The sequence below is a fragment of the Petaurus breviceps genome, unplaced genomic scaffold (assembly GCF_028583685.1).
Source record: "Petaurus breviceps papuanus isolate PSGF00001 unplaced genomic scaffold, PetGlider_PUasm1.0 103, whole genome shotgun sequence".
Classification (NCBI taxonomy): Eukaryota; Metazoa; Chordata; class Mammalia; order Diprotodontia; family Petauridae; genus Petaurus; species Petaurus breviceps.
In genome coordinates, this window is record NW_027185588.1 from 5469799 (window position 1) to 5610479 (window position 140681).

The 140681-nt window shown below is 47.1% G+C and overlaps 6 protein-coding genes and 1 pseudogene across 9 annotated transcripts in view; 3 read left to right on the forward strand and 4 right to left on the reverse strand.

The window, feature by feature from the left end:
• Window positions 1–2039: 2039 nt before the first annotated feature.
• PALM (paralemmin) lies at window positions 2040–31428 on the reverse strand. Of its 4 annotated transcripts, none has more exons than XM_069101566.1 (9): window positions 31160–31428; window positions 16540–16588; window positions 14707–14787; window positions 14138–14268; window positions 11903–12044; window positions 10931–10952; window positions 10237–10296; window positions 7708–7839; window positions 2040–6116 (listed from the first exon to the last, which is right to left on the reverse strand). In XM_069101566.1, exons 1-9 carry the CDS (start codon window positions 31162–31164, stop codon window positions 5584–5586), a joined length of 1155 nt encoding a protein of 384 aa, XP_068957667.1. In that variant the 5' UTR covers window positions 31165–31428; the 3' UTR covers window positions 2040–5583. The 4 variants fall into 4 exon arrangements, with proteins under 4 accessions (XP_068957667.1, XP_068957587.1, XP_068957500.1 ...); XM_069101486.1 differs by lacking the exon at window positions 31160–31428 and adding an exon at window positions 30966–31104; XM_069101399.1 differs by lacking the exon at window positions 31160–31428 and adding an exon at window positions 19566–19685.
• A 14220-nt stretch (window positions 31429–45648) lies between these two features.
• On the forward strand, window positions 45649–58574 carry PRSS57 (serine protease 57). The gene is made up of 9 exons (XM_069107314.1): window positions 45649–45783; window positions 47490–47643; window positions 48128–48272; window positions 48658–48921; window positions 49678–49825; window positions 51699–51888; window positions 54542–54686; window positions 55505–55801; window positions 57318–58574. Exons 1-9 carry the CDS (start codon window positions 45717–45719, stop codon window positions 57471–57473), a joined length of 1566 nt encoding a protein of 521 aa, XP_068963415.1. The 5' UTR covers window positions 45649–45716; the 3' UTR covers window positions 57474–58574.
• Window positions 58575–59154: 580 nt separating this feature from the next.
• Window positions 59155–70386, reverse strand: FSTL3 (follistatin like 3). The gene is made up of 5 exons (XM_069101655.1): window positions 70128–70386; window positions 66849–67034; window positions 60476–60691; window positions 59690–59917; window positions 59155–59464 (listed from the first exon to the last, which is right to left on the reverse strand). Exons 1-5 carry the CDS (start codon window positions 70207–70209, stop codon window positions 59412–59414), a joined length of 765 nt encoding a protein of 254 aa, XP_068957756.1. The 5' UTR covers window positions 70210–70386; the 3' UTR covers window positions 59155–59411.
• Window positions 70387–89652: 19266 nt separating this feature from the next.
• Window positions 89653–114660, forward strand: RNF126 (ring finger protein 126). The gene is made up of 9 exons (XM_069101746.1): window positions 89653–89771; window positions 106362–106420; window positions 108686–108749; window positions 110631–110875; window positions 111309–111377; window positions 111477–111546; window positions 112441–112534; window positions 113522–113637; window positions 113769–114660. Exons 1-9 carry the CDS (start codon window positions 89697–89699, stop codon window positions 113916–113918), a joined length of 942 nt encoding a protein of 313 aa, XP_068957847.1. The 5' UTR covers window positions 89653–89696; the 3' UTR covers window positions 113919–114660.
• A 2518-nt stretch (window positions 114661–117178) lies between these two features.
• On the reverse strand, window positions 117179–118296 carry LOC138176582 (small kinetochore-associated protein-like; annotated as a pseudogene).
• Window positions 118297–126825: 8529 nt separating this feature from the next.
• Window positions 126826–137647, reverse strand: FGF22 (fibroblast growth factor 22). The gene is made up of 3 exons (XM_069101872.1): window positions 136918–137647; window positions 130656–130759; window positions 126826–130444 (listed from the first exon to the last, which is right to left on the reverse strand). Exons 1-3 carry the CDS (start codon window positions 137177–137179, stop codon window positions 130250–130252), a joined length of 561 nt encoding a protein of 186 aa, XP_068957973.1. The 5' UTR covers window positions 137180–137647; the 3' UTR covers window positions 126826–130249.
• A 2918-nt stretch (window positions 137648–140565) lies between these two features.
• POLRMT (RNA polymerase mitochondrial) overlaps window positions 140566–140681 on the forward strand; it is a 38927-nt gene continuing 38811 nt past the window's right edge. Inside the window, exon 1 of the mRNA XM_069101965.1 lies at window positions 140566–140681. This exon is cut by the window's right edge and continues 103 nt beyond it. The gene's annotated coding sequence lies outside the window, so the exon portion shown is untranslated.

The following is a 140681-nucleotide window of genomic DNA, read 5'->3' on the forward strand; positions in this document are numbered from 1 at the left end:
AGTCATTAAGTAAGAAATCAGCATAGGCAGACTTTGCCACTTTTAAAGCTGAGGTCTAGGCATGGGCAGTGCAGGGCTCAAGGAATCCAGGAGGCACAAGGCTCATGATTTTGTGACTGGGGCTGGTGGGGAGTAGGGTGTAGTTGGGGAGCAGAGGAACAGTGGGGCTCCTACCTGGTTCTTGGTTGTGGTACAGAGCACCTGCCACAGATGGAGGTAGCTCAACATTGAGGGTAAAGGGCTTGGGCTGGGTCTAGATCAGGTCAGTGCCAGTGGGCACCCAGGGCCCCGAAATCAGTCTAGAGGAAGGGGACAAAGAAAATCCAGGGTCTATTTTCCACACTTTCTCTCATTGTCTTTTCACAACATCCACATGAGAGAAGAAAGGGTTGAGAAATATAGGCAGACATCTTTCTTTGGCTCTCTCCATGACCAGCCTTCCCTAAACTCTCCCCTTCCCCATTCTGGTTTTTCATATTTGAATGTCTCCATTGTTTTCTGGTTTGGGAGCAGGTACAGTTACCCTCATTTGACAGATAAGGAAAACTTAGGTGTTGAGAAGTGACTTGGACAAGGTCATTCTGCAAGTTGCAATACAAACGGGACACCATATGTTTTATACACACACACACACACACACACACACACACATATATATAGTTAGTATATAATAGCTAACATTTATGCAGCACCTACTATGTTCCAGACATTGTGCTAAGCACTTCACAATTACTATTTGATTGGGACTACTGACTTACCCTACCCGGGGCTCTCTCCTATACCCAGTATTACCTCCTCAAATACCTTCCCACTACCACCAAGCAAAGGACACCATGGCTCTTTGACCCTTACCCTACACATAGCATCCCACTGATCTAGGACTGGAAGAATGGTCAAACACTCTGGGGAGATCCAGAATAAAGGGACCAGCCCCCAAGGGGATGCCTAGATTCCCAAAGCAAGAAGGAACCCCACAGGCCTACTTGTCCAGCCCTACTGCCACCTCACCCCTCTGGCCCCAAACCAAGGGGATTGACCAGCTGACCTCCAAAGAGCAGCCTAGTTCTAAATCTATGGCGCTTTGAGCCTATATCTCTGTACAATTAATTTTCCCCATCCAATGCCCTTAGCTCTGTCCCTATTCCCACAAGCTCAAGTCTAATCAAGACTTCAGCTCCCTTATCTCCCATCATGGCCAGAACACCTTCTCTAAAAGCCACTGCTTAGAAGGATCTTCAGAAATGTTTTCTCCTAGATCTCTACCAGCCTGACCCTTGCACATTTTCTTCCCTATATAACTCCACTGGCCCCTTTCCTCTTCAAAACAAGAACTGAGGTGTTCCTCTCCCCACAGCACCAGGTGAGAGTATATCCCGGGCAGGTAATCAACAAGGAAGGAGTTGGGGGAAAGAGATGAGGCTAGTACCCCATCTGGAATGGAACCATCTGAATCTAGAATCCAGACAATACCCAGGGTCAGGGCAGGGAAGCCCCAGGGAAAATATGTCCCCCATCTGGAATCTTAGTTAATGGAAAAATTAGGGAAGCCCCTATTCCCCTCCCCCACCCTAACCCCACCTCCCAAGCCTCCCGAGCTCTCAAGTCTTCATCCCAGGCCCCATTCCAAGTCCTTCTAAATAAAGGTGAAAGTTTTACTTTGGATAGGGAAGGGTGGTTGTAATTCACAGCTCAGGTCTAGACTCACCTGTCTTGTGGGTGAGTCTTCCTAGACTGGGCTTAAGCTGGGGTCATTGCTGGAGCCCCATACCTGTACCCAGATCCCACTTAGAAAACTGAGACCCCAAAGTGACCGGAGCAAGCCTCCAGGAAGATGGGAAGTGGGGCTCTTTAGGCATGGATCTTGCCTCAGCAGCTATAGCCACCAGCCACCTCTTTTTATGACTTAATCACCAGGGTTTTGTATGGACACACCTACCAGCATAAGGCCCCAGGCACCAGCTGCCTAGGGTGCAGCCCCCTCCAGGAAGCTCTTCCAGATTTTAACCCTCCCCAAGAAAGAGATCAGGGAAGCTGGTAGGGACAGGCGGTTCACACTGTTTATTTGCATCTCCAAAAGGGTGGGGGAGGAGTTTTGTGGGGGTAATTTTGTCGTTACAAACAGTGAGTGTAACTCATAAGGGCCTTTTCACTGAAAGAGGGCAGAGAAGGAAGGACACTTACGGGAGGCACAGAGTTGGGGCAGACCTTGGGTATGGGGACAATTGGCTGGAATGACATAGACAAAGGAGGGAAGTGTGAAGGTGTCCACACCTTCCCTCCCTGCTCGGGTCTCTGGGCCAAGATGGACTAGTGGAAAGGCATCGTGGGGGTGCTGTACCCCTCCCATACCAGGGGCGAGGGCAAGGACCTGCCTGGCCAGGCTGGCCTGGAGGGAGCCCACCCCCACTAGGCCCCAGGGGTCTGTTTCAAGACATGGTCCATGGGGTCTGACTCATGGCACTGAGCTGGGGGTGGGGAGAGGTCTTGGGAATTCAAAGCCAACATAGATTGGGAGACAGGAAAGTGTGTGCACTCGTGCATGTATGTGTCTACATTGTATTTGTGTGAAGAGGGCACCCAAAATCACTACAACAGACAACTTTGGGTCAGAGATGGCTCCAAGCAGTTGGGGATGGGGGAGATATTTCTAGCATATATATCCAGAATTAGGGGGAGGGGTGGCAGCAGTCAGGGAAATGTTAGATCAAAATAAGAGGAACCCCTGTCTATTTTCATACTGAAAAACTGCCACACAAGTATCCTGGGTACATACATAATTTCATATTTAATATTTTGGAGGGAAAAATATCACTAGCATTGAAATCCTTGTTAACCCTAATTCATGCCACATGGGACACCAGTCAGGACTGCCAAAACCAGTGTGGTTAAGGATGGCCTCTAACCGTCTGTGACCTACCAGTCCAATAATCCTGTCAAAAAAGGAAAGGAGAGGCTGGCAGGACTTGATCTTAGTGGACTCATGCTGGCTCCTAGTGATCACCATTTGCTTCCCTTTCTAAATACTTTCAAACTCCCCAGAATACAATTTTCCTGGACACTGACATCTACCTCATTAGTCTGTAGCTTTTAGAATTCACAAAATTGGGACTACTGGACCCTGGGGTCAAGGGTGTGAAAGGAGTGCTTTTCCTGGTGGTGGCAACTTGAGCATTCACAGAAGCATGGAGTCTTTGCCCCAAAACTCCTTGGTCCACTAAAGGAATGACCACAGGCCAGTCAGGATTGGCCTTCATAGACCAAACCCTGGTCTGAAACAAGCCCAGTGAACGCTAGCCTCAGTTTAGCAAGGAGAGGGAAGTGGGCCAGGCTACTCCAGAGGGAGGGGCTCACAAAGAGCCCAGCTCCAACACCTGGGCCTGGGCCATGTACATAGATAGCCCTTGTCCCTTGAAGTAAGGGCCCAGCTCCAAGACTTTGGGTCTTTCTAGACTGTCCTGGGCTAGGGGCAAGGGTGCATTCTTTTGTTCCCCACCAAAGCCAAACTGACCAGTTAAGCAGATAGAAGATGGCATAGGGAAGGGAAAGGGGAGTCTCTTGGCAGCTCCAAATCAAGTCCCCTCCTACCCCGGGCCTGGCTCAGCCAAAGAGAGAAGCACCAGATGGAGAAGGCCCAGGGGATCAAGGTGGGGAGGGAGCATGATCAGCTAGGAAGAAGCATGCTAGGGGTACCCACATCCACGGACAGCCTTGGGTCTACCTTGGGTGAGGCTGAGCACCTCTGGTGGGAAGTCACCTAACCTTTCTGCAACTACGACCCCCTCTGCAGAGGAAGGGGTTTCAAGGTCTCCGAGGGCCACTGCTGTGGTTCTGTAGGGGTACCTGCTGCCCATAGGTAGGAAGAGGGCCCTGCCCCTTGCCACCCCATGTCCCAACTGCATCTGGCTCACCCCAATCTGGTCTCAGGGGAGGCTAGCATTTGAGGGCAAGTTTGGTCCAGACCGACCATCAACAGCCTAGCCCTTGGAGGCCTAGGTCTTGTCCCCCCCTTTGGAGAGTGGAACATGGAGGTCTAGACTCACCAACAGGTTCTAGACCTGGCCTCTATACCTGAAGAGGGCCTGAAAGTTCAGAGCAGCATCTCCAACAATGTCCCTACATTCTAGAGCAAGTTTACCAAACAAAACTGAAGACAGCAAGGACTCTGGGGTCTTTCCACCAAGGGTGAGGAAAGGAGGCCCAGTTTTCACTGAACCAAACCCCACCTTCATACCAAGAGCATCTGAGGAAGAACCCTCTCCCCCGCCACTCCAGCCACTCCCGCCCCGGGGCTGAGGCCTCAGTCTCATAAACGCAGTTCTGGTTCTCCATCACTACCTCCCTCTCCTCAGCTGCTTCCAGGCTGACAAGCGCCAGAAAGGAGGAAAAGTCCTGGTTTCCGAGTCGCCATGAGCAAGCAGGCCCAAGTAAAACTAGCTCCTAGGGAGAAGTGGGGGAGCCCAGGAGGAAACACCCACACTGGCAAGTTCTCAATCCATTCACAGGCACAGAGCCAGGGAAGCGCTGCACGCCAAGGGGGCTGCTCCCAGGGGGCCACCGCTGAGATCCAGCTCAATGCTGCAATGACAGCCCTCTCCTCCGAAAGACAAGTGGGAGAACCCATCCATCCTCTTCAAAGGACAGGACCAAAGATCTGGAGCTGGAAGGCCATCTTATCCAACGCCCACATTTTACAGATGAGGACACTGAGGCCGAAAGAAGTGACCTGCCCATGGTCACACAGAGACTACGTAGCAGAGCTGGGCTTCGAACCCGGGCCCTCTGTCTCTGAATCCAGTGCTCATTTCACTGGACCACATTTCAGGATAGAAAAGGAGACTACGTCAAGTCCTTCTGCGGGTTCACATAACCCACCCCCCACCCTGCCGGTGTGGGAAGTGGGCACAGGCTGAAGGCAGGGGCTTGGGGGGGCCGACGCCGCTCCATCCGCAAGGTGGGGTGCTAAACCCTTTACAAACAGCACAGTCCTGGTCCTTGGGTAGGAAGGGGGGCAGAGAGGGAAGAGTGACACCTGTGTGTTTGTAAATGAGTATAGGGGACTGCAGCTAGGCTGAGTACGAGTCGCTTGAATCAGTGTCTCTGTCTATCTGAACGTCCGTGTGTCCAATACAAGTCCGTGTGCATTTGTCTGTGTGTGTGTGTGTGTGAGAGTGTATGTGACTGCTGTAATCTGGTCCTGGGTCCCTGCATACAATATTTCTCAGTGTGACCAAACGCATGTTTCTGAATGTGTCTGGGTGACTGGGCATCGATCTGTGTGTGTGTCTCAGTATTCTGTGTGTGCACAGAGGTGCAAGTGTGTTTATTTCTGAGTATGGGCTTGTGGGTGTTGTTAAGAGTATGTTAAGGGTTGCAGGAGAAACAGGTATAAAGGTGTTTTTTTTCTGTTCCATAAAGAGATTTTCATGCCAATATAATCTGGCGTGTGTATATGTGTGTGTGTGTGTGTATTGTCTGTCTGGGGTGTGTGAAGACGCTGGGCCTTGGCAGTATGGCCAGCATGGGCACGGCACAGAGTGGCTCAAAGGCGGTGTCAGGGCCAGGGGACAACAGGCCCTGGGGGCCTCACATTACAGAACAACAGCGACAACGCTGCTTCTTCATATCCAGGTCTTTGTCTGCACTGGCTGTGACGTCCACCGGAGGGCTCTGGAGACTGGGCTTCTCCCCAACCTGGTTCTCTTCCTTGCTGTCTGGGGCAGCGGTGACCGCAGTGGCTGCTGGTTCCTGGGCACTCCCATTGGGCGGGGCCGGGTCATCGATTACCACCAGCTCGGCTTTGATGGTATCTTGTAAACCCAGGACTTTCTTGGTCTCAGCCTCATCCTCTACATTCTGGTAGCCCATGAAGATCATGGTGACTGGCTGCTCCTGGCTGGCCTCAGTGCCCGAGGCCTCTCCCGGCTGGGCCTGTACTCCCGTGATCTCCCGCCGGGGGGTGGACCTGGACACCTCGGGTGTCCCCCGGGCTTCGGGGGCTGCTGTCACTGTCACCTCACTCAACGTCACCTCATCTGCTTTGTGGATCAGCTCGTCCACCTCAGAGGAGCTCAGCTGGTGGATGCCATTCTCTGCGGTGCCATCCACTGCATGAACCACTGGAAGAGGAGAGAAAGAAGGGGAGAGACAAGAGACAAGACTGTGAGACAGAGGGACCCTGGGAAGGAGGGTGAAACAGAGCTGCAGCCAGGGCTTGACCTTGGAGCTGAGAATGCTGATTCTGTTCTATGGTAATGGGTAATGGCGACCCTAGGGACCCAAGAGGCCTGAACTTGGATCAAGGAGAATGGCATCACTCCCTTGTAATGTAATCAATAAGGGTCACTCTGTAGAGGTCAAGAGCTTTGACCTTGGACCTGAGAAAACTAATTCTCTCCCTCCTTTGGTAAGGAGAAACGATCAAGAGATTTGAATTTAGATCTGGGAGAAATGATTCTCTTCTTTCTGTGGTAGCTGGTGAAGGTGATTCTGGGGAACAGAGAGGTACCTGAAGGGTTTGATTAAATACCTGGTGGACAAAACCCCTAATCTGGATTTTGTCCTGTTTTTTTCCTGCCCTCTTCTATGCCTCAGTTTCCAAAACTGTAAAAGGAGGGAGTTGAACCCAAGGGTCTTTGCAGCTCTGACATGCCTTGATTCTAACACCCTCTCTCCTAAGCTCTGTACAAGATCCCCCAAAGGACAATGGCTTTGAAGGGAAGCATCCTTTTTGAGAACTTTGACCTCAGAACTTAAAATCACTTTCATCACAGCTCTCTGACCATGGCCTCAAGGGTAAATCAGAGTAAATCACCCCCCTTTTATGGATAGGGAATGAAAGGAGAAGGCAGGTGACCTCCCCAAAGTAACACAGCCAGTTCAGCAGGGCAGCCAGGGTTGGAATTCCAGCCTCCCTGGCACCTAGCCCCGTGTTCTTTCCCAGCTCAGGGATGGAGTGTTGAGTTCCTGCAGCATCAGCAGCCTGGGCGCGAGGTCCCAATGGGGGCCCCCAGCCTGAGCCTCCTCTGAATAGAACCAGGCAGGGCCAAGCTAGGGGGAGGGGTAGCTGCTGCTGACCACTGGGTGGCACCATCGCTCCACCCAATCTAGGCACTGGGTTGGCATGGGGTGAGGGTGAGGCCAGGGCACCAGGAGGGACTAGTGAGGGGTGGGAGGGAGAAGAGACACTCGGGCTGCCAAGAGGCTGCAGTAGGGTCAGGGATACTGCCAGCCTGCGGCTGCTATGGAGATGGATCACCTTTCTGTCACTAAGCAACCTGGGTCCAGTTTGGCTGGCTCTGAATCCCCCAGGAATAGTGTCCAGGTTATCGGTGGAAGGAGGGAGAGGGAGGAATCAAGAAGCCTCCCTCATGAGCAGCATTAGAAGGGAGCCCCTGGGCTGTGTGACTGTGGCCATGCTGCCTCCACTGTCTGGGACTCAGATGTAAATCAGGAATCCAAGGTGCCTGACTCCTAGCTGGACACTAACTCTCCCAGGGCACCAGTGCCTCTCAGCTGGGCATCCTGGCCTGCGCAGACAGCATCCCCGAGCCATGTGGACTGTGAAGCAGACATGCTGTCAAGGGCTGCTGTGAGAAGAACCCTCAGGTGTAGGGGATCCCCAGCCCCTGGAGGGCGGGGTCCTGGAGCCTGGGTCCTCGCTCCTCCAGGCAGCATCAGGGCCTCATTCCAGGGAGGCTGGCGGCCTACCTTTCATCTCGTCCTCATACACCTTCACCCCCTGCAGAAAGGGCTCCTGAGGGGGCAGGGTGGTGCTGGACAGAACCTTGGTCTCTCCAGTCACCCTATCCTTCTCCACGGTTATCTCCACAGAGTACATGGCTGAGACATAAAGGGGGACAGGAATTACCACACGAGCAACCCAGGCCCCAGCCCCGACCTTGGGCCAAGCAGGAGCGAGCAAAGGAGCGAGGTGGGCAGCAGAAGAGGAAAAGGCCAAGCAGAGGGAAGAGTGGGATGGCCCTGCAGAGAGCAGTGCTCCACGGTAGAGGAAGGAATGGGGAGTCACAGGCCCAGGCTCAGCTGGGTGAACTCAGGCAAAGCCCTCCTCTCTCTAGCCTCAGTTTCCCCCAACAAGGTGTCGGGCCTCCAAATTCCCTTCCAGCTGCTGCCCCTTCTTCAACACAAGCCATGCTGAGGCCTGGATTTGGAGTCAGGAGACCTGGGTTCAGATCCTAACAGTACAACTTGTGAGATCCTGGGTCACTTCCCCTCACTGAACCCCTGTTTCTCCACCTGTCAAATGAGGGAGGTTACCCTAGATGGTCTTTACATACCATTCCGCCTTTAAATGCTAAGATCATATGACATAGGAGCCTGGCTTCTGTAAGACAGACCTGGGTCCACGTCTGGTCTTGATACCTGCTTCTAGTTCTGGCCTCTGGGCCAGGCAGAACAATCCCAAGCCCTTTTCCATCTCGTGGCCCCTCAGAGATTCCAAGACAGCTATCACCTTTCCCCAGTGCCCACCCCTCGTCTTTTCTCCAAGCTAGTTATTCCCAATCCCTTCACCCATTTCTTTTCCGGAGCATTCCCTCGTTGGCCAGATCACCCTCTTCTGCTTACTGATGTCCTTCCTAACACACCAATCAATGGATCAGCATTTCTTAAGCACTTGTTAAGTGCCATCATGATTTACTAAGAGGTAAAAGACAGTCTCTGCCCACAAAGAGCTTACAATCTAACGAGAGGCTAAGACAAAGTTTCAGAGGTAACTCCAGGCCTCTCGCTTGTCTGACCAGGGAAGAGGAGCACAGAGGTCACCACCAGCCACATTCTGACCTTCTTGGGGACCCCACCACACTACTGCTGCACAACGCTGTCCACTGGAAACCCTGGAATTCTCCTAGGAATTACTATGCCTCGTTGTGTCTCCACCAATCATTTAGGGAGTTATTTTCTTTTAAATACAAATGTAGGACTTATTATTTCTCCTTAATATATTCTATCTTATTATATCTGGTCCACTCTTCTGGACTATTGAGATCCTTTGGATCCCAACAGTATGCAACAATGGTTCACAGTCTCCACTCCTGAGGGGAACCATGGAGACTCTCCCTCTGGGGCCTTGTCTTCTCCCTTCTTTCCTTGGTCTACACTCCTGAGGCTAATGCCAGAGATACTCCCATGCCATGTTGTCTTCCCCCACTCTTTCCCCACTTTCCACTCCTGAGGCTAACAATGGAGACACTGTCTCTGTGGCCCTGTTTTCTCCCCTCTTTCCCAAGGTGATTCTTCTGCTCTGGCCAAGTGAGTTTCCTACATGAAAGGCTCACCGTATAGTCTGGCTCCAAACTCTTACACTCTTCCCAATTGGGTTCCAGTTCTCCCTTCCTCAGAACCCACGCTGCCTTAGGATGGATTGCATGCTGTGTTAACAAGAACTCCCCAGCTTGCCTGCAAGTGTCTGCTGTCACCCCAGGGCCTGGGGCTCAGAAAACTCACTCATCCTGAACCCTGACATCTTCGATGCTGCCTCTACTGGAAGAATGAGCTGGTTCCCCTGAGATCAGGCCAGACAGGGCTGGGGCCTGAAGGGGTGAGTGTCACAGGCAGGAGGGGAAGTGGCTGATCCATAAAGCTGAAGGCACTTGGGACTTAGAAGCAGCGAGGCAACGTTGGGTTAGGGCTACCATGCGAGTGAGCCCACACCTCCAAGAAAGGGAGGGTGGCGTTTGAGGGGCAGCCAAAGCAGACAGGCCAGCCCATGAGGGTGGCAGACAGAGTGTCCCATCTGGAGAAACCCAGGGCCCTGAGCCAGAGGGGCCTAGGAAGGCCTCGGTTCAGACATTCTGCTGCAGTAGCATGACCTGAGGAGTCCTCTGAGAACTCTGGACCAGGCTTTCAGGGCAAAGTCCTTCCCACCCGGTACTTATTTCTAGCCCAGATCTGGGCTAGGCCCACAGCCAACTCTCAGCAACCCCCCACTAATCCCAGATGCTGAAAAATCACCAATAATCTAAAAGCCCATCCCCTAGGCCAGTATAACTGCCACAGTGGGATGGTTTCACTGGGGCCATCAAAGGCTAGTTAACATGTCATCCTGGGCATAGATAATCCACACTCCCAGAGAGCTGAAAGTTGGCTGAATGTCATGAACAGCGATGGAGCATAAGACAGGAAGGTGGCTCTAGAGGATGATGGCCCCTTCCCCGGCAGCAGGGGCTGGCCCAAAGCCCTCCTGGGGGTGCAGACAGGGCAAAGAAGTTCACCACCCACCTGCCTTCATCATCTCAGTGCCTTCCACCACCTTCATGGGGCTGCTGGTGACTTTCTTCTCTGCTCAGGAAGAAAAAGAATCAGGGGACATGATTGAGAGACAGAACCGAGCCCTGCCCCAAGAATACATCCCCAGAGGAAAAACCCCATATCACAGACAGACACTGAAACCCAGCACAAGGAACTTGCTCAGAAAAATATTATCCTACGGTTGAGGGCTGGAAGAGGCCACAGGACCCATTCTCAATTTTCAGATGGGATCCAGAGAGGGGAAGGCATTTCCCTAAGTTCATAGACACCAGACTTGGATCATGTCTCCACACCCCACAGTCAGAGCTCTTTCCATTGCCTGGGGTGACTCTTTTAGGGAGAGAAGCAATGGGGTGTGGGGAGATCAGGGGGACTAAAGATACCCAGTTACAGTGCATTTAGGGAGACTGAGTCAAGAGGCCTGGGTTCTAGTCCTAGGTCTCATTTGTCTTCCCTGGGTCCCCATCTAAAAAAAATGAAGAGTTTAAGGAGGATCTCCGAGCATCTTTTTAGTTTTCACATTTGCTACTCTGAGCTTCTCCAAGGGAACCAGGCTAGAGGCAGTTTCTCCTGCACCCCCATCTCTGACCACCAGAGGGCACTCCACCCCCTACCTGAATCTTCTCAATGTAACCCTCCCAGCCCCAGGAACCCCAGAACTTACCTCTGGGTGAGGCCACTGGGGTCTGCAAAGTGAAAACAGGGAAAAGGTCACCCTGAGGTTCCCATGACCTGGTCCCCCAGCCTCTCACAGAACTAAGCCAGGGCAGGCTGGGCCTTGGTATCCTTCTCCCCATTACCCAGAACCCCTCCTTTCCACCTACCCAGGTCCCATGGCATTAGCCAGAAAGAGCAAAAATCAGAGGGAGCCGGGGACATGCTGGAGACCCGATGATCAGATTTCCAATGTGAGCATTCACATGTCAGAAATCAGCAAATGCTAATTTGTTGTTTTACTGATTGTGGAGAGAGATATTGCGGAGAAAATGTTTAAAACGCAGGCTAAATGTACAAGGGTGTTCTATGCACTTTTTTTTTTTACTCTTGGAGAACTAGTGGTTAAACATTTACAGCTTGTTCCTGCAGGGGGAAGGAGAGGGTAGGGGTAGCTACTCAACATAACCCTAACTTAGCTGCTTTTCCACCTCTAAAATGTGGCTGAACTAGACAATCTCCAAAGTCCCTTTGGGCCCCCACGTTCTAGATCCCACTGGATCAGGAGGAGGAGGGCCCACCAAAAGTGGGCTTGGTCAGGGAGGGTTGTTGAGGTAGGGCCAGGATTCCAAGGGGAAGAGATGGGAGGCCAGGAGAGGGAGAGCAGAGGGTCCAGGAGACTCAGGAAGGCCAGGTGTGTCCTGGCCTGGCTCACAGGGGTCAGTGGAGCCCTCTGGGGGAGGAAACTGCCTGGGGTGGACAGCATCCGGCTGCTACTGGGAGAGAGGAGGAAAGGGACGACACAGGGACGCTAAAACTTGGTTTTGTTCCCTCCCTCCAGGAAGCCCTCCCAAAACAACACTCCCCTCCTCTTCAAGCCCTCCAGATCTTAAAACTTCAAGATCCCTGCTTGGATCGGGGGTCCCCCAAGGGGGACAATGTCTTTAAACCCCCTAGAGCCACCTTGCTGAAGGGACCTCACCTTCTGGGAATTAAGAATCTTCTCTTCCTTCCTCTCTTCCTTCACAGGGCTTGGGGCTGGGGCCTGGGCTAAGACCACCACATTCTCCCTGGTAGCTGGGACAGAGTCCCCTGTCTCCAGGATCTCTAGCTCAGTCTCCAACCTAGGGAAGAAGAGAATCCTTGCTGAGGCCCAGGATATCAGGAATGACCAATGGAGAGATTCTGGGGCTTAAAAAAAGACCTGGCCACTGATTCACTGGGTACCTTTGGGCAAGTCCCTTCCCCTCTCAAGGCCTTAGTTTCCCCATCTGTAAAATGGTTTAATGATCTCTAAGCACTCCTCTAGCTCTGACAATCTGTGAGTAAGAGCATATAATTTACCTCTTAGCTCATCAGCAAAATTAGGGTCATTGCCTTTTACCTAATCAGTCACTGAAGATCTGGGAAGATACTTAGAGATCATCTAGTCCTCATTTTACAGAAAGGGAAACTAAGTCACAGACAGGAACTGGCATTTCTTCTAGGATCATAGCTGGAGTCTAGAGTAGAACCCAGGTCTTATGATGCCTAGCTCCAGTCTCTTTACAGATACAAACTGCCTGGGGGTGAGGGGGGGAGTTGAGAAGGAAGGGGGAAGAGGGAGGAAGACAAAAGGCAGACCCAAAGAGGTAAGTTCCAGAGACCTGCCAGGGACCACACCCTTTCTCTCCTAGAGTGACAGGGGAACCAGACCACAGACACCCACTTCCCAAGCACAATAAATCTCTGGAAAGAATAACTCACAGGACCCAGGTTTTCCCACTGTCCAATACCCCTCCCTTTCCCCAACACCACTCCCCCTCCACCCCAAGCCAAACACAGATGGCTTGGGTGCGGTGAAGAGCCCATGGGGTGCGGCTTCCTTCTGAGCAGAGCCAGAGGTCACTCAGCCCCCAGCCTCTGCAGGTGACCACACCCTTCCCACAGCCAGGCACAGAACCACAGAGGATCTCAAAGCACTCTAGGTGGCCAACCAGCTTTGGCTATCACAGAGCTAGGTAAGGAAACAGGTGGGCACTGCCCCATCTTGGACCCAGGAGAGACACTACCCACCCACCCACCCAAGGGAGGACTCTTTTGTGAGATGCAAAAGGCCAAAAACCTCGATGAAGGGCTCTGGGACTGTGGGGGTGTATAAAGGGGCCTCCATATTCTCCCTAGTTAGCCCGTTTTCAGGAGTCACAGGGAGCACCCAACTTCTCCCTTTCTGCCAGGAGCCAACAGAGGCAGAAGGGAAAGTAACAAGCGTTTAAGAACTGCTTTGTATCAAGCACTGTGTTAAATGTTTTACAAATATCCCACTAGAGGAGGCCGCTATCTCTGTGAAAAGTTAGCATCTCCACACTTCCTATGGGGAGATCTGGCTCCTCCCTGACTGCCTCTTCCCTCCTCTAGGACTCAGCTTCCCTCTTATACAAAATGAGGGGCTTAAAAGGAATAATTCATCAGCCTGGATTCTGGGGAGGGGGATGGGGAACCATGCACAGACCACGGCTCCCTTCCCAGCAGGATCTAAGGCTCCAGCCCGGATGTTCCCCTGGCTGGACGGAGGCTTTGTCTCAGCCAGGACTGAATGGGAGTCTTCTCTCTGATCCCCTCCCCCTCCCAGGGCTTTCCATTTGGCTTCAGTGGAGCAGAGACGAGTGAGTTTGCCGGCTAATGCTAGGCTGAGCCCGGAACCAGGGGATCCCCGTGGGATAGCATTCCCAGCACCTCGGACAGATGCCCCTCCCCCTGGCCAGCCCCAGCAGTCAAGGCAAAGGCCTCATCTCCCCACTCAGACTGCTCCAAGGCAGGAGTCAGAGGCTCCCCCCAACCCAATTACCACGTGTTTATTTTACATGTATTTATATGTGTATGTGTGTAGTTATATGTAGAGACCTCTCTCTCTATGTATCCATTTCTTTATCTATTCATGTATCTATGTATCTATGTCTATATCTATATCTATGGATCTACATATCCACATCCATATCTATATCCATATCCATCTATCTTATCTATCTATCCATCATCTCCCCTGTTCAAGTATAAGCTCTCAGAGGTCAGGGGCCGTTTCATTTCTGCCTCTGGATTCTTGGTGCCCAGCCAGTACCTGGCACACAGCAGGTGCTTAATAAATGCTTAAGGGAGGCGTGACGGCTCTCAGATCAGACCAAACCCCTGCACACACACACACCGCACCCCACCCCCCCACAGGGCCCTGCCTGCCCACCTTAGGATGGAATCCTCCAGCTGTTTGACCTTCTGTTCATCATCTTGCATCTGCTTCTTCATCACTTCGTCCTCCTGAGAATCGGAGGAGGGGGCCCCCTCCAGCAACCATCGCTCCCGAAGGGCCTTAGACTGTGGAGGGCAGAGAGGGGTGGGTAGTGATCGCTCCTACCACCCAGCCCAGGCTTCAACACTGAGAAGGGGGCCAAATTCTCCCCTTGTCAATGCAGGCTGGAACCTTTGCTGCAATTTATAAACCTCAGAGCACAGAGAGGTTGTTAGGTGACTTGACAGTATGTGCTGGAGGTGGGAAACAATTCAGACTTATCTGAAAAGATCTAGTCCAACTCCCTCATTTTACAGATGAAGAAACTGAGGCAGGGAGAGGTTAAGTGACCCAAGATCACATAGGTGGTAGACGGCAGAGCTGGGGTTTGAACCCAGAACCACAGCTAAATTTAAGGGCCATCTGCAATTGACCCCATTAAAGGAGACTGCTGCCCTTCTTCTGGATCCTAACTAAAGGGAAGGGGGGCTTCGGGGGCACAGTCACCCCACAGGGACAGGTACCTTCAAATGCTGCAGCTGCCGTCGATCATCTTCTAACTGCCGCCGTTTGTTCTCAATCTCAGTTTGCCTCTTTCTCTTCTCCTGACAGACGGATGTGAAGGGAGAGTCAATCCCCAAAAGCTTAGATAACAGCTAACAGAGCTGGGGTGCAATACCACCAACCACCAGCAGGTGTCACTATCTACCAATGGATCTTCACCCTGAACCTTGTCATCTTCAGGTTTAATCACACCCATTATGCAAGGTTCAGTCTGAATCTGAGTCAATATGTCCTTAGAGACCATCTATTCCAACCCTCTTTTTTTTATTTAAATTTTTTAATTTAAATTTTAAATCTAATTTTTACTTGCAAAAAAAAAAATCTATTTTCTCTCCTTACTCCTACTCCCATTGTAAAGAAAAAAGAAAAGAAAACTGAAACTTTTATTACAAATATGCATAGTCAAGCAAAAAATTCCTACCTTGGCAGTATCTTTAAAATGTGTCTCAGTATGGCCACCATTTCTGTATGGAAGTGGGTAGTGTCCAATCCTCTTATTTTATAAGTAGGACAAAGAAGGAAAGAGACATCCCACTGCCAAGGTCAGGAGGAAGCCAAGCTAAGACTGTCTGTCCCTCTGGCCTCCCAAGTCATAGACAAGGCAGTCTCTTGTCACTATGTCACATGGCCTACTTGAAAATGGAGGAAGTCAGGAGACCAGGGCTCTAGGTCTCTGTCTAATCCAACTGCTTGACTATGTGAACTTGGGTAAGTCCCTGTCCCTCTTGGAGACTCACTTTTAAATCAGATTTATCTTTGGATTCACAACTTAGTCCAACTCCATCATTTTAACATGGGATGAAAGTGAGTCCCAAAAGTGAGGTGATTTTTTTAAACCCCCCCAGTGATTTCATCCATGTAGGGAATTTTCAAGTGAAGAATGCAGGTTTGCACATTCCCCATAGTTGATAGTTTTGGGAGCTGCCAAGAACAGTGAGGTCAAGGGACTGACTCAGGGTCACACAGCCTGTATATGTTACAGACAGGTTCTGATCCCAAAGCTAGCCTGTATTGACTACACCAGAGGTGGCCTAGAAGCCACATGTGGCCCTCTAGGTCCTCAAGTGCAGCCCTTTGAAGTTGTCAAAGTGCTGCACTTGAGGACCTAGGGGGCCACACATGAGGCCTCGAAAGCACAGGTTCCCCACCCCTGGTCTATGCCATGCTACCTCTTGCTGTCATCAGGAACAAATGGGGTCATGGATGGGAAAATTTTCTAAAATGCAAAGAGGAACCCAAGTACAATATTCATTATTATTAATTAATTTTAATCACAGATATTCTAATAACAGATATTGAAGTATCTTTATTATTGGCACAGGGAAGCTCTCTGCTGATGCGTCACCATGGTACAGAGGTGACCCTGGGTTCCTGAAGTCTCTGCCAGCAGAGCTCAAGCTCTGGCAGGTTGTCCCAGACTGGATAACATGATGACAAGAATCAGCTTAGACGCTAAATGTGGAGAGAAACTCATCACCAGTCCTGGGGCTTGACCTCAAGGTGATCCAGCTTTTTGCAGATGAAGAAACTGAGGTCCAGGGAGGTCCAAGGATTATAGGATCATAAATGGAGAAGGACCTGAGAGGTCATCTATTCCAACCCCCTCCCCCATTTTACAGATGAGGAAACTGAGGCCCGGAGAAATTAAATGGCGTACACAAGTAGATGAATTTTTTTTGTTGTTTCACACAGTGAGACAGGGAGAAACCCCTGACCCCCACCCTCCACCGTCAGCTTAATCTGACTTTACTAAAAGCCCTATTAGATGAGGGAGGATGATGACAGGTACTCACCGCAATGGCCTGAAGCCTTTCCTGTTGGAAAGTTGTTTCTACAGAGACTCTGTTAAAAAAAAAAAAAGTAGCATGAAGTCACAGATAGGTTTAAGTAGACCTCTTGAAGACATGACTGTGGCCCTTTCTCCCTTTTCCAAAGAGGAGGCTCCCTAAGGGCAGGGGTCCTCTCTCCTCCCTTCAGCCCAGCAGAACAAGGCCAAGGCGACCAAACCTCTCTGCAGCTCCCTCAACATGCTTCCCCTCCCTCTCCTTCAAATGCTACCTCCTCCAGGAAACTCTCCCAGATTGCTTTGGCAGGAGTTTCCAGTCTTTACCTCTTTCCCCCACCCCCCCTTCTCTTGCCCCTACACAGGAATAGGAAGCATCATCTGTTAAGCCAAGTTTGACAATAATAAAATAGAACTAAGTCATTCCTGCTGGAGTATTCCTCTATCTGCAAAGTGCTTTGAGATCCTCAGACACAAATCCCCAATAAGCCCAGGACTGCTTAGTACAGCAACACACCCAGGAGTGCCTTTCTGATGAGCAGGAGAAATGCTGAGTGGTTGGGATGGGAGATTCTGGTTAGGAGCCAGGGACCCTAATCCTCCCCAGTTTTGTGTCTAGTCCCTGACCATCCTGGGCAGACAGACCATCCTAAGGCCCAGCTCAGCACAGAGAGCAGGGCTACCCTAGCACCTGATTCCTGCCTCCCCCACTCCTCCCAATCCCACAGCAAAATGATCACCACCCTCTCCCACCTCTCCCTGCCCCTGGTGCCCTTGGAGCTGAAATTACAGCTGGGCCTGAGGTGATCAACTGCTTCTCTTCCAAAGAAGAGATCTGTCCCTAAATTTGTACCTCCCCAGATTCCGGTGCGAGATAGAGGTGGGAAACCAAGCATTGGAGCAGTTCTTTGGTTAGAACAAGAGAACTCTAGATTAAGCATGTTTTAATAAAAAAAAAAAATGCTGTATTTAGGGTCAGAAGGCATGGGGTCAAAACCCAGGTGTCAGAAGGCCTAGGTTTCACGGGATCATCTGTTTGGAGCTGCAAGAAAACTTAGGTGTTATCTGACCCAACCTCCTCATTTTACAGTTGCTAGCTATGCTCCAAAAGGGATGGGTTATGACGACCTTGGACAAGTCTCTTCTCTCAAGGTCTCAGTTTCCTCCATTGGAAAATGAGTCGCTTGGACCCGATGCCCTGGATCCTGTGATCTGCCCTTCTTTCAGCTCCAGTGGGACCCCTAAATCTGGAGAGGCCCAGGCTAGAAGCCTAAAGACCCAAACTTTCCTATTGCTGGCAAAGTCTTCCAGTTGGCAAAGGGCAGTCCCCTCAAACATCCAATCCTGTGGTGTAGGGACTATAATAAGGACTATCATTCCCATTTGACAGATGAGAGAACTGAGAGTCAGAAAGACCTTAAAAGGGGGCAGCCAGGTAGCACAGCAAGTAAGAGCACCAGCCCCAGAGTCGGGATGACCTGGGATCGAATCTGGGCTTAGACACTTAGCACCCACCCAGAAACACCTGGCATTGTAACCTTGAGCAAGCTACCAAATAATGCTACCCCCTTGTTTTAAAGACTGGAAAACAACGGGGAAAGTTTGCCTGAAGTCATGCATCAAATTTGAAGCAAATCCAGGACCCTTGAGAAGCTCAGATGATCACCTACAGTCCCTTCCAGCCCTAAACCTATGATTCCCAAGTACTATGAACCTCAGATCTCCTAACGACTTGTTCATCCATCAGAAATCGAAAAACCCTGTACTGTTTAGGACTCCTGTATTTTGATGGTTTTCAATTTCCAAATAAAAGTTCCTATTTAAACACCAGAAACCTGTCCTGGTTGAACTAAGTGAATATAGCTATGTCTCCCCATGTGCCCCCAATAAAGCCAAGACAGACATGATTAGAGGCTGACAGTTGGCTGGCCCCGTTCAAAGGTCCTCCAAATTCTCTGCCCATTACATAGAAAGCAGAAGCAGAAATTCTGAAATTAGGAAGAGCTAAAATACCCTTAAGTATCAGCAATTATCTCTAGGGTCTAGGTACTCTGTGAGAAGGCCCAAGGAAGTAAGATGTTCTATCAGTGAAGGGAGAAGGGAATAAGCATTTATATAGCGTCTATTATGGGCACTGTGCTAATCACCTTATATTATTTCATTTGATCTTTACAAAAACCCTGGGAGGTGCTGTTATTATTCCCATCTTACAATTGAGAAAATTGAGACCAACAGAAATCAAGTGACTCATCCAGGGTCTCACAGCTAGTGTCTGCGGCTGGATTTGAACTCAGGTCCTTCTAACCAGGCTCAGCACTCTATCCATTGTCCCACCTAGCTGCTTCAATAGTCAGAGTCCAAAGCTGGCTAGACACTTGGTATCTTGACCAATGGTACTCTCCAGTTAGCAACCCCATGCTACCTTAAATCTCAAATTCCCTTCAGTCAACTCTGGGACACCAACTGAGTCACCAGTCACCCACTGAGTCACCAGCAAGGAAATGAGCTCCATATTTACCGAGCCTGTGCAAGACATCCTCATACCCCTCCCTGAGCCTCAGTGGCTGACACTGAGCTTGGGATCCAGAGAGCCTGGATTCCAGTCTTGATTCTGCCATGGACTTAATGTCTAACCTTGGGTGAGTCAATCCTCTTCTGGTCCTTGTTAGACTAGATGGTATGTGGTGTCTTAAGACCTCTGGCATTACATGTTCTAAAGGCCCCTGAGCTCTGACATCCTGGAGTTCTAAGGGTCTGGTCCTCCCAGATCTGAAGTTCTATTTTCTGAGGGCCCACCCATCTGTCACACCCTCTATTTTAAGATCCCTCCCAGCTCTGATATTCTGTGTCCTAAGGGCCCTCCCAGCTCTGACCTTCTCTGTTCTAAGGGACCTAGCACTAACATCCTGGGTTCTAAGAACCCTCCCAGCTCTGTTATTCTGTGTCCTAAGGGACCTGGCGACTCTTGTCATTCTGTGCTCTAAGGGCCCTCCAGGATCTCGACACTGTGTGCCCTAAGGGCCTCCCAGCTCTGACCTTCTCTGTTCTGAGGGCATCTCAGCTCTGACATTCTCTGCTCCACAAGTCTCCTCATCCAGCTCTGACCTGTGCTCTACGGGTCCCCCAGCTCTCTAGTTTTGAGCAGTGTAGTAATAAGGCTCTGGGAGAACGCTGTTTAAGGGAAGAGCTGTCCTGATTGGAGAAGCTACTGTCCCAGTAGGTCTGGCTTCACCAGACTTTCAAGTAACCACTCCTTTGGAGGGATGAGCTGTTTCTCTGGTTAGCTGCTCAGTGACGGGTCAAGTAGAAGAAATAATGAAAGGATCGGTGAGAAGCTAAGAAAACCTGAGGTCTGAGCTAAAAACTGGAGCCAGGAAGGCCTTCATAGCAGATAGGGCCCAGAGGCCAGGGGAAGGCCCTGAGGTGAAGGGCTCCTTCTTGTATGGCCGGGCCCCCAGCCTCAAAGCTAGGTCCAGCCGGGACCCCAGGGTCTAGACCACAACTTCAGAGTTGTCCAGGCCCCAGCTCCAGTCAGCCAGGCATAGAGTCCATCCTGATTAGGTCAGCTCCCAACAGTCCAACCCCCAGCCTCAGAGCCTGCCAGGCCCCCCAGCTCTCCACCCTGCCCATCCCCAGGGAAGCTGCTGATCAGTGATTTATCCGGGGGCCCCCTCTGGGAGGCGGGTGCCCTGGCAACACCACCATTGCCATGACAACGGCGATTACCCAGGCGCGGGGGAGAGGGAGCAGCCCACAGAGGTGGGGGGATGGGTTAGCCTCAAGACCCGCCCCACAGCTGCTCCCCCAGCCTCCACCCAGCCCCGCCCACGTCCCCTCCCCCCAGCAAAGAGAAAGCCAAGGAGCTGGAGAAGTTGAACCTCTTCTCCCAGCAGGCTACACTCCCCACTCAGGCCACTCCTGCGCAGCTCCCTGACCTGGGTTCAAAAGCTGGTGAACTTGGGGGCAAGCCCCTGCTACAAGCTGAGCCTGTTTCTTCAAAGGTCACCTTCCTCCAAGAAGTCTTCCCAGAGCTTAGCAGGAAGGGGGTCCCAAGGGGCAGGGATGGCGCCCTGGGCAGCTCCCCGTGGTCCTAGCCAGAGGGCGGGGCCTGGTAAATGTTTATTAAATGAATGAATGAATGAAGAGCTCCAGCCCATCCCACCAGCTGAAGACCTAGCTTAGTCATTTTTCTTTTTTTGGAGAGGGGAGGCAAGGCAATTGGGGTTAAGTGACTTGCCCAAGGTCACACAGCTAGTTAAGTGTCAAGTGTCTGAGGCCGAATTTGAACTCAGGTCCTCTAGACTCCAGGGCCACCTAGCTGCTTCCAGCTTAATCTTTAGTGAAGAATTTCCCGGAAGGTAAAAGGAGGGGTTTGGGGCAGATCATCTCCAAGGACCCTGTTTGTAGGTGATCTTCCCACCTTAGATTGGGTACAGTTTTTGCCTTTATATCCCCAGCATTTAGCACACAGTAGGTAGCAAAGCACATAGTAGGTTATAATAAACTCCCTTTGTTGACTTTGAAGGTCCCTTCCGGCTCTTAAATCTCTCAGATCCTATTATTTTTACTCAGTGAAAGTGCCTGGAACCGAGGGAGGGCCAGAGCAGAGGGATTCCAAATTGACAACCGCCCAGAAAGGTTGTGTAATGTGCCCAAGGTCACTCAGCTGGGTGGGTGGGGACTGGAAGGGGCTATTCTGGCCAGAGTGAGTCTGGCTCAGACCAGTCCCAAGCCCAGGAGGGAGCTAGGCTTCCCTCATTCAGGGAAGCTGGCTCTGCAGAGGGGAAGAAAGGACTCTCGGCTAGAGGGGAGAAATCTGGACTCATTCCTATGTTAATTATTGAGAGAAAACAGCTGCCTCGACCTGGGACAGACCTGACTAAGGAGGCCGGGGAGGAGAGTGGGGAATGTCTGCTGCAGGAGAGTTCTCCACCAGGCTGAGGAGCCCAAGCTCTAAACAGAGGGCAGGAGACCTGCTGCTCAATTCTCTTTCTTGGCAGGGAAACCCAGGAGTCCCAGTGCCCAAAGCCCTGCACTGACATCCACCCCATTTCCACTATCACAGAGAATGTCCCCCAAGAAGGATTTCCTTTTGCAGTACCTGATTCCAAGAGCTGGGAACTAACCTGCTCTGGAAGGCCTGGGACCCTTGGGGAGCTCTCAGCCCAGAGGGTCTTTGCCCAGACTCTGGAGGCTGCTTTAAATTTCAGTTTTATTAGTTCCTTTTGTAACCTTATATATTTTTTGTATTATATTTATGGATTTAAAATTTAAGCATTTAAAAACATGATTCTGAGAAATCCAAAGGGACCCACGACACAAAAAAAGTTGAGAAATATCTGGGCTAATACAACCCTCTCACTTTACAGATGGGAAAACTGGGGCCTAAAAAGGGGAAATGATTTGCCCAATACCTAAACAGTAGAGCCAGAATTTAAATCCAGGTTCAGAGAGGGATGTTCTAGACTTGGGACTGAGGAGGTCTCCAGCCTGTGGGGTGGGGTCTTTATTTCATTCATTCATTCATTCATTCAACACTCTTTTATCCCGTTTCTCCTTCTGGCAAGACCCAAGAACCAAAGGGTGAACTGAATTCCATTCCTGCCCCTTAACCAGGATCTCTGGATAAACTCTAGGAAGTCTTCCTGGAGGAAGTAAGCCTTTAAGGCCTAGAAAAGGGCAGGGATTTGCACAAATTCATCAACAGGGAAGCCAGAATAATCCCTACCCTTCTTTCCACCAACCCTCCCAGCCCAAAGCCTATAATTGGGTAATTGTTGTTGTTCAGCTGTTTTCAGACTTGTCCAACTCTTCCTGACCCCTTGTGGGGTTTTCTTGGCAAAGACAACGGAGTGGTTTGCTATTTCCTTCTTTGGCTCATTTTACAAATGAGGAAACTGAGAGAGACAGTGTTAAGTGACTTGTCCAGGGTCACACAGCTAGTAAATGTCTGAGGCCACATTGGAACCCATGAAGAGGTCTCTTCCTGACTCCTGGCCTGGCACTCTATGACCTTTGACACCACCTAGCCATCCCAAGTGGGTAATTACAGATGAGGAAATCACAGACTCAGAGGGGAAAGGCTTTGTCCAAGGCCTCCGTGCTTGATACAGTGAAAACAGGGCTGCATCTGAAGTCAGAGGATCTGCGTTCATATCCCACCTTATAATGCTTACTAACTGTAAACTTGTCTAAGCCACTTGCACAGGAATCACCCAAGAATTCAGTCTGGCCTCCAGAATCTTTGAGGGCTCCCAGTTGCTTGGGAGGCCAATTTAAACTCCACTGCCTGCCATTTAAGGTCTTCTACAACCAACCATTAGCTGGGAGACCACTGAAATTCTTTGTGCACCACTTTATCTGTAAATGCACTTTGGTCCAGGGGGAAAAGTACACTAGTGCTCACCACCTATGTGACCTTAGACATGTCAGCTTACTTTCCTGGACTTCAATCTCTTCATCTGTAAAATAAGACAGTTGGTAGACTATTTGACTTGGTTCTAGACCAGTTGCTCTAAGAGTCCAAAGAGACAATGTGTGTATTCTGACAATGTACTCTCCAAACCTCGATGCACTATCTCAATGTCAGCTGTTAGGATTAATACCCTGCAATAATACCACTACTAGGTCTGTTTCCCAAGGTGATTAGGGAAAACGAAAAAGCACCTACCTGGTCTAAACTATTTTATAGCAACTTTCCAGCAAAGAACTGGAAACTGCAGGGGCGCCCGTCAATTGGGGAATGGCTCAACAAATTGTGGCATGTGCTCATGGTGGAGTATTACTTTGCTATAAGAAATGACGGGCTCGATGATCTTAGAAATGTACGGAGAGACCTCCACAAGAAATAATGAAGAGTGAAATGTGCAGCACCAAGAGAACACTGTGGACACTAACAACAGCATTGTTTTAAGGATAACTTTGATAAAATGAAAAAGAATAACTGAGCAACCAAGGCATTCTGACTATTAAAAATACCCAGATTAATCTCAAAGACTCTATGAAGGAAGATGCTGTTTGCATCCAGAAAGTAATGTTACTATGGTGTAGGAAATGATGATGAAAAACACAGACAGACTTATGAAGGAACTTATGTTGTCTACCTCAAGAGAAACAGATGATAGGAAATAAGCAGAATAAAGTTTTACATATGTGTATCTAATAATATTCATATGTATATACACAGATATCTATGTATGTGTGTATATATATACATATATATGCATATATATATTTATATGTAGCATGGGGGGGGGGGGTTAAGTAGAAAAAGCACAGCAGAAATTTCCCAACAGGGAATTAAAGAAAAGCTGGGCAGCTTTGAAAATGAGTAATAATTATTATAGAGGTTTTCTTGAAATAAAAATTTATTATTTTATACTGAATCCTCTCTTGTGGTCTGCTACATGTCAATTTTTTTTCTTTTCTCATCTGTATTCAAGTATAGAATTTTAAAAATTGACAAAAAAAATTTATCACCCTATATTTATTTTCATAGGCAGCTAGGTGGTGCCATAGTACTTAAGAGCATAGAGACTGAAGTCTGAAAACTCATCTGGAGTTCAAATCCAGCCTCAGACACTTACTAGCTGTGTGACCCTGGGCAAGTCACTTAATCCTGATTGCCTCAATTTCCTCATCTATGAAATGAACTGGAGAAGGAAATGGGAAATGATTAACATCTTTGGGTCATGAAGAGTTGGACACACCTGAAATGACTGAAAATTTATTTCCAGCCTTATCTCAGATTTCTCTCCACTACTCTTTTCATTGGAGGAAAACAGGAGGACCCTCTCAGCCCCCACCAGTCCACTGCCTTTATTCAAACTCTTTTCTGTGCTTGGAATGCCTTTTCCCCACTCTGATTACTACTTGGCCTTTAAAATCTAGGGTTAAAGTCACCTCCACCAGAAAGCCTTCCATGGTTGCCTCTTAGATAATAACCTTCTCCTAAGACCTTGAATAACTTTCCCCTAGGGCCTCACAGTGCATTTTGAACTTCAGTGATGCATTTATTATGTAATGTTGTGTACCATAATTATCTGTGTCACTTTTCTATCTAATAGCCCTGTGATAACCAGGTGATAACCAGGCTGGTAGAGAGAAGAGTCCTTAGGAATCTTAATACTAATTGGACTACATGAAATCATGGAAAGATCAGAGAAATTCGATAGGACCTGGTCCAAGGTCTAGAACAGGAAGGAGCCTTAGAGGTCATCTTGTCCAACCCCCTTATTTGACAGATGGGAACCTCTGGGGCCCAGGGAAGGGGAGTGACTGGCCCAGGGTCATAACTAATAATAAAACCTAACTAACATTTATATAGCCCTTACTATAGGCCAGGCACTGTGCTAAACACAGTTATCATCTCATTTGATTTTCACAACCCTGGGAGGTAAGTGCTAACATTATCCCCATTTTTTTTTTTTTTTGCTTTTTGGAGGGCAATTGGGGTGACTTGCCCAAGGTCACATGGCTAGTTTTTGTGTTAAATGTCCATTATCCCCATTTTATAGATTAGAAAATTGAGGCAAATAAAGGTTAAGTGAGTTGCTCAGAGTCTAGTTAAGTACCTGGCTGGATTTAAACTCAGTTCTACCTGAGTCCTGGCCCATCTAGTAAGTGTAGGAGATGAAATGTACATCCAAGATCTCCTCCCATCAAGGCATACACCCCACCATGGTGCCCCTAAGGCTCCAGTAAGTTCCTTGAAGACAAGAACTGTTTTACTTTTGGCTCTGTATGCCCAGTGCCTGGCACACAAGATATTTAAGGAGCAGAAAGTTGTAGCCCCCTGCAGGCCAGTGGGTCACAGACTTATGTCCCCTTTTCTGTCCTCAAGGGCTCAGGACCTCATAAGTGGCCTATAGCTGTGGCCTCCAGCCTCTAATCCTTCTCCAGCTACAGTCCCCAAAGCAATGCTCCCAAAACAGATTTCTGACCCTGTCACCACCTGACCAAATAGCTCTCTATTGCTACTGTGATGAAATGCAAAATCCCCTGTCTGGAGTTCAGAGCCCACCCTGCCCTGGCTCCAGCTGACCTTTCCAGACTGTTATACATTAACTGGCCTTTTTGCTATTTCTGTAAAGGAAGGAGCACTCCAACTCCTGTCTCTATGCTCGAGCTCTCCCTCATGCCTGCAATATGCACTCTCTCCTCACTCAGGACCCTTAGAACCCCGAGCTTTCTTTCAAAACTTGGTTCAAACACCTCAGTCTGCAGGAAGCCTGGCCCCAGATGCCCTCGGATGCTGGAACCTTTTCCGTTCCTTCCAAATTACCTTGTATTTTTACTTTGTATAATCTGTCCTTTATTATATGGGTGCATTCTCTCTCCAATAGAGCACCTAATTAATTAACTAACAAATGTTGATCATTTGAAGAGTAACTTGGACTGATTAGAGCAGGCTCCCTGATAGGAGGTCACCAGCTTCTGTGACAAGGAGCTCCCTTAGACTCAAGGCAACTAACTCCTCTGTAGCCCATGTGCCTGCCTGCCTGTGGTGGCCATCTGAAGCTACTTATCTTCCTCAGTCTCTTTTATCTATTCAAAAAATATGTATAAGCATCTACTACAGATACTATGCTCTGAGGGGCAGCTAGCGGCACAGTAGATAAAGTGCCAGGCCGGGGGTCAGAAAACTCATCTTCCTGAGTTTGAATCCAGCCTCACACACTTACTAGCTGTGTGACCCCGGGCAAGTCACTTAACCTGGTTTGCCTCAGTTTCCTCATCTGTAAAGTGGAGGTAATAATAGCGCCTCAGTCCCCAGGGCTGTGGTGAGAATCAAAGGTGATAACATATATAATGTGCTCTACAATGGCATTTAAACACTGGCTATTCTCACTGGGCATACAAAGACAAAAACCAGAAAGGTGCCAGTCTTCAGAGGGCCTCCTGGAGCCTAGAGGTCACCCAGTGGTTGGCTGGACAGTGAGATGATTTCTAAAATCTCTTTTCACTTTCATTTGCCTTGATTCTATGCAGTTCCATAAATGTTAAGGCTCAGGGTGAGATTACAGATCTCCAGAAGCTCTGTCTAGTAGGGATAAGACAACACAGATAACTCTTAATATACAACATTGCGAGGTAAGTATGTAGAACTCTTCCTTATTTCAAACTGAAATCTTGCCCCTGGTAACGTCTTCCTACATTATTCTTAATAATGCACATACAGACAGACACACACCTCCTACAACACGACAGGCAAGATTATGTTAAAAAAAAAGCTGTATTCCTCTTTCACTTCAGATAGGGGAAGATAGCCAATCACTACCCAACTCTTCTCTCTTCCACTCTACTAATCAAAAGCATATTTAAGCAACCATAGTTTGCCAGACTGTGCTAGGAGCTGATACAAAGACAAGAAAAAAATCCTACTAGCCCCCAAGGCACTTATATCCTTTTGGGGGGATGGAAAGTCACAGACAAGTACTTGTAGGTAGATAGGAAAAAAATGAATTCACAGCAGTGGAGTGTAGAGCAGAGGCCTTAATAAACTGCAGGGTGTAGGAAAGATTTCTTGTAGGAAGTGGCAGAAGATGAGCCTTGAAGGGAGCTAGGGGTTCCAAGAGGCCAAACAAGTCAACAAGCACTAAGCTAAGTACTGATGATACAAAAAAAAACAAAAATGGATTGGAGTTGAGAAGAACATCCCACACATGAGGGGGGACGACAGGGAACAATCTGTACTTAAAGACTAAACGTTCCTGTTATACAGGTAAGAAAACTTGAGACCCTAAAAGGTCAGGTGGCCTGGGTTACAAAACAGGTCAGAGACAGATTTTAAACCTAAATTTCCTGATTCCCAATCCAAGATACATCATCTGGTCCCCCCAGGCCTAGTTACCTCGTACATATATGTCTAGGATTTTCTCCCTCTTTAGAATATAAACCCCTTGAGGGCAGGAACTGCTCACTTTTATTTCTACATGCCTAGTACCTAACACTTCCTAGTACATTGCAAGCGCCCAATAAATGCCCGTTGACTGATGCATAAAGCATCCAATGATTAAGTCTTTATATAGAGCTTTAGGGACAGAGGGATAGGAACTGGCCCTGGGATTGCATTGGCCTAGAAAACTCCCAGAAGAGAAAACTCCCACTGCCAATACAGGTTTAGCACCTAGTTATAGAGTAGTCTACAGTACTGAGAGGTTCAGTGACTCACCCTGGGTCACACAACCAGTCAGTGTATAGCAGGGGCAGGACTTGATCCCCCATCTTCTTTTTTTGTTTTGTTTTGTTTTTTGGAGGGGGGGAAGGCAGGGCAATTGGGGCTAAGTGACTTGCCCAAGGTCACATGGCTAGTAGTAAGTGTCTGAGGCATGATTTGAACTCAGGTCTTCCTGACTCCAGGGCCAGTGCTCTATTCACTGCATCACCTAGAGCCCCAGTACTGGGGTGCCTTCTCATTTGGGCTCTAGGATCCCATGATCCCCTTATCTTCTGTGGTCATGGGACCTGCTCAGAGCTGTGTGCTTTCATGACTGAATGAAAGCCCATCTCTCCAACTGATCCCATTTCTGAGCTATCTCCTACGATAGATGCCCAATATTCATCCCACCTCTGCTGGCTGACTACTGATCCCATTTCTGAGCTATCTCCTATAATAGATGCACCTCTGCTGGCTGACTTTGTTTCCAGACCCAGCTCAAATGTCATGCATGACAGAAAGTCTTCCAGGACTGCTACCCCCATGTTCCCTGTACTCTGGGGCCAGTAGTATCCCTCCCTGGGAAATGGTCTCATCATCTCTGGACAGTGAGCTCTGTATGTGCAGGAATTGGGCTTTAATAGATCTCTGCTGCTCCCTCTCTTCTCAGAAGCCATCCTTCACCCAATACCAAAGACCTTTCCTAAAACATGTCAGTATCTTAGTCCAAAACTCTCAAGAGCTCCCTAGTACCTCCAGAACAAAATCCAAACTGCACCTTTCAAACTTGGGATCCAATCTACCTGTCTGGCCTTTTTTTTTTTTTTATTTGAGTTTCATTCACACCCTAAGTTCAGGCCAAACAGGATGCCTCCCAGATTTAATTTCACCCTCAAGTCTCTGTTCAGTCAGGAAGATCAGTCCTCTTGCTTGGAATGTCCTCTCTCCTTTTCACCTGTTGAAATCTTGCTCTTCCTCCAATGCCCAGTTCAGATGCCACCTGCCACCTCCTCCTTGAAGCCTTCTCTGATGCTACCCTACCCTCCACCTGAAAGCATTCTCTCCTCAAATTTCCCTGGAGTTCTTTGTCTGGGTCTCTTGTCCCTACTACAATTTAACTTGTGTGCATCTGGAATCCCCCTTATTGGACTATAAGCTCCCAGAAGATAGAGCTGGGGCTGGATATATGTCTCATCAGTTAGAATGGAAATACAGACACTTTGTAAATACAAACATAACTAAATTTGCATCCCAGCAAAGGGCTCTGCTGCTGCAGACTGGACTAAGGTGGGAGTTCTATACCAAATGCTTAGTAGGTCTCAGTTCAGCCATACATAAGAGACCTCTGGCTGACTTTTGCAGCAAGCCCTGAGGTAAACAAGGGAGGAAAAGATGAGACTGGGTTGGGTTGCTCTCTCCCTCCAGGGCCCCAAGGCTCAGGGCTGGGTTCCCTCTGGGATAGGGCTTTGTCTGCTTGTCAGGAGTTTCTAATGTAAAAGGGGCCAAGTTTCAGGCCAAGCCAAGGGTGGGGCCTCCTCAGTCATGGGGTGAGAGGACTAGAGAAGGTTCCTAGAATCATCAACTCAGATCTGGAAAGGAACTCAGAGATATAGCAGCTCATTTTACAGAGAGGGAAACTGAGGCCCTGACTGAAAAAGGATCACTCTGAAATTCAGGGGCAGGGCAAGATAGAACCTACATTTCTGGACTTCCCAAGTTATAGCACCTCTCAGAAATTTAGGTTTACTGGGATGGGACTATGGTTCAGCCAGAGATCCCTAACTGCCTTTCTAAAACTTGGGAGTTCAAGGCACCAATACACCGAAGGCAAAAAGTTCCTAGAGAAATGCACTGGGCCAGGGAGTATGCCCCAGCTCAAGAACGAGTCTTTCTTAAGGGGCTTCCTAAGGGAGCAGGGCCACCACTCAAACTGGAAAGGGGTTAGCCTGTTCTCAAAGTAGAAAAACTACGGGGAGGGCGACAAGGAAAGAGAACGGACCCATTATGGGGGGACCTAGCACCTGTCTTGGCCTCGATTTCTTTCTCTGTAAAACATGAAAATTGCACTAGGCAGCCTCTTGAGGGTTCCTTTCAGCTCTGAAATCTATAAGCCTCAATTCAGATCTCCCCTTTCACAAGAGACTTTTCCCAGTCTCCCACTCCCTCCCACCCCCAGTGCCTTCCGAGATGACCTGACACCCACAGCCTTCTACTGTGGAGTGATCTTGTAGGGACATAGTTATATTCATGCCATCTTCCCCCATTAGGACGTGAGCTCCTTAAAGGAAGAGCCCATGGTTTTGCCTGTCTTTGAATCCCTAGGGTTTAGCACTGTTCCTGACACATAGTAGGTGCTTAATATCGTTGACTGACAGAATGGGGTAGGGGAAGAGTGGGAAGGCTCTAAGTGAAAGCGTGAGGGAGGAAGGTAGCCAATGGTTCTTTTAGCAGTGATGAGGAGGTGGCCGTCACTCTAAGAGGACGGATGGGGAAAGGCTGCCCATGAATTAACAAGCATTTACTCTGGAGAGGAATCGGGGCTGGGGGAGGGTTCAGGGTTTGTTGCCAGAAGGGGAGAGGGGAGGTGTGGGTAGCCTATGGCACTTTGGGGAGGCAGGAAAAGGGGAGAGGAGCTCCTGACTTTATGGTCAGAGCTTTCAGGAAGGGAGCTAGCACCAGACTCTAGGAAGAAGGATGGGGAGGAGTAAGACCATAGCTTAATGGGGAAGGGTGATGATGGAGAGAGGGATGGAGATGAGGATGGGGCTGAGAATGGGGGGGGGGGGGGGAACTTGGCTTGAAAGGCCTAAGACTGCAGAAGCTCCAAGCCTCCCCTTCCCCAAGAGCCACTAAGGCCCAGCCTGTCTAGTCTCTCTGCCTTTCAGAACACCTGTGCCTGGTGGGGAAGCAAGGGGAAGGGGGGGGGGGGGGGGGGGGGCATAGGCCCTGCCCTTGAGTATTAAGGAGGATGTGGCCCAGAGTAGAGTCTAGCCCCCTTCATCGCTTTTCCCACCTTTCAGCAGCATCTTCCAGGAGCTTAGGCGGGAGAAGCGCTGTAAGCAGGAGGCCAGGCCCACCACCACCTGCGAGGAGCCTTCCAGCTCAAGCCCTGGAAGCCCCTCATCCCCCCATCCTCAGGGGTGCAATGGGGGCAGCCGACAAGGGGTGGGGCTAGCCACTGACAGCCTCAGCCCCAAGAAGCAGACACAGGCCCTTTCACCACTGAGGAAGAGTGAGGGGCCCCCATGTCCGGAGTCTCAGCCTCCAGGTTTCCAAACCTTCAATCTGCAGAGCGACCCCTGGTTCCTGGACCCTCGGCCCCGAAGCGCCCGGTCTCCTGGTTCCAGACCTTTGGCTACCGGATCCTCAGACGATCAGCACTAAGACACCCCAGGCCCTGCACCCCCAAAGCCCAGATCCTCCAGCCTTCAGACCTCCAGATCCCCAACACCCCCAGACCCCGGCTACTCACTCCATGGTTCCCGCAGTCCGGGCGTCTGAGGCTGGCAGGAGGAGGAGGAGGAGGAGGAGAAGAAGGAGGGAGAGGAGGAGGCGGCGGTGGCCAGGGAGGGGCTGGGGGAGGGTGGGGCGAGGGGGGAGCAGCCTCGGGGGCTGAGGGCTGGGCCCCCGGGGCGGGGGCGGCGGCCGGGCCCAGGTGGAGAGCGGCGGGGAGGAGCCAGAGCCGAGATCTCTGAGCGCCCGAGGTGCCCCCGCGCCCGCTGCGCCCTCACTCCCCGCCGGCTAGCGCAGGGGCGCGGGGCTGGTCCGGGCTGCGGGGCGCGGGGGCGGGGGCAGGCGGAGGCTCCGAGGCATCGCAGCCCGGAGAGAAGGGGAGGGAGGGGAGGAGAAGGAGCGGTGTTATTGTCCGGGGCGGGAGGAGGCACGGAACGAGGGAGCTAGCGAGCGCGCGCGGGGGAGGGCTGAGCTGCGGTGGGCTGGGCTGGGCTGGGGCTGGGGCTGGGGCTGGGCCAGGGCCCGGGAGCGGTGCGACGCCGCCTCCTGCCGGCCACCGGCCATCACTACAACTTGCCCACTCCCCACTCCAGCCCCTACCCCTCAAAGCGTCCTCCCGTCCCCACCCCGGGGAAAGTGTTTCCTCCCGTATAGCCTGCAATTATCCCTTTGTACCCAGGTCCTAGGGAGCTCTTTCCTGGGGACAGGCTCATCTCTCTGCAGGATTTTACAGAGGGGGGAAACTGAGGCCCAGAATGGGGAAAGGGACTTAACCAAAGAGGAGCAAGGAATTATAAAATCCCTGAAACTCTGAGACCTCAAAGGATCCAACTTGTATCCAAACGGCATTGACTTGCTGTGTCATCTTTGCTGCCTCAGTTTCCTCAAATGAAGAGGTCAGCAGCCAACGCAGAAATTTGTTACATTAGATTACTCATATTTGTTGCAAAGGCTTTGTTTTTCTTGTTTCCAGTATGGGTGGAGTGGTAAGAGGCCAGCACAGACAGGGATTGGGTAGCAAAATGAAAAGAAGGTAATTTGAGGCATCTTTTTTTTTTTTTTAACGAAGAGAAAAGAACAAACAAATTTTTGCTTTACAAATATTCACTCATTTGATCCTGAAACCCCCCTGGGTGCTATTATCAAGAGTCCCTATTTTAGGGGCGGCCAGGTGGCTCAGCGAGTAAGAGCACCGGCTCCAGTGTCGGGATGACCTGGGGATCAAATCGGGCTCACATACTTAGCACCACACCCAGAAATAACTGGCCCTGTAACCTTGAGCAAGTTACTTAACCCCGATTGCTTTAAAAAAAAAAAAAAGAGTCCCTATTTTAAAGATAAGCAAGCTCAGGCAAGACCTAGGTTAGATGACTTGGCCAGATAGTAAATATCTGAGTCAGATAAGTATCTGAGGTCACATTTGGAGGAGTCTTCCTGATGGTATGCCTACCTAGACAAGGGTCTCTATCACTGCACAACTGGCTACTTCATTTGGGGTTTATGTTCAGAATAAAAAGCAAGAATAATTTTAAAACTAACTAAAATGGGGTAGGGGATCTTTAAGGTACTGCCATTTAGACATCTCTTCTCTCTGACACTGCCACCATCCAGGCTCCATAGCCTCATGCCTGGACAATTGGAACAGCCTGCTAGCTGGTTTCACTGCCTCAAGTCCACAGCACCAAACAAATCTTCTCAGATCACAGTTCTGACCACATCACCCCCCCCCCCCAAATAAAATCCAGTAGCTTCCTATCACTTCCAGGATCAAATGTTTTCTTTCTTTTTTTTAATAGTATTTTATTTTTTCCCATTCCATGTAAAGACACTTTTTAACATTCACTTTTTAAATAAAATTTTGAGTTCCAAAATTTTTCCTCTCCCCTCCCCAAGACAGCAAGCAGTCTGATATAGGTTCTACATGTGCAATCATGCAAAACATATTTCCATATTAGTCATGTTGTAAAAGAAGAAACAGTTTGCAAAAAAAATTACAGTGTGCAAAAGGAAAAAAACCATGAACAAAAATAAAGTGAAAATAGTATGCTTCGATCTGCATTCAGACCCCATCAGTTCTTTCTCTGGATGTGGATAGCATTTTCCATCGTGAGTCCTTTGGAATTGTCTCGGATCATTGCATTGCTGAGAAGAGCTAAGTCAACCATAACTGATCATCTCACAATGCTGCTGTCTCCTGGTTCTGCTCACTTTACTTTGCATCAGGTCATGTAAGTCTTTCCAGGTTTTTCTGAAATCAGCCTGCTCATCATTTCTTATAGCACAAAAGTATTCCATTACATTCATATACCACAACTTGTTCAGCCATTCCCCAGTTCATGGGCATCCTCTCAATTTCCAATTCTTTGCCACCACAAAAAGAACTGCTACAAATATTATTGTATATGTGGGCATCCTTTCCCTTTTTTTAATGATCTTTTGAGAATACAGATTTGGTAGTGTTATCGATGGATCAAAGGGTATTCGATTTGATTGCCCTTTGGCCACAGTTCCAAATTGCTCTCCAAAATGGTAGAACCAGGTCACAACTCCCCCTACAATGCATTAGTGTTCCAATTTTCCTACATAAGATTGAATGTTTCCAGTGACTGCTCCTCCCTCCATGGCTGGAATTCTTTCCCTCATTTTTACCTCTCAGCTTCCCTGGCTTCCTTGCCATCCCAGCTAAAATCCCACCTTCTGAAGGAACCTTTCCCAGTCCCCTCAATTTCAGTGCCTACCCTCAGTTGATTATCTCCAACTTTTTCTGTGCCGGTCTTCTTTGCATATAGCTGTTTGTATGCTGCTGTCCCCAGTAGACTCGGGGTTATTTGAGGTTAAGAACTATTGTGTACCCTTCTTTTTACCCCATGCTTACCCTGGCATACAGTAGGCTCTTAATAAATGTTTGTTTATCAACGGTTCTAAATCTAGCTTTGGCTTAAGTATGTCCACAGTCAACCCCTTCCATTTCTGGTTAGCTCTGACTTTTGTAAAGCTCCTCTTCATAGCCAGACACAATGGGCCTCTCTGAAACTTCCCCTCCCTCCTGCCCCACTCCCACCCCTCACCCCACATTGCTACTAGCTCTGACCCAGAGGGCCAGATAGAACAACTCTTTCTCAGTAACAGCCCTCCAGATACTTGGAGACAGCTATCATGCCCCACTTAAGTGCCTGAAAGAGAGAGAATGGTATCATGAAGATAATAAATAATCATGATAATACTAGTAATTAATAAGCTAGACATGACCTGGGGGCTAGAATTACTCATCAGAAGGTCACTATCTTTCAGGGACTGACAGATGACAAATCCCGTTATTAAACACACGGAACTCAAAATATCCCAGAGAATTCAATTAACAGACTGTACTGGAATCAGACCATTATCACAGATGAAACTGTTCCCCACAATTGCCTCAATATAGCATTGATCCATAAGGAAAAGAACAAAATTTTTCCAAGATATCACTATACCAAATACTCATTCTTTCCAAGATGTTATTGTTTCAGTCATTTCAGTTGTGTCCAACTCTTTGTGACTCCATTTGGGGTTTTCTTAGCAAAGATACTGGAGTGAATTTACCATTTCCTCCTCCAGCTCATTTTATAGATGAGGAAACTGAGGCAAACAGGATTAAGTAACTTACCCAGGGTCACTAACTAGTAAGTGTCTGAGGCTGGATTTGAACTCAGGGCTACCTGACTTCAAGGGTTATGGAATGAAAAGCTTCACAACAGAGAAACCTAGGAGAGGCACTCAGAATCCTGTGGGAACGGGCTTGAGGATGAGGAAGCTACTTCATCAGAGCCCACAGAGAAAGAACTTATATCCTGATTCTTTTATTCAACTACAAAAAGCAGTTTCTTTAGTGTATTAAATAAGGGCAATAGTTATGATTATTAGCTATCAGACTTAGCATAAGAATATTAAAATTGATTTAAATTATATCAAATTAATATAAGACTATATTAACAGAATTAATAACAGATTATTAGATATAAAATAATAATAATAGCAAGATCACAACTTGTCTTAAGATCATTTCTATCAAAATCAGTCATTTCATAAACGTTTCTTAATCTGCAATAGGTCAGGCCTGCTAAAAGGGACAGTTAGGTGATGAAGTAGAGTGCTAGACCTAGAGTCAGGAAGGCTCCTCTGGAATGACAGGTCCAGTTCCTATCCTTATTATAAAGCAATTTATAGACATTATCTCATTTGAATTTCATAACAACCTTATGAGGTAGCTATTACAGACATAATAATTCTCATTTTACAGACAATGAAAAAGACTCAAAAGTGTAAGGGACTTGCCTGGGATTATAAGGCTAATAATGATTAACTTTCACTTTAAGGTCAACAGGATACTTTCTACATATGGTCTCATTTGATCCTCACAGAAATCCTAGGAGATAAGTGCCACCATTTCCCCCATTTTACAGATGAGGAAACTGAGACAGGAAGAGGTTAAGTGATTTGCCTAGAGTTGCACAGATTTCATGCAGTCTATCCACTGCACCACCTAGCTGCTATCATTATAAAATGAATTTCTTGAAATAATTGATCTCTAAGGTCAATTTATGGCCTATAATGTCAACTGATGACCTATAAGATCTCTTAAATGATCTTATGATTCTATGTAGTGTGACTATGGAACCATCATCTCCCTATGAGCTAAAGAAGGAAATGACAAACCACTCCAGCAGCTTGGCCAAGAAAACCCCAAATGGGGTCGTGAAGAGTAGACACGACTGAAAAAAGACCAAACAAAAAAACCTTTACTTAATTATTGGAGCTCTAAATGTGAGATATTGGGAGTCAGGAAAATCTGACTTCATATCCAGCCTGAGACTAACTTTGTCAGCCCGGGCAAGTCACTTAACATTTGTTTGCCTTAAGTTTCTCATCTGTAAAATGGGGATAGCAGCCCCTATCTCTCGGCATTATTGTGAGGAACAAGTGAGATAATATTTTCAAAAAGCACTTTGCAAATGATAAAGTGTAATATAAATTATAGATATTATTATCACTTGTATCATTTTTCTATGACTGACCAGTAGATGCACTACTGGAAGAAGAAAAATTGTATCAATCTGAACACTCATTCTCTAAATCAATGAGTTCTTACCTTGGGGTTCAAGGATGGATTTCAGGGGACCCATGAATTTGGTTGAGAAAAAAATTACATCTTTATTTTTACGGACTTGAAACTGAAATTCAGCCTTTCCTTCAATTATTTAAAAACATTTTTCTGAGAAGGAATCAATAGCCTTCCTTGGACTGCCAAGGAAGTCCATGACAAAAAAAGTTCAGAAGTTTTGTTTTAAACAGACCCAGGAAACCAAAGACAGCTCACTGAAATGACAGCAAAGGGTGCTGGGAAGTTGGTTTGATCATGGGTTCAAAGGCATCATGAAATATCAGTTCCTGGGATGCTTAATTAGCTTCTGTTGGGCTGCTCATGATAAATACTTGGAAAAAGACTCCCGTGAAAATCATTTCAGCTTACATGCCAACATCTATTGGAATGGATAAAGAGGCAGAGAAGCATATAAAGAACTTGGTATTTTCCTCATAATTAAATCAACATCTTTCAAAGTTGTTTGTGATCAGTGCAATAACCAAATATAGTGAGTCTAAAGAAATGATGATGAAATGTTATCCACATCCTGACTGAGAAGTGAGAAATATAGGGTACTTAGCCCCATATCTCCTCACCTCTCTGTCAGACTGTAGATAATGTTTCATCATTGCTCAACAATAACAAATATGGGGGTGGCTAGGTGGCACAGTGAATAGAGCACTGGCCCTGGAGTCAGGAGGACCTGAGTTCAAATCCAGCCTCAGACACTTAACACACACACACACAAAAACTAGCCCTGTGACCTTGGGCAAGTCACTTAACCTCAATTGCCCTCCAAAAAGCAAAAAACACACAAAAAAATACAAATACACAAACAAAACAAATTTCCTCAATGGTTATAGATGCATGTGTACAATGAACATATGTGTGTAGACATATATGTATATTTTGTGCACATGCACACATAGCATTGAGGAAATTTGTTTACTTATTCATATTTATTACAGCTAGCTAGTGCAGTGGAGAGAGCCCTGGACCTGGAGTCAGGAAGACTTGTGTTCAAATCAAGCTTCAGACAACTTTGGCAAATAGCTTCTGTTTGCCTCAATTTTCTCACCTGTAAAATGGGGGTAATAATAGCACCTATCTTCTAGGGCTGTTTTCAGGATCAAAAGATATAATATCTGTAAAATGCTTAGCACGGTGCCTATTGCTGTTCAGTCATTTTTCAGTCATGTCCAACTCTTTGTGACCCCATTTGGGTTTTCTTGGCACAGATACTGGGGTAGTTTGCTATTTCCTTCTCCAGCTCATTTTACAGATGAGGAAAATGAGGTAGACAGGGTTACTTGCCCAGGGTAACATAGTTAGTAAATGTCCGAGGCTGGATTTGAACTCAGGAAAATGAGTCTTCCTGGGGGCGGCTAGGTGCCACAGTCAATAGAACACTGGCCTTTGGAGTCAGGAGAACCTGAGTTCAAATTCGGCCTCAGACATTTAACACACACACACACACACACACACACACACAAAAACCTAGCTGTGTGACCTTGGGCAAGTCACTTAATCCCAATTGCCCTACCTTCCTCCCTCCAAAAAGAAAATGAGTCTTCCTGACTTCAGGCCAGCCTGACTCTATCCACTGTGCCACCTAGCTATCCCTGGAATATAGTAGGTACTTAAGAAATATAACACTATAATATAATAATAATTACAATATTAATAAAATAAGAATCACTTAAATATTTGTCCTCCAGCTCTCCCCCCTTTTATTTTCGGTGGGTAAGAGGTGGTAGAAAGAGAAAATAATTTTTCTTCACTTAATAAAGAAACACTTTTAAAAAGAGGGGAGTGGAGGGAAGGCTTGGTTAGTGGTGTGGAATGTTGCATGCACTTTCAGGTGAGGTCACTATTATTAGTTTTGCTTAATTGTTTTTGTTGTAAGAAAGCTCTCACAATTGGAGGGGATAATCTGAAAATGTTTGTAAGGTAAAACATGTCAACAAAAATTTTATACTTTTGAAAAATAAATCATTTAATCAACACGTACTTTAATACTGACTTTAATTCAAAAGCAGAATGAACAGAAAATATTGGAAGATATTGTTCTGGAGTAAGAAATGAAAAAGGCAAAAAGCTTGTGGACAGCACAGAAGCCTCATGCCTGTGTATCATGAATCTTTCTCTATGTACACATGGTTTCCTCTAAGCTTGAGAATAGGAATTGTTTCATTTTTTGTTTTTGTATCCCTAGGGCCTAGCACTGTGCCTGCCTTACAGTAGGCCCTTAATAAATGCTTGTTGATTGATTTGGCCCAAGAAGAGAGTCAGAGGCACTAACCGTGGCAAGCACTAAATAACATAGCAAAAAATGAAACCGCTTATAATTTAACAGGCAGGAAACAAGTATGGCGTCATAATTTCCGAATCGGCTGTTTGTGGGCAAATAATTCCACTGACTTTTTTAAAGTCAAGAATAAAATCAATAACAAAATAGAAGAACAAAAATGAGAAACTATGGTAAGTAACTGAGTCAACTCAAAGATGGCATTTTTAAAAATACACTTTTATTTTTTATCTTTTGTTGTTATTGTTGCCCTTTTGTTTTTACATAGCCTAAATTTCAGGGCAGCTAAGGGACATGGTGGATAGAGTTCGGGGCCTGGAGGTGATGGGGTGCAGGCTCTGGGAATCCCCTTGAATCTTTCCACTTGATGAGGCATTTGCCTGAGGCTATCAGCCTTTCATTATTGCTGGGCCCAAATCTCTGTTACTCTTAACCTAGCCTAGCCCTCCACTGTCCAGCTACTTTCCACCCTAGATCCTTATCAAAATATCTAGGGGTGGCTAGGTGGTGCAGTGAATAGAGCACCGGCCCTGGAGTCAGGAGGACCTGAGTTCAAATCCAGCCTCAGACACAACACAAAAACTAGCTGTGTGACCTTGGGCAAGTCACTTAACCCCAATTGCCCTCCAAAAAGCAAAAAACAAACAAAAAAATCAAAATATCTATACCCACATCTATAACCCTTAAACTAGCCTAGCCCTCCATTGTCTGTCACCTCCAGGTAGCCAACAGCTATTTCCCACCCTCAATCCCATTCTTGCAGTCTGACCTCAGTTCCTCAGATGCTCCTTAGACTCCTCCTCAAGACCCTCCCCAGACTCCTCCTCTAGACCACCCCTAGATCCCTCCCACAGGCTTTCTGTATATAAGATTCAGTCTAGCACAGACTCAGTCTGTGTTAGATTGTTCTGGCCCGCTTGTCAATACAAGCTCACAAATACTTGGGCTCTTTAAGAGTCTACTCATTATGGCAAATCTTTAATAAACTTTGCCTTTCTTTGGCTAAGAGAAGGCTTGAGTTGGCCTGTCGGTATTTTGCGGTCTCCAGCACCTCTAAGGCCCCCAACCCTATCTTGCTGACTTCAAATCTGGCCTCAGACACTAGCTGTGTGGCCCTGGACAAACCACTGTCTGCCTCAGTTTCCTCATCTGTAAAATGAGCCGGGGGAGGAAATGACAAGTACCCCAGTATCTCTGCCAAGAAAATTCTGAAAATGGGGTCCCAGAGATTCAGACACAATTGAAAAAAAACGACTGAACAACAACAAAAATCATAAAGGATGTGTGGAAGCATATGGAAAAACCTTTCAGTTTCTCTAGCCTCTAGAAATATTAAGAAATAAATATTTTTCTAGTCTCAAAGCCCTTTCCAGACTGGTCTTCTGAGAAAGGTGGGTAGGGTCAAGAACCAAAGTCCTTTCTTAAGGAAACTGGATTAAGGGTGGAAACCTAATTTAGGACAAAAGTAGCCTTGTCTCCTCTAGATGATCAGCTTCCCATCCCCTGAAGCAATAGGCCTGTGACCCACTCCAGGGAAGCGCCCTCTTTTCAGTTGGGAGGGATGTGTCCTCTTTTTTCCATTTAGAAAGGATTATGATATTGATCATGGGGAGGAGTCCCTTTTTATCCTTGAGGGGAGGAATCAAAGAAAGAACAGTGTAGTTCTAGTTCCAGATGAAATGAATATTATTATTTACTGTTCTGGAATGTTCATATGTTGTTGTTCAGTCTTGTCTGATTCTTTATGATTCCATTTGGGGTTTTCTTGGCTAGGGTACTAGATCAGTTTGTCATTTCCTTCTCCAGTTCATTTTACAGATGAGGAAACTGAGGCAAACAGAATTAAGTGACTTGCCCAGGGTCACACGGGAGTAAATATTTTAGAGATTTGAACTCAGTCTTTCTGACTCCAGTCCCAGGGCTCTCTCCATTATGCCACCCAGCTGCCCCAATGTTAACATAATTTTAAAAAAACCTATTGTGAACATGACTAATGTGGAAATGTTTCACATGATTGCACATATATAACCTATATAAAATTTCTTACTGTCTTAGGGAGGAGGGAGAAAAATTTGGAACTTAAATCTTACAATAAAATGAATGTTAAAAATTATTTACTTGCCTAACTCAGAAGTGTGTCTCTCAGGCAGCAAAATTCAAAGTCAGTATGTGACCCTTACAGATCTGTTTCTATGTGGGTGTCATTCATTACTGGCCTATCAGTTGTTCCTCCCAAACCCACAATGGAAGCTTCTTAAGGACAGGAACTGATTTCTCTTTTGTCTTTGCATATCTAGCACCTCCCTTACACAGTGTCTGGAACTTCATAGATGCTTATTGAATGGGGAGGAATCTTAGAAATAGATTATCTAGTGAAGTCTAATCCTCATTTTACAAAGAGAAAAACTGAGGTCCAGAAAGGTCAGGTGACTCAAGCAAAAAGTAGCCCAGGCAGGATTTGAACTGAGGTCTTCTGACTCTAAAGTCCATCACTCTGTCTGTTGTGCTATTCTGAATCCTACTTCAGTCTTCCTTGCCCTTTACCACTTCCCTCTCCAGGGAATGGTGAAAGTTTAACTATTCCACAGGCTTTAGAGGATCACAGAAATGCTTGTCTTTCCTGTTGTTATTATTTTGACAAAAGCCCCAGGTGGGGTTGGTCTCCCCTTCTAGGCTTTCCTTTTTTATCTTCCATCTTTCAAGTTCCTGCCCAAGCCTTACTCCTGGAAACCTTTCCTGACTGCCCCAGTCTCTAGGGAATTCTTCCTCCTCCAAATTCCAAAAAGCCTTAACCATCTGTCTTCCTCTGGAAACAGGAAGGAGGCTTGTTTCCTCCTCTGTCTCCCCTACAGTGCAGGGGGGTGGGAGATAGACCGCTTCCTTTGGGGTAGGGTATTGTTTCCAGAAGCACCCTTAACCTCAAAACATCAGAACTGGAGGAGAGGTTAGAAATGATAGAATCTAGCTGCGTTTCTACCACACTGGATCATTTTACAAGTGGGGAAACTGAGGAACAGAGAAGGGAAAGGATGAACCTAGGAATACAGATCTATAGCTGGAAAGGACCTTAGTGACCAGCTAGCCCACTCCTCTCATTTTATAGAGGAGAAACTTGCCCAACATGACCTAGCAAGTCAGTGGCAGGTGGGGGCTAACCTCCATCTCTCCATTCCCTGCCTAAGGCTCTGAAAGGAGACATAGGAGAGGTGAGTTTTGATACGGACCAGATCCATCTTCCACTTCTGCCCTAGGCCTAATGAGACTAGAATGACTTCTCTCTAAGGACACCCTCCTCCTCTTTCCCCCTTCTCCTTATCTTCCTCCTCCTCTTCCTCCTTCTCCAAGGACCTTCAAACCTCCTTTCCTTCTCAAGAGACCTCAGTAGGAGTAGCTGGCATACTAGAAAACTGCAGGGACCAGGGAAATGGTATCTCTGGGACTATGGAGAAATTCAGGGCAATGTCCTTCTCATCTCTAGCCCTCCAGTTCAGTTTAACACATTAAAAAGAAGGCTGTTTTGGGAGTCTGATGACCTGGGTTCAAATTTCAGTCATTTTTCAGTCATGTCTGACTCTTTGTGACCCTATTTGGTGTTTTGTTGGAAAAGATACTGGAGTAGTTTGCCATTTCCTTTTCCAGCTGATTTTACAGATGAGGAAACTGAGGCAAACAGGGTTAAGTGACTTTCCCAGGGTCACACAGATAGTAAGTATCTGAGGCCAGATTCTAACTCAGAAAGATGAGTCTTCCTTGACTACCCGACTCTATGCACTATGGCACCACCTATTGCTTTCACCTTGGGCAAGTCATTTAACCTCTGGGGAGCTTTAATATCCTCCTCTGGAAAAATTAGAGGAATTAGATGGTCCTTAATAACTCTTCTGTCTCTAAATCTGTGACCCTATCATCTAACACCCAGATTTTTTTTTCCCTCTTTCAATCTGTGATCCAATGACAAGCTACGATTTCTTCCCCCTCTCCCTCTATATTTCTGTCATCCCTAAATCTCTGATCTCCTGATCTCTAAGTAAGATTTCTCCTGATCTGGTCTACGACCCATTAACAATAGAAGAGTGAAGTGTCTATACCTCTCTGAAGTCTACAAAATGCTTTATACCCACGATCTCCTTTGAGCCTCACAATCCAAGGAGGTAGGGACCACAGGCATCGGTCTCCCCATTTTGCAAATGAAGAAACAGTCTCAGCAAACATTAAACCACAGTTGACTTGGCTGGTGCCAGAGGAGGAATTAGAATTCCCTATTCCAAGCCCAGGGCTCCCTCCATGGTGCCACACCGTCAGTCTGTAAGCCCCATTTCTTCTCCCATGATCTCCAACAGAGCTGACTAGATCCTGAGATCCCACGATTTCTCCATTCCCCCTAACGGTGGGGCAGCCAGCTGCTTCCTCCAACGGACCAATTCAGGAAATCCCAGAGGTCTGCTGAAGGGGAAGAAAAGGAAGGGAATTACACAAAATCAGCTTCTTAGAAATGTTTCAGACCAGCCTAAACCTGGCCTCTCTCCTCTCTGCCCTTTACCCTTTCTGGGAAGGGATGGTAGAGCTCATCTAATCTGTCCACCAAATCTGCTCTCTGACATTTCGATAACAGAATAAATTCAGCGCTTCTTAAACTGTAGGTCAAATATGGGGCCTTGAACTACAGTTTAAGAAGTGCTGAGGGGTCACAAGAGGAAAAAGTTTAAGAAATCTTGAAGATGAAGATACAGATGGACCAGAAAGGGGAAGTCCATGCTCAGACAATGAACCAGGGCAGAGCTGGGACTAGAACTTAGGTCTCCTGACTCCCAGACCAGAGTTATTTTAGACCTTGGTTAGGCAGAGCCTTATGAAGGCATCGAATGCCAGGATTTTATCCTAAAAGTGTTGGGGCCAATGCCTGGCTGTGACTGGTGTTTCTGGAATGTTGAAAGGCTGAGGAAACAGGGACCATGCGCTTGTTTCCCAAGGATTTCCATCCTCAGGACTTGGATTTGAGGCAATAGCCACACCCCAAACTCCTTCTCTCCCTAAAATATGCTGCCTGAAAACCACTGGTAGGTGGAGCAGGTGGAGTTACAGGGACCATTAACACAGCAGCAAAGGTATCACAGACTTAGGACTGAAGAGGACCTCAGAGAACCTCTTAAAATGAGGGGCCAACTCCTCCATTTTTTTGGTGTGGTTTTTTTTTGGAGGGAAGTTGGGGTTAAGTGACTTGCCCAAGGTCACACAGCTAGTTTTTGTGTTAAGTGTCTGAGGCCGGATTTGAACTCAGGTCTTCCTGACTCCAGGGCCGGTGCTCTATTCACTGCACCACTGTTACTGGGGTAGGTCTCTATTTTCTGTAAGTTACTTGACCAAGATAACACAACTATAGGAAATTTCGGAGGCTGAATTTGAATTTAGGTCTTCCTGACTCCAGGCCCAGAACCCTATCCATTGAGCCACCCAGCTGCCTCAATACATACCTACCTTATGCTACACAGATATTAAGTGGCAGGAATGCAGTTGAAACCCAGGTCCTATGACAGGGTTTGACAAGATGTTTATTGAATTAAAATGTCATTTTCCATGTAGGAATCACAATCACTCAGCATAGAATCTCAAGCTCAGTCAATGAAGAACTATATTTTGTTGCATTAGCTTCTCTCAGATTTGTAAGGAATTTTACAGAGGGAGAAATTGAGGACCAGAGAGGGGAAGAGACTTGCTTAAGGGAACACAGTGATTTAGAGTCAGACACAGGACTGGAACTTGTCTCCTTATTCCCAGGCCCAAGTGACTTGTCCATGCCCAAAGCTTGGGAGATTCTGGGCAGTGACTGGGCACTAAAGCAAATTCTACTGGGCTCTAGACTTTGTAGAGAGACCCAGGGAACTCTAGGATCTAATGTGGGGCCTGCAGGGATTTTGAGAACTGGAGTCTCTTTGGGGAGATCCAAGGCACTGAGGCAGGTACCAGTCAGTACTGGACACTGGGGCAGGATGGGGGCATCCTTTAGAGTTCCAGACATTGCAGTGGGTTCTAAGAGATTAAGCAAACAGAACTGGGAGGGTTTTCCCCATTTTCTCATTGGAGAAACTGAGGTCCAGAAAGGGTAAGGTATTTGTTCAATGAGGTAAGTCCTAGGGGGTTTCTGGCACCAGATTAAGGTCCTGGGTGTTCCTGGGACTAAAGCAGATCTTTTGGGCTCTGGATCACTGTCTGGAGTTCTGGATCTCAGGCATTAAGGGATATTCCAAGGAGTTTTGGGCACTGGGGCCAATCATGGAATGCTCTGGGAATTCTGGTGGATAAGTTCCCAAGAGGCTCTGAGGCTGAGTTGGATTATGAGGGGCTGCAAACATAAGGGAGGGTCCTGGGGGAGTCTGGGCACTGAGTCATGTCCTGTCAGGCAGGGGCTCTGGACATCAATGTAGGTGGGTCCCAGGGGGCTATAGATTGAGATAGATCCTGAAGAAAGAATAGCAACACTGAAGTTGACCCCAAGGGACTCTAGGGACTGGCACAGGTTATGGGATGTTTCCAGGACTGAGGGTGAAACTAGGGAGCTCTGGGCACTGGGGAGGGTCCTGGGGGATTCTGGGAACTCGGGCAGATTCCAGAGTCTAGGGTAGTTCTGAGATATTCCTAGAACTGGTATATACTAAGGGACCCTGAACAACTTCCAGATGAATCCTTGGGAGTGGTCTGAGTATTAGGGAGGACCCCTGGGGACTGTGGATACTTGAATGGGTCCCATAGAATTCTAAGGCCTGAGATGGGTCTTTGGGAGTCCTTAACTGATCACTGATCCAGATTCGATTAGGTATTGAGTTAAATCTCAAGGAGCTCTGAGAACTGAATCAAGTTCTGAGGGGCTCTAGGGGCTGAGTCTGGTTCCAGACCCCTTTGGCAGCTCCTGGCGGGCCGTTGGGAGGTGATGACACAACCCCCATTTCACAAGCTAAACCAGAGAAAGGGAAGAAGTAGAGAAGGAAGATCAGGAAGGAGCCCAGATGGATGGCACAGAGAGATACCACTCCCCCCCCCCCATAACTGTCCCCCCAACCCCTGCTTCCTGCCCCTACACACACTACTTAACTGGAGCCATCCCAGGCCCAGTCCTGGACCAATGCATCAACAAGAACCCTGGAAAGCAGCATGAGGGCCCCTGGGATCTCCATACTCCTGTCCTGGGTGGCAGCCCTGGGCCAGCTGGCCTCCTCAGGTAATGGACTTCCCCTGCCTCCAAATACACCTCAGCCCCTATCCTAGGGGACACAGACCCCAGATATCAGGGGAGGGTTGCTAGATGAGAAGCCGAGAGATGGAGGGAGGCACTGGCCTCAGCTCTCCTTCTCCCTATGAGACTTATCAGATATAGGGAAAAAGGGGAAAGAAGAGTTCCTATTGACTAATTGCAATTCTATGAGCAACATCCGCCTTCTTACTGGTTTTTACACAGCTTTTTACTGGCTCTCCCTCCCTCTCAAATTACCCCCAATATATATCCTTTCCCCACTTCCCCTCCCTAAATAGGCCAAGACTGTTTTCCTCTTGGTCTCTCCCCAGCATTTAGCACTGTGCTTTGCATATCACAGAAGGAATGAAGGCTTTTGGGGTTGAATAAAGGAAGTTCTTGAGGGAGAACTCTCTTCTTTCCCCAGGGCTTAAGCCCTTTAGAGCTCTGGGGTTGGAGTGTTTGATGCTGGCAGGACCCAGCCACCCCTCAGGCTCTTAGAGAGCAGACACCAAGGGTCAATCTCCTTTCCCTATCTCCTTTCTTTCTGCGGATGAGGTATCTCCGTCGCAGCCTCAGTTTCAGTCCAGACATTTTCACTGGCTCTCTTTCGTGCTAGGATTGTTCTCTCTCCTAATCTCTGCTTCTAGCCTCCTTGGCTTCCTTCTACCAGAAGTTTTTGCAAGTCCCCCTTAATGCCAGGGCCTCCCCCCTGTTGATTATCTCCAACTTATCCTGTATATAGCTTGTTTGTACATTGTTATTTCTGAGTCATTTCAGTGCTGTCCCACACTTTGTGGTCCCATTTGGGGTTTTCTTGGCAGAGACACTGGAGTGGTCAGCCATTTCCTTCTTCAGCTCATTTTACAGATGAAGAAACTGAGGCAAACAGGATTAAGTGACTTGCCCAGGGTCACACAGATAGTAAATGTTGGAGGCTGAATTTGAACTCAGGACTTCCTAACTCCGGACGGGGCACTCTATCCACTGCCCTTTTGTTTGTAGGCAGCTGTTTGCACGTTGCTTCCCTCATTAGACTGTGAGCTTTCTCTGTATCCCTATAGCTTAGCCCATAGTAGGTACTTGATAAATGGTTTGTTGACTGACAGTCCTAGTCTCAAGCTATCTTTGCCTATGCTTCTATTTCATTCCGTCTCTAGTGTAGTTGATTGTTTCCATGTGAAGCAGAGGTAGATACTGAGAGACCACCAGAGCAGAGACACAACACAGAGTGTAGCCTTGGGAAATGATGTGGGATTGGTCTAGAAAGACAGGTTGGAGTCAGATTGTCAGCCCCAGAGATGAGTCTGTCTTTTATCTTAGAAGCAATTGGGAACCATTGACATTTCTTGAGCGGTAGAATATCTTCCTATCTCTGTCACTATTTCAGTCCCTGCCCCTGTGTTTGAGAAGACAGGGGAGTCTGATTTGAGGACTTTTCTTGCGATGTTGAAGGTTTTGAGCTCTTGGGAGGCCTTGGGCTCTCCATTCCAATCAGTCTTGATAATTTGAGCCTTCCTTCTTCCTCCCCACCACTGGGGATCCACAAGAACCCCTTGGCAGGACCCTGTGATAATAGTGACCCCACTCAGGAGAGCTCTAGGAGTGAAAGTACCTTCCAGAGACAATATATCTCCCAGATCTGGGATGTGGAACTCCATGAAGAAGGCTCAGACACTTGTTTCTGTCCCCAGGGGCCCACCAAGGCCGAATCGTGGGGGGTCAAGAAGCAATACCCCACTCCTACCCATTTGCAGTCTCCATCCAGTACCAGGGTGAACACATCTGCGGGGGGGCCCTCATCCAACCCCAATGGGTACTCACAGCTGCCCACTGTGAGGTTTTCAAGTGAGTCCAGCCCTGAAAACTACCCCTTCCCTAACCTCTGTACCCTTTCCAAAGGCCCAGCTTCAAGGGCTCCCCCAGCCACATCAGCTCTCCCAGGGCCCCACTGAAATCAAATGACAGAACACCCTAGTTTGGGACTAAATTCTAGTCCTATGGCCTTGGACAAGTCCCTGGGCCTCAATTTCCCTTTCTGTCAAATATAATATGGAGAAGGGGAAAAGAAATGTAGGATGAAAAGAAGCCCTAGTTAGAATCCAGACCAAGGTTCTTATTCTTCAGACTCACTGTATGATCTTGGGTAGATGCTTTGCTTTGGGGAGGGAGGTTCAGTTTCCCCAGATGCTAATTGGCAGTCCTATGGGGGCATGCAGCAGGAGAGGTCCCAGGGTGGAGGCAGAATACTGAGACCACTGGAGAAGGAATAGAGGAGGGATTCCCCATCCCCTAAAAGCTAACATCTTTCCTTCCCTCCCTTGGGTTATAGGGACCCAGCTGCCTTCCGGGTAGTCTTGGGTGCCCACTCCCTGATTACTCCAGAGTCAACCCAGCAGATATTTGGGATCCTTCGGGCTGTCCCTTATCCACTCTATAATGCCCAGGCTGACAGCAGTGACCTACAGTTGCTCAAGGTGAGTCCTGGAAACCCAGAGCTCCCCAGCTCTCTGAAGCCAGTGAGGCAGAATGAGACTTGGGGTTCAGGAGAGAGGGAGGGCTTGGCCTTTGGGGAAGGGGAGAGTATGGGGAGCCCCAGACTTTCACAACAAGTCTCTGAATCTTTCTCTGCCTCTGTTTTTGTGTCTTACCACCCCTAGCTCTTTTTTTGTCACTGTCCCTAATCTGATCTCTGTCCTTCTTCCCATGTCTGTCCTCCTCTCTATGTTTTTCTTTCTCTCTAACGTTGTCACTGTCTCAAACCCTGTCTGTCTCTGTCCTTCCCCCTGCATCTGTCCTCATCTCTATCCCTGCCCCTTGCCCCCATCTTTAACTCTATTCTGCCCTTCCTCTCCTCTGCAGCTCAACGGCAGTGCATTAGTGACACGATCAGTGAGGCCAGTCAGCCTTCCCCGATGGAATACATTAGTTCGCCCTGGGACTCAGTGCTTGATATGCGGCTGGGGGGACATCCCAGGCAGGGATGGTCCCACCACTGTACTCATGGAGACGTCTGTGGTGGTGAAGGCTCAGCAGGCCTGCAACAGCTCCTGGAGGGGAAATATTAACCAGGACATGGTCTGCACCTCTGGCTCTAAGAAAAACCAGTTCCAGGGTGTCTGTGGGGTGAGGCCTGTGTGGAATGGGAAGATGGGAGGCAGGAGGATGGCATTCTATCCCCCCACTCCCCCTTCATTGTAGAGTAACCTTGGGAGAGTTCTTTCCTTGGTCTGGGTCCCAGTTTCTCCACCTTTCAGAAGCTCACCTTCCTCTGTGTCTGTCTCTCTGTCTCTGGCCCTATCTCTCTATATGTGTATTTCTGTCTGTCTATCTGTGTCTCTCTGCTTCTCAGAAGGCAGCTCTTAGTACTCATCGGTTAGACTGGAAGATCTTTGGGGGACTCCCTAATAGACCTAGGGAACAGGCAGACCCACGAGCTGACTAGGCCATACTATGTCTCTCTCTCTATCCTTATTTCTCTCTCTGTCTCTCTCTCTCTGTCTCTCTGTCTCTCTCTCTCTCTCTGTCTCTCTCTCTCTCTCTCTGTCTCTCTCTGTCTCTCTGTCTCTCTCTCTGTCTCTCTCTCTGTCTGTCTCTCTCTCTGTCTCTCTCTCTCTCTGTCTCTCTGTCTCTGTCTCTCTCTCTCTCTGTCTCTCTCTGTCTCTGTCTCTCTCTGTCTCTGTCTCTCTCTCTGTCTCTCTGTCTCTGTCTCTCTCTCTCTCTCTCTGTCTCTCTGTCTCTCTGTCTCTCTCTCTGTCTCTCTCTCTCTCTGTTTCTGGCTCTTTGTCTCTGTCTCTCTCCCACCCCCCACCCCCAATCCATGGTCTCTCAATATTTACTTAACCTTCTTCTGCTCTCATGCTGTCGCCTCTTGCTTGGCAGGGAGACTCTGGGGGCCCACTCATCTGCCACGGGAGGCTTCAAGGTGTGGTGTCCTTCTCCTCCAGAATCTGTGGGGATCCACGCTACCCTGACGTCTATGCCCGGGTCTCCACCTTCGTGGCCTGGATCTATGATGTGCTACAGCATTATTGACTTCACTGGCTGTGCCCGCATACACAAAGTCTGGACTTTGGGGCCCTGAGGGTCCATCCTATCCAGCCTCCTTCCCCTGCAATCTCACATGGGAGAAACCTAGTCCAAGAGAGAGGAAGAGACCTTACTCTCACTGGTCCACTGAGCTGGACCAGTAGTAGGTACTTGACCTGGCTTTCACGGTTTACAAGAGGAATTTAATTTTGAATAAAGACTCTTTCCCAGCCTCATCCTTCTTTCTCCAATCACTATAGTTCATCATGGTGAGAGGACACCCTACCTTTGCCCAAACCTGAGGAGAGAGGCCAAGCAAGGGTCACCCTTCACATTTCATAGATTAAAAAATACAAAACAAAACAGCTAAGACCCAGAGAAGGAAAGAGACCGGATTAAGTGAGTCTGTGGCAAAGCTGAGTCTGAAAAGCAGATCTTCTGATGCTCCATTCATGACCCCACAGACCTAGTCCCAACCTTAGGGGGGAGGCCAGGCAAGGATTACCCTACCCATTTCACAGATGAAGAAACTGAGACCCAGAGAGGAGAAAGGACCTGTCCAAGGTCACTTAGTGAGTCAGTGGTGAAGCTGGGCCTGAAAAGCAGATCTTCTGATGCTCGCTTTGTGACCTGATGCTTTCTAATGTGTCCTCAGCCTTTCCACCTATAATAGATACTCTTCCTCCTCTCCCTGCTGCCCAACTTTGGAACATGCTAGTGACCACTTGGAAGGAGGAAAGGCATCTACTATATATCTAATGTCTAAAAGGTGCTTTGAAATCATCAAAGGGGTGGAAGATTGTGGCTGGGACCCCTTGCTGTTTCTAGATGTGCTCAGCCAGGCCCCTGGACTCTTGTAGTCATTTAGAACCAAGGATCCTCTGTTGGACTCTGAGTCTCGTAGGCGCTGGCTCTCCTTTCTAAGGCTTTGCCCCCCTCCCCCGACTAGAATTCTTGAACAGACGGACCACTCACAATCCTAAGACTTACTATGGAATTCTGGAATGTTAGCATCTGAAATCACCTTAGAGCTCTGCTGATCCACCTTATCCCCTTTCTCCTTTATAGATGGAGAAACCAAGCAACAGATATGGGAAGAGGCTTTCCCCTTGGTCACACAGACAGTTAGGTTTCTTCAAAGGGCAGGAGACATTGGCGGGGGTGGGGCACCTTAACCACAGCGTTAGGCCCTCCTCTCCTTCCTGAGCCCTTTTCCCTTGTCCCTTCCTCCACCAAGCTAGTGGGAGGCCCAGAGCTGCAGGTAGTAGGAGCTGAGGAGGGGAGATGGGGCCAGGCTGGAGCTCCAAACTTCTGGCACTGAGTCTACTGTTTCCCATAGAATCCCTAGGTGAGCAGGAGCTCCCAGGATTTGGGGAACCCTGGGACAGGAGCACCCTTGGGTCCTCCACACCATCTTCTCTTCCCTTCCCCTTCCATCTATCCTTCTCTGGCTCCCTTCCCTTTATCTCACCTTCCTCCTCTCCACGGCTCCAAGCCCTCCCTTATCTCTGCCTTTCTCTCATTGATTCTGTCCCTTTTCAGGCCTCTTTCCCATCCCCACTCCTTTCCCTGTCTCTGACCTTATCTCTCCTTGTACCCAACCCCACCATGCTCCCTGACCCCAATCTCCATCCCATTCTCATCTCTCTCTGTCCCTGTTTCCCTCTCCACCCCCTTCTCTGTCCCAGTCACCCACTGTCTGCTTCCAATTTTCTCTGCCCCCTTCTACTTGCTGTTTCTCTTCCTTCTTCACCTGGGACTGGGAAGCAAGAAACCCAGCTTTTCTTTCTACCTCTTCCTCCACCTTCCTTGGTCCTTTACAAAGAGTCCCGACTCCTCAACTCTCTACATTCCCTTCTCCTGGCCCCTGACAGGTATCCTTACCTTCCTCCTTGGATGGGGGCTCCCTGGCTGTAAGGGAAGTCGCATTGTTGGGGGTCGGGAAGTGAAGCCACACTCCAGGCCCTATATGGCTTCTGTGCGCTTTATGGGTGAACACCACTGCGGAGGGGTGCTCTTCATGGCCCAGTGGGTGTTGACGGCGGCCCACTGCTTCTTCAACAGGTGAGAGGGACCTTTTCACTCTGGCTCCCAAGCCTCCCAGTGGGAGGGTCCCAGATAATCTCCCTAGGGCTTTCACCCTTCACCCCTTTTAACTTTTCCTGAACTAAAAACCCTCAGACCACCTGATTGAGCCTGTTCTCCTCTCTGGGGTTCCAAGATTTGCTGCAACTATCTTTTAGATTCATAGATTGTGAAAGGTAAAAAGGATCCCCCAAAACCAGTGAGTTAAAATCTCATTTTACAGATGGGAAACCTGAGGCCCAGAGAGGGGAAGGAGTTTGCCTAAAGCCACCCAGTAAAAATAGTGGCCGAGGCAGGAGAAGAGTTTAGAATGTAAAACCCAGAGATAACATACCAGGAGGGGGCTCTGGATGTCTTCTTGACCCCCTCACATATAACTGGTATTTATATAGCACTTCCAAGTATGAGAATCCCTTTACATGCATTATCTCATTTAAGCCCAATATTGACAATTCTTTGTCAGTTATTGCTGGCATCAGCACCATTTTACAGATGAGGAATAGAGCTCAGACTTGGCCAGGGTCTCAAGGGGAAAGAGAACACTTTCACATAAAGAGACCTTTTTTTCCTCATCCTGCCACTTACTGGCTAATGACCATTTGACCCAAAGTGACTTCAGAAAGTTTTTTTTTTCTAAATCAGCTTCTTTATCTATGAAAGAGATAATAACTTTCTCACTCCCTGCCTGAAAGAGGTGGGACAATTATAGGTTATATTTAAAGCATACAGAGACTGTGTAGTTCACCAAGCCCAACTCTTCCATTTGACAGATGAGAAAAATGAGGTTCAGAAAGTCCAGGGTTACCCCCTGTACCCACCCTCTTCAAATTCCTTGACTTCTACCCAGAATACCATGAGCCCAGGACTTAGCAACCTTTGGAAGGTTAAGAGACAAGGATTAACCCCATTCTTAGGGTCACAGAATCATAGACTTAGAAACCATCTAACCCAAATCACCCATTTTACAGATGAGGAAACTGAGGGGAGTTTTGTCCAAGGGAGATTTGTACAAGGTCATATGAAATTGGAGCCCATGTTTTCTTGGTTTCAAATCCAAGGCTCCTTCCATTTTGTCACAGTTGGATTGTGACACGGGGGGAGAGGGGAAAGGGGGGAGGTTGGCTGGAGGAAAAGAGATTAGAATTCAGTAATGTCTGAGATCTTTTCCAGCTCTGGAGTCTTCGATCCTCCCACAGCAGACTTTCAAAATGTGGAATAGTGGGTAGAGAGTCAGACTTGGGGTCAGAGAAGCCTGCATTTAAATCCCAGTTCTTGAGACTTACAAGCTGTGGGACCGCAGGGAAATCATTTCACTTCCAGGAGACTCAAGTTTCATCATCTGTAAGATCTTCTTGAGAGAACAAGGACTGGGTTTTTATTATTTATTTACTTAGTTAGTTTCTCTTTATATTCCCAGAGATAAGTAAAGTGCCTGGCATACTGTAGGAGCTTAATAAATGCTTGTTGACTGGCAGAACTTACCTCTCACTTTTGTTGTGAAATCCAAGAGAGATAATGTCTATAAAATATTTTACAAACCTGAAAGTACTAAACAAATGTCACTTAGTGTTGGTAGGCATTGCAACAATGCGTCATACACTTGTCTTTTATTCTTAGATAGTCTTACATCTCTCTAGAGCAGGAATTTTTAATCATTTTGTGACCTAGTTCTCTTTCACAGACAGTCCAGTGAAGTCTATGTATGGATGGTCCCCCTTTCCAGAAAAATGTTTTTAAATAAATGAGTGAAATTAAACGCAGAGAATTATGTTGTGTAGTTGTTTTTCAGACCCCCATTTGGGGTTTTCTTGGCAGAGTTATTGGAGTAGTTTGCCATTTCCTTCTCCAGCTCATTTTACAGAGGAGGAGACTGAGGTAAACAGGGTTAAGTGACTTGTCCAGGGTCACACAGCTAGTAAGTATCTGAGTCTGGATTTGAACTCAAGGAGTCTTCCTGATTCCAGTACTAGCACTCTATGCACTATGGTGCTACCTAGTGCCTACAGGATTATAAAAGAAACCAATTTTATTGAAATAGTTACCATTTAAAAAAAAAAAAAACAAGTTCAAGGACCCTAAGTTAAGAATTCTGTGCTCCAGATCCCCTTTGAGACTCCTGTCTTTGGGGGCAGGTATGTGGCACAGTGAATAGAGCACTGGGTCTGGAGTCAGGAGGACCTGAGTTCAAATCTGGCCTCAGACACTTAACACTTAATAGCCGTGTGACCTTGGGGTCACATCCCCAATTGCCCTGGCTTCTCCCCTCCAAAAAGACCAATAATAATAATAATATAAATAAATTTAAAAAATAAGACTCCTGAAGCCCAGGACAGAGGCTGGGACTTGGAGACATGAAGATTTGAGTTCAATCCTAACATAGCATTGACTAGCTATGTGATTCTTGAGCAAGTAATTTCATTCTTTGGGTCTCAACCTCCTCATCTAGAAAATAGAGATAATTCTCTTCAGACTACTCCCTCCCTCTCAAGTTCTTTGTAGGCAAGAAAAAAAAAGAGGGGAATTCTGAGTTAGGCCCCTGGTACCCAGACTGGCTCTCCCCAGAAGGCTGGGTTCCCCAGTGACCTTCTCTGAGGGGAGTAGAATAGAAAGTAATCTCCCTTTCTCAACACAGAGACAGCAGCCTTGGCCTGGTAGTGCTGGGTGCCCACTCCCCCAGCAACCCTGAGCCCACTCAACAGGTGTTCAGCATCCAGCGCTGTATCCTGCACCCAGACTATGACCCCGTGTCCCATCAGAACGACATTTGCCTGCTAAAGGTAAGCTAAAGAAGGGAGGATGTTCTCTCTGTCCCTTCCCCTTCTCCTTCCCGGTGTCACATCACACATACGAAGAATGTCAGGGCTGGAAGGTACCCTGGCACAAGGAACCATAGTGAGTCTGAGCTAGAAAGGTGCTTAGAGATTACAGAGTTCATTATCTTTGTTTTGAACATAGGGAAGCTAAGCCCCAGAGAAGGGAAGAGACTTTCCCAAGGTCACAAAGCAAGTGCCTATAGGAACAGGTATCACTTAGTCCAGAGGGCTGTAGGCAGAGTGAGGGGTTTCGTAAATAGATACCTCTCAGTAGAGGTAGGGATTTTTAGAGAAGCAGCTTGTTACAAGTAGAAGAATAATGAACCTAGATTAAGAAGATACTTGGATTTGATTCCTGCTCCCCACCCCCACCCTAGCACCCTGACAGTGAGACCAGTCAAGTTAATCTTTCACATCCTCAGTTTCCCCCTCTGTACTCCAGCACTGCAATGTGTCTGTAATCTCACGGATGCTTCTCTTAACGCATCCATACCTGTCCATTCATCCTATGCAATTCTCCTATGTGCTCTCCCATAAGTTCACTACAAGGTGCTGAGGGCCTTCCCTGAATCAAATAGTGTTGATAATACCCCTAGACCCTGTCTTAGGCGGATCAAGTGGGATAATGTCTTAAATTTAAACTCTTTTAAACTATTACAATCCTGTAACTATTATTGCAACAGGAGAATTCAGGAGACTTTTCCTCTTGCTGAGTGAGTGGTAGGTACTCTGTTGGAGGTGGGGGCCGAGGGGAGCATGCTGTGGATGTGACCCGTGGGTAGCTTCCTGATCAGCAGCCACCCCTCTCTGCTTCCCAGCTAAGTCGAAAGGCCATCCTCAGCTCCTCTGTGGGACTGCTGAAGCTGCCCAGTGAGGGTGTCGACCCCCAGCAGGGCACAAAGTGCCTGGTGTCAGGGTGGGGCTCTCTCTCTGATTTTGGGGAGCCGCCACCGGGCCTGATGGAGGCAGACGTGAGTGTGCTGGGTCGGGAGTTCTGCAACCACTCCTGGAAAGGCCAGATCAGCAGCAAGATGCTTTGTGCCAACAGTGGGAGCTGGAGGAACAATGGTTTCTGCACGGTGAGTGACCCATTGTGTCCCTAAAGGTCGCAGAATCCAACTATGACTGTAGTCCCTGGAAGAAAAAGGCCTGGCTCAGGGAGTCTTTGCTCTATTGTCCCATATGAGTCATAAAATCAGAAATCTCAAGTTTGGAGGAGCCTCAAAGGTCAGCTAGTCCAATGTCCTCATTTTTACATAGGAGGAAACTGAGTCCCAGGAAAGTAAGGTGACTTGCTCATACAGCTAGCATGGTAGGTGCGATTTGGACCCAGGTCCTTTGATTCTACTTGGGCAAGCTAGGGGGCTCAAAGAGGCACTCATCTTGAAGGGTTTCCCACCTCCCAGGACCTTCCCACTCCCGAACTGTTCTGCTGGAGCTGCTCAGTGCGGGTGTCAACCCCCAGCAGGGCACAGAGTGCCTGGTGTCAGGCTGGGGCGCTCTCTCTGATTTTGGGGAGCCACTACCGGCTCTTCTGCATATGGTCCTGCCTGAAGGTAGATGTACTGCTCAGCTCTCCTCCCATTCTCACTCCCTTAGGATTCTCTGAAGCTGGCCAGACTTGGTCCTGAGGGGGAAATAACAGAGACAGAGACAAGGGAAAGGGTGGAAGAGACAGAAACAGAAGAGATAGAGGGTGGGACCCCAGATCAGGAGAACACTGAATTCGGGCCTAGCTTGGTTGACCCTCTTTTTCTTCTGCTGTAAAATGAGGCAGTTGGACTTGATAGAAGCAACCTTTTTAGTGTCCTGAACCCTTTTGGCAATCTGGTGAAATCTACAGATCTCTCTCAGAGTAATGATTTGTTAAAAAAAAAAAAATCAATCCTATTTGAAGGAAATGCCCAGTTTTAGTTAGAGATTAGTGAAAATAAAGATATAATTTTTTTTTCCATCCAAGTTCACAGATTCCATTGAATTCTAGCCACAGGACCCTTGGAGGGGGATCCCAAGTGAAGAACCCCTGGACTAGATCATTGGACCCCAAGTTAAGAGTCTCAAGACTAAAAAAAATAATTTTAAAAAAGTGTGGCTAGGTGACCCAGTGAATAGAGGACTGGTCCTGGAGTCAGGAGGACCTGAGTTCAAATCCGGCCTCAGACACTTAACACAAAAACTAGCTGTGTGACCTTGGGCAAGTCACTTAACCCCAATTGCCCTGCCCTTCACCTTCCAAAAAAGAAAAAAAAAAGGACTCTCTAGACTAGATTATCTCTAAGGTTGTTCCCAAATCTATGATTTTGTGATGAGTCACATAGGTATTTCTCATTTTACAGATCAGGGCACTTGAGGGCCATAGGACAAATCTATAGCATAGATCCAGCAGGGGTCTCAGTGATCATTGAATCCAACCTGCTCATTTTACCAGGGAAGAAATTGAGTCCCGAAGAGAGGGAAGGACTTTGGTAATGAACAGAGCTAAGACTAGCCCTCACAGCACCGAGCCAGGTGGGAGCTTACCCAGAGTAGTGCCAGGTGCCAAGGTGGGACCCCTAGGATCAGCATTCTAACCAACAGGACCCTTCTCCCTGCCAGGCGGACTCTGGAGGGCCCCTGATCTGTGGAAAGCAAGCCCAGGGCATTGTCTCCTTCTCCGGCACCTGGTGTGGAGACCCCAGGACCCCAGATGTCTACACACTCGTCTCTGCCTACATCAGTTGGATCCAGGGTGTGATCCAGAAATCCAAATAGGTCCCATTGTTCCCCCTTTAGCCCCTCCCCAACCTTACCTCAGATAAGGTTCCTGGCCTGAAGCAAACAAGATAAGAAAGATACGTGTATGTAAATTATATGTTAATTGTATTCAGATTATATGCAGGGCTCTCCTTCCATGCCAATGAGATTATACATGATAGAGTTAATGACCTGGCATCTGACTTTCCCAATTTTCTCCTCCTTTGGAGAATATCCCAAGTTGCTGTTATCCCTGGACTTTTCCACCCTGACCCACCACCTTCTCACCCCAACTCTTTTGGCTCTGACAACTAGAAACACCCGGATTGTGGGGAGAGTAGTGGTGGCAACTATTACTGCCCAGCTCCGGCTATGCACATGTCTGCCTTCCCTTCCTTCTCTCTCCCTACTTCTGCTTTCTTTTTCTCTGTTCCCTGTCTGTCTGCCTCTCCCATTTCTTCTTTCCTCTCTCCTCTTCTTTTTTCTCTTCTTTCTCTTTCTCTCTCTCTCTTGTCCCTTCCTTTCATATCTTTGTCTCTTATTGTGTTTCCCCCTTCTCTATCTCCCTCTCCAGTCCTGTGTCTGCCCCATCCATCCTCATTCCCGTTTCTTCATATGTTCTCCAGCCTGCCACCAGGTGGCAGCCCTTAGCTAGATCATCGCACTCCTCCATCTCTGAGTCATGGTCATTGTCCCCTTCCCTGGACCCTCCTCCAGGAACCCAGCCCAGAAATGGGCAGGATCACACACTGGAAGGCCTGTTAGAGACTATCAACCCAAATCCCATCATTTTCCACACGGAACCTAGACCAAAGGGGAAGTGATTTTTCCAAGGGTACACTACCAGTCACAGCCAAAGGGAGTCCCAGAACTCCAGCCTCCAACTCCCAACCTGGGACTCCATCCAACCTCCACACTCGGAATGAGAACACAAAAACTTCATTTATAAAGATCTTTTTACTTTCCAAAGGAAATCACCAACATTCCCATGATCCTCAGGCAGGGAGAAGTGCCCTTGTCCCGATTTGAAAAGAGGGAGAAACTGAGGACCAGAGAAGGGAAGGGATTAACCCAAAGTCACACACTGAACTTTGAGTGCCCTGAGCCTCCTCCCTCCCCCAAGAAAGGAGAAAGGAGAAGAGATAATTGGCACTTGGGTGGGAAAGAGGATACCTGCCCTCTAACCGAGGGGCCTTTCTGGAGACAGTCTAACTTTGTGGAAAGAATTTGGCTTGGGAACTTTGAATCTCAGGATGGAATGGGGCCACGGGTCGAAGTTGGGGCTCCCTCTCCCAAGAAAAGTCACTGAAGGCCTATGGCATGGAGGGCACTATATCAAACCTGGTTTCCCCTACCCCCAACTCCAACACACACACTCCCCTTTTATCTCCAAAGCTGAGAGCATCATCATTACACATTTGCGGTTGGGGTCCCACAAACCACTCAAGCTGAAAAACTAGGTAGATCTCTGTCCCTTCTTCTAGGAGGAGGGAGAGAGGGGGAACATATACTCAAGGATTCCACCCTCTGCGGAGCCCTTAGGGCCCAGAATTGCATCAGTACGGTCATTAAGCGGGAGGGATTGTGAAACCCCAGCTGGGAGTCTGTCTCTGTCCCTCTCTGCGGCTCCCTTGATGGCCCCAAGGAATGTTGAAACAAATGCCCTGCCCCGCCCCTCCCCCTCCCAGAGCTGCCAGCCACCCCCCTCCCCCCTCCCTGAGATTAGCTCGCCTTCTTTGGGACCCTCCAAGGTATCCCCCTCCCACCACCACCGGCGGCACATGGCAGCTCCCGTCAGGCTGTAATAATCCTCCCAATTTCTGCCCTCCTCAACAAGGGTCTCTGGGAGTTGTCTAGAAGAGAGAACACAGCTGGAGTCTGGGGGGCCATAAATATGCCTCCCTCTTCATAATAAATAGGGTTGCCTTGGCTCTGTGCAGGACCTGCGGCGTCGCCTCACACGGAGTTGTCCTCCACCTCCGCCAAAAGCCCAGCAAACGTGGTGCTGACTGCAAGTGGAGAGAGGAGGAAGGGAACCTCAGGGAGTTGGGAGGAGCAGGGACTCCCCCCATGGCTGAGGACTTCCCAAGGACAGGGCCAGGTGTCCCCGCTAGGGCTGAATGTCCCCCTCAGACCAGGAGGTTCCTGAGGACAGAGGCTAATTAACGTGCCCGTGTTAAGACTGGTGGCTCCCGGGTCCTCCCCGACCCTGAGCCCCTGGCCAGGAAACCTACCTGTGCAACTCCCGGAGTGCCGGACGCCAATGGATCTGCCCAGGAAGCAGGTGGCCTGACGAAGGTGGCAGGAAGAGGCATAGGTGACGTTGTTGTTCCCACAGAGCTGCTGGTTGGGGCTCGAGGGCACAGGGCAGGGGGCAGAGCGGCAGATGACACAGTGGGCACTGCCAGTTTGGTCCACCACGCACGTATGAGTCCCCGGACACACCACGAGGGAGCAGCTCTCTGAGGGAGAAGTGGGCATCCGAGGGGTTGGGTCAGTGAAGGATGGATGGGTCAGGGGATGGAGGGCTAATAAGGGGATGGGTGCTTAGGGAAGGGGATAGAGAGCTAAGTAAGGGGGATGAGGGGTCAGTAAGGGGATGGAAGGCTAAGTAGGGGGATTCGTGCTCAGGGAGAGGGCTGGGAGGTCAAGAGGGGAGATGGAAGTCCATGAGGAAGAGTGAAGGGTTCAGTGAAGAGCATGGCCGACTTAACAAAGATAATAGCATTTCCATATCACTAAGGTTTGCAAAGTGCTCTGCAAATATCTTATTTGGCCCTCACAATGACTCTGTGAGGTGGGCGCTATTATCCCAATGACAAAATTGAGACAGAAGTGTGTGACTTGCCCAGGGACACACAGTAAGGGTCTGGAGTGGAATCTGAACTCAGGTCTTTATCCACCCTGACACCTCCCCGCCTTAAGATGGGGGAGGGGTCTCAGCGAGAAGAATGGAGCTTTCTGTGAATGGGATAAGGTGAGAGAGAGGCGGGTGCTCATTGACGAGGCTGGTCTCTCACTTTTGCAGTGCCCCTGGTACATGACGCCCAGGTCCGGGTGCCCCTGGCACTTGATTGTCCGCAGCTCGCACTCGTCCCTGTAGGTGACCCCATCAGAGCCACAGACTTGCAGCTGCATAGGAAGGCCAGAGCAGTCCGGGGCGCAGGCGCAATGGGGCCGCCCGCTGTGCATCTTGCACACCTTGCCTGGACCACAGTCCACTCCCTCACAGGTCTCTGGGGACAGAGGGAGACAGAATGAGCTTGGCAGAGGCGGTATGGCCCCTCCTAGTGCGCCAAACTGAAAAACAAAAACATAACGTTCAGATCCTGCCTGAACCAAACCACAGATAATTTAATGCTGTAAACAATCTTAAACCACAGGCATACTTGTAGTTTCACTGATTTTGGCAATAGACAACCAAGTCTTAGTTGTCTCGAGCCCCAAGAGGGGCAGCTTTCTAACCACCCCCCAACCCTCTCAAGTCCCTGATAGTCCAGAAATCATGGCTAATTTAGGAAGGCAGACTTTTATAAGGGCAGATGCAAGAGAGAAATGCCATCTAACCAATGACTAACAATAATAGGTCAATTTTTAAAAAGATGGATCCCCCCAAACAAGTTTCCTCTTTCCTTCCCCAAAAAGAAAAATAATATTAAAACCTGACATTTCTCTGGTGCTTTGAGATATGCTAAGCATATGTTTGATCTCATTTACTCTTCATATCACCCCTGGCAGGTAGGCACTAAAAGCGTTACCACAGTTTTACTGATGAGGGAACTAAGGCTTGGAGAGGTTAAGGAATTTGCTGGAAGGGCTAACAAATAGGTGGGGCAGCTGAGTGACCCAATGGTTAGAGCTCCAGGCCTGGAGTCAGGAACACTTGAGTTCAAATCTGCCCTCAGATACTAGCTGTGCCATCCTGGCAAGTCACTTAACCCTGTTTGTCTCATTTTCCTCATCTGTAAAATAAGCTGGAGAAGGAAATGGCAAACCACTGCAGTCTTTGTCCAAGAAAACCCCAAATGGGGTCAGGAAGAGTTGGACACAAATGAAATGACTGAGCAAGAAGAAGGTGGTATTCAAACCCACGTGGCCTTTACTCTAGGTTTATCTACACATCTACTTGTCTCAGTAGACAAGCATTAAGCATTTATTTTGCTAAATGCTAGGGATATAAAAAAAGACAAAAACAGCATTTGCCCTCAAGGAGCATATGTGTTTATGTCTGTGTGTATACACATGTGCATTTATATAGTTTAAATATGTAATTGAATATTTCCCAATAACTTGTAAAAACATTTTTCAACAATCATTATTTAAACTTTTGAGTTCCAAATTCTCTCTCTTCCTCCTGCCCCTCCTCCAGAAAGGCAAGCAATTTGATATCAATCATATATGTGAAGTCATGCAAAACATATTTCCTATATTAACCATGTTCGGAGCTTATATTCTCATTCTAACAGGAGAGACAACATGTAAATTGGCAAATGCAAGATATATTGAGTAGGTAAAAGGTCTGTCTAGGAGAGGAGGGAACCAGGGGCATGAAAGGTCGGGAAAGACCACCTGCAGAAGGTGAGACTTTAACTCAGTCTTGAAGGAAGCAAGGGAAACTACCATGTTTCCCCATAATAAGACCTATCCCGAAAATAAGCCCTCCCCTTACTGTGTAAGATTCCTCTAAAATAAGCCCTCCCCCGAAAATAAGCCCTATTGAGATTGCTACTATAGTGAAGGTGATCCCCTGCACTACACGCTACATTACCGTACCCTCTGTATGCACCGTCCCCTCCCCCAAACGCACGCTGCGCTCCGAGCTGCATCCAATCAGAGCTGCAGCAGTGAGTGCGTCATCCTGTTCTTCCCCAGTGATTTGCTTGCTGGCGTCTTTGAGAGCAGTGCCGCGGAGGAGAGCTGAGGCAGGACAACATAAGCCCTTCCCTGAAAATAAGCCCTCTGGTGTTTTTCTTTCCAAAAAAATTAATAAGACAGTGTCTTATTATCGGGGAAACACGGTAGCAAGCTGAAATGAGGGGACAGAGCCTGCCAGGCCTGGGGGATAGGGAGTACAAAGAGGGGACATGGAGGATCAGGCTGAGGACCTGCAAGTAAGCCAGTGTAGATGGGTCATGGGACATATAGGAGGGAGTCAAGTGTAAGAACACTTAACAGGTAGGAAGGAGCCAGATTATGCTGAGGTTGAAATGCCAGATCCTGGAGGTCATAGGGAGCCATGAGAGCTCATGGGGGAGGTGGGGTGTGACGTTGGCCAACCTAACCTTTAGAAAAATCATTTTGGCAGCTGAGTGGAGGATGGATTGGGGAGAGAGTGGAGGCAGGTTGACCAGAGAGAAGGCTATGACAAAAATTCTGGAGAGAGAGGATGAGGCCCGATGCAGGGTTGTGGCTGTGTTAGAGCAGCCCTGAGTCTAGAGTCAGGAAGATATGAGTTCAAATTTAGCCTCAGACACTTACTGTGTGACCCTGAGCAAGTCACTTAACCCCGTTTGTCTCAGTTTCCTTATCTATAAAACAGGGATAATAATACATCTACCTCACAGGGTTGTTGTGAGGACCAAATGAAATAATAATTGTAATTGGCACATAGTAAATGCAATATAAATGTTAGCTATAATTAGGAACCATGCCCACAGGGCTATGCAATTGTGCATACCCTTTGATCCAACAATACCACTACTAGGTCTATATCTCAAAGAGATTTAAAAAAATGGGGAAAAGACCTACTTGTACATGACTATTTATAGCAGCTCTTTTTGTGGTGGCTTAAGAATTAGAAATCGAGGGGATGCCCATTAATTGGGCTGAACAAGCTGTGATATATGATTGTGATGGAGTGTTGTTATGCTATAAGAAATGACAAGCAGGATGATTCCAGAAAAAAAAACCTGGAAAGACTTAGGTGAACTGATGCAAAGTGAAGTAAGCAGAACCAAGAGGACATTGTACATAGTAACAGCAATACTGTAGGATGAAGAATTGTGAATGATTTAGCTATTCTCAGCAATACAATGATCCAAGACAATCCCAAAGGACTCATGATGAAACATGCTATGTGCCTCCAGAGAAAGAACTGGTGTTGTCGGAATACAGATTGAAGCATACTATTTTTTTTTACTTTCTTTTTTTTTGTCTGTCTTCTTGTACAAAACTAATAATATGGAAATGTTCTACATGATTGCACATGTATAAGCTATTTCAAATTGCTTACTGAATCAAGGAGGGGGGAGTGGAGGGAGGTAGGGAAGGATAGAATTTGCAACTCAGTACTTAAAAAAAAAATCCAAATGTTAAAAATTGCTTTAACATGTAATTGGGGAAGGAGTAAAATATTATATAAAAATATTAGCTATTACTAAGGTAGAAATGACAAGATTTGGCAATGGTTTCAATATGTTGAGTGAGAGTCAGGAGTTATGGATAACAAGGTTGTGAGCCTGGGTAATTGGGAGAATGGTGATGCCTTAGCAATAATAAAGAAGTCCTCCCCCCCCCCCGAACCCCCCCCCCCCACTGAAGAAGTTTGGAGAAAGATATTAGGAGAAAGATATCTCAGATATGTTGAGTCTGATGTACCTATGGTACAGCCAGGTCAAACGGGGATAGTATACTGGGCCTGTAGTCAGGAGGACTCCTCTTCCTGGGTTCAAATCTGGCCTCAGACAATCACTAACTGTGTGACCCTGGACAAGTCACTTAACCCTAATTTCAGTTTCCTCATATGTAAAATGAACTGGAGAAGGAAATGACCAACCACTCCAGTATCTTTGCCAATAAAACCCTCAATGGAATCACAAAGAGTCACTCACTGAACAATAACAAATAGTACATCTGGTTCAAGATGTCCCAGAAGCAGTTGGTTATGTGTGACTGTAGTTTAGAAGATTACTTGAATATACGCATATGGCAATCATCTGCTTAGAAGTGATCATTAAACTGATGAAATCATTAAGTTATTAATAATAATAAGTAAATAAAATTTCCAAAATTTTATTATTTAATTTATTTAATATTTTAATAAAATTTTATCTTAATATTTTAATAAAATGTTTTATATTTTAAATACTTAAATATTAAAAACAAATATATTGTTTGTAATAAAATATATTTATTTATATTGTATTTATTTTAAAAATAAATTAAATAATGAATAATAATAACATAAATAAGAGAAGAGAGCCCAGGACAGAGCCTTGACAGACACCCAAGTTTTATGGGCATGGCCTGGAGGAAGAGCCAGCTTAGGTGATTGAAGAGTGATCGGAAAGACAAGCCGGAGAGCCAAGAGGGAACCAGGTCACAAAGACCCTGAAAGGTGAGAGTATCCAGGAGAAGGAGGTGATGGATCTTGTCAAATCCTGCAGGGAGGTCAAGAAGGATGAAGATTAAGAAGAGGTCATTCAATTTGGCAATAGAGAGGTCATTGGTAACTCTGGAGAGAACAATTTCAATTGAATGGTCAAGCTGGAAGCCAGCTCGCTGAGGGTTTAGAATAGAAAGAGAGGAGAGGAAAGTGTGGCCATGAGTGCAGACAGCTTTCTTAAAGGGTTTAGCCATGAAGGGACAATAAGAGATTTAGGACAATAGCTGTAGGGATAGTCAGACCAAGCAAGGATTTTTTTTTAAGGATTAAGGAGACTTGGGCATGTTTATAGGCAGCAGGAGATAGGGAGAGATTAAAGATGACATTTGAGTCTATTTGTTGGAAATTCTGGGGGAGGCTGGAATCAAGAGTGCCCATAAGAGGGGTGGGCCTTGGCAAGGAGATAGGCCACCACCTTATCCTAGCCTGGAAGGATGGAGGACATAGTGGAAGAAGATTTGAATGCTTCGAGATGAGGAGGAAGGGCCAAGAGGAAGCCCTCCCTGATTTGTCTCAGGTTGGTGGTCGGGAGGATGAGTCAGGGTACTCAGGAGAGAGAGTGAATGGTTTGGTTTTTGCTCTGGGCACTGGATTATGCAGTTCTGTGGTTAAAGGAGGGGGCAGCGAGGATCAAGGGTCAGCCTCTAACCAGGGACGGAATGTTTCTCTGTCCTAGTTTCACTGGACTGAATGAAGGCTGACCCTTGATTTTGGCCCTGAAAGCCTGGAAGACTGATAACTGAGTCAGAAAGGAGAAGGCCAGTGCCCTCCTTTTCATTTCAACTTCCCTGATTGCCTGCCCATTTCTGAGAGGTGAAAGATCACCGTAGCCCCAAGTGCGTAGTCCCTAGGATGAAGGATAGTGCATACTGAAATTCAATTTAATCTAATTAGAACTTTATTAAGAACCTATTAAGTGCAAGGCACTCAATCATAACAGAGGCTCACATTTCTGTGGTGCCCAGTATTAGCACTATTTTACAGATGGGGAAACTGAGGCAGATAGTTGGGAAGTGATTTGTCAAAGGTCTCCTGTCTAATAAGTAAATGCTGGAGCTGACTCATCCCCGGATCTCCTGACTCCCATTGTGGGGCTGTTGCCACTGCACTTTAGCCTAGAAAGAGGGCTGGGCACTAGAGCCAGTAAAACTGGGTTTTGGTACACCCTGAGCAAATCAGAGTTCCCTTTTCGGAGTCTGAGTTCTTTGCATCTGAACAATGAAAGCACTGGACTAGGTGGCCTTTGCGCTCAATCTATGACCTATGAGGCTTCGTTTCAGAGATGGAAAAATAGGGGGGCCTAGCAAGGAAAGGTCACATTGGCTTGGATTGAACTCCCAACCGGGGCCCCTTCCCCTTCGCCCATGGATATTTCCAGGGTCCTCGGGCACCCTCTCCCACCCTTCTGAGTTCCCCGAGGGTTTCTGAGGCTCCTGGAGAGGAGGGGCCTCTGGCTGCTCACATGTGGGTTGCACCTGGCCACCAGCTCCCACACATCTGGCAGAGTCTGGCCACACACAGCTGGAGCCTCTCCCAGTCTAGATTTGGACTGGAGAAGAGAGAGAACAACAGGCCGTGTCCCCGCCCACGCCCCCCTCCCTGCCCCACCTCCATCCCCATCCCTGGAGGACCCTGGAGGATCTGTCTTCAAACCTCCAGCTGGAACCTGGCCCTGTCTTATCCCAAAGCCACCTGCGTTCTCCCCCCTTCCTCTTCCCCTCCCCTCCTGCCTCTATCCCCATTCCCAAAAGCCACCCCCAGATAGGAAGTGAGCAGGAACAGAAAGAGGAGGGAGGGAAGGAAGGAGGGAGGAGCGGGGGCCCAGAGAGGGAGAGTGTTTTCCCAGAGACCACCCAGCCAGGCAGAGCTGGGATTAATCACCAGCCCCAACCACTGAGCCTCGTCGCCTGCTGCTTCCAACATCTGGGAGGCTGCATCCCAGCCCCTTCCCCCCACTCCGCCTCCCATGGGGGCACAGCTGGGCACTGACGGGCTCCGGCCGCTCCTACCTTTGCAGGGGTGACAGGTCACCAGGCCCAGGAAGCCCAGCAGGCTGATCTTATTGCCTTGATGGGTGTAGTTGGACCAGGCAGTGTCGACATTGCCAGCAGAGCAGCACTCCTCCCAACTCACACCTGCCCTCAGAATCAGGCTGCACTGAGCCTCTCGGCCCTGGCGGAGCCAGCAGATGCCACCTGGAGCCAGGGAGACACGGGTCAGAGGATTTAGAACTAGGAAGAGACCTCACAGACCATCTATCTGCTCCAATCCCTTTATTTTACAGACAAGGAAGCTAAGGCTTAGGGAAGGAGTGGACTTGACCAAGGTCACACAGGCAGTGAGCTGGTGGCAGAGCAGAGATTCGAACCCAGGTTTTCTGACTCCAAATTCGCTGCCTGGGCTTTAGAACCCAGCCCAGCCAAGATTTGGGGGTCAGCAAGGGTCTTTGGGGAATGAAAGGAATGAGAAATACCAAGGAGAGTCAGTCCCAAGCCCTGTGTCAGTCAGTCAATGAACATTCATTAAATGCCTACTGTGTGTCAGGTATTGTACTAAGTTCTGGGGATTCCAAATTAAAAATAAAGGAGTAGCTAGGTGACAAAGTGGATAGAGCCCTAGCCCTGGAGTCAGGAGGTCATGAGTTCAAATCTAGCCTCAGACATATACTAGCTGTATGACCCTGGGCAAGTCACTTAACCCCATTGCCTAAAAACAAAAAAAGGCAAAAGACAGTCCCTGCCCTCAATCACAATGCAATCACTAATGTATATCACAATCTAATGTGCCCTGTTTATGCCCCAAATATCTTCTTTTGGACCCTTTTTCCTGAAGATCTCAAGGTACCTGAGTATGCCTCTTCCCTCCCTAAGACCTCATCTTGGGCCAGGGAGCTGTTGGAGGGGTGACTTCAGTCTCTGGAGCTGAGGGGTATACCTTTTCCTTCACTTCCCCAGGACTCAGAAGTCACTTAATCACTTCTGAATCAGGAGGACTCTGCCCGAAGCAGGAAGAGGTCTGGGACCTTGACTGGGATTAGAACTGGGTGTTTTAGCACCACAAAAACAGGGTGGGTGGGGGAGAAGGAATCTGAGGGTCAGAGCTTGAAGCTAGGGCAGGGGTCTTGAGGTCTAGGGGACAGAATGCAACCCCAGCTCAAGATCCCTGCTCCTCACCCAGCCTGTGCTCCTGCCCACCTCCTGCCCCCCCTCCAACCTCTTAGTCACCCAAGCCTTCCGGGAACATTCCCCTAGCATGAGCTCACGAGTCTCCCCAGTACAGTCACCACACTGGGAGCCCTGGGGGGGGCGGTAGACTTTCAGTCACTGGGGGATAGGGTGCGGGTAGGAATGGGAAAGATGGCTCTTGGCTGGAGACTTTAGCAAAACACACCCCACCCATCCCACTATTCAGCTTGGGAATAAGAAGTTTACTCCTGGCCTTTGGGGGTACCTGGAGTGTCCCTTATAATCCTGAGGAGAGAATATGGAGCCCAGAATGAGCCCTGCTTGGGAGTCAGGAGCCCTGGGTTCTAGTCCTTACTCTGCCTATGTGACCACAACTGAGCTTCAATTCTCTCATCTATCTCTTCTGGCGTACAGACGTGTAAGAGTTTGGGAGGCAAGGGAATGGTTGGGAGGGGGTGGGGGGAGATACATGCCTTGTCCTGGATGGTCTTTCCTTGCCTATCCTGGCCCTGCAAGGGCATGGGCCCTCATTTTTCACAGGGCCAGGTAGCAGAGACCCTGGGTTATATTCAGAGGGTAGAATCCCCTAGGTGAACAGGACCTGATGTCCACTCTGTGCCCATAGAGGTAGGAAGCTGGGCTGCTCCCGGCTGAGAGGAGGGACACTGGAGAAGAGGTATGAGAAAATGAGCGGCTGAGTAGACGAAGGGGGCTGAGGAGACAGAGGCACTTAGGTGCCCTAACTTTCAAAATGCTGCCAAGGCTTAGCTGTAGGGCAGGAAATGTGCCAAGCTCCTGGGCTCTCCCTTCCCTCCATCCCAGGACATTAGGCGCCATATCTACGCATCTTCTCCTCTTCTGGGCCTGTCAGGGGGAGCTCTCCCTACAAGAGCCAGACCAGATCCATATTAGTCCTGACCGAGAAGCCATAGATAGAGTCCCACAAAGGTAGGCAGTCGGGATCCTGGGTGGCCCCAGCTGCTCCTCTCCCACCCTACTATAGGCCTATCTCTGATACAGCCAGACTGCCTTTCTCTCCCAAATCTGAGGAATGAGCTCTAGAGTTAGAATACATAGGCTTGAGACCACTGGCAAAGGAAGTAGGAACTTAGGGTCTAAGGTTAAGAGGGGACAAGGATTAGAAATTTGGGGTCTGTGGGGATAGAAATGTACCAGGTGTCTAAGTATCACAGTACCAGGTGTGGGGTTGCAGAGTATTGATGAGTCAGGGGCTTAGAGTTTGGGGGTCAAGGTTTTGGGGGGAGATGAATAGAGCTTTGGGGTCCCTAGGGATGGTGGGCATCAGAGGTCTGGTTATGAAGGGCTCAGGGATCTGGGGAGCCAGGGTGTTGGGGGACCCAGGATCTGAAGATTCTTGAGACTAGGATGTTTGGGATCTGAGGGCTCTGGGGTCCAGAGCATTAAATGATAAAGGATTAGTTATCTAGGTTCAGGGGGATGTGATGATCAAGGGCCTGGATTCAAGGGGGTTTGGGAGTCCACAAGATTGGGAAATTAAGGTTCTGTGGCATCAAATGCCCAGGGTTTGGGGGTCTAGAGGTCAAGGTGCTGGGGGCTCAAGGAATCTAGTAGCCTGAAATTCAGGTGTCCAGAGACCAGGTAATGGCATGGTCATGGGTTCAGGTCCAATTGAGTCAAGGGACTGGCAGGGTGGGGTGTTAGGGGTTCTAGGGCCAAGGTGTTGGGGTTCCAAGATCTGAGAGGTCTGGAGGCCAGGGTATTAGGCATCCTAGGCTTGGAGGAGCCTCATTATTGAGGGACTGAGGATTAAGGGGATGGAACACTAAGAAACCTGTGCAAAGGGGGTCAAGAGTCCAAGGACCCAGGGTATCGGGAGTCTGGGTCTGGAGAGTCAGGAGCCAAAGATTTGGGAATCTGGAGGCCAGGGACTCATGGGGTCCAGGGTTTTGGTGTCCAGACATCCAGGGGTTTGGGAAGCAGGGGATGAGATGGTCAGGGAGCCAGGGGAATGGTATGATCGTGGTGCTGAATAGACCAAGGGGCCAAGGGGGTTACAGGTCGGAGGCTGAGAAGGTGAGAGGGAAGGGGGTTAGCGACCTGGGATGGGGGAAGGTCACTTACCCTGGCCAGAGTCGGCTTGGGCTGTCGGCCAGGAGAGCACCCCCAGGAGCAGGAACCAGGAGAGCACCCCCAGGAGCGGCATGGCTAAAGGAGGGGAGAACGCGGGACCCTGAGGGACGGGGAGCAGGTGGAGGGCGGGGTGGCACCCGCAGGTGGCGGGGCCGCTTGGGGGGCTCAGGGCTCAGCCGCCTCCCCAGGACTGTGGAGCTGACTTGAAGCCCCAGTTTCAGCCTCTCTATATAAAGACTTTTCCCTCCTGCTCAGTGGAGGAACAAGGGAGGGGTGGGCGGGGCCTGATCCCAGGCCAGGGGGAGGGTGAGCGTGTGTGAGTGTGTGTTCGAGGAGTGTGCGTGAGATTGGATCTGTGTGTGTACGAGGATGTTCTCGTATGGGTCTGTGGGGCGGCGGGTGTGTCAGAGTGAGTGTGTAAAGTGTGACTACGAGACACTGGGTGTGGGTGTGTGTGTGTCAGGGTGAGCAAGAGAATTCCACAGTATATGAGTGTACTCCCCTGCATCTGTCAGACGGTGTGCTTGTGTGTGTCCTCGTACAAGAGTGTATCTGTGTATGGAGGTGTGTGAGTCAGAGTGTGACTGTGTATGTGCGTTACTCTGTGTACCTGTGGGTGAATGAGTGTGTGCTGGGTATTGTGAGTGTGAGAGGGCTACTGAGTGTCATTGTGCGTGTGGATGGGCATGTGACTATGTCCATGAGAGCCTGGTGGGTGTCTCTGTCTCTGGTCTTTTTCTCTGTCCTCTGTATCTCTAAGCCCTCTGCCTCTGCCCTTCCAGGTCTATCTCTATCTCTTTCTTGGGGTGCGTGTCTCTCTCTGCCTGCTCTGGGTCTCTCCATCTCTTTCTGCTTTCTCTCTCTTCCTCTCTTCTGTCTCTCTGTCTCTCTCCTGCTCTTTTTCTCCCTCTGTCTCCATCTCTCTATCTCTATCTCTCCCTCCTTCTTTCTCCCTTTCTCTGTCTCTCCCTCCTCTCTGTCTGTCAGTCTCTCTCCCCTCCTTTTTCTCCCTCCTTCTCTCTCTCCCTCCTCTCTCTCTTCCCCTCCTTCTCTCTCCACTCCTTCTCTCTTTCTCTCCCTCCTCTCTCCCCTCCTCTCTCCCCCTCCTCTCTTGCTCCCTCCTCTCTGTCTGTCTCCCTCCCCCTCCTTCTCTCTATCTCTCTCTCTCTTCCCCCCAACAGTCTGTGTCTCTATCATGTCTGCTGGGTCACACATGTTTACTTCACCGCCTCAAGTCTCCAAACAGACAACCCATGTGTGTAAGGCTAAAGTGTGTTTTGTGTTCCTACATGTTCGTGTCAGTGAGATCATGTGTGAAGATGTAAGTCTGTTGGTGCTGCTGTGTGATATGGTTGTGTAGGTCAGTATATGAGTGTGTCTCTGTGTGTAAAGAGATAAATATCTACAAGATAATTCAAGGAAGAGGAGAACCCCGACAATGGGATGGAGGGCTATGGTTGGAGAAAATCTAGACGGGCTTCCTGTAGGCGGTGGTACCTGGGCTGACCCTTGAATGAAAATAGATTCTGTGAGGCTGAGATGAGGAGAGAGCACATTCCAGACTTGGGAAACCAGCCCAGGCAAAGTCCCAGAGGAAGGAGACGGCACCGAGTGTGGATGACTGTAATTTCCGTGATTTCATGGGTGCCTTGGTGTTTTGTGTGGGTACTTTCTGAGCGTGGCTGGGTATATCTGTGGCTTCTTGAGGGTCCCCCATCCAGACCCCATTTCCTCCTCCCAGGGGATGGAGGAAGAGGAGGGAAGAAGTGGAGGGGGTGGGGCACACCGATGGTCCCCATCGGCCCCCCGCTCCTCTGTGTGTCCAGTCTGAGAAAGGCACTCGTTCAGTCCTCCGTTTATGTGCTCTCCTGCTGTCCCAGGCAGCATACAGGCCACTAGCCACTGTCCTTGGAAGGAGGGATGGAGAGGGAGGGACCTGGGCTGGGGCAGGGGCTGGAGCAGGGCCCAGAGTGGGATTGGCGGGGACACACCCCTGTCTGAGCCTGCTGGGGAGGGGCCTGTGGGCCTGGAGCTGTTTGGAAATTTGAGACAGTTGAGTCAATATGTGAGACCCAGCAGAGACAACAGAGACACAGTTTGGGAAGAGACAGAGAGAGAGACAGACAGAGAGAGACACACACACACAGAGTGGAAAGAAACAGAGGCGGAAAGGGGGCTGAGACAGAGAAAGGCTGGAAAGATCAGAGACAGAAGGGCTGGGAATGTGAAGGAGAGGGAGACAGAGAGGACAAAGAGAGACCAGAGTGGAGAGAGTCAGAGAGAGACAGGCTTCCTTTCTGGGTGACCCAGAACAGGCACCCTTCTAGGCCTCAGTTTCCCCATCCTTAGAATGAGATGGCTGGACTCCATATTCTTCAGCTCCAGAGTCTAGGAACTGGTGATTTTATTTACATGGAAGAGAAACACAGTTTCTCACTTTCATGGCCTAGATAGGGAGAGAGAGAGATTCTCTCATTTGTGGGCCAACTCCCATCCCCCATCACTATCTAGCTCCCATCTGGACTGCCTGGCCTTTCTCAGGGGCTGGACCCGTGCCTTGGACCGAGGTCACTGAGCTGGCGCCACAGTCTGGGCCAGGGCAAAGACCTTGGTTCTCCTCATCTCTCTCCCTCCTGCCTCAGCGCTGCCCCCAGTTATGGGCACTTGTGCCTGGGAGTGATCCGGGGGCATAGGAGTGGGGAGAGGCAGAACCTACTTGGCCCTTTTCTGCTGAGTCTGGAACAGCAAGGGTTTATGTCCTAATGAAGATGGTCAGGAGACGTAGCCAGTTATCCTGAGCTGTTCTGATACTTGGGCCTCATCCCTGGATAACTAAGCTTGAACCTTGGATACTAAGCCTGAGCATCTGTCACTGAGACTGAACCTCAGTCTTGTGCTGAGCCCTGGACACTCAACCTGAGTCCCTGATCCTAGGCTTGAACCTTGGGCACTTGGCCTAAGCCTCTTTACTCAATCTGAGTCCCTGATCCTAGGCTTGAACCTTGGGCACTTGGCCTAAGCCTCTTTACTCAATCTGAGTCTCTGATCCTAGGTTTGAACCGTGGGCACTTGGCCTGAACCCAAGACATTAGTCCCTGAATCTGAGACCGAACCCTAGACATTGGGCCAGAGCCCTAGACTCAGGGCTGACTGGCTAGCTAGCTTTGGGGAAGGAGATGCTTCCTTCTTCTCTGACCTCTCTCTCCATCCTGGGTTGCCTGTGAATCCTCCTGTAGAAAGAGCCCCAGCCAGGGCAGAGGGGAGTAAAAACCTTGGGGACCTTCCTTTCTCACTAGAATGAAACAGGAGGAGAGTTGGGGGAGGGAGGTTGCTTGTCCCCTCCCTTCACCTGTAAGCAGCTGTCTTCTGCCTCCTTCTAGTCCTGGGATAGATCCCCATCCTCCACTATCTGGGAAATACAAAAGGGCAGGTTGACCCCACCAGTCCCTTCCCTGCTTTGCAAAGGGCTTCTAGAAGGAGGTGAGACAATTAGTTGTTCAAGCTTTTTTCCCTCTGGTGGGGAAATTGAAGGCATCAACTGAAGAAATGATCACAGGAGCTAACAATTATTTTAGGTTTTCAAAGCCCTTCTCAACAGCGCTGGCAGCCACAAAGGGTACCTTCTTAGCATCATGGGATTTACAGCTAGAAGGGGCCTTAGAGGACATCTAGTCCACTCCCTCCACACCTTTTTTACAGGTGAGGAAACTGAGGTCCAAAGTAGTACGGTAATTTTGTCCAAGTAGGTCTAACCATCCCCATTAAACAGATGAGGAAACTGAGGACAGGAAAGGGATTTTGCCAAGGACATAAACTGAATGAGGGGGAAGAGCCAGGATTAGAATCTGAGTCTCTTGGGCAGCAAGGTTGCTCAGTGGATAAAACACCAACCCTGGAATTAAGAAGTGCTGAGTTCAAATCTGGCACTAGACTATTACTAGCTATGTTACCCTGGACAAGTCACTTAAACCTGAATGCCTTAAAAAAAAAGAAGAAGAATTCATCTTCTGTCATCAGCCCTAGATATTCCTCCCCAGGATCTAGAGGGAGAGAGAGGGAAATGAGGGGTTGTGTAGTCTCCTGCCAAAATATGGTGCCCCTTCTCCCTGGTGTTCCCTGAGAAGCTGCCCAGACAAAAGGAGAGCTCAGGGGCAGAGGGTACAATAGGAAGAGCACTGAGTCTGGAGTCAAGGGGACCTGGGTTCAAATCTCATTTCTTATACTATTTGTGTGACCTTGGGAAAAGCACTTAAGTACTTTTTCATCTGTCATATAGGGGTCTGGGTTAGATCATCTTGGCAATCTCTCCAGTTCTAGGTCCATAAGCCTATAAGCTCCTTACCCAATTTGGGTCTCACTTTTTTTTTTTTTTTTTTGCTTTTTGGAGGGCAATTGGGGTTAAGTGACTTGCCCAAGGTTACACAGCTAGTTTTTTGTGTTAAGTGTCTAAGGCCGGGTTTGAACTCAGGTCCTCCTGACTCCAGGGTCAGTGCTCTATCTACTCCACCACACCATTGGTCATCCTTAAAAAATGAAGGACCCTTCCCACCATACTACAAACCCCCCAAACGACAGGAGAAAGGAAAGGGGGGCAGATGAGAAGAGGAGGCAGGGGTGGACAAGATGGCCTCTGTGATGTCCCTCCAGCCCCAGGGATTCTGGACTGCCAGGCCTTTCACCCCCTTCTCCTGGCACCCCCAAAGGCACAGTTCTGAACAGCACCTCAAGGACAAAGAGTCAGTCTGCCCCAGAGGGAGTGCTCTATATTCCTGTTCTCCCTTCTGGGCTTCAAGGCCATTTGGACCTGTCCAGAGGGATTCAGGCTAGGAGCTTGGCCAGTTCTAAGCTGGGCACTGACAAACTGATGTGGGCTCAGTTCTCTGCCCCACCCTCATCCCTTTGGGAGGCTACCTAAGAGTGAAGAGAGCCCATGGTCCAATGATACAGGACTAGCAACCTGGCCATAGGGACTATTGATGGAAAAACCTACAGAAAGGAGACCTTGATGGCTACCTTGTAGTACATAAACTGAGAGATTCAACCTGAACAGACCTGTGAGGTCATTCAGTCCAATCCCCCAATTTTATAGACGCTTCTTTAGAGAAGGAACTCATGCTGGGGAAGTGACTCACCCAAAGTCACACAGGTAATCAATGGTCAAGACAGCATTTGAACTTAGATCTTCTGACTCCAGATACAATGATTTTTTTTTCTTTTAAAGTTTACATAAGGGAAAACATTCCAATAACCAGGGTGGTCCTACAATGGAATGAGGGGGGATCATTATCCCCATTATATACAGGCAGGGAGAATCTTGCATTGGAAGGAAGGTTCAGTCAACAAACATGAGTCACGCCTCCAGTGTTCAAGACCCCACAATTGACCCTAGGGAGAAAGAGATAGACACCAAACCAAGGAGCTTTTTCTATTCTAACAAAGAGAAGAGAATGTGTACAAGTCACTCTGGCCCAAGGCAAAATAAAATGAGTCCAGAGGACAGATTCTGGTGAAGACAGATTTCAGGAGAAAGAAATCTGTTTCTCTTGGGGGCTGGGGTGTCACCAGGGACGGCTTCATAGAGGAGGCATCTGAGTTTGACCTTGACGGCAGGATTTCAATGGGTGGAGGTGGGAGAAGAGGATGCCTTCGAGGGAAGGATGAGGGCAAGGGAGGGAGGCTCAGGATTATTCTTGCTCAGGTGAGGGCTAGGTTGGAGGCTTCCTGAGGTCCCTCCCAGATCTAAGATGCTGAGATTTGGAGATGTCTGGATTGAGTAGGCAAAGGGGAGCAATGGGGGACAATGCTGGGCAAGGGGTGTGAGAGGACCTGGGCTTTCAGCATCAAATGTTGCTCCTCAATCCTCCAAGATCTCTATCTTCTCTGAGACTCTCTGATATTCTGGGCCAAGCAGTGAATCTTTAAAGGGTGCAAATACCCTGCTCCCTCAGGGATTCACCCCTTGGGATTCCAACCACCAGATTCTGTTATACACTGTTTTAGTTATGCCTAATAAAGCCAGGGCAGAGCTGTGATTTTTAGGACCTATGTATAAGCTTTAGGCACCATGTTTTACATTTCTTTGTATTTTCAGGCTCAGCACAGTGCCTTGCACAAGCATTGATAAATGCTTGTTGACTGACAAATTGACTATTCCCCAGGCTTCAGATACTCTCCCTCCTCCTCTCTGCCTCTTGATTTCCCTGGCTTCAAGACTCAAGATTATCATTTTGTAGGCATCCTTACTGGTCCCCCAAGCTGTGAGTGCCCCTCTGAGATTACCTTCTATTTTACAGACAGACAGACAGACACACACACACACTCTCTCTCTCTCTCTCTCTCTCTCTCTCTCTCTCTCTCTCTCTCTCTCTCACACACACACACTGCATGTATATAGGTATTTGCATGTTTTCTCCCCCATTAGAATGGAAAGTCATTGAGGACAAGAACCACATTGTTGTCTTTCTTTGAAGCTCCAGATCTTACTTAGCACAATGCCTGGTATATAGTAGGGGCTTAATAAGTATGTGTTGACAGGCTGCCCACTCACTGGATGGTATCACGACTGCAGAGTTATGGGGACCCCAAGCCAGTGGCTTCCCCCGTCTTCTCCCGTCCCCTGCCCCTATTTAGGCATAAGCATCTTCAGTTTGGCAGTCTGCCCCAGCCCACTGCCGCTGGGCGTAAGATGGGGTCCAAAACGGGAGCTAGAATCCCATCTCTGCTTCTCATTTCTCAAGCACTTGGGCATATTTTTTCCCCTTCTCTGGGACTCAGTTTCCCCTCCTCTTTCAAAAGAGGGTGACACATGGCATGCCCTCTACATTCTCTTCTGACTCTGAAATGCTGCGGTTTTTTCATCCTGTGACTCTTTCCCAAGCTTGAGGTCAGGGCTGGAAGGTAGGAAACAAAATCCAGGCAGTGACTAGAGCAAAGTCAGACATTGAGCTCCTGGTGAGTCGGACCCATGGCAACAAGTTGGCCCTGGAACCTGGGATTCTTCCTCCTTGGGTCTGCAAATCTCCCATTTCCAGAGTGCTCAAAGGTTTATCAAGAGCGTTCCTACCAACCACAGTCCTGGGATATGGGTTAACAAGTTTCTCCTCATTTTATAGAAGGAACCTGGAGGAGAGTGACTTGCCACGGTCAGGTAGAAAGTGATCCAAGTCATCCAGGTAAGCTTCCCAAATCATTGCACTCTATTCATTGAATCTCTGGGTCCTCTTGGCTCCTTCCCGGGGCTTCCTTGTCTAAAACCCAAAGATCTCCCTGTCTTCTTCCCTCCCTTTTTCCTTTCAGTCACAATTGGGACTTGTAAGTCCCAACCTTTTCCTATCTGAGGAGCAGGTCTTCCAACCACATCAAGGGGGAAAAATGAACAAATAAGAAAAATCTAGGTACAGTAAAAAAAAAATGTTTTTTTAATTCAACAAATTCGATTCAACAAACCTTTAGCAAATACCATTTTTGTCAATAAGCATTCTTCATGGTCATATGTACCAGACACTGTACTAAGCATTGGAAAAACGAGCAAAAAGAAAGATAGATCCTGCCTTCAAGGAGCTTACATTCTAATACGGGAAGAGAACACATAAAATGGAGCTGAAAAGAGGGGGCATGATGGAAAAGTCTGGAGAGATAGGAGCAAGTCAGGAGAGGAGAGAAAGATGGCTAGCCTTTGTCTTTTTTCAAAATGGCGGTTCTGAGACTTACATGAACTGATGCAAAGTGGAGTGAGCAGAACCAGGAGAACATTGTACATAGTAACAGCAACATTTTGAGATGATCAACTATGAATGACTTAGCTCTTCTCAGTAATACAGTGATCCAGGACAATTCCAAAGGACTCATGATGTAAAATGCTATCCACATCCAGATAAAGAACTGTGGAGTCTGAATGCAGATCAAAACATACTATTTTCACTATCTTTAATTTTTTTTGCAGCCTTTTTTATTTTGTTCTGTTTCTTCTCTTACAACATGACTAATAGGGAAATATGTTTTACATGATCACACATATATAACCTATATCAAATTGCTTACCATCTTAGGGAAGTGGGAGAGGAAGGAGGGAGGAAATTTGGAACCCAAAATTTTATTTAAAAATGTATGTTATAAATTGTCTTTACATGTAATTGGAAAAAATAAAATATAATTCAAAAGAAAAAAAATGGAGGTTCTAGAGGCATCTTCCAAAGTGAGAAGGCCTCAGGGAAGAGGGAGAGGAAAGGTCCTGTTCTAAGCCCTGTGAGGTCACTCGAATAAACCAGTGGATCTTAGGGAGCATCTCCTTAGACCAAGAGTTCATGCCTATGGAACCTTGTCAGAATCATGTTTTTAAGTGTATAGAATAAAACACATAGGATTACAAAGGAACCCAATTCTCTTTAAATAAACTTATCAAATTTAAAAACAAAAAGCAAGTTCACAGGCCCCAAGGATAAATAATACAGGTCCCAGCTGGAAGAGACCTCAGAGAGAATCTAGTCCCACCTTCCTATTTACAGATAAAGAAACTTGAGTTGCAGAGAGGGTAAGTGACTTGCTTAAGGCCACACAGCTAACAAGGGTCAGAGGGAAGATTTGAACCAGTCTTCCCTACTCCAAGTAAAGCACTCTAGGATCCTATGAATCCTGGAATGGGCAGTTAGGTGGCAAAGTGGATGCCCAGCCTAGAATCAAGAAGACTCATTTTTGTGAGTTCAAATCCATCTTCAGACACTAGCTGTATGACTCTGGGCAAGTCACTTAACCCTATTTGCCTTGGTTTGCTCATTTGTTAAAATGATCTAGAGAAGGAAACAGCAAACCACTCCAGCATCTTTGCCAAGAAAGCCCCAAATGGGGTCATGAAGAGTTAGACATGACTAAAAAATGACCCAAACAATAAAAGAATAGAAGGACCTCTGGAGGAAAATCCAAGAAAGGAGACAGAGAAGGAGTAGTGGGATAGGCAGGAGGAGAACTGGGAGAGAGCAGTGTCCTGAAAGCCTAGAGAGAAGAGACAACCAAGGAGGAGAGAGTGGCCGACAGCCCAGAGGCTGCAGAGAGGTCATGGAGGATGAGGAGTGTGAGCTCCTCGATGGCAGGGGCTGCGGCTGTATTTGTCTCTCCAGCACTAAGGTCTTAATAAATGCTTTTCATTTATCCCTTTGTCCATACATCAGTAGGTATACCTTGGACAGACACTACAAAGGAATAATGAGCTGGACCCAGAAATGAATGAGAGGAAGAGAGCGGTGTTCTGTAATGACTCCAGGCTCCTTAACAGAACATCCTCGCGGCGATGGTCTGACTGGAGTCATCCTTCCCAGAATGGTGGTGGTAGTGATTTGGTTACTGTTCCCAGAGCAGTGATGGGGAACCTGTGGCCTCGAAGCCACATGTGGCCCTCTAGGTCCTCAAGCGTGGCCCTTTGACTGAATCCAAACTTCACAGAACAAATCCCCTTTAGAAATTGATTTGTTCTGTGAAACTTGGATTCAATCAAAAAGGCCACATACAAAGACCAAGAAGCCCACAAGGCTACAGGTTCCCCACCCCTGTCCAGAGAAGGAGGTGGGAAGGGAATGGCTACTTACATGCTATAGTGGGGAACATGGCCAACGTGGGTAATGGGAATGGGATGGGAAATATGGTCTAGGGCTTGAAGCAGGCTAGATATAGATGCTTATGTGCTAGAATGACCCAGCCCCAGGATGGTGGCACCAAAGGCAGGGGTATACTGGTAAATGTTTAACAACCAGCTCTCCAGAAGGGGGTGGGGAAAGGACATGTGCAGCACAATTTTAAGTTTAATTTGCATTTTTCCCATCACTTTCTTAAGCCTTAAAACAATGAACAAAGCCCTGATTTGTAGCAATTGATGACTTCTGATATACATACTCACACTGAAAATTTAATACTGGGCTCTCCAGAATTGGTAGATTTGGCACCAGCACATCTCTGACCAAAACTGAGTGGATTAAATCACCTAGGAGGCCCAAAGAGACCAGGGTTGCATCATAGGACATCAGAGATAGACAACAGAAATTCTTCATTAGCTTGCTTTTCCCTGTTAATAAATGATCAAGTAAATTGTGGTCATGGGTCTCAGTTAGCACCCTCCCTTCTGCAGAGATGGGAGACTCTTGTAGAGTCATGGCCAGAGCATTAGAGGGACCTTAGAAGATGTTGAGGCCAACTGCTTCATTTTACAGGTGAAGAAACTGAGGCATAGAGAGGTTAAATGACCTGTCCAGGGTCACACAGCTAGCAAGTATCTGCGGCAGAATTTGAACCCAGTACTTTTTGACTCCAAGTCAAGCACTCTGTTAAGTGAGCCACCTAGTGGACAGCTGCTGGTGTGCAGCATTATCTAGACAGACCTTAGGTTTGTCTCCAGAATTGTTTTTCTTTCTCTTTTTAAATTCTTGATCCTGAGAGATGGCCCTTTGAGAGCAGGGATGTAATTGGAAATGAAGGTGATGTAAAAACAAAAAAGTATTTATAAAAGAGGAATTGCAATGTTGTCATCTGAACAAAGGGGCATCCTGGAATACCTTACCTTTTATTGGGAATTTCTTCTTGACTTGGTATTGGCTGTGGTTGCTAGTGGTGCCGTGGACAGGGCCCTTGGCCTGCAGTCAGGAAGACCTGAGTTCAAATCCAGCCTCAGACACTCACTAGCTGTGTGACCCTGGGCAAGTCACTTAACCTCTCTTTGCCTCAGTTTCCTCCCCAACAAAATGGGGATAATAATAGCACCTATTTTGCAGGGTGGTTGTAAGAATCAAATGACATAGCATTTGTAAAAAGCACTCACAATAGTGCTTAGCACATAGTAGATACAAAGAAATGTTCATTCCCTTCCCTTCCTTGGGGAAGTCTGCTTTAAGCCTCATTTGATATGAATAATCAGAGTCTCAGAACAAGTTATCTCTGACTTTTGTCTGAGATCAGTTTTTGGCCTTTTATGAATGCCTAGAATAGTTATTGGTGCATAGCAGGTTCTTTTTTTTTCTTCCACAGTATGTTTTTTTTTCATTTATTTATTTACTTTTAGTTTACAACATTCAGTTTCCGCAATCCCTTGAGTTCCAAATTTTCTCCCCCTTTTCTCCTTCCCGCTCCCCTCATAATGTTTTTAATAACATTTTATTTTTCCCCAATTACATGTAAAAACAATTTTAACATTCATTGTTATTGTTTTTAAAGTTTTGAGCTCCAAATTCCTAGTAGGTTCTTAATAAATACTTTTTAAATTAAATTAAATTGTGATTTGATAGAGGAAAGGTGAAAAATTGTCCAGGGGCTTATTTCATAGACTGATTAGCATTTATGTAGTATTTTAAGGTTTGCTGTGCACACTTGGTGAAGTCTCAATAAGTGGGAATTCCCAGGCATCTTTCCACTGGGTTGGAACCAACCACCATACATTACATAATTATAACTTTCAATAGTGAGAATGCAAATATGTGCATACTTCACTAATGAAGTCCTAGCTGCATGTCATTGCATTTGATCCTCTTAACAACTCTGGAAGGTAGGAGGTTAGTGTTATTATCCCCATTTTACAGATGAAGAAAACTGAGGCTGACCAAGGGTAAGTGGCTTGCCCAGGTCACACAGCTACTAAATGTTTGAGAGAGGATTTGAACTCGGCTCTTCCTGACTCCAAATGCAGCTCTTGTACCTAATTGCCCTTCTAGCCACTCTAGAGGTAATCTAGTTTAATCCCTTAATTTTACAAATGAGGAAACTGAGGCCTAGAAAGGGGAAGGTTTTTGAGGGAGGATCTGTGACTCCTCAGCCTCCAGATTTGCTGTTCTTTCCACCCTCGTGCCTACTTCTCTTGTACCCCTATTACATAAATGCTCTTAAAGGGGGTGAGAGAATTGGCAGTTTATGTTGCGAAGTGGAGAATTTTGGGAGAGAAGGCAGAGTGATTTGGGACAAAAAACCCTGAGCTGAAAGCCTGGGATTTCAAGTCCCAGTTCAGCCACCAATCTGGGTAGATGTCCTGGGTAAACCCTTTCCCTTCCCTGGGGGATCAGTTCTCCCATCTGTAAGACAAAGTGGCCGAACTGGACAATGTCACGGGGTCCTCCTCCCTCTGCTGCCCTGCCTCACAACAACTCTGGGTGGCTGTGCTGTGATTATCCCCATTTTACAATTGAGGAAACTGAGGCAGAAAGACATTAAGTGATTCACCCAGGGTCACACAACTTACAAGTGTCTGGGGCAGGATTTGAATTCAGGTCTGCCTTTCTATGACCTAAGGTCCTGTGTCCTATGGTGTCTTTTGGCTCTGACAGTCTATGTTGACAGAATCTCAGAATTTCAGGTTTAGAAGGGCCTCAGTGATCATCCAGTCCAATCCATACCTGAAAAATGATCCCCACTCCCATTAGAGCTGACAAGTGGTCATCTAGACTTTACCTGAGGGTCTCCTATGAGAGGGATGCCCACACCTCCCCCAGGCAGCCCATGTCTCTTATGGACAGCGCCAGTTGTTAAAAAAAAGTTTTTCCTTACGTCTAGATTGAATCTGTCTCTTTGCATATGTTCTAAGGTCTTTTCCAGCTTTGATGTTCTATGTTCCATGTTCTATGATTCTAGAGGTGAAAATGCTGGAGCTAGGGAAGGAGAAGAGGATGTAGGGAGCTTGGGGGGAGGGAGGGGCTGGTCTTCAGTCAGGCCATAAGGCAGGGGCAAGACCCCGGAGCCTCTTGAGATCCCTCCCTGGGTTCTTGACGTAGAGTCCTTGAAATCCCCGGGTCTCGGCCCTTGGCGGCTGGGGGAAGGAGCTGGGACTGACGGGGTTTGGCCCAAGCCCGGTGCCTGTGGGAGCGGGGGCTGAGGGGCCAGAGAGGGAACCTCCCCTTGGAAAGACCCGAGGCTGAGCCGGGCTGTGCCGACGTGGACGCACATCTGGGATTCTGGTAAACACGGGGTGATGACTTAAGAGAGACAGCAGGGCTCCAGGAGGAGGGAAGGGGGGGGGGGGTTTAGAATGAAGACAGGCAGGCAGGGAGGAGGCCTAGGAGATGGAGGGATAGCTGCCCGAATCTGATGGGTCCACCCAGACCTAGCACTTGAGAGGGAATAAAAATGATTCCGAAGAGGAAACAAGCCCTGTCCTAGGGAAGCCTGCAGTCTTGGGGTGGGGTGAGGGGCCAGGGAGGGTGGGGTGTGGCTTCTGATCTAAAGGAACCCCCAGTCTGAGATGGAAAAGTGGCTCAACCCTTGGGGAGCCCCAGTCTGAAGAAGGAAACAGTCTGTGTCACAGAATCACAAAACTTCAACCCTGGAAAGGCCCTCAGGGGCCATCTGAGGTCCTCAGAACCCAACTTTGAGCAAGAATTCCCTCTCCAGCGTGCCCAAGAAGTGACCGCCTAACTTTTGTTCAAAGACTCCCTCGATGAGGGAGGACCTACTGCTTCCTGAGGCTGCCCATTCCCCTTTGAACTTAGTCTCATTTTGGACTTTGAAAAGCTCTTTCCCATAATGAGGTGAAATCTGCCCCTTTGCACCCAAACGCCTCCTTCTTTCCTCTGGGGCCAAATCGAATGCCAAATTGCTCTTCTAAATGAGGGTCTTTCGCATCAGTCATTTCTCCTCCAGGTTAAACATCCCCAGTTTCCTCAACTGATCTTTACACATATACAGTGATCTCTCACCATCCTGGTTACCTTTTTCTGGATACAATGCAGTTAAGGAATGAATAAAAGGGAGAAAAGTAGGAGTGGAGGCAGAAAGAGAAAAGGAAGGATCGGAGGCTGTGGCCATGGAGGGGGTAAGAATATGGGAGGGAATAAAAGGTTTGAATGATGGTGAAGGCTGCCACTTCCAGGTGACCAAGGTCATGGGAATGAAGTTCAAAAAAAAAATTGATTAACTGGGAGACTCAAGATCTCTGGTGGAACTCAGAGGATCTAGCTATTATAGCTTGTGTGATGGTCTATGGGACTTGTTTATAACAGTCTTGTGACTTGTCTTATATTTCTGAAATTCTTTTTCCTCCTCACTGACCTTCAGTGCCAATCAGATAGTATCTTGCTGCTCTATCACAGCTGATGAAGCCAATTCATCTTGGCGATGCCCCAGTCCCTGAGACCTAATTAGGGGTTGCCATGTCCCAGTAGGTATGATCATGGGGAGTTGCCCATCGAATACCCCAAACAAAGCTTCACTCCCTTGGCATCAAGTTGAATTCATCTAAGGGAACTCCCTAGATCAACTCCCCATCCTCCCCATCCACCCCCACCGACTTATAGGACATTAACATCGATACTGGGATGCTCTGGGGCGTGGGGAAGCATTGGGGTGGAACTCAGGTAATGAACTGAAAGGGCAAAGGCAAATTGTAAGGGAGGCTAATCAATGGCATTGTCAAAGGTGTTTTAGACAGATTGTGTGAACCCATCCCACAAGCTGTGCTTCCATTGTGTATCTCCCCAGCTTCCCTAAAATATAAGCTACTCGAAGGTAGGGCTGTTTTTCCTCTTGTCTTTATATCCCTAATAGAGGGCTTAATAAATGGTGTTGGACTGGACTTACCTGGAGAAGAGGTTGTTTAACGACACAAGAGAGGGAAGGAAGGTGTGGCAGACCTAGGCCACTCGATTGAATCTGGATCATCAGGAGTTCTTCTCTTTGCATTCCTTGTATAAGTGGCACAAGGGACCAAAGTGCTAGACTTGGAGTCAGGAAGACCCAAGTTCAAATCCATCCTCAGACATTTACTAGCTGTGTAACTATAACTTGCCTCTGTGCCTCAGCTGTAAAATGGGAATGATAATAGCCCCCCCATCTTGCAAGGTTGTCCTGAGGATCAAAGGAGATATTTGTAAAGTGCTTTGCAACTATTTTATTCTATTAACGATCCTATTTATAGAATGCTAGCTATTATTACCATGAGCTAGCTATTATACAGCCCCTAGCACGCAGTGAGTGCTTAATAAATGTTTCTTGGTAGACAGGTGGCGTAATGGAGTGCTAGACTTGGAGACAGGAAGATCTGAGTTCCTATTCTGCCTCAAAATGAGCTGTTTGACTTTGGGTAAGTCAACCTTCTGCCTCAGTTTCCTCATCTGTAAAATGGGGATAATAATGGCATCTCCTTCAGAGTGTTACTGTAAGGATCAAATCAGATAACAAATGTAAAATTCTTTCCCAACCTTAAAACACTTCTGTAAATACTACTAGCTATTGTTATTGTTGCTGTTGATTGATTGATTATTGACTACCTACTATGTGCTAGGTACTTATTAGGCACTGGGAATTCAAGGACAAAAACAAAAACAGTCCTTCCCTCAAAGACCTTACTTTCTATTGGGAGGAAATAACATGTTCACAGATAAAAAAAAAATCAAAATATATGCAAGGTAATTTTGAAGGTGGGATTGCCAAATGTCCCGCTGTCAAAATGTCCAATAAAGAAAGCACTCTTGTAGGAGGTGGTGCTTGGATTCAACCTCCAATGGAGGTCAGGATGCCAAGAGATAGAGTTAAGGAGGGAGAACACCCCGGGCATGGCAGACTGAGATGGAATGTTACATATGGGAGTGTATGGGGGGGAAGCAGCAGATACTCCTTAAATGTAGAGATGCAGACATCCTTTTCCTCCTGAGAGTGCCACATCTTAGACATCTCCAATTGGATGTCCTATAGACATCTCCAACTCAAGCTGCAAATCAAAATCATCGTCTTTCCAATCCACCCCAAACTCTTCTCTTCCCAGCTTTCCTGTGACTGTTGAGGGCACCACCCTTCTTCCAGTCACCTTGGCACCCTCCTTGACTTCTCACTTATTCTGACCTCACAAATCCAGTCTGCTGCTAAGTCTTGCTGTTTCAGCACAGTAGCATAGAGTAAACCCTTAAAATATTTTGTTGTGGTTTTCTTTTTCCTTCTCCCTTCACTTGTCTCTGATGACTCAGACACCATCTTGGTCCCAGGTCTCCATCACTTTAGACTAGGACTCCAGAAATTAGCTTCTGGTAAGTCTCCATGCCTCGTCTCTCCCCGTTCCAATCCATTTTGTCATAAAGTACAGATCTGACCATGTTAGCCCCCACTCCCACCCCCATTCCCTTTCCCCAGTAGTCAATAAAATTCCAGTGATTCTCTGTTCCCCCCAGAAGAAAATACATAATATTCTGTTTGGCCTTTCAAACCCTGAACAGGCCAGCCCCCTCCCACTTTTCCAGTCTTCTGACCCTTTTCTCCCCTCCACATATCCTGCAGTGCAGAGACTGACTGTACCTGGAAGATTCTCTCAGCTCCCCTCCACCTCCTAGTTTCCCTACACTTCTTCAAGATTAGATTCCACCTAAATCCCACCTTCTGTAAGAGGTCTTTCCTGGTCCTCTCCATCTGCCTTGAGGCCACAGGTTCGCCACCCCTGTTAGTGCCTTCTCTCTGAGATGGCTTTCCATTTACACCCCATCATGTGTCTTGTGAGTATGAAGCTGTTTGTATATTGTCTCTCCCATTAAAATGTGAGCTCCTCGAGAGGAGGGACCATATTTGCCTTTCTTTGTAAGCCTAGGGCTTGGCATATTAGAAGCACTCCATAAATGCTGGTTGGCCAACTGGCTGACTGCCAGGAAGCTACTTTGGCTGGAATGAAGCCTGGCTCCTCCAAGACTCAGATAAAGTCCCACCTTCTTCAGAAATCCTTTCCCAGTCCTCCTTAATATCAGTGTCTTCCCTCTCTTGATTACACCCAATTTACCCTCTCTCAGGGGTTAGGTGGCAAAATGGATAGAGCACCAGGCTTATAATCAGGAAGAATCATCTCCCTGAGTTTTTAAATCTGGCCTCAGATCGGGCAAGTGACTTCACCCTGTTTGCCTCAGTTTCCTCATCTGTAAAATGAGCTGGAGAAGTAAATAGCACACCATTGCTATTTGGTAACTTTGCCAAGAAAACCCCAAATGCGGTCACGAAAACTTGGACGTGACTGAAAAGAACTCGACAACAACAACAAATCCTGTCTTCATCTTGTCTGAGTGTCATTTTTGGCGTGTTGTTTCCCCCATACGCCAGGGGCAGGATTGTCTTTTGTCTTCCTTTGTATCTTTCGTGATTAGAATGGTACCTGGCCCTTAGTAGGCCCTCAATATATACACGCTGACTGGACTGGAATGTGAAAAGTTTGGGGGTGAGAAATACGAAATCAGGTTGGAAAGACAGATCAGACCCAGACTATGAACCATCCCCTGAAACTATTGTGTTATATCTTTAGTCCTTCGTACAGATGAACTCATAGAGAGTTAGCTGTTTATACACACTTCCTCCTGACCCTCCTCAACCCTTTGGAGTCTGGCTTCAGACTACAAGAGTATAGTGACACTGCACTCTCATAAGTTTCCTGCTGTCTTTTTGCTGATAAACCCAAAGACCTTTTTTCAGTCCTCATGCTTTTTAATATCTCTATTTCGGACACCGATGACCACTTTTTCCTGCTAGATTTGTCCTTTTCCCTTGGTTTTCCTAGAAGATTTAAGACATACCCTTTCTCTTCGTTCTCTCCTCACAGCGCCTGGCACATAGCGAATGCTTTGTAAATGTTTGTTGACTGACTGGTCCCCCACGTCTCTGACTTGGACCTTCTTTTGACTATCTCTCTTGGCAATCTAATCAACCTCCATGGGTTTTATGTAGAGCTACATGTCTAGCTCTTCTGGACTCCAGTCCCGTTTCTCCAAGTGCCTGTTGGACAACCTGCCTTCTCTGGTATCTCGAACTCAAAATGTTCAAAACAGAATTGATTAGCTTCTCTCCTAAACTCTGTCCTCCAGACATCCTATTTCTCTGGTGCCACCCTAGAGCCCTCTGACTCTTCCTTTCCTCCCTACCCCCATCCTTTCAGTTACTAAGTCCTATTGAATTCTTTCATGCATCTCTTCCATCTTCCTCCTTTTCTTTCTTTCCTCCTGCCTTCATCATCACTCATTTAAGATTATTAGGGAAAACCTTCTAACTGGTTTTCCTACCTCCAGGCTTTCCCCTCCCCAAACCACGAAGCTGCTAAAAACAATCTTCATAGGTCACTGATCTGACCTTATAACATCCTTCAATAGCTCCCCATTGTCTGTAGGATAAGACACAAGTCTTTAGCCTGGCATCAGCACGGCACCTCCCCTCCCCAATTTGGCTCCAAACTGTCACCTTTGAAGTTTAACCTTATGCCCCACTGGGTACTCTACATTCTAGATTAACTGCAGGAAGCGCTGTTTGATGAACTTGACATTGTCTCCGTGGAATGCCCCTCCTCGTCTCTTCACCACCCCCCACTTCTGTCAAAGGTGCAGCTCAGATGCCCCCCACCTTTCTGCACACACTTGGCTGTGGCAGTTTTGTCGCTCTGCAGAAGGTTAGAATAGAGAGGGGCAAGAACTGCTTTTGTCTCTGTATCCCCCAGTGCCCAGCATGGGAGAGGAGCTTAATCAATCAATGCTTGACTGATCTAATAAGTGACACTTTGAGCAATAACGGACACTGTGGGAGACCCACAGTGGAAAAGGATCTTTTAAGCCAAAATTCTTAATTATCCCTCACGATCCACTTAATAAGAACCAAAAAGACAGTTTTTGAAAGAACAGCTTAACCGTATTCGGCGACTCATTGTTCTGATAAATGACTGATGCTGTTTATTTCCAGCACAAAGAGGGGAAGCAGAAAAGCACCGGGTTCAAGTTCTGGCCATGCCACTAACCAGTCATCCTGGGCAGATTTCCGCGTTTCCCCATCCGCATAATGAGAGGGTCTGGTGAGATGGTTTTTATAACCTTGGTCAAGTCCTTTCCTTTCTCTGGGTTTCCGTTTTCCCATCTTTAAAATGAGGGCGGTGGGGGGTACTGCTGGATTGTAGGCTGCTTGCAGCCCTATGCTGGGAGTGGGTGTATCAGTAACTGAGTCACCAAGGACGCTCTCTGGAAGGTGATGCTGGAAGAAGCAGCCCAGAGCCCAATGTTAGTAGGGTCCAGATCTCCTTTTGGGGCTCATTTTCCCTGGGAGAGGGAGCTCAGACACTAAGGTCTTCATAATTATTTTAACCTCGGAGCTTCCGCATTCATAACCGCCCGGGAGTAACAATTTTCCCTGGTACTAATGATGGAGAGGAATGACTCCCTGGGTCCTATCCTCCAGACCTTCTCCCTTTCCCAGCCACGTGCTTTCCCTGGAGCTTTTTCCAAGGTCCTCCGCCAGGGGACGCACACGTTAGTCTACGCGATCGTGTAAGTGACTCAGGCGCGCAGGCGCGTGGAACCTCCCTCCCATGTTTCTTGGTCCTTTTCGGGTGCCATAAGCGCGTCAGCAGCCTCGTTCCTCTCTACTTGCTCAACGCTTCGGCGGCACCGCCTCTTCGAGCTCCTTCTATGCGTGTGTGTGCGCGCGCGCGAGTGCGTATATACGCAAGGGAGGGGCAAGTAAAGCGGATGCGTGCGTGCGAGAAATCCCGAGTAAGGCGTGAGTGTGCGTGCATGCGTGCGTACGTGAGGCCGGGCGGGCGCGAGGGCGCTGCGCGTGCGCGCTGGGGTTCCGGGGGGGGGGGGGTGGGGGGGAAGGGAAATGGCGGAGGCTTCGCCGCAGCCCGGACGGTACTTCTGCCACTCCTGTTCGGCCGAGATCTCCCCGCGGCTGCCGGTGAGCTCAGGGGTCGGGGACTAGGACCAGCACCGGGGACCAGGCTACCACCCCTCATCCCTCGGGCCGGGGCCTAATAAGGCCTGAGTCCTCTGCCTTCCGCAGGCCTTCTCTCTTCCCCATTTACTCCCTCTACCCGGCCTGCTCTCTCTCCCACCAAGGCCTGCCCCTTCCCACGGCACCTTCAGGTCTGCCTCCTCCCGCCCCCTAGCCGGTTTCCTCCCACCCCCCACCCCCAGGCCTGCCACCTCCTGGTCCGTCCCTTCCCATGTCTCCCCCCCTTTCCACTCCGCCTGCTCCCCTCCTAACCCCGCACCCTCCCACGTGCCCCCCTGGGCCTGCTCCCCTCCTCCCTGCCCAGGCCTACCGGCTTCCTGCCCGGGGCTGCCCTCCCACGCTCCCGGCCCTGCCTTCCCCTCCCCCACTTGTCTCCCCTTCCTCCGGGCCTGCCCTCTCTCCCCTCTCCCCCCAGGCCTGCCCGCTCCGCTCCTGTAGCTCCATTCTCCCAGGCCGTCCTTTCCCTTTCTTCTGGTCCCCCCTCCCCACTATTCTTCCCTCCAGTCCCCTGGAAAGACAGAGTGAAAGGGGGGCGGGGGTGGTCTCGGAGGCAGGCGGCCCCTCCCCGGAGGGTGGGTGCTTCTCGCTGGCCTCCGGGAGCTGGGCGGGGGTCTGACCGCGGCCCGGGCCTCCCTGCGCCAGTGCTCTGGCCTTCCCCCCCTGAAGTGCAGAGTGCTAATTGTTGCGCTGTCTTGCAGCAAGCTGTGAGAGCTCCCTGGTATTTCCCCAGGCACCTGTGAGAGCTCGCTCGGGCCCTGGCCTCGGGGAGCTGCCTTCCCGGGCTGGAGAGGCTCCCCAGAGCAGGCGGTGTGTTTGGGGGCCAGCCCCGGGGTCTGCGCCGCCCTTGACCCTGCTTTGGGCAGAGGAGCAGCGGGGCTGTCGGCATATTCACCCGTGTTGCCTGTTCAGGCCTAAGCTCTAAAAGGGGCGAGTATTGAGTTTCCTAGACTCTTTCCTTTCAGCAGCGTCTGAGGTTACAGTGCGCATCTGTTGATTTCTGTGTTTTCATCTGTGTAGCATGTGCAGGGCAAGGCGCTCAGGAATGTCACGACCCAAGAGTGATATAGCCCCTGCCCTCAGGGAACTTACCTTCTACTTACAGTAAAAGGCACTCTGTTATCGAGGCTGGAGCGCTGGGCTGCCTCAGTCACTTGCTGGCTGGGTGATCCTGCCCAACCTCTCACTGACTCATCGCCATCTCTGAAATAGGGACGTTAATAGTAGGTATCACGGGGTTGTGAAAATGAAATAAGATGCTTTTGCAAATGCAGAAACCATATGTAAATATCAGCTATTGTTAACAGGTGTAAATGAGTGAATATGAAATATGTACAAGTAAGTTATTTTAAGGGTGGAAGAGGACAGAGGAGATTGAGGAAAGCCCAGAAAGTGGCACCTAAAGAGAGGCTAGGGATGTCCAGGAAGCAGAGCTGAGGCTAGAAGAGAAGTCCATGAAGACTTGGGTAAAAGCACTGTAGGAGAAGATGAAAGGGAGGGCAGCCAGAGACCAGCCTGGCTAGAACTCTGTGTGTGAAGAGGAAATAATGTGAGATTAGTCTAGAAAGATAGATTGGAGCCAGATTTTCTAAAATGTCATTGAATTTTTTTTTTCAATGCATGAACAAAAACCCTTTATGATCTGGCCCCTCCTTTTCTTTCCAGTCGTTCTATCCCTTACTTCCCTCCCTGTACTCTGTGATCCAGTGACCATGGTCTCCTTGCTTATTTATTCCTCAAACACAACAAATAGTCCATCTCCCTGTCTCCTTCATTCCTGCCTCATGACTTCCCTTTCTAAAGTCTCACCTTCTGCAAAAAGCCTTCCCAGTCTTACTTACCTATCTTCCCTCAGAGATTATTCCCAATTCTTTATATGTTCTGTCTGTTCACAGTTGTTTGCATATCGTTTTCCTGATGGTCTGTGAAGAATTGTTGCAAAGATACCAGTAGAACTCCCAGGCATTAAAAAGGTGGAATAATATCCCAGAAATGGGAAATTATTAGTTACTAAAACACCATTTAGTAGTGATAACCATCATACTTTGAAGGAACACACTCATGGCTTGTGCCCCCATTCTAAGCTTTGTTTTTTATTTAGTATATTGCTCCTTGGGAACACTACGTTTTGCAAGGGTGGTCTTGTGAGGTGAAGAGATAGGGATGAGGAAAAGGACAAATGTTAAGGAAAGTGATGACCTTGAGAGAAATAGGGAAGTTGGGAAGAGAGATGGAGAGAGTAATAATGATTTCTGTTTTGTTCATGCCCAAGCAGGATGCTTAGCCTGCTAGTAGTCACTTCTCTTCCAAGGAATGCCCCAGGTCCCAACAGCTTCACCCAGGGGAAAAAAACCACCTCTGAAATAGGGATATTTTAGCCCATGTTTCTTTTTGGAATGTGGTTAAAGGCGTAATTGTTCTGTGGAATGATTTCATGATGGCTATGTGATAACTTAGTCTGGTTTCTAAGAAAGAAAGTTTCTAACTTAAGAAATTAGGTTGATCAATGTAAAATTTAAATCCTTAAAATCCTTAGGAATATCTCTAATTCTGCTAGTCTGCAATTTGTATTTTTTTTTCCAAACTGATTGTTATATTGATACCAAACTGTCTTTTTTTTTTATAGTTGAATGGATTGCAAAGTTGCCACCATGAGAATTGAAATAAATGATGTTTTATATTCTAATAAAAAGAATCAGGTTTAAGAAAAACTTTGATTTATCTACCTATTATACCCATCGACATGTCATATATACATGTACCTGAGACCTTCAGGGCATGGGTTACCTGAGTTATTCATGCAAGTCTTGTTGAACTAATATATTTATTGGGTACTTGCTATGTTAGAGAAGGAGTGGACTTTGCCATAGAATTCACTTCTAATTTGGGAATTTAGGAAAGGCTTGCTTCATGGAGCTGATGGTATTAGAGCTAGGCCTTGAAGGTCAGATTTAAATGGGAGAGAGGGTAGGCAAAGGGAAATGTCAACATAAGTGTAGATCTGAAGAAATTCTGGGCATGTTTGGAGAATTGGAGGGCATTAATTGGATTGAAGTTAAGCAGTAATAGAAGACAAAGTAAAAGACTGAGAACAGATCATGGAAGGTCTTGGGCAAGTGTAGCAAGGAGCCATTGAAGGTGCTTAAGGAGAAGAGGAATGTGATCAAGGTTCAACCTTAGAGAGTAACTTATGAGGAAAGATGGGGAAACTTTCTTAGTACAGTTCCCATTCCTTGGTAGGGTTTGGGACAAAATGGAGACCACTTAAAATACAGTCATTTCAGGGCCTTGGTGGGTACCATAGTGCTCACCATTATGGGGGAGGGGTCAGGCCTCCCATCTAAGGAGGCAATTGAGGTGACCTTTAAGAGGAACTAGAAGTGTAGAGCCTTCGGGTCATGCTAATCTGGCTGGAATGTTGAGGATGTCTGGGGGAGGCATCAGCCTGCCAAGTGAAGAGGAAGCCAGCCAGATGAATTGATGTTTCAGTATAAAGGCAATAGGGAGCCACTGAGACTTTTTTTGATCTGCTGAGGGATCTGTGCTTTTCGGACTGTCAGTTTGGAGGATGGGTTGGAAAGGAGAGGCTGCTTGAAAGGAGGGCAGCTTTCAATAATAGATAGAGATATTGGATATGGATCCAGGAATACCTAGGTTTGAATCCCCCTCAGATACACACTACCAATAGGATCCCGGGCAAATTATTTAGCCTGTCTGATCCTCAATCTCCTCATCTGTAAAATGGAGCTTATAGCACCTCTCTCACAGTATTGTTGTGAAGATCCAAGTAAGATATCAAACACTTTGCAAACCTTGAATCATTGTATACAATATTAAGACAGGGTTCCTTAGTCTTAGTCAAAGCCTGTCACTGTATGACAGAATTTGAACCAGGTCTCCTGATTCCAACTTTAGTTCTCTTTCCAATAAAGAGAACTAAGATTAATGGGAGGAAGGTTAATGTATCAAATTCCAAAACTGGGTTGGTCTGTTATCAATCTGTTAAGGTACTCTTTCCATAAAGCAAATACCAATCCAATTATGTGGGCAGCTAAGTGTCAAAATGCGTACCATGCCTAGAGTCAGGAATACTCCTTTTCCTGACTTCAAATCTGGTCTTAGACATTTAGTAGCTGTGTGACCCTAGGAAAATCACTTCCCCCTGTTTGCCTCAGTTCCTCATCTGTAAAATGAACTGGAAAACCACTCCAGTATCTTTGCTAAGAAAACCTCAAATGGGGTCATAGAGAGTCAGATATGACTAAAAAGCTACTAAATGACAACAACAATCCCACTATATCACAAATCTCTGTCTCCCTCCTAGGCCTGGAATGCTCTCCTTCATCTGTTTCCTAACTTCCTTCAAGCCAAGCTAAAATCCCACCTGATTTCTATAATGCTAATCCATCTGTGATTATCTCCAATTTATCCTGTCTGTGTCTTGTTTGTACATAGTTTTTTGCATGTTGTCTGCCCTTTTAGACTTGGCATAGGCACTTAATAAATACTTGTTAACTGACTGTTCTTTGTCATAGAATTTGGCTTAGCAGACTGTTTTCCATCTCTTCCTCAATATCTGTTCTACCTGGAGCTGTTAAAAATTATAAAGGAAAGAGGTACATTAAATGGAAGTCCTGTGAGGAAGTGCCTTTCCCAGATGGGAGGTGCAGAATACATTCATTCCTTAGAATCCCCAAGGGAGAGCCCCTTGGAGTGTGAATATGTATTTCATCTTAAACAGCTCTGTAGTCATGGTCAGTAGAGAAAGGCTTTTGACTAACCTGTCATTTTTATGGCTTGTGTATTTGGAGATCCTTGTCCATCAGATGTTGCTTGTCCTTCGGTTTTCTACACAAATACTCTCTTGTATTTATATAGCACTTTATATAGCCCTTTAAATTTTTCAGTGTTCTTTTTCATCATTTCCCTTTATTGTCAGAATATAGAAAGAGTCTTGGACATTATCTTTTCTGGGGGGAAACAGGGACTGCCTGTCTTCCCCCAGCCTGAGTGCCTCAGGTACTCTGATTAGATCCTGTTCTTTATCAGAGCAGGGGAGCTTCCATTGACTCCATTTCTTACATGGGCCATTTTACTCCTTTGTAGGTAGTCTGGGTTTCTCATGAGTCAACTGAGGAAGAATTAATGAAGTTCTCCTTCAAGGGGCTAGGAATGGATGGAAATTGCCATCATGGTGACAGAATAGAAAGAGCTCGGGCCTTAGAACTGGAGAACCTGGGATTGAGTATTCAGACCTGCTTCTTATTATTTTCAATTTTTAGTTTTCAATATTCACTTCCATAAGTTTTCTTCCCCTCCTTTCCCAAGATGGCATGCAGTCTGATAGAGGCTCTGCACATGCATTCCTATTAAACACATTTTCGTATTAGTCATGATGCATAGAATTATAACAAATGGGAGAAATCATGAGAAAGAAAAACAAAACAAAATAGTCTGCTTTGCTCTGCATTCCGACTATAGTTGTTTCTCTGGAAGTGGATGGCATTTTCCATCATGAGTCCTTTGGAATTGTTTTAGGTCCTTGCATTGCTGAGAAGAGCTAAGTCTATCACAATTAGTCATCACACACTGTGACTGTTACTGTGTACAGTGTTCTCCAGCTTCTGCTCCCTTCACTCAGCATCAGTTCATATAAGTCTTTCCAGGTTTTTCTGAAGTTCACCTATTCATCCTTTCTTATAGCACAATAGTATTCCATTAAGCTTCTCATATTATTACCTGCCTGACCTAGGGCAAGTCTCCGAACCTCTTTGGGGCTTAGCTCTTCACATCTGTAAAATGAGGGGTGTGGACTGTATAGTGTATAGGATTCTTTCCAGCTCTAAACTTCGGATGAATATTAGGCTTATGATCTATGGCAAGTTATTGAAACGCTTTGGTTCTCCATTTCCTCTTCTGTCAAATAGGGAATATAGTGACTGCCTCACGGGACGTGGAGTGGTTGTGAGACTTGATTGAGAGAGTGTATTGGAAAGTTCTTTGAGCAAGTTTAAAGCCCTGTGTGGAAATTTTGGAGAGGCCAGTTTGGGTTCTGCATAAGGAAAAACTCGTAACAGTGAGAATTGTCCAAAAGTGGATGGGCTGCCTCAGGAAATAATGAATTCCCCATTGCCAGAGATCTTTAAATGGAGGCTGTACCATCACTGAGCCAAGGGAAGCAGCATGCCCCCACAAAGAGTACTGAATTTGTGATCAGAGCACGTATTTCAGTCCTGGCTCTGCTAATCACTATTACTTGTGGTGGGGAAGATCTCTCCTCTCTTGAGTTGCAGTGTCCTCATCAAAGAGCTTTGGACTGGATGATCCTGAAGGTCCCTTTCAGCTGTAAATTTGAGTGTTAGCCACAGGAGTCTCTTCCTTTGTGCATGGTGTGGGACACACACATTGATTCTTTCTGGTGAACTTAATGGAAGGCTGTTGGGCCCCAAAGTTTGTCATGGAGTAGTGAACCTCTGGGCAAACTTCCTTAGAGAGGATTGGTGTTGGGATTGGACTCCTCTCCTTCCAAAGGCCACCGGGGTTTGACCATTTATGATGACCACCCTTTCAAGAGGCCATAGAGAATGTAGTTGGGGGAGCAGGCTTCAAAACCTACAGTTCTCAGGATGGTTTTCACTCCTCTGTTCCTCATCACTGGAGAATTGGGCTTTATGACGCATTAAAATGAGCCTGAACCCTTGGGCTCATAGATCTTGGTTCTAGTCCTGGATCTGTCACCTCTTCCTGTTCTTGTGACTTTAGGCAAGTTGGCCAGTGCAGATTTGTTGAGCACCTAGTGCTGAGTACTGGGGTAAGAAGAAAACCCTGTCAGTACCTACTTCAAGGTGCTCACTGTCCAGTGGGTGAAACAGTGTGTGCATGTGACTCTGTACAAGCGTGCTACATGCAGATGAATCGAGCACGCCGACAGAGGGAGGGCACTAGCATTAAGGAGTTCCTGCAGAGTCTTCTTCTAGAAGATGGGATTTTAGCTGGGACTTGAAGAAGGCAGATGAGCCTGGAGAGAATTCCAGGCATGGGGGACAGATGAAGATGCCTTGAGTCCGGAAACGGAATGTCTTGTTTGAGCATCAGTGAGAAGACCAATGTCACTGGATCCCAGAATACTTGGGAGGGAGGGCGGGAAGGCCAGGCCAGGGGATGAAGGGCTGTGAGTGTGAAACAGGGGCTTTTAGACTTGGCCACAGTTTGGTAGGGGGGTGAGAGGCAGTGAGTTGTTGAGGGTGATGCCAGGCTGTGAGGATGGGGGTGCCCTCTACCTGAGGTTTAGAGGAAGGATAAGGAGTTAAGTTTTGAACATGCTGAGTTTAAGGTGACTACAAGGCCGTCCGGTTCAAGTCAGGAGTTTCTTCTCTGAGCCTCATATTCTTCATTTGTAAAACAAAGGCTTTGCGCTATGATCTCAAGGTTTCTTCCAGTTCAGGCAGTCTATGTTTGGGCACATGGGGACAGTATGGCTATTAGACTTACTTGGTAGAGCCAAGGACTGCGTGTAATTTGGTCTGACAGCCATTTCTGTCTGTAACAGGGCACCACCCTCTGGTCTACCTCAGGATGCTTTGGAGTTTAAAGTCAGATAGATGTAGGAGTTGATTTATATTGTGTTTTACCTCCTTTTTCTCATTGGATCCTTTCATCATCCCTGTGAAGCTGGTAGTAGCCTCACTTTACAGATTATAGAATCAAATATTTACCATTGGAAAGAACCTATAGCTAGTCCATCCCCCTCATTTTACAGATGAGGACAAAAGTGTGTAGAGGTGAAGTGACTTGACCAAGGTCACACAGGTAATTAATAGCAGGACTGGGTTTAGACCCAGATCTGCTTCTAACATTAATGTCTTTTCTACCGCATATTGTACCACAATGTTTCATCCGATTTCCATCCGATCCTCCTACTGCCTTGGAGAAAAACTTGAGTAATTCCTTCTTAGTTAACTAATGCCAAAACCATGAACAAAATTCAGCTATAGAGATGTCTATGTGGATTTTCAAGGAGGAAGAGATGTTAGAGCCAAGTTTCAGAGCAGAGTAAGGGATTTGTCCAAGGTCATACTGATACAGTAATTCACATTTAATAAATGGAGGTACTGGGATCTGGACCCAGGTCTTCTGCTTAGGTTGGGGTAAGTGGTATCAGGTGTCTTCCAGCTCCAGTGGCCTCTCCACTGCTCTCCATAGGGTTATGTAACATATTGAACTAGATACTAGAATAAAGATTGTTATTGGGAAAATATATTTTCTTGAAAAAGTGGGCAGGTCTCATAGGAGGATGAGGGACGGCTGGTGGGCAGCCTGACTATTAGTATCTTCTCTTTGTCAGAAGTCTGTGGATAAGGGTCTCCAACAGGTTGGGTGCACTCTACAGCAACCCAAAGGAAAGACATGGGCAAGAGTCTCTCAGGGTGGACTGGGACCTGCATTGTTTGTTGGAATGTCCAAATCAGTAAATAACAGATCCTTTTTGATTCTTAAAACATAGTGTTTGAATATGGTAGAATTGAAAATCTTAACTGACTCAAAGGTCAAAGTCTCGTGGCTTGTTCCTTCTTCCAATTTAACATTTATTGAATGCATACTTTGTGCAGGCGGACACTGTTAGGTGGTAGGAATTCAGAGATAGAAATGATCCAGTCCCCACCCTCAAGGAACTCATTCATCACCCTGTAATGAGAATGGAAATTTGAAGCTCTTCCCTGCCCCTTAATAGACCTAGGAGGGAGTTTGGAGAGTTTGATATATTTTGTGATCGAATATCATGGGATACTTATAGTCTCGGTCTTTATCTCGATTGTGGGTGCTATAAATATTATGTTGGTGCTACACACCCCTACAAAGAATGTATGTTTTATTACACAAATAAGTTTTAATGAGCTTAAGGTTAGGGATGGCTAGGTGGCACAGTGAATAGAGAGCACTGGACCTGGAGTCAGGAGGACCTGAGTTCAAATTCAGCCTCAGACACCACACAAAAGTAGGTATATGACCTTGGGCAAGTCACTTAACCCCAGTTGCCCTACCTTCCCTCCTCCAAAAAGCAAAAATAAAAAAATCTAAAAAAAAAACAAGTGTAAGGTTACCATAAGACTTGGGACACCCTGTGTGCTGTAAAGGTGATAGTGGCAGAGAGGTTCAGAACAGCCTTAGGAAAATTTGTTGAGGGAGAGAGGAAATCTCTCAGCTAGGAGGGTCAGAGAAAGCTCTGATAAAGGGAGTGAATTCTAGGTATGGGCAACAGCTTATGGCTAATGCTCAGAGCATGAAATGCAATGTTAAGTATGGGGAACAGCAAGTAATTCAGTTTGGCCTGAATATGGAGTGATAAGGTTGAAAAAGTGAATTAGAGCTAGGTTGTGAAGAGCCTTAATGCCAGACTCAGCTGTTTGTGTTTTATTCTTAAGGAATTAAGTAAGGAGTCAGCAAGGTTAAAACAGGAGCTTTTTGAGGGCAGGGACTATCTTTTGCCTCTTTGTATCCCTAACATTTAGCACAGTGCCTGGCACACAGTAGGTGCTTAATAAATGTTTATCGATCAAGGACAATGACCTGGTCATGCCTGCCTGTGCCTTAGGAGTATTAACATGAACAGTTTTGTGAAGAATGGGTTGGGGAAAGGAGACACTTGAGGTTGGGAGACCAGCTGAGTGCTAGTGGGCCTTGGTGTGGGCCCAAGCTGGATAGGTGGCAGTGGGAGTTCAGAGAAGGCCTGATGCGCAGCCACAGGTATTTATCCCTCAATGCTAGGTCCTGCTCACAGTGTTTGATGGGGTGCTTTTGGTAAAGCTGAAGAAGCATGTTCCCAGCAAGTCAGGGCCTCTTCCCAGAGCATCAGCTTGTCTCCAGCTGCAACCTTACAAGATCTTCCAGCTCTCACGAGTTAATGTGGCTGGCAGGGACTAGCACCATTTAAGAACTCTGGTGAAAATTAGACTGCCTTGCATGCTGTGTGCCTTCTTGTCATTGGCACAGGCTCGGGAGTGTTTCCCTGTGGAGACATGGCACCTGCTACAGACTGGCAAATCTTGTTCTCCCAGACTTTCTAGAAAGAATCTTGCCTGAAGTCAAAGGAAGGTACTTCCATAGAATGATAGGATTTTTACTTTTATGGAATAATAGCATTTCCTAAAACTAATTCTTAAGAACTGAATAAGAATTTAGAGCTTATTTAACCCAACCTCTTCATTTTATGGAAAAGGAAATACTGAGAGAGAGGTTGATTTGCCCAAGGTCATGCATATAGACAGTAAACTTATATGCTGGATCTGAACCCAGGTTATCTGACACCAAGTCCTCTACTCATTTCATTATGATACAGGTTGGGATAGGGACTATTAAGACCCATGAATTCATTAACATAGGGAACTTCTGGATGTAGCAATTTCTGCAACCAACATAGGCCAGCACCATCACTCCAATCAATTGTCTTAGAGGGTTGCCTAGAACTGAGGATCAGGTGATTCATCTTGAGACACAGTTTGTGTCAGAGGTCACACTTGAAGTCATGTTGAAGAAACATTCTTGAGGTGAATGATCTCTTGAGATTCGGGAAGGTCTGCTTTAAGCTTGAATGTACCCATGTGATGCTGGTTTCTTACCAAGGCCTGTCAAGTCAACGAGCATTAAGTGCCTACCCTGTTCTAGGCACTGTATTAGGCGCTGGGGATACAAAGACAGTCACATAACAGTTCCTGCTCCTGAAGGACCGCACGGTCTTATGGGAGAGAGACCATGAAAACAGCTATGTATAAGCATGCTAGAATACAAGATAAGCTGTAGATGAATGATCAACAGAGAGAAGGCACTGGCATCAAGGGGGATTGGGAAGGCTTCTTGTAGAATGTAGGATTTTAGCTAGGACTTGAAGCAACCAGGGGAAGAGATAAGAGAAGATTCCAGCCATGGTGGACAGCCCTTGTTAAAGGAATAGCAAGGAGGCCAATGTCACTCGATTTTGTGAGTATAATGGAAGGAGACTGAAAAGCTGGGAAGGAACCAGGTTGTGAAGGGCTCTAAAAGCCAAACACAGGGTTCTACATTTGATCCTGGAGGTCATGGGGTATCCCTGGAATTTGAGTAGGAGAGAGGGTAACATGGTCAGACCTACACTCAAGGAAGGTGACTTTAATAGCCTATAGTGAGCAGAGACTAGATAGGTCATTAGACTGCACAGAAATAGGCCAGACATGAGGTGATGAGGCTCTGAAGAAAAGGGGCCATATGCTAGAGATGTTACCCAAAGGTTTAATCTATAGGATTTGGTACCTTGTTGGGGAGTGGGAAGTGAGGAGTGAAGGATAGCTTCAGGGACTGGGAGCTCCATCTGGCCTCACTACAGCCTGCTTCTTTTTGTTCCCTTCCCCAGGCTGAATCAGTTCAGTCTGAGACCTGTTTTCTTTTCTGTTATCTTGACTGTGTTAAGGGTTTATCCTCAGGTCAAAAGAAATGGCATTTGTTGTCCATATTTCAGAGGATCAGTAGGGCATTCTTATTTCTAAAGCCGAACCTGTTTGCAGTTATGGGAGCTATAGACTCAGGTGTGCAAAAGTTGGAAAATTGGGACTCCTTAATAGCAATTTAAACACTAAAAAGAGTTTCCATATATATAACAATACAAAAAGAAGATTGCATATAAAACTGTGAATCTACATTTTATTCTGCTTGCTTTTTAAAAGTTTATAATAAATGTCACATATTACTTTCAAAACTTCTGCTTCTCTCTTCTCAGCTTTTTTCTTTTAATGTTCCTCTTCTTTTTTCATCACTTTTTCTTCCTCCTCTATCAAATCCAACCCACTCCCAATTAAAATTCAAGAGAAAAAAGGAAAAAATCCTTGTAACAAAAAAGCTCACTCTAACAACAAAACAAATACGATAGCCTAGTCCAGAAATGGATGTCTCTGTGCCTTGAAGTGATCATTCCTTTATCAGGAGGTGGGTAACATGCTTCATCTTGTGTCTCTGGAAATATTGGTTGGTCATTGCATTGATCAGACTTCTTCAGTCTTTCACAGTTTTTCTTTATAGTATTTCTATTTCTAGCCCTGTATAAATTGTTCCTTTGGTTCATCTCACTTCACTCTGTTGAGTTTGATGCATTTCCATACAGAATTCGAGCTCATATGCGGTTAACCCTGTTTCAGCAAAGAATGAAGTCCCCTTGATGCCCACTCCTCCCACCTCTGTTTTTCTCCTCTTGGGATTTGCGCAAGTCCCACCAGCTTCCTCCTTTTCACACCACAGAGAGCTCCTCATTAGTGTGAATAATGAATTCCAGGGAGTGGGCACATGTGTGTCATATATTCCTTTTACCTTCCTTCACTTTTGCCTTTTAAAATGGTCAGAACAGAACCAACCTGCCCTCTTTATCTTATTTAACTCCCTCAATTCCCCTTAAAGACATTAGGGTTCAAAAGGTATGTTTTATTTATTCTGCCCCTATTAGGATGTTAACATTGTATCATACAGTTCTCTTTACACAGTTTTTTCCAGTTGCTCAAGTAAATTTACTTTTCTGGATTTCTCTTAGCTTCTGTTTTGTATTCCAAAGTTCCTGCATAGCTCTGCTCTTTTCATCGGAAATGCTTGAAAGTTCTCTCTTCCATTAAAGATCATTAGGACTCTTCAGCTTTACAGGTTAAGTTATGCTTGGTTGTAAGCTTATCTCTTTTCCCTTTTGGAATATTATATTGCAAGATCTCTTTGAAGTAGAAACTGCCAGGTCTCATGTGAACTGGCTTCTTTCTGGGTGTTCGTGGTACTTTTTTCTTTGACATGGGAACTCTGGATTTTGACTACTATATTCCTAGGACTTGGTCTTCACTTTGCCCTCTAGGCTCCCAATTCTAGGTATTTTTTCATTTATAATTTCTTAAAATATAATTCCAGGATTTTTAAAATCATGATTTTTCAGGGAATACAATAATTCTTAAATTATTACTCGACCTGTTTTCTCATGTCAGTTATTTTTTATATCATATATCTTATGTTTTCTTGTAATGTTTTTTCAGTCCTTTGAGTTCTAATATTTCTTAGTTTCTCATAGAATCCTTGACTTATACTTAGTCTATTCAGGTTTTAGGGAATATATGATTTGTTTAAGAATTTTTTCCCAAGCTCTTTATTCTCCTTCTTAATCTTTTCCCCAGAGCCTTATTGCTTGCTTCATTTCTTCTAGGTTTTCATGTATTCCTTGTAGAAAATCCATTTTTTTCTTTGAGTTCGAGCTTGTAGTTTTCAGTTACTTACTCCTTTTTAGGGGGAGGTCTAAATCCACAATGATTGTGCTTCTTTGATTTACTATCTCTCTAGCTTTAGTTCCTGATTTGAGGCTTTGTGGCAGGACTAGACCCCACCCCCTATTGTACTTTTAGTGTGACCCTGCTTGGTTTTACTCTGGGTTCTTGTATTGATTGACCTCAGCCTCCAGGGTGCAGGCCTCCAAGCTCTCTCAGATTCAGTGTTGACTCTTCTAGACCCTCTTAGTACTGAGTGTTAGAGACCTCAGGGCCCTCCTTGGCTGTCCCAGTATGAGCACTGAAGCATTTCTCTGATCACTGCTTCCCTCTTTCCTGGGGCTTCCAAGGAACCCACACTGGGTATCTATGTCCTCCCTGGGTCTTTTGTGGAGAACTTTCCACTTTTGCTACCTATAGTCAACAGAGCCCTGTAGGCTGCATGTGTCTCTGGCCCTTTAGTATTACTGGAAGTCTGGACTTGTTTGTCTGTGCTCCTCTCGGTTTTGCTGGTAACCTCCTTTCCTGTTGGCTCTGGTTGACTTTTTGTGCATTTCTGGGGTCCAAGAAATCACTTCTTGTAATTTCTTATTGGTTTTCTCAATCAGTATTCAGTCTGGTGCACATTTCAGGTTTTTGCTGGGATATATATGTCTTAAAGTAATTCCAAGGAAGGTATAGGGCAGAAAGACTTACTCTTTCAAATTGTTCGAAAGCCTCATTTGGTCTGGCTACCATCAGAGTCCTATTGTGCAAACCCCTTGACTTTGGAGACTGAGCATTAGAACTGCCAAAATAATGTCTTGAGGGAACCAGCTTGTACATGTGTATTTTGGAAGCATTTCGATACTTTAATGCAAGTGTGTGTGGACTAGAAGGGCCACTGCATAGGAGTCCCAACAGTTGATAATAGCGTGCTTTGCAGTTACTAGTGTTTGAGCTCATGGAAAAATGCTCCGAGCCTAAAACTCATCAAGATGAAATTGTATAATTATGGCTTGTAAAATTCTTTGTATCTGTTTTTTCTCAGGCTCTTAATATCAAATAATAGCTTATGTTAATAGAGTTCTTTGTGGTAATAAAATGCTTTACATCCATTTTCTCATTTGGTCCCTGAACAGTCTTATGAAAGAATCTGGGTAAGCCCCATTTATACAGTTGAGGAAAGTAAATGATTTACCCAAGGTCGCACAGGTAGTAGACATGGGAGCTCCTTCTTCTGAATTCAGGTCCATTGTTCTCTCCTTTGAGAAACTCCTGTTGGTGCTTGCTGCGTTGGGAGGAAGAAGAAGCCTTAGGCTCTGTCTAGCAACACTTTTCCTGGGCTTCCTTTGGCCCCCGGTTTTATATACTAGTTATACAGAGAGTTTTCTTTTCTTTATTTTGGAGGGGGGACGGCAAGGCAAGGCAGTTGGGGTTAAGTGACTTGCCCAGGGTCACACAGCTAGTAAGTATCAAGTGTCTGAGGCTGGATTTGAACTTAGGGTCCTTCTGTCTCCAGGACCGGTAATCTATTCATTGTGCCACCTAGCTAGCTGCCTCTAGAGAGTTTTCTGTCTAATTATTTTGTTTTGCCTGTCTTGGATCAAAAACTGAGCTCCTTTGGAAGTATGGCAATTGGTGAAACTGTCAAAACTTTTGATTTCAGTGGTGTGGAAAACTCCTTCCACTGATGCTGATTGGCAGTTTATCTTTAGTTTATAGTCTTCTTGGGGACATTTGGGTTTTTAAGTAGTTTTAAGGTAACACCAGATACAGGCCCTAAAACTGGGGGTTGTGTGGTTGTCTAAGTGGGTAGATTTGATTAGGTTCTTAATGGTGATATTTTACAGTCTTTAACAAAGTGTTTACCTAGTACTTTATTCAGTAAACATTTAGTAAGTGACTCTTATATGCCTTTAGAGTTTACAATACACTTTACATGATTTGAGAATCAGGAGCCCAGATTTGGTCTCTGCATCTCATGCTTGTAGGACTTTAAGAGGCTTCTTTAACCTCCCTCAGCCTGAGTTCTCTGTCAGATGAGATAATCATCTTTAGACCCCCTGAGTGAGTTACTGGTATTGTTTTCCTTTTATTAATCCAGCATTTATTCAGCTTCTCCTGTGAAACCTCACCCTTCTTGATTCCAAGGTTGACTCTTTCTAGATATACTATGTCATGCTGTTTCTCACTTACTTTTTTAAAGTAATCTTTTGTGGTTATCTTTTTGTTTCTACATCACTTTTCCTACTATGTCTTTTCCCCTCCCTCTTCCAGGGGGCCATCCCATTAAACAAGGATTTTTTTAAAAATTAAATTAAAAGGGGGGGGAGGGGAATCAGCAAAACTGACACTGATCAAAACATCAAAAAAAAACCCTGCCTCTTACTTATTGAACTCACTAGGGTTTGAATTAGTTGGATCTTATAGGCTCTGGAAGGAAGGAAGGAAAATACCTTACATTTCTATAACACTTCATACTTAACATAGTGCTTTCACAACCATCATCTTATTTATTCCCTAAAACACAGTGAAGCACAGCTTGTTTTTACTGTTTCATGAATATAAAGAAACTGAGGCACAGTTTCTTGCTCAAGGTCACATGGTGACCAGAACTTGAACCCAAATGCTCTGACTCACGGTCCAGGAAAGGGTAGCAATCTCACATGCCTTCCTGGAAGAAGTCCCTCTAGTGTTCAGGATCCAAAAGGACCTTGATAAGCTGCAGAGAGAGTATTCAGAGGAGGCCAGACAGGACAGTGGCCTTACGTCTAGGTCACGTGAGGGTCAGGTGAAGAAGCTGGGCACATTAACCTGAACAAGATGCTCTCTGGGAGTGTGTGAAGGACTATTGTGTGGAGGAAAAATCAGACTTGTTCTCTTGGACCCCTGAGGAAGAACTGGGACTAGAGTGAGGAACTTGGGGAAAACTTGGTAGCAGAGCTGTCCGGAAATGGAATGGGCTGCTTAGAATCCCTCTCTTTGGAGATTTTCAGGAAAAAGCTAAGTGAGCATTTTCTAGGTACGTTCTGTGGAAATTCTTTCATATATGGGTTGGACTAACTGGGTGCTCAGATGTAGTGACTTTGACTGGGGAGTGCCCTCTAGCTTTACTGAATGCCACTCATGGATGGGCATGCTGGGCATTTCCACCTGCCTGTCATGACTGATTACCATATTCTCTGTCAGCACTGAGGAGGGGGGAAAACCAGCAGCTCAAGTTGACTGAAGCAGTTGATTCCATTGAAAGTCCACAAATTATCTTTGCCATTCACCTTTCTGTGTCTTTCTTCTTCTCTAGGATTATATCTGCCCAAGGTGTGAGTCTGGTTTTATTGAAGAGCTTCCGGAAGAGACCAGGTCATTATCCTCCCCTTTGTCAAAGTTCCCATTTTGTGGTTCTCTTTCATAGCCTTTCCCAGAGAAGAGAAAATATCCCTGTTTCAGACTAAGGATGCCTGGTAGACTCTTTTCCCCTAAACCTAGAAGCCAAAGGTGACCAGTTAGTCCCTCACCAAGTTCTGAAGAAGGTTCAGAAAGCTATAGGTTCACAAAACCAATAGGTTTTTAATTCCAGAATTTAGCATAGCCTGTTAATTGCAGAGGACCTTTGTTTGGTATGAGGAATCCACCTGTAACTCATGTTAAGATTCATGGGGTAGAGGGAGCAGAATTCCTTTCTCTTGACTGGTTCCAGAGGAAAGAAGTAGGTGAGGATCACAGGAAGGCAGATTTTTCTAATAAATAGAGCTGTCTGACAAGGAAAAAAAGGGTCCTCTTTCGAAAGAGGAACCAATTATCCCCACCCCGGCCATCCTGTCCTGTCTGTTTTCAGACAGAAGCTAAGTGACCCCTTACCAGGGGTGCTATAAAAGGAATTCCTGCCTTGGAAATGATGTTGTATCAGATGATTCCTCGGGTCCCTTTGGCCTTTAAGGTTGGGTGATGTGTTTGACTTGAGGATGATAAGAGCATGTCCTCAGTATCCACAGTAGGAACAGTAAGAGGACAATAGTAAGATAACAATAGTATAAAACACTGCTTCCCTTCCCTACCCCACCCCTGGAAGATCTTGTTCTTCAAGGTGAGTGAATTAAAATAAACTTGGTCAGATTTCCCTTTTGAGTTTCTCTCAATGAAACAACTTCAGCCAGTACACCAAAAAGTAACATAAGTTGTCCCTAAAGTGTTCGTTTAAGTCCAGGTGTAGCTGTCATCGAGAGAAATGGGTGCACTTTGTGCTGTGTATAGAAAAGTGTGTAAAAAGCTCATCTCAAGTCTGAGCTCCCTTCCCCCTTAGAAGAAGCTTTGTGCTAGTGCTGTACCATTTTACCTGACATGAGGACCCTCTGCACCTGTTAGGAGCCCAGGGAAGTGCTGCTGATTGGGCCATCAGCCAGACAGAGCCTGACCTTTCTTTAGCACATCACCCCCATGGTGGGAGGAAGGTTGGAGTCAGGTCCAGGGCCCTAGGCTCAGCTCTGCCCATACCTTGTTGTATGACCTTGTGCAAATCGCTTTCACTTTCTTAGCCTGAATTTCATCTGGCAGTGAGGAGATTGGACTGAATAGTTACAAGTAACAAGCTGCCCTTCAGAAATAAGTCAGGGGGAGTTAGCAGACAGAAGTGAGACAGGCACACATATTGCCACATATCTCTCTGAACTTGGCCTTGTTTTCTCTTTGGTCCCCTTCGAGAAGAGCAGGGAAGTAAAAAGTGCTTACATGTGTAAAGTTGATTGTCTGGGTATAGCTGGTAGATGATATAACTGCCAACAATGGAGTGGACTTTATTTGACCTTCTGGCTATTGGAGAGGGAGGTGCGGGGGGCGCTTAAGCACTGTGTTTTTCAGCCTCTTCCAAGGCTGACTTATTGGGTGCAAGGCAGTATTCTTTTAAGTGGACCTGAGCTCTTGATGTAGCTACAAGTAGCATTGCTCATGAGAGTGACCATTCTTTTTTTTTTTTTATTGAAATGACATTACCTTAAGTTGACGATGTGGAAGAACTTGATTGCCTCATTACTCAGCTAAAGGACTGATTTCTGCCTGAGATTGGGGGAGGCAGGAACGGGGAGAACCAGGATCATTGGGGGAAATAATTAGGAGGCAATGTCAGTTCCCTAGAATAACTTCCCAGCATTCAGAGCTAACTTTTCAACTAAGTAGACTTTTTTGTGAGGGACTGATTTCTCCATCACTGGATATGTTCAGGCAGAGTCTGGATGACCTCTTGTTAAGGGCATTATTAAGAGATTTGTGCTGATGGATGAGTTGGACTAGATGCCCTCAGAGCTGTCTCAATTCTAATTCTAGAATATTTAGTTAAGTATATACACAGGCAACAAAGAATTGAACAAAAATGAGGGAGAAGCCCATGGAAAAAATTAGAAAGCAAATCAAAAAGACCAGAATAATTGTGTCTAGGCCAAAGAAGAGAAAACAGCTATGGTGTTCAGAGTGGTAGGAGATGCTTGCGTGCGGCTAGTATTGGGTATGATTCCCATCATCCCACAGCTCCTGCTGCAAATGCAGGGAGAGGAGGGGAGGAAGAAGGAGAGTTTCAATTTGTCCTGACTTGGTATTTTCATAATCCCTTCTAACATGTGATATCATTCTCCTCAGAAATACTGAAAATAGTTCCAACTCTGCTACAGCTCCCACGGATCAGAACAGACAACCATTTGAGGTAAGTAGGAAACTGACGCTGCTTCTTCCTCCCTCCCCTCAGCTTCCTTCTGGCAGATTTGGCCAACACATGCACACACACACATACACATGAGCACATGCATGCACACGCACAGCCCTACCTCCCCTCAAGGAAGAGAAGTGTCCAGTCATCCAGAGTCACCCACTCAGAGCCAGCACCTGTATTTGCCTTAGGTGTCACCCTCTGAGAATGTATCTGTGTCATATATCAGAGGTTAGCTAAGTGACATTTAAATCCAGGCATGTTTCAAATTTATCTGTCAAGTGGGAAAGACCAATATTCTTCCACAAGAAGAATCTCTCACCATATTTAACCTTTTAGGTCATTATCAAAACATTTAAGGTCAATGTATGATACCTTGGACATTGTTTGACTTTTAGTGGTTTTAATGACTTGGCAATTGAACCTCAGCCCTGATTTGTTTGTGTCCTTATCTGCTCTCTGTCTCGGGGAGAGACAGCTCAGTATAGTGGAAAGAACCTTTGATTTGGAGTCAGGAGAGACCTGGCTTTTAGTTCCAGCTCTGCTTCTTACCTAAGTGTGAGACCTTGAGCAAGTCACTTCCTTTCTCTGAGCATCAGTGGATTATAAAGTGCTTTATAACCATTAAGTGCTATAGAAATGTGAGCTGTTATTGTTATCTCATTGATGCAATCAAGGCCATAGGACCCTTTTCAGCATGACCACCTCCATATCATCACCACCATCAACAGATATCAGTTGGACACCTACTGTGTGTAGGTGGTGGGGAAAATACAGAAGGATAATTCATGGTCCCTCTTCTCAAGGGACTTGAACTTTAATTGGGAGATAAACCATAGACACAAAGGCAAATACTGAATGGCATAAGTCCAGTGAGTCACGCAGATGATGGACGCTGCAAAGAGGAGGTGATGGTTGAACTGGGCCTAAAGAATGAGATGGACTTAGATAAGCAGAGGGGAGTTGAGAAGACTGCAGGAGACGTGGAGGAGGTGGGGGTGCAGAGAGAGCTACATGAAGAAGGGATTCATGGGAGCAGAACTGTATTAGGCATCCTTTGGGTTCAATGAGTTTGCCTAGAGTGAAGGTGTCAGCATGAGTGGAGTGAGAGAAAAGGTTTGGAGAGTTAGATAACAGGCCAAAGGTGTTTTTGCAAAAGTGGGAATGGAGCATAGACCTCACAGGTTTGATCTGGCACATCTTCCAAGCCCTTTGCTGTACACTAGCAATTGGATGAGCAGGACTTCTTAGATTGTGTCTTTGTGTTCCTACCCACAGAGTTGCCTTAGGGTAGTCCAGTGGTCTATTCTTACCCTCCAGACTACTTATGAGTCATCCTCTGTCGGGTTTGAGCCCTGAAAGGAGAGCCACGCATGCAGGGGAGCCAAAGGCATTTAGAGCTCCATGGAGTGGACCTAGGTTAAGCTTAATTGAAGGTTTAGGAGGATGTGATTACTGTCTTCAAATATCTGAAGGCAGGACCCTCATGAGGAAGAGGAATTAGGCTTGTTCTGCATGGTCTCAGGTGAGTCCCAGAAGTAGAACCTGGCAAAATCACCAGGAGGCAGATTTCCAAAGATGAACTCTATCAATGATGTGGGGGGCCTGCCTTCTGGAAACAGCGTGTGCCCTATCCCTGGAAATGGTTGATTAGAGGCCAGTGGTGATCACTTGCCCAGAAGATGAAAGATCATGCACTTTGAGGGATTGGACTGGGGGAGTTTCCAAATCCTTTACAACTCTTAAGATTCCCTTGTCAGAACACAGTGCTTTACATATTATGGGCACTTAAAACATGTTTGTTGGGTTTAATTTATTGTTAAATTGATCACTACCCCACCAGGCTCCTCTCACCTAACCTTCTCTCCCCCTCTGTAGAATGTGGATCAGCATTTATTCACCTTGCCACAGGGCTATGGCCAGTTTGCCTTTGGGATTTTTGATGACAGCTTTGAATTTCCCACATTCGGCTCTGGGGTGCAGTCTGAGGACGCCAGGGACTCGGAGAACAGGCGGGAGAGAGAACACCAATCCCGCCACCGCTATGGCGCACGGCAGCCACGGGCCCGCCTCACTGCACGACGTGCTGCAGGCAGGCATGAAGGCGTCCCAACGTTAGAAGGGTGAGAATCGGGGCTCAGGCAAAAATCTGCAGTGGTTCCCAACAGTTGGTATAGTGTCCCACCTTTGGGGTGCACAGTAATAATAGTTTATACTTCTATAGCACTTTCCAGTTTTCGAAAACACTTTACATTTGTGATCGATCACATTTGAGCCTACAACCCTCGGAGGCCATCAGGGCAAGTGTTAATGTCCCCGTTTTACATTGAAGAAACTGAGACCCAGAGAGAGGAAGTGATCTGGCCAGAATCATATGGCTGGTACATTTCAGACCCAGGACTTGAATCCAAGTGTTGATTCCAAAACCAGTGTTCTTTCCATCATACCACATTGCCTTTCCTCTTGGTTTCAGAATTTCAGCCTTTCAGGAAGGTCTTTTGACTGCCTTCTCTTTTTAATTTGATTTTTCCTTTGCTGTTTTTTTATTTCTTTTAGGATTATTCAACAGTTGGTCAATGGAATTATTGCACCTGCAACAATACCAAACCTGGGATTGGGCCCGTGGTGAGTCAGGAAGCATCACATGGGAGCTGTTGGTGACTTAACCACTCTTCTCTCCCCCCAATCCATTTTAACCTTCAATCTTTTCTCTCTGTTCTCAAGGGGTGTTTTGCATTCAAATCCAATGGACTATGCGTGGGGTGCTAACGGCCTGGATGCGATCATTACACAGGTAAAAAGCAGAGTGTCAAACCCTGGCACATGTCTGCTCACCCTGGAAGAGGCAGTGGGGGGCACACTACATTGGCCAAGCTGCTTACTGGGGGTGCTTCACGTTGCTGGCTTATGGCTCTGGGCCTTCTTTGGGGCGTGGAGGCTGAACACCCAGGAGCTTTCTTACAGCTATGGGATCATAGGACAGGAAGGGGATCCCTATATTGACCTTCCCATCCCCCAAACTGAAATTCTTTTCTGTTCTTCCTATTGAAGGAAAGTGACTGTTCAGATATGTTGTGGTTCCTTTTATCTTCAGTAATTCTTCCTTTAGGAAAAGTTCTGTTGTTTGAAAACAAATGGTCTTAACCCTTTGGAATTCTTGCAAAACTACCCTGGCTCCTGAGAAGTAGCCCCACGGTCTTTCACGACTTTATTTCCATTGGAAAGGCAGATGGTGGCCCTCCTCTTCTTTATGACACCCTGGGTAACTAGAGGCTGAGCAGGGGCCAATTTCAGTGGGTGAGATTAGCAGCACATGCATCCCAAACTAAATTGGAAAAGTCAGCTCAGCCCAGTCCAGCTGATCCTCAGGAAGCTCACTCCCCTGATCATGAACAGAAGAATGTTTTGTTTTGCTAGGCAGGCTTTCCCAAAGACTTGGGCAAAGGATACATAGCAGATTGTAGGGCTTTGGCAGGCAATCTGTCCTTGCTTTTCAGAGCCTAAACTGACTCCAGAAGGGCCCAGGAAGAGGCCTTCCCTGGGATTCAGGTGGCAGGATTGCCTCAGTTACTATCCATGGCCAAAAGCAAGACCCCAGACACATTGAGCTCAGTGAACTGATTTCTTCTGGCAAAAGAAGCTATACCCCAGACCAGGGATCTCGGCACTCTCGCCTCTTGTCTTTCAGCTCCTTAATCAGTTTGAAAACACCGGTCCCCCACCAGCAGACAAAGAGAAAATACAAGCCCTTCCCACCATACAAGTCACAGAGGAACATGTAGGTAGGTACCCCAGCCTCAACTGGGAGGGACACGTTGGAAGCAGAAAACTGGGCCTGAGGATGCTGCCAAAGCAAACCCTGGCCTGGGGACAGGCAGAGCAGGGTCCAGACCTGGCTCAGCACCAGCCTTGACTCTGTGTGGCTTGGGCAAGGTCCACTCCCTTTTTTGCACTTGAATTTTCTCACCTGTAAAATTCAGTTGGACAGACAGTCTGTGAAGTCGCCACTGGCGTGTGATTCTTTGGTCTGGAGCCTGGTTTTCAACAGTGACCGTGTTGGGGGCAGTTTAGTGAGGCCAGAAGCCTGTGGAAGCCCTTCTTAATCAGTTGGGTTGGTTTTTCTGTCTCCCTTGACCTGAAGTGTGTTGCCCTTTTCCCTCTGCTCTCTAAAGCAAGGTTAACATCTCACTGACTGGGATGTCCAATCTACTTGTATTTTGAGATATCCCAATTTAATAGACAGACCCTTCCTACTAAGACATTCCTATAACATCCCTTTTATTTGCTCCCAAGATTTTCTGAGGTATATCAGGACAGATGTCTGTGGGAGAATCGTCCTATTGAATTGGAAGAGCATGGGGCTAGGAATTGGGAAACCCATCTTAGTCCTCAACTGCATTTCTCCTTCTGAGCCTGCTTCTCAAAGTGGACCCTTTTCAAGAGAGTTGGATCTCTGAGGTTTACTTCCAGCCCTAATGTTCATCATTGGCAGCTTGCCTTAGCTTATATAGAGCATGTCAGTGGTGGTGATTTTGGAGACAGATTGAGAGAGCTTTTATTTCAAAATCAATACCTCTGCCAGTTTTCTGGGAGTTTAAAAATGGGGTTGTCGAACCACCCTGTAGGACAGAATCAAACTGGGAAGCCAGCAAGGAATGGGAAGGTTTGTTTTTTTTTTTTTTTCTCGTTTTGTTTTTAACCATGGGAGTCTGAGGTTGTGTTCTGGGATTATGATATCTCTATGCTGTGTCTCCTCCTTCCCGCTTCAGGTTCAGGGTTAGAATGTCCTGTATGCAAAGATGACTATACGCTGGGTGAGAATGTCCGGCAGTTACCTTGCAATCACTTATTCCACGACGGCTGCATAGTCCCCTGGCTGGAACAGGTAAGTTGCCGTCTGGGACTGCCCACACCCAAACCCCTGCATGAAGAATCTTCAGCATCCTGAAGTCTTACTTTCATTCAGATATGAGCTCTAATTCTTTTTTTCTCTTTCCCACTCTCCACTTTTCAAAGCATGATACCTGCCCAGTGTGTCGGAAAAGCTTAAGTGGACAGAACACTGCCACAAATCCCCCGGGACTGACAGGAATGAATTTTTCTTCCTCCTCTTCCTCCTCCTCCTCCAGTTCGCCAAGTAATGAAAACTCAACAAACAACTCGTGAATCTCACCACCAGCCAGTCCAACCAACCACCCCCCAACCTTCCCTCTTTTCCCTTTGCCCCCAACCCTACCCTTGTCCATTGCCCATCTGCTTCCTGGTCAGAGGGAGCAGCTGATCTTCCCCTACCCCACACTGAACCCAGGAGACAGAGTGGGGGGAAGGGGGAGGGGGCGGGAGAGACCCCAAGACCTCCTTTTTTTCCCTTTTTCTTTTTTTTAACAAGCTTTGGAAGCACCAAAGGCCTTTAGACCTTTTCCCCCCTCTCTACCCGCCAGTCCCCAACTCATCTGACGGTTCCAGGGAAGCTCTGTCTCTCCAGCCAATTGATGGCCACCACTGCGCTGGCTTACAAAGCCCCCAGGTCACATTAACTGTGTTTCATCAGTCTGGATCTTAGCAGGTACCAGGTTGTTTGAAATGAAGGATGGATGTGGCTAGGCCATCTCTATGGTTGTGGATTTGAGATATTTTTCATTTTTCCCCTTTCTCCCCAACAGCTCCCCTAACCTTTGTAACCCCCTCAGAGGGAACATAGACAATGCTCCCAGGTGGGAAGGCCGGTGGAGTGTGGCTGTTTCATTGCCATCCAACATGCGAACTGTCCGCTCCCCCTTGAGCTGTCCTCTCCCCCATCATCCTGTCTGTCTTTATAACCTCGCCCTCTAATGCTCAACAACGGAAAGGGTTTTTATAATTTTAAATTATTACTGCTATTAAATAAATGGACGTTTTAGCTCAACAAGAGGTGATGCATGATTTGTGGAAAACAGGGTAAGACTCTCCTAGGGCAAATGCGGCCCAGTTGTCGGCTGCTAGCCCAAGAGGCTGTCACTCCCCAGCCTCCACCATGCCTGGCTGCCAGGAACAAAGCCAAGGACCCATTTGGGTCTGGCATTTAACCTCCTCACAACCTCTTCTCCCTGACATCTCTCCCATTCCCCAGTCATCCCTTTTTCCCCTTTGCCCCAACTCTCCTGCCTCACTGCTCGGATGAGCTCAGAATTACGTCGAGCACTGGGACTGGGACCACAACAAGGACCAGCAAAAAGAAACTGCCCTAGTGGTCAGTTGCTCTTACAGATTTTTTTTGTTTTGTTTTTTTAAAGAAAGAAAGAAATGTGTATCTTGAAAGCTATTTAAAAATACAGCTACTTCAAAATGAGAAGCAGATGCTTTGGAGTTTTCCTTAGACGCCAGCTCCTCGTCAAGCCTGGTCGTGTTGTGTGTGTTTGTCTTGGGCCTGATGGGCCCGTCTGTTCTGATGGGGCCCCTTTTCCTTCTCTAGGCATCTCCACCCTAACTTTTCGCTGGAAGGTACGTGCAGGCAGTCCCTCCCCAGTCCAGTTCTGCTTAAATTCTAAGCTGAATGAGGTGGACTCGGTAGACTAATTTTCCCTGTCTCCAAACTACACCACAGGCCTGCCTCACCTACAGCAAAAGGTGTCTAGTCAAGTACTTGGATGGCAGAAACCCTGGGAGCAAAGTTGCTGTCAAAAGCCCTTCAACTGATGGAGGGTTGAGACCCACAGTCTGTTGAGAAGAAGACACAAGAGAAATTGTGGGTTGGGGTTTCCCAGGTCTTTGCAGGCTGAGAAGACCTGAGTGAGAGTGCTCATTGCTAAGATAGCTGGTGGGTGAAGGGGATGGAGCTTAGCCAGGTGACCATCACTGAACCTAAAGACTGGCTTGCTCACATCTTTTCCTTTTGTCAGCAGTTCTGGAAACTAAGGAAGAAATGTCAATTCCTGTTTGAGGAGGTTTTCTAATATAGTGGAAGGTGACCTTGACTGAAAATGGGGAGGGTTTGGGTTTCTCAACTCATCTCTGCAGAGCACTGAATTTCTGCACAGCTTTGGGAAAGTTAATCCTCTCTGCCTCAGTTTCTTCCTTTGTAAAATAAGGAAATGGAATGAGGACTCTTCCAAGGCTGACATTCTTAAGAATCCAGCCTGTTCAATGTTTGTCCATACCTTCCTAACCCCTAACTTTTCAGGAAGTAGTCTATTTGGTTACATACCTTCTCTCTTCAGGGACAGCCAGATAAGCTTTATGATCTTTTACAGAACAGCAAGATTGGACTCCTGCTTCCAACTGAAGCCTGAACCCTTCCTATCCTAAAAGAAATGAAGTTGTTTTCATCATGTCTGGTGTCTAGGAGGGAGGAAATGATAATCCCTCCGTGCTGTAGATTGGTCAGACCTCTTCTGAAATACTGTGTTCAGGTTGGGACCCATGTTTTAAAAGAGATATTGAACAAACAAGCATGTCCTGAGGGGTCTAACCAGAAGGATAAGACCAAAGACACGCCATGTTGCAATCAGTACAAGGAATTGGTCATATTTTTCCTGGAGAAGAGGAAACTTAAGGGTGTGACATGATTGACATCTTCAAATGTTCCATGAAAAAAGGAAGATGTGTTTCATTCTAAAGGGCAGAGCTTGGAGCAGTGGGAGAAAGTGCAAGAGCCATATTTCAGTTCATAGATGAAATATTGAACTTTCTAAAACAATAGTAATAGACCTACTATGTGCCAGGCACTGTGCTAATGATCTATGATCTCTTTTTTTTTTTTCCAGTCCAAGAAATCTTTATCTATAGAAGTATTTTAGCTTGAAAAAATAAAAAAGAACAAACGCCAGGTGATTTGGACCAAGAGGACCACAGTAATGAATTCATTCCAAATCCACTATTCTATTTGGTTATTTCAGGAAGATGTTACCCATCCATCTATGTACCTTCCTCATTTAGGGAAATCTATGTTAACCCATTTCAAGTTCAGAAATTTGACTAGGAATAAAAAGGAAGATGCGTAAATTCAGAGTTCATACCATAAGATAGGCTCAAATCCCAACTAGGGAGGTCTAACCAAAAAAGTATGGCTCAAATTAGAATGACAGCATGGGTCTCAGGGCTCCATGCTATGAAGTGTTTTTGACATTTCTAGCTTCTCATCTGAGAATGATCTTTCTTGGTTCTGTTATTCATCTAAATTTCTGATTCTGCCCCTGAGCTGAATTGCTATGTAGTAAGTACAGCAGGGTACCCCAGGATCCCTTTTCCTTGTTGGATCTTAAGCTGTCTGTTAACAGTTGATTCAGATATCTGGCTACTTGACCAGCACGTGCTAATAAGGTGGAAATGCCCCTCAGTGTAAACTTGGATGATTCCAACTTTGTTTCTGAAGATATTTTAGTTGTCTTAGGAAGACTTAAGAGAACATTCTTATAGTTTGACTTTACCTGAAGGAACGAACCCCCTTTTCAGAGTGCTAGTAATTATTCCATTTGTTCAAGGGTGGCTGTCTGTGAGAACATTGCTTTGCCTATTAAATGCTGCCTGTTTTTCTAGGAAATGAGTACTTTCCTCCTCTGCCATATTTCCTTTGAATCCCCGTAATTCCTCCATTTGCTTTGTAACTGTCTAGTTAAAAGCTTCTTGGGGCGGCCAGGTAGCACAGCGAGTGGGAGCACTGGCTCCAGTGTTGCTATGACCTGGGGATCGAATCCTGGGCTCAGATACTCAGCACCACACCCAGAAATAACTGGCCATGTAACCTTGAGCAAGTTACTTAACCCCAATTGCTTAGGGGAGGCTCAGCGAATAAGAGCACCGGCCCCAGTGTCTGGATGACCTGGGGATCGAATCCAGGTTCCAACACTTAGCACCACACCCAGAAATAACTGGCCATGTAACCTTGAGCAAGTTACTTAACCCCGATTACTTAGGGGTGGCTCAGCGAGTAAGAGCACCGGCGCCAGTGTCTGGATGACCTGGGGATCGAATCCAGGCTCGACACTAAGCACCACACCCAGAAATAACTGGCCGTGTAACCTTGAGCAAGTTACTTAACCCCGATTGCTCATTAAAAAAAAAAAAAAGCTTCTTGTCATCTTTCAGACTTTCCAAGAGCGGCACAGTCTCTGACACTATTTTTCTTGCTGGTTTTCTGGGATCTGTTGGTTCCTGTAACTCGGCCAATAGTGCCACTCTCCAGAATTGCCAAATAACTATCCTGAAATTTCTCCAGCAGCTCCATCTTCAGCTCTCCCTGGCTTTCAGTCAGCTTCAGGTGCAGCTGCTTGTTAACTTCCCCTAACACATGGCTCTCTGAGCTTTTCTTAGTTTTCTGCCCATTTAATGGTCTGTAGCTCTTTTTAATGATTCTTAACGGCAGGATTCATTGTCTTCCTCTGCCTCAGCTCGGTGCTTTTGTACAAGTCATTCTCTAGGTCTGCTGAATTGAGAGGGTTGTGGAGTGTTCCACCTCTTTGGACCTCTGGGACATCTGATTCTTAGAAATAGCCCGAAAATGTGTCTTGAGGGTGCTCAGTTGCCGACGTGGCATCCCCAGATCCCATCCTGGGGACACACTCTCCATCACTACTCGGATTCAGTCACTGAAACCCAATATGAGCTCATTTGATCTTCACAACTACCCTGGGAGGTAGATACTGTTATGGGCCCTATTTTACAGTTGAGGAAACTGAGACAAACAGGTGAAATAACTTACCCAGGGTTACACAGCTGGTGAATGACTAAGGCCAGATTTAACAGTAATTATTAATAGTAGTTTCAGTGCTTACTGTGTAGTAGGCAGTGTACTAATAAGTGCTTTACAATTATTTCATTTGATCCTTACAGTAACAACCCTGGGAGATAGGAGTTACCCTTTTTTTTTTTTTTTTTTTTTTTTTTTTTTTACAGATGAAGAAACAGAGGTTAAGTGATTTGCCCCAGAATCATCCAGTTAGTAAGTGTCTGAAGGCAGATTTGAACTCGGATTTTCTTGACTCTAGGCCCTGCACTTTATCCATTGTGCCACCTAGCTGCCTAATAGCAGAACTGGCCAGCCACACATGGTGGTATGGACTCTGTTATTGCAAGCTTTCAAGCAAAGGCCTGGGGACTAACTGGGGACATTGGAGAGAAGATTGCTAGGCCCAGTAGAGGACAAAACCCTCAGGTACCTATCAGCTCTGAAATTCTGTATTAGAAGCAGAGCTCTGGCCTTGGGAATGAGATTGGACTAGATGCCTTCCAAATCCCTTTCTAGCTTAGTGGCAGTTTTATGATTGTTACTCACGTGAGCCTCTCCAGGCTTATGTTGCATCCATGGTTGACTCTGACCCCAGACCAGCTACAGTACTGACTGTCTCCTAAATCTGAATGCTCTCATCACAAGCCTGCTTCCGCTCAGCAGCACAAATGTAAGTCAGTGAGCACTGAAAGTCTGAAGGAAGTCATTGGCCACTGCTTCTCAGCACCAGGTACTGTGGTCACATCTAGAAGCCAGAAGTAGCAGGAAGAAATCTTGTTTTCCCAACTTCTAGCCAGGAGATTTTGAGGCCTGCTTTTACTAGCTTTTCAGACGAGCTGCCTCATGGCCACTAGGCGCTTATCAAAACTGAATTTCCCTTCCCCAGAGACAGTCGCTCAGTTCTAGGAACAGAGAGCCCTGCCTTCAATCATCCCTTGGCCCTGGTCCCAGGGAAACCCAGTCTAGGGACCACATAAGGACTCTGGCTCTAAAAGTGTCACCTTATGTGAATAGTATGTGATGCTTTTCAAATCTTTTCATATCTCATTTGATTTTCACACTAGCCTGGGTAAGTAAACTGTTAAAGCCCATTTTTTAGATAAGAAAACAGGTGTATAAGGGAAAAGTAATTTGTTTGTGGTTACACAGTGATCAGTGACAGAGCCTGGGAATAGAACCTGTATTTTTTTTCAGTTCCTAGGTTTGGCCCTGGTGATCTTGGGCTCTTGAAACCCTGGCTTGCAGCCATACAGTTGACACCTCACCCTATACCTTACTCCTTCCTTTCCTGCACCCTTCTAGCTTTTTCAAGATGCGTTGGGGGTTGGCAGGAGGAAGGCTCCAGATGTTAGCAATTGCTTCCCCAGAGGCTGCAGGTAGAACTTTGAAACAAGGCTTTTTTTTTCTGGAAATGTACTGGCTGGTTGCTGCATCTGGTAACCAGGCCCATGGGGGGGTCCATGGTCATGTCCCCATTGTCATTATACTTAGGAAGAAATCCCTACTCCCCCTAATCCCCCACTCCTTTTGATGTTTGGGCTCTGGCTCTGCTTTCTCCCTGCCTGCTACCTAGCCTTAGTGACCAAGACTGGCAAGTGTGTGTGTGTGTGTGTGTGTGCGCGTGCGTGCGCGCATGCGCGAGTGTGTGCGTGTGTATGCATGCTAACAAATTTGTGTTCTCTTTGGTTCTGGTTTGTGAAGGGCGTTGACTTGGTTTATGTCTTGAACCCCACAACAGTGTAAGCTACACAACCCTATTTTACACATAACCTATTTGAGATTCAGGTTAAGTGATTTGGCCCAATTTGCAGAGCCAAGACGCAAACTATACTCTCTCCTAAGTCCATTGCTTCTTGTATTCTGTCCACCTTATTTGAAAATTGGAAGGGACCTAAGTGGCCTTCTAGTCAAACCAACTCATCTGTGAAAGGACATCCCACCCTACCACTCCTGACTTGTGGTTGGCAAGCATCCATCCCCAAGATTCCTAAGTTAGGGTCCTCCTCTGGCATCCCTGCCCACTTTGGGACAGTTCTGGTTGTTAGGAAGGTTTTCCTGACATCCATCCAGCCTAACCTGACCTCTTTATAGTTTCTACCCATTCTTGGTTTGACCGTCTGTGGCCAAGTAGATTAATGTGGGTTCTGGTAACTTGAAGGGTTCCTGGTGGCCCTTGGGGAAGGGGCTCTTATCATCCTCATGATTCCATGGACTCCTTTAGAATGCTAGTAAATATTTGCTATCAAAGAAGCCCCAACTGCTTAGACATTCTTGGGCACTGGAAAAATCCCTTCCATAAGCTGTTCCTGGTGAATGCCAGGTAAATCATGGTTACCCTCCTGTAGTGCTCACTAAGACCCTAACAGCCATTAAACTCAGCTGGAAGGAATCTTGCTTCAGCTCTTACAGAAGAACTAAGGCCAGAGCGGAAAAGCAGCTTACCCAGTCACATCTAGTAAGGGAGACCTTAAAAACCTCAGACCCCAAGTCTAGTGTTTTCACCTTAGCATGTTGCCTTTAGGAAATGTCAGCTATTGTTGGAGGCATGGAAGTCTGGGAATCAGCTTCAGCCTAGCTCTCCTGAGTCAGTCCTGCCAACAGTCATCTTTGGTTGAGGGAACAGGTACTGATTGACCTTGGAGAAGTTTGGGAATTGCAGGAATGGGGAAACCCGATAGGTTGAGTATAGGAAAAACTGGCAGAATGGTTTGGCATTTGATTAGGGATTGGTTAGGATCAGGCAATTAAGGCAGAATGGTTAGAGATAAGTTTGGTTTTTAAATTAGATTTCTTTTTTAAATTTTTCAGAGAGCAGATTTAGAACTAATGATGTGGGACAGGGAAGCATATTTAGTCTCAGTATAAGGCAGACCTACTATGTGCCTGCCCTATACTGGGGTAAATACTAGGGTACCCCCCAAAATAAACAAAAACCCATTCCTGTTTTAAAAGAGCATGTTATTGTGATGGAGACAACGGATCAATGTCTAGGCACACACAATATACAGCTTGAATGAACGTAATCTGAAAGACAAAGGCATTTTGTAGATGGTGGGATTTGAAGCCATGCACGGGGACACAGGAGGTGGTGCTCTGTGGGAGCTGGATCACATATAGAGAGGAGTAATAATGAGATTGCTGGAAAGATAGGAAAGGGCTGGGTTATAAAGAGTTTTAAATGCCAAACAAAAGCTTGTATTTGATCCAGAGGAGCTCTTGGGGCAGGGGCGGGGGTGCTGGGGAGGGAGGTAGAAGACATGGTCAGACTTATGCTGTGGGAAAACCATGCACTCCATCTATTATCCCTGCTGACACACAGGGCTAAGGCTAGTGGATCGCTTGAGCCTGGGGACCCAGATGTGGTGAGTGAAGCCTTTCACTTGGCTGCTGACTGATATAATGAGCCCCCAGGGAGCAGAGGGCAGTCAAGCTTCCAAAGAAGGGTGAACCATTCCAGCTCTGAAATGGAGCAAGTCAAAAGCCCCCGTAGTGACCAGCAGTGGGATTGGACCCCTGCATAGCCACTTTATTTCCAGCCTGGGTGAGCTAGGGAGACCCCAGTCTCAAAGAAGAAAATCACCTTGACAGCTGAGTGGGGAAGAGAGAAATTTGAGCCGGAGGAGACCAGTTAGAAGACTTGCCACAGTCCAATCAAGAGATGCTAGGGGCCTAAACTGGTCTAACAGCCAGACACTCCACAGGGGAATGGGTTGCCTCATCCCTAGATGTTTGCAGGTTAATGATAGAATCCTTACATGATTGGGGGAATCTGAGATGCTGAGATTCCACTCTGGGGCCTTGGCAATAGGTTCCTCTAGGTGGCGCCAGGCGGCTGTAGGTGTCATGCACAGCACCACTTGGTGCTGGGGACTGACTGAGAGGAGAGCCTTAAGAGTTGACATAGTCCCTTCTGCCTGACAGAGGATTCTTATACAGTACATCCTGGGAATGGCCTTGTGGCCTTCTTTTGAATACCTCTAGTGACGAGAAATCCACACCCTCTGGAGGCCTCCCATTCCACCTGGAGAAATAGAATTAGGAAATTTCTCCTTTTTAAAGCAGAAGCTTACCTCTTTGCAATTGCCACCTACAGCTCATACTTCTTTCTAGAACCAAGCAGGACAAGTTTAATCCCTTTCATATCACAGCCTTTTAGATAATTGAAGAAGGTTATCGTGCGTCTTCTTTCTGTTCCTCTCCTGACCGTCTTCCCATAGTCTGCTCTTCAGACTCAAATTTCCCAGATCTTTGCATCAATGCTTATCTTGCATAGTATTCAGGCCCCTCACTGTCCCTAGCGTTCTTCAGCTTGTCCACATTCTTAAAGTGTGCCATCCAGGGCTAACACCATTACTCCAGATGTCTTCCGGTCAGGGTAGGGCTGCTACCTCCTGCTTTCCGGACAATAGGTTTCTCTCAGCTTAACCTAAGATTGCCTCTTTTTTTGGATGCCATGTCTCACTCTTAATTCCTGTTGTGCTTTCAGCCCACTGAAGGTTCCAGACCTTTTTTAACCCAAGCTCATCTAATCAAACCTACCCTTCCCCCCACCTTGCACTTGTGAAGTTGGTTCACCTTAAGCTCATGTTAAATTTGGCTCACATTTTTAGTCTCTTGGGATCTTTGTAATCCACTGTATTAACTGTCTCCCCTAACTCTGAGTCATCTGCAACTCTGACAGACATGCTATCCTCTGCTTTCATCCAAATCGTTGATGAAAGTGTTAAAATAGCACAATGACAGATCATTGAAAAACTCCACTCAGGAAGTTAGCAAATTAACAACCCATTAATGACTGATTACTCTGGTGCTAGAGATCATCATCGGTCCTGAATCATACCATCATCTGGTCCCCATTTCTCTTCATCTCATCCACAAAGATGTGCAAGGTGCTTTGCTGATGATATTTGTGATGTTTCCCCAATCTACAGGTTGTGTCCCTACTGAAAGAAATGGGGGCATGGGAGAGGGGAGGAAAGGGAGGTCTAGAGAATGCTAATTTGTAGAGATCATTGCTTCTCTTTCTGGAAGGGTGACTAGCTATCCTGATACATTCAGAAACCAAAATCATACCCAGTGTCCTTCTTAGAAAATCTGGGCATTTTCTGTCCCTTCTGTTTCTCATTCATTGTGTCGCCAGAATTATGGACAGCGAGTGCCTCAACATGGAGCAATGTAGCCCACCAGGGTCAACTCACCTGAACTCATTGCAGGCTGCTGGGTACCTTCCTGGGCCCTAAGAAGGGTGAGGATGAATTCATTTATTTTGGGTCTGTTCTTGAAAGGTTATTCTTGCCAGAAGAAAAGAGAAGCAAAAGAGTTTCCATCACCTACTAGCATTGTCCAGTTCACCCTGAGAATCTGTTCTTTCTTTGATCTATTTGGTTTTTTTTCAGCATCACTAAAAAGAGGCGTTTTCCCCTTAGCATTTCATATCTGCTTTAGCTAATTCCAAGCTTTCTTTTTCCTGCTGCTGTTCCATGACCTGTCCTTGCTTTCCACCTTTTACATAGGTCTTTAAACAATCTATTTTAGTCAGTGACCTATTTTCTCATTGGAATCTTCTGTTGGCATCTTCCTTAGGCAACCTTGTAGCCACCCTCCTCCCTCTCACCATATTAATGCCAAACTTATTTCAGACACTGCAGTTCAGAGCTCCTCAGTGCAAGGGATATGCCAGCCTTAGCCTCCTTGTTGGTAGCTGGGATTATGCCTGGCCATCAGAATTTCATTCTCTGAGGGCTTCTCATGCCTCCTGGTCTGAGGTCTTCAGTAGAATTTTATACTTGGGGTCCTATTTGATCTTTCTCTGAGCCTTTTAAAATCTATTCTTCCCCCAGAATTAGGGTGCATGTCAGACAATGCCAAGCCTACCTGTCCTCAATCATGATGGGACAATCATTCTCCACCCTGCTACGATTCCCAGTCTCAACTTTTGCTAGCTCAAAGGATATAGATGGAGAATCTACTTTGGGGCAGGGGTCGAGGTTCCCCTTTCTGGAGAACTTGGAAATCCAGAAGATGCGACCAGGTAACACTGTGGACAGAGTACTGAACTTGGAGTAAGGAAGACCAGAATTTTAAGTCCTGCCTCAGCCACTTGTTAAAAAAAAAAAAAAGGCAAGTCAATTATTTCTCTCAGCCTCTGCTTCCTTATCTATAAAGTGGGGATAATAATAGCACCTAAATGAGATGATATATGCAAACCTTAAAGGACTATGTGTGTTAGATGTTATTATCCCAAATGCTAACGGAATGAAGAAAGGCAGGGGTCCTGCAGTCCTGGGACGGCACTCTCCTCTCTTCACGAGTGGAAGAGGTATTAAACTTGTCCTGTTTGATTCTAGAGGGGAGAGGGTAGCAATTGCAAAGACAGTTAAGAAAGGGACCCTACTCAGTCAATAGAGCACTGGCCCTGGAGTGAGTTAGGAGGACCTGAGTTCAAATCCATCCTCAGACACTTGACACACTAGCTGTGTGATCTTGGGCAAGTCACTTAACCCCAATTGCCCTCCAAAAAGCAAAAAAAAAAAGGGGGGGACCCTAGAGCCGCCTTTAGGCAGATGCTATCCCTTTCTCACTTAGCATAGGTGACCAAAATTTTTATGACCTGATTTAGTACTCTGTTCTGGAGGGAGTTTCACATCCAGGCTAGTGAAAGTTCAGGAACTGCAGGCCAGTCCAAAAAGAAAAAAGAGACTTCGGGTTCCAAAGCCCTGGCTTTGTGACCTTGGGCAGGCCTCTCTTCCTTTTCCTCTCTCTCTCTCTGAACCTCAGCTTGCCTGTCTGTACAAGGAGAGAGCTGGATTTAATCTCTGAGATCCTTCCCAGCTCTGCCATTGTTCTCCTGCACATATCCAGCTATATATCCTCTTGCTTTTAATAAGCAATTTATAGTGCATTTATGTAGTAGCTACTGTGTGCCAGGCCTGTACTAATCTCCTCTTTGGTTATCCCTAGATATGTAATACAGTTTCTCCCAGCAAACCTTCAAATTCTCAAAGGTAGAAACTATTTCCCCTCAACCTTTTCTGGGCTGAACGACCTCACTTTGCTTGATTATTTCTTATCAGGGCCTATTTTTCCCCTTCAGAATAATTTTGTGCCATTCTCTGCATTTTCTGATTTTTCACAGATCTTTTTTTTTAAATACTCTACTACCCAAATATGGATCTAAGAAAGCTGAGAAGCTATCTATTTTAAAACACTACGACAGGTTGATAAATAAGAATAGGACTTTATGTAGCACTTTAAGATTTACAAGGAGCTTCACATACATGATCTCATTATAGTCTTACGACAACTCTGGGAGGCAGATGCTGTCATTAATTTCCATTGTACAGATGAGGAAACTGAGGCTGAGAGTTTAAGTGACTTAGAGTCCCATCTTAGAGGACAGGTAGTCTTGACATTGTCTGACAGGCACCCTAACTTTGGGAGAAGAACAGATTTTAAAAGGCTCAGAGAAAGACCAGACAGGATCCCAAGTATGAAATTCTACTGGAGACCTCAGACCAGGAGGCACAAGAAGCTCTCAGAATTTTATTTCGTGTTTTCTAGTGTTCTAGCTGTGTTTTTGCCTCTAGTTACTATATTGTCCCTAATTGGAGGGGAAAAAAGAGGTGAAGTGAAAAACTAGGAAGCCAGAGAGGTGAGATTTGTCTCCAGGGATTCCTAATGCCTCAATCTAGCACCCTATCTGCTACGTGCAACTATCCTCTTTATATAAACAAGGAAACTGAGGCTGAGAGAGGAGGAGTGACTTACTCAGGGTCATGCAGCTCATTCAGTGGCAGCTCCAAGACTAAGCCAGTACCTCTGACAGGTCCCTGTTCACTGTTACCACCTGGCCTCCCACACTAATAGGTCAGTGCTACACTTTCATTACCAGAGGTAGAAATAATAGAAACAGCAGAGGGATGTGTTTCAGGATGAAGTTGAGCCTCATGTAAGATTGGCTTTAGGTCTTTAGCCTTCTTCATTATCCAAGGGGTCCTTCCACCTCAGGTCAATTCCCTCCCCTCTGCTTCAGCTCATAATGAAACCTTTGAGCCCAGAGACTCAGAGGTTCATCAGGGCAAGATGTGTTCCCTCAATGCCTCGTATATTTTAAATTAACTTAACTGGAATACCTTCTATCTTCTCATTTCCTGTGTCAGAACATTCGAGACCCAGGAGTTCAGCTTTGAAAAGACCTGTAATTGAGGGGGGATGAGAACCTTCTAGTAGTCAATATCAAAGGAAGTTTTCTGACTGTTGAGACCACTTGTACATGATTCTGGCTCCTCAGATTCAGTCCATTTCCCAATCTGGTCTCCATAGCTAATACCTTTATCTGTATGGGGCTGCCTAGAATTAGGAATCAATCAGTTAATCAATAAACATTTATTAAGCATCTGCTATGTGCCAGGCACTGTGCTGAATGCTCAGGCTACAAAAAGAGGCAAAAGACAGTCCCTGCCCTCAAGGAGCTTACAATCTAATAGAAATGAGTCTTTTTTTTTTGTGCTTGAGTACCAAATGCTAGACAGACCTGCTGTTTCAGGAGAATGGTTCCTATTTGGTTCTTGCCACATCCTTCCATTCTCTCACTGGGAAGGGCCTTGGCTTCTTGGTGATTAAGGCCCCAGGTACCCAAGTATGTGCCCTAGTCTTTATATGGGTGTTTCCTTTTGGACAGGGTAGAAAAAAAAATTCCCTTGGCCTCTCCCTTGAAGAGAGGAAGACAGTTTGAATTCAGAACTGAGGTAATATGTGGCCTAGACTCAAGATCCTCTCTCCCTGCTGGGAGAATGATTTGATAGGATTGTGGGCCTGGGTAGAGGTAGCTGAAGGGTGGCAAGGAGGGAAAGATGGAGGGATGGAGGAGTAGGAACCTCACTCCAGCCTTGTTCTTATTAATATCCATTCCTGTTAAAAACACTAGAAAACATAGGGTTATACGAACCTTTCCTGAATAATATAAGTTATCTATCTGAAACCAAGAGCCAGTATTATCTGTAATGGGGATAGACTGGGAGCTTTTCCAATAAGATCAGGGGTAAAGCAAGGATGTCCAATATCATCCTTTACTATATAATATAGTGCCAGAAATGCTTACTATAACAACGAGACGATATAAAGAAATTAAGGGAATAACTATAGGTAAAGAGGAAACAAAATTATCGCTTGGGTTCTCCTGTTCTCCAACTCCCTTCATTTAGATAGACAAGAACTCCCAAAGGAATATAAGTTCTTTGAGAGAAGGTTATGTTTTGGGTTTTTGCTTTGTATCCTCTGTATTGAGCAATTTGAACACAGTCAGTGCTTAATAAATGTTTGTTGAAATTGAATTGAATAAAACCCTGTGGTTTTGCCAAGATATGAGAAGCAAGCTGCCTATTAGATGAAAAGAGCCCCAGCCTGGGAATTGAGTCTGAGGTTCCAGCATGAGCTCTGTACTAGCTCACTGTGTGACTGTAAGTCCCTTTCCCTCTGTGGGCCTCAGTTTCTTTCATTATAAAATGAGAGGGACAGACAAGAGGACCACTTCTTGCTCTAACATTCCTTTTCCTATCTGTCCCTCCCAAGTTTCAGTAGCATCATGGTAAAGTAGTAGAAGTTATGAATTTATAATAGCCACCCATGGGTCTTTCATTAACACTTTATAAAGCTCACAACAACTAGGTGAGGCTGGTTGTGCTAGTATTATTTCACACAAATGGAGGCACTGAAAAGAGAAAATGGCATGCTGAAGGTTACAACAAGGAAGTGATGGAGCCAGGACTGGGACCCAATTCTAACTCTTGAGTTGCCTCTTTCTAGGAAATAAGACCCATCCCTTATTTATGGTACTGAATCTACCATTAACTTAATGTATGACTCCTTGGGTAAGTCCCTTCCCTGCTCTGGGTCCTTAGCATACCTATCTGTAAAATAAGAGTAATAATTCATGTCCTGTCTTCCTCATCAGGGTGATGCAAGCATATGAAAATGGAAGGGATGGCCACTTTGCTAAGCTCACAAATAGAAGGTCATTCTTACTTCTCTGAGAACCTGACACTGGCAAATTCCCTTTGAGAAGATGTATTGCAGGGAGGAGTTCTTCTTGTCTTTGAATGGCACCAGCCTACAAGATGAAAAGGATTTAGTGTAGCTAAGGACCTTTCTTGCTCTGACATTCTTTTTCTGATCTGTCCCTTCCATGTTTCAGTAGCATTATGGCAGAGAAGTAGAGGAAGTTCAGAGGAAAAAGTATAAGCATTTCCCCCAGGGAGGGATATATAGTCACTATGTATCTCTAGCCTTAGGGCCAACCTATCTCCTCACCCCATCTTTCTCCTGGGGCCTGTCATGGTGGAGTAGAAGCTAGGAGGCACTCAGTTCTCAGAGGCACTTTGGGTCAATTATGTTAAAGCTAGTTCTAACCAGTTCTCAATACCTGATTATTAAATTTTTATTGTAAATATTTATTTACACCTTAGAAACTGGCAACTGCTATAGATCAGCACTTATTGTTTTGTTGATTTTCTAGACTTAAGGAAGTGATGGAGTCAATGCTAATGATGCAGACTAAACTTAAAAGTGTATCCTGCATGCTTTTTTTTTTCCCTCTCCAGAAATCTTAGTTGTTAAACCTTTGCTAGCATAACACTGCTCTATTCTAGGTATGGCCTGGGCCCTGGCCATCTAGAAATGATTTTTGCAAATACTTGGTAACGTAGAGAGGAAAATGAGTTTCTGTAAATTCGGTCCTATTTTAAAGTCCCTGAGGGAGCTCCCTCTTCCAAATATCCTTCCTAATTTTCTTTTGTGAATCTGGGTTTTCATGTAATGGGCTTGTTCTTATTGCTGTCTTTCCCTTAGAACATACAGTATAGACCATAGGAGCTGGAGGAAATCTTAGAACTTGGTCAGAGCTCAAGTTTATAGACACATGGGACATTCATAGAAAGTCAGAGTCAGGAGGGACCAGAGAACAAAGGATATTGGAAGGTCAGTAGAACATAGAAGGTCAGAGTTGGAAGGTCTTTTAGAACAAAGAATGCTAAAAACCACTGAGTCCAATGTCTCTCACTATATAGATGGGAAAACTAAGGCCCACAGTGAGGAAGGTCACAGCTCCATTGGTGAGTTAAAGGCAAAGCTGGGCCTCCTACCTAGTGGTGCCCAGAGCCTCCTTGGAGGATAGCAGATATCTCCTTTGGATCCTGAGCCCTACCCTCTCCTCTCCCAAGGAAAGTGGAGACCCAATGACACTGGGTTACACCACAGTGTACACAGTGCACAGAGGAAAACAGTGAGCTTAAAGTCAAGAGACTGGGGTTTAACTACTGACTCAGTCACCGATTAGCTGTGTGAGCCTAAGCAATTCACTTCCTTTTTCTGGCCTCATTTTTGTGCTCTTTAAAATGGGAATGATTTTACTTGTACTCTCTACTTCATAGGTCTGTTGGGAGGAAAATATTTTGTAAGCCTTAAGGCATTGTAGAAATGCAAGTTAATACGGCTGCACTGATCCTTGATTTTTGTGTTCCAAGTATTTGTACAATAAATACATGGTCCTCTTTTCAGAGGCGTGGAGCTAGCAGTAACTGCCCCTTCTCTGGGGGCTGAGTATCCCAGAATCTTCAGGGCCTCTACATTCTCTACTTGCTGGCTTGGGGGCTCCCCATAAGGTTCCAGGCCTTTTTTTCCAGGTCTTCAAAAGGAAGGCATCTTCCTTTCCCTTGCTTGTCTTTTAAAAAATAATAAATAGAGGAAAAAAAAAATATATATATATATATATCTATACACAGGGGTCCTTTCTTCAGGCTTAGGAGACCAAGATGGGCAGGAAGTGGGTGGAAAGGTGCTGCCGGCGGGTCCGGCCACCTTGGCGAGGGGCACCCCGCCCATCCAGGGCCAGAAACATCTGCCGGCCTTCGTGTCTCCAGCGAAGGGAGGCGTAGGTGTTGTACCCATTCTCCTCAATCCGTTCCATAAACTTACAGTTGGGGCTGTATTCCCTCTGTGGAAGAGAAAGACAGAATCAGGGCAGTACCAGGCTTGCACCCAAATCTCCATCTTCCTAGTAACCCAGGGCCTCCTAGTGAAGGGGCTCCACACCCAAGAGGCAAGGTGAGACTTCTGTTTACCCTGGGGTCCTGCCCAGCGAGCTTCCTTCCAGAAACGTTCTCGACTGTGGACCCCCCTCTTCTTCCCCACAGGTGAATACTCACCGTCCCATAAAGTTTCCCCTTTCGGTTCATGGCTAAGTAGAAGCCTGTGTAGACTGCTTTTATGGCCACAACGCCCACTCTGACGGAGCGGATCTCCACGATGCCTGAGGAGAAAAGACACTGGGGTGGGCCGTGGGCACCCGGACCAGCAGCTGAGAGATAGGTCCTAGCCCCCCTAGTGATACCTGGGTGGTCTTGGGAAAAGCCTTTCCCCTCTCATAACACATGGCCTCCACTCTTCCGAGGGCTGTTGTATAAACTGTGAAACACCCACCCTACAAATGTGGACTGCTAATCTTTGTAAATGTTAAAATGCTCTATCAATGTAGCCTAAGAGCCTCAGAGAAAACAGAATCCCTGCTGTGCCAGTGACTAGCTCAGTGGGCAAGTCATCTCTAAATAAAATGGGAATAATACATTACCTCCCTTATGGAGCTATTATGAGAGAAGCACTTTGTGAACCTTAAAAGGGGATTGAGATGGAAATTGCTGTTATTTAATTATAATCCTAGTAAAAGAGGAATGAGCCATTTCCTGGATGGATGGACCAGGGCTGTCTGCAAGCCGCTGACCAGGAAGCTGTCTCATCAGTCTGTCTTTCACAGTGGTGGGGAGGTAAGGAAGGTCGTGGGTACCACAGGTCACTGGCCATCTTCCTCCAGTGACCTTTGCATCTTCCTTGTCCCATAGCCAGGTTCTCCTGGGCTGGGGCAAGATGGAGGGAGGAGGCTGAGGCTAGCAGCGCATAGGGCAGGTTCTGGGAGAGCCCAGCTCCCACAGGAATGTGGGCAGGCGAGCAGGGCCGGACAGCCGGACCCAGGGCGTGGGAGCAAACTGGAATGTGGAGGGAGCACCACGGAAGCCAGCTTGGGGGTGGGGGAACTGGTGAAGTCTATCTGATGTGGGGAGGGGGTAGCTCAGAGTAAAGGGGGATTGAAGGGGTGAGGAGAGTGACCTCATACTTGACCTTATTTCCTAGTGCTCAGCTCCTCTACTTGGCAGCCTTCCAATCAGCATTAGGAACTTGATTGAACCATACTGAGTTTTTTTTTTATCCTGATAGGAAAGTCATTTAAATTGGACATGAAGAGCCCTGGACTGGAGATTGAGAGACCTAGGTTCTAATCTTGGCTCTACAATTGGTTCAATAATTTTCCCTCTGTGGGCCTCAGTTTCCTCATCTGTCAGGGAAGGGGGTTCTGTTAAATTTCATTAAAGCAGCTAGGTGGCACAGTGGATTGAGTGCCCTAAATTCAAATTCAGCCTAAGGTACTTGTATGACCTTGGACAAGTCACTTAACATCTGTTTCCCTTGGTTTCCTCAACTGTAAAATGGGGATCATAATGGTACATACCTCCCAGGGATGTGGTAAGATCAAATGAGATGATTATTGTAAAGCCCTTAGCATAGAGCCTGGCATATGGCGAGTACTAGAAAAATGCTATCATTATTGTTATTAATTATTAGTATTCCTGTAATTATTATATAATCCCTTAAGTACCTTCTAGCTCTGATATTCTAAGGTCCTTCCAAGTTCTACCATCCTGTGTCCTTAGGACCCTCCCAGCTCTGACACTCTGTCCTAAGGGCCTTCTAGCCCTGCCTTTCCATGTCCTAAGGGCCCTTCCAGCCCTGCCTTTCCATGTTCTCAGGGCCCTCTCAGCTGTGCCATTCTGTGTTCTCAGGGCCCTTCCAGCCCTGCCTTCCCATGTTCTAAGGGCCCTCCCAGCTTTGCCATTCCATGTTTTCAGGGCCCTCTCAGCCATGCCATTCTATGTTCTAAGGACCCTCCCAGCTGCGTCTGTGTTCTAAGGGTTCTTCAAGTGATGACAGTTTCTCTTCTATATTAGGAAGTCCTTCCCAGATAATCTTGAGTATTTTGTGATTCTCTAGCTTTTCTCTCTTCATTTTCCATGGTTCCCCATTACCTACAGGAAAAAGTCCCAACTTGTCAGACTGGCATTCAAGGCCTGGTATAACCTTCTATCTGCTTACTTATCTAACCTTATCTCCCACCTCCCTGGCAATCCCCAAGATTCAACAGTGTTGCCAGGCTGTAGAATGGGGTCAGTCCTTAGCTTTCACAAACTGGTGCCTCCCCCCACATATGCACATCAACACATCTTCAGGGCTGGCTTCTGATACTGAAAGCTACAAGTGAAGCTCTTCTCATTCTGCTAGGCAAAATCTAACACAGAATCATAGATGTAGAGCTAAAAAGGACATTGGGGGGAGCATTGAGTCCAACTTCCTCATTTTACAGATGAGGAAACTGATGCCCAAAGGTTAAATGACTTGCCCAGGACCACACAGCTAGCAGGAATCTGAGGCAGGATCGGAACCTGACTCCAAATTTTGTTCTCTATCTGCTCTATCTCACTAGCTCTCCAGAGAATCTGTCTTCCTTCTCAGCAGAGAGAGATGGCCTTACAGGACAAAGGGAAAATGGAGTAGGTACCCTGAGGGAGTAGAGACCAAGGGCATTTGGTACCCTGTGCATTCTGCTTCAAGAGAGAATGAGTTCTGTAAGGAGTCTTAGAGACCATCATGTCCACCCTTTTCATGTCTGAGATGGAGAAACTGAAGCCAGGGAGGAGGAAGAGACAAGGCTGAAACTTGGGTCTCCTGACTCTTTTAGCATGCCATAAATCTGTCCTTTTCCCCTCTCTGAATCAGAAATAGCTCCAGCACCAGCAGTAGGAAAGAACTGCTTTGAGCCATCCACACTCAATGATCTGACTGCCCTTGTATGCAATGGCAGACACTCAGGAGATTGGCTATTTGGGACTGGGGTGAAGGTACAAATCTCCACTAGAAGATTCATAAAAAAGAAAGGGGTAAGGGGGGATGTAAGAGAGGGCAGACTGGGGGAAGGGGTATTCAGTATGCTTGCTATCTTGAGGCAGGGGTAGGGGAGAGATGGGGAGAAAATTTGTAACTCAAAATCTTGTGGAAATGAATGTTGAAAATTAAAACTTTGTATTCAAAGTTCCCAGTTTAAAAAAGAAAAGATTCATATAAGTCACATGAATCCTATTTCAGTCTTAAGTCCCCTTTGGCCTGGACTTTTCATTTCCCTAACTCCACTCTCTTGCCTTTGAATCTCTTTAGTACACTACACCAGAGTCGTCTTCTGAGAGCTCTCAGACATCTCTTCAGAGACTCCATATCCCATAGGAGAAAGTTCAAAGAGGGACGACTGGTCCCTAATCTATCTTTTTTTTTTTCCTGCTCTACTCTCCTGTAGGATTTCTATACACATGTCCTTTGCTTCAGTCACACTGGTCTCACTTCACAGTCCCCTGAAATACTCTGAATTTTTCTGTCAAGTTAATTTGCCCAAACTCACCCAGTAAGGGATGGGGTGAAGATTCAAATGAGTGTGAGATGAGAGGCAGGGACTGGCTTATCTCTAAAGATCCTTCCTATTCTGATACACTGTATTCTATGTTGGAAGGGAGCATGGTCATGGAAAAGTGCCCTGGCTTTAGAGTTAGACCTGGTTCATGCACTCACTAGCCAGATGACTTCACTTTCTTTCTTTAGTCCTCAGTTTTTCCCATCTGTAAAATGAGATTTGACCAGATGGTGTCTCTAAGGTACTTTCCAGCTCTAAAGTCATGAGTATAACATCCCTATCAGCTCTAAAATACTGAGGCTTTCCTCTAGGGACCCTCCCTCCATTCCTGGTCTGTGATCTCTCTCTCCATCTCTGCCTCATACACACCTAGCCTCACCCTGCGGTGTCTCCTCTGAAAGGGTCCAGTGACCTTGACACTCAGTTCTGCTGGCACCACAGTGCCCTCTTTGCCCTCTCTCCCTTCCCAGCATGAGGAAATAGAGCCTATCAGGAAAAGTCCATAGAACTTCACAGATTATCAGAAATGACAAGGCCCATAGAGGATATCTAGTCCCATCTCCTCACCTTACATTGCATGAAGTGAAGGGGCAAAGAGGAGAAGGAACTGGCACAGGGTCCACCAGGGACAGGACTAGAGCAAGATTCACCAGCCCTGGCTTGTCCTGCTTCCCGGGTTTGGTTTCCCTTACTCACACCTCATACCTTGTGGCCATGGCCTACTCTTCCCCAAAGATAACTGGAGACTTGGGGACAAGACAGAGCTCTGGTTCCCAGGGCCTCGATGGTCAGTCCATGCTGAGGAAGCAGAAAGCAGAGTCTACCCTCTGGCAGCCTCTGGCCCCCTTCTCCTGTTTCCCAGAGGGTCCAGGGTACCAACTTTCAAGTCTGAACCCATCCTTCCACCAGGACTTATCACACCCTCCATACTCATGTACACAGGCACTCTTTGCTATGTCTGAGAAGGAAGGGATGGGGTTTGGTGGCTGTGGCTGGACAGGGCAGCCTCTAAGGCTCCTTGGGACCTGAACTGGGGCTGGAGCTTCCTCCCCCTTCCACGCCCCCATCAGAAAGACTCATAGAACCTCAGGGGCAAGTGGAAACTCAGAGGGCATCATGTCCACCTTACACCTATGCAGAAACTCCCTCCATAACATCTCTGACTAGTGGTCATTGAGAGGGAACTCCCTGCTTTGCTAGGATAGCTTTGGACAACTCTGATTATTAGAGAGTTAAGCTGAAGTTTGCCTGTCAGTGACTCCCTCCCTAACATACAATGCCCTCTAGGGCCAAGCAGGACAAGGCTTAACTGTTTCCTCATGATGCTGATCTCAAACTTGAAGAGAACCCCGAAATGGTGGCTTCCTCAGTACCCCCAAGTCTTCTCTTTTCCTGGAGAGAAATTCCCAGTTCCTTCTAGCCTCTTATAGCACTGCCCCCCTTCCTGGTTGCTTTCCTCTGGGGGTGATCCTTCACTGTCTTCCCTAAAAAGGGTCCCCAGAACTGCACAGAGTACCCTAGGTAGTCCTGATCAGTGTCTGTCCTTGTCTTTCACTGGGGAAGTTTTGTTTCTGTTTATGCTGTATCACCTTAGGATGTGGGCAGAGAAGGTTAAAGGGGCAAGAAGCCTGAGGCCGCAGGGTGGACTTTATGGTCCAGTGAGCTTCCTCTCCTGTCAGAGCTGATCAGCAGTAACAGGGCTACAGGAGTGGTCATGGGAAAGTCTAGCCAGAAGAGAACCGACTCGCCACCTTGGGGTAGGTGGGGCCAGAGGTGAGGAAGAGGTGGGCATCCTTGGCTCAGGTTGGAGTTTAAAAGCTTCCCTGTCCATATGTCCAAAACACTGATGCCAGATATGCCTTAGGGAAACCCAATGGTGCATGGAAGGGCCCAGGACTCCAGCCCCCACAGCCCCTGCAATCCCTAGGAAGGACCTCCCAGAATGTTGACTGAAAGGAACCTTTCCCTCTACTCCATCCACGGGAAGCCAGATGCTTGGGTGCCAGCCACTAAGCCCACCACTGAGTCATCTGGCAAGCAATTGCCCCTGTCCTCTGTCCTCACCCAGGGAGGCACATGGGCTAATGAGTGCTTTGAGATCCCCAGATGAAAGGGGCTAGGGAAGGGCAGAGGGTTATTATCCTCCTTAATTACGGTGATTACTCACTGGGTTCTCATTAAACACAGCAGCAGGTGATTAGCCTGGAGTCCAGTGTTGGGGGTACTCAGATCCCCCAATCTAGGACTACTGGCTCTGGGTGTCTCCCCCACCCCATCCATCCCAAAGACAGTTGGGGCCCTATGGGCCTCCTTCTTTCTCCAGTTCACACTTTGGGGACTGGTCCTTCTACCCTGTGAGGTTTACAGATAAGGTCAGGATAGCAGCAAGGTCTCCATCACTGAGAACAAGGACACCTTGCTCCCTCTGCACCATGGAACAGGGAAAGGCTGGGATCCAGGAGAGCTGAGTTCTAGCCCACAGTTGTCTGTTTAACCTTGGACAAATTCTTTCTCCTCCCAACCTCAGTGTCCTCCTCCATAAAAAGGTCTTTTTCTAGATTGGGCAGTCTAACAATATATGATGGCAGAAGGGCACCTCCCCACTAAAGACTTAGAAAGAAGTGTCTCCATCCTTTGACTTGGGCTGTCTTCTGGCTGCCCCCCTGACCCCAGGGCTTCTGCAGTTCTGCTCTTGGTGGGACCCCCTGCCCCTTTCCTCAGGCCAAACACTGATATTTCCTTGGGTCCCCTCCTCCAGTCCTTTCTTCCCTTCTGGACTTGGTCCCTCTTATTCAACCTTTTCTAGGACTCTCCAGCATCCCTGGAAACCTCTGGCCCCCCTGTAATTTGGGACTGACTACCCCATCCAGACTAGGCCTCCGTCTCCAGGCTGCCCTACTCACTGTTGGGGCAGTGGGGTTGCCGTGTGCCTTCGACCCTGCCACTGGGCCCAATGTGCAAGAAGAAGTGGGTGGATGAGTAGAGCCTTCGCCATCGGATGTCACCTTCCAGGTGATGGTAGCTCCGAGCATGACGGGCACTGCTGATGCTAATGCTGAGGTCACTTGGCCACGGGGGCTGGGCCCTGCTGGGCCAGGGTCCCCAGGAGCTCTGGGCCCGGGCTGCAAGGAGCAAGGCCAAGCAAAGCCAGGGGCCCGGGGGCATGGTAGAGAGGAGGTTGGCTCACTCTTGCACGCTGACCAGGCCATAGGACCTGGCTGGCCTTCGCTGGCGCTCCATGTCCTAGCCCGTGGGGAGGATGTCAACAAGACAGGATGGAGATCAGGTCCTGGTAGCCCTAGTTCAGGGCTCAGCCTCCTCACGGGTCCTGATTCCCTAAAGACTTCACTTTCAGAAAGCTTGTGTTCTACCCCCGACTCACTGTGTGACCATAGGCAAGTCACTTCTCTGTCTCTATCTCAGTTTCCTCCACACTCCAGGAGGTACCTTCTGGCTCAGAAAGTCTAGATAGATGTTTCCTGGAAGTTCCCCCAGAGCCCCCTTGTCCTGGGCAGCTGCAAGGAAAGGAAAGCAAGAGGGGTGTGTCTGGTTCCCCGACTTTTGCTGTCCCCTCGGCCAGGTGGCTCTTGGCTCCGGGCTCCACAGGCTTCTATGGAAGGCTCATAATCTCAGAGGTTTGAGTCAAGCCAGTCCCTCCCACTAGGGTGGGGCCTCCCCCACTGAACAAATGGAGGAAAAGGGGGACGGACTATGCCCTGTTAGAGTCCGGGGTGGGGGCTCATTCACAAAATTCTTTGGGCTTTACTGGCCAGTGTTTCTGCCCCGAGGGTCCTAGTGAAGGGGGAGGGTAGGGGGAGGGAGGGAGCCTGGATGAGAGTGTGTGAGAATAAGAGCGAGACTGAGAGATTCAGAGAGACTGAGGCAGAGACAGAAACAGGGACAGAATAAAGTCAGAAGCAGGAACAGAGATGGGAACGGGGACCGAGAAAAGGACCAAGACAGGAAGAGGTACAAGAGCAGAGAAAATGAGAGAGGGTAAAGAAAGAAGGAAGAGAGAGAGAGGGAGGAGAGGAGAGGAGGAGGAGGAGAAGGAGAAGGGGGAAGGGAGGAGACAGGAGAGGGAAAGAGAGAAGAGGGAGGGGGAAAGAGAAGAAAGAGGGGAGAGAGAGGGAGGAGAGGAGAGGAGGAGGAGAAGGGGGGAAGAGAGGAGACAGAAGAGATTAAGAAAGAAGAGGGAGGAAGAAAGAGAAGAAAGAGGGGAGAGAGAGGACCGAGAGAAGGGGGGAGAGAGAGAAGAGTGGGGGAGGAGAGAGAGAGTAGGAGGGAGAGAGACCCCCAGGCCATCAGGGTCATGATGCAGGAGAGTGGACTTCCATTAGCGTGGGTGTCTCTGACTGTGTCGTGTTTGTGTATTTTTGTGTGGGGGTGTGTGTTTGTATTCGTGTGCCCAGCAGCAGATGGGGCTGCTCAGCAGTTAGGAAGGCATGATGTGATCCTGGGGCGGGGGTGGAGGTGTGTATGTCCGTCTGTCTGTTGGGCCATGTGTGTCAAAGGCTGACTCTGTCAGGATGCAAGTCACGCATGTGTATAGGGTGTGTGTGTGTGTGTGGCGGGGGGTGCATCAGTGACTAGAAGGAGGGATCTCCCGGCTACTTGTCCACTTGGGCTTGGAGTCAGGAAGGTCATCACAGGACTTCAGAGTGCTGAGACCTCGTCCCTCATTTTGTAGAGGGGGAAAGCTGAGGCCTGAAAGAGGAGCCCTCGCCGGGGTCACATAAGTGAGTCAGTGGCAGAATGAGAGACCCCAGCCCTCCAGGGTTTCAGACCTGGGCTTTTCAATGAGGACCTACTAACTTTCTTGTCTCACAGATGGGGAAACAGAATCCTGGTTCAGCTGCTTTTTGCCACCTTAGAAAAGTCTCCTGTCCCCTGGCCTCAGTTTCTTCTTTTATAAAATGTACTAGGTGATATCTGTAGTACTTTCATAGGTCCAGATCCTCTGAGCCTGGAAGAGGGTGGGGTTGGGATTCATGCAAGATCATTGAAGGGGAGGCTACTATGGGACCTTGGGCAAGTTCCTTCTCTGTTGGCCTCATTTTTTAATTGTTTATAAATGGGTGGGAGTCCTTGGGTTAGAAGATGATATAGCAGTGTTGCATAGTGGAAAAAGCCATGGATTTGGAATAAGAGGCATGAAGTCTGAATCTTGACTCTGCATCTTCCATATGGCCATGGGTGTTACTTTAAGTCTTCAGACCTCAGTTTCCAGCTGTGTAAAGATGGTTTCTAAACTCCCTGCATGTATGCATCAATTACCTATAAGTCCGTGATTCACACGGGCTGGCTCTGGGACATGGGGTGGGGCAAGTGACCAGGGAAGGGTGAAAGGTCTGAGCTGTCCCCTCCCCCCTCCTTGGGGGAGGCTCTTTAAATAGCAAAGAGGTGAAGGCATGGGTGATACCCTGGCAGGAGCTTTGGTGACACCCATGAGTAGCCCAACCGGCAGAGTGGGATGGCAGGAGAGCGTCTCAGCAGGGCTCTGCTTTGGTGCCCAAGGCTCAGACAGCCTGGTCCCAGACCCAGGAGGCTTTCAGTCTGCTCCCCACTCTGCTCTGGCTTATTCCTGCTCCTCTCTGGGGCTGCTTCCCCATCTGTAAAATAGGCTGAGCCATCTCTTGGATTTCCCGTGTTGTCCAGGGGAAGGGGACTCAGTGACCTAAGTCTAGCTGGGGGGACCTCAGGCTGTCTGGCCAGGATGCCCAAGTCCCGGCAGGAAGGAGCCCTGCCCCATTCAGCCTGGTCACTAGTTTAAATTCTCGATCTTCCCTCTCCCACGAAGGGTCATGTGAGGGCAGGCCAGTAGAGGCTTCATTGCCAAAAACGTGGAACCCCTCTTTTCCACTCCCTGTCCCTCGCTTAAATCCAATTCACTTGCATGCCACGGTCCTTTTGGAGAAGGAAGAACAAACCATCCCTGCCCCACCAAAAGCACCTCGGTTACTGTGGCTCAGTCACTCATCCTGCATTGAGTAAGCACCTACTGTGTACTAGGAACCGTGCTCAGCCCTAGAGATACGGAGGTGAAAAGGTTTTGAAAAGGAGGTGCTTAAGGAAATCTCAGTCTAATAAACAGCACCGTCATCCCAGTGGAGAAGTGGACACGGGCTGGTGGGGGCAGACCCAGAGTTTCCTAGGAAGACTGGAGGACTAGGAGAAGCCTGCGTGCTTGCGACTATGAAAAGGTAGTGTTTACGTAAACTTCAAGCACTTTATTCTGGGCCCAGAACAATCTTGGGAGGAAGGAGAGCGTTAGGGGAAGGGGAGACCACTTGGATGACTAGAATACCGCCTCCCCTCCATACCCCGCCCCGGAAGTATGGAGAAGTAGCAGACGCTAAAGGACTGGAAGCCCGCCTTTCTAAACGCCTAGCGGGAGATGGATAGACGACAAAGCCAATCAGAAGTCATATTCTCGGCAACCTCCGCCCCTCCCCGCCCTCCGCATGGCTCCATGGGATTTGTAGTGTGAGCGCCCCCCGGAGCGCCTGGAGTAGCACTTCCCCGAGGAAGCTGAGACCACGACTCCCAGCAGCCAGCGCGGAGCGCGCGCGCCTGCGCATTAGAGGGCGGTCCGGTCTGGGGCTCGAGGCGAGGAGGGCGGTCTGGCTGAACCTCGTGTGGCGCTGGGGCCCCAAGGGCCGCCGGC

Coding starts and splice junctions, on each gene's coding strand:
- PALM (XM_069101399.1), bottom strand. CDS start 19,585: ATGCCCTCAGAACAGAGAAG. Junction 14,269..14,706: donor GGCAGCTGCAGCATTTGAAG/GTACCTGTCCCT, acceptor TGCCCTCCACAG/TCTAAGGCCCTTCGGGAGCG. Junction 6,117..7,707: donor GTATGAGGACGAGATGAAAG/GTAGGCCGCCAG, acceptor CTCCTCTTCCAG/TGGTTCATGCAGTGGATGGC.
- PRSS57 (XM_069107314.1), top strand. CDS start 45,717: ATGAGGGCCCCTGGGATCTCCATACTCCTGTCCTGGGTGGCAGCCCTG. Junction 45,784..47,489: donor GGGCCAGCTGGCCTCCTCAG/GTAATGGACTTC, acceptor TTCTGTCCCCAG/GGGCCCACCAAGGCCGAATC. Junction 54,687..55,504: donor ACGACATTTGCCTGCTAAAG/GTAAGCTAAAGA, acceptor ACCCGTGGGTAG/CTTCCTGATCAGCAGCCACC.
- FSTL3 (XM_069101655.1), bottom strand. CDS start 70,209: ATGCCGCTCCTGGGGGTGCTCTCCTGGTTCCTGCTCCTGGGGGTGCTC. Junction 60,692..66,848: donor GACCTGTCACCCCTGCAAAG/GTAGGAGCGGCC, acceptor CTCTGTCCCCAG/AGACCTGTGAGGGAGTGGAC. Junction 59,918..60,475: donor GTACCAGGGGCACTGCAAAA/GTGAGAGACCAG, acceptor CTTCTCCCTCAG/AGAGCTGCTCCCTCGTGGTG.
- RNF126 (XM_069101746.1), top strand. CDS start 89,697: ATGGCGGAGGCTTCGCCGCAGCCCGGACGGTACTTCTGCCACTCCTGT. Junction 89,772..106,361: donor AGATCTCCCCGCGGCTGCCG/GTGAGCTCAGGG, acceptor CTTCTTCTCTAG/GATTATATCTGCCCAAGGTG. Junction 111,378..111,476: donor AACCTGGGATTGGGCCCGTG/GTGAGTCAGGAA, acceptor TCTGTTCTCAAG/GGGTGTTTTGCATTCAAATC.
- FGF22 (XM_069101872.1), bottom strand. CDS start 137,179: ATGCCCCCGGGCCCCTGGCTTTGCTTGGCCTTGCTCCTTGCAGCCCGG. Junction 130,760..136,917: donor GCAACCCCACTGCCCCAACA/GTGAGTAGGGCA, acceptor TTTTCTCCTCAG/GCATCGTGGAGATCCGCTCC. Junction 130,445..130,655: donor AGGGGAAACTTTATGGGACG/GTGAGTATTCAC, acceptor TCTCTTCCACAG/AGGGAATACAGCCCCAACTG.